This window comes from Bos mutus, chromosome 2 (assembly GCF_027580195.1).
Source record: "Bos mutus isolate GX-2022 chromosome 2, NWIPB_WYAK_1.1, whole genome shotgun sequence".
Lineage (NCBI taxonomy): Eukaryota > Metazoa > Chordata > Mammalia > Artiodactyla > Bovidae > Bos > Bos mutus.
Genome location: NC_091618.1, coordinates 23,908,748 through 24,052,660, shown reverse-complemented (window position 1 = coordinate 24,052,660; position 143,913 = coordinate 23,908,748). Strand labels below are relative to the sequence as shown.

The 143,913-nt window shown below is 40.9% G+C and overlaps 1 protein-coding gene and 1 pseudogene across 1 annotated transcript; both read right to left on the bottom strand.

The window, feature by feature from the left end:
- Nucleotides 1-33,695: 33,695 nt before the first annotated feature.
- Nucleotides 33,696-35,647, bottom strand: LOC138984766 (proteasome subunit alpha type-2 pseudogene; annotated as a pseudogene).
- Nucleotides 35,648-73,906: 38,259 nt separating this feature from the next.
- Nucleotides 73,907-141,622, bottom strand: AP1S3 (adaptor related protein complex 1 subunit sigma 3). Its single transcript, XM_070385922.1, has 5 exons — nt 141,456-141,622; nt 93,440-93,618; nt 91,566-91,674; nt 82,660-82,797; nt 73,907-76,675 (listed from the first exon to the last, which is right to left on the bottom strand). Exons 1-5 carry the CDS (start codon nt 141,564-141,566, stop codon nt 76,640-76,642), a joined length of 573 nt encoding a protein of 190 aa, XP_070242023.1. The 5' UTR covers nt 141,567-141,622; the 3' UTR covers nt 73,907-76,639.
- Between the last annotated feature and the right edge of the window lie 2,291 nt (nt 141,623-143,913).

The following is a 143,913-nucleotide window of genomic DNA, read 5'->3' as shown; positions in this document are numbered from 1 at the left end:
TTAATACACAGAAATCTCTTGCATCTCTATAAACTAAAATGAAAGATCAGCAAGAGAAATTAAGGAGACAATTCCATTTATTATCACATCAAAAAGAATAAAATACTTAACACATAAACCTACCTAAGAAAAGTCTCTAGTGGTAAAGAACCCGCCTGCCAATGCAGGCTACAGGTAACAGACCTGGGTTTGATCTCTGGGTTAGGAAGATCCCCTGGAGGAGGGCATAGCAACTTACTCCAATATTCTTGCCTGGGAAATCCCATGGGTGGAGGAACCTAGTGGGCTATAGTCCACAGGGTTCCACAGTCAGACACAACTGAAGCAACTCAGCATACACATGCAAGGAAACAAAAGACCTGTACTCTGAAACTTTAAGCCTTTCAAAATTTAAATATCTGTTTTTTCATGGAATTAGACTTTGCTTAGAACAAATTGTCATGTCAGTTGTCTTTGACATCTACTTTGTGGGGTCAATGAACACTAAACTATACCCCCAACCTAAACACTTGTTACATGGCTCTGTCTTCAGTTATTAATAGTTTTATTCTTTTGAACCCAATTATTTCTATCTCTGTACATCTTATTGCTTAGTGATCATACCCATGAAAATGATAACTCATTAATTTTTTATCAGGAGTAGCTTAACATGAATATAATCTGGGATCCTTAATTGCTAGATAACTGATTCTTGAAGGATAGGAGACAGATGAGGATATTGGGTAAGCTGCACAGTGGAGAGTTTTGGACAGAAGGGCATGAATCTTCTGGAAATAAAAAGTGAAAGTAATATAAAAAGAAGAGAATGCCTTCACAATGTTTTTACTCAGAAAAGACTCCAAGACACTCCAAAAGAATGTAGTGAGTGCTTTTCTCTATGGGAAATTGAAAGTGTGAAAATGTTAGTCGCTCAGTCATGTCTGACTTTTTGGGACCCCTTGGACTGTAGCCCACCAGCTCCTCTGTCCATGGAATTTTTCAGGCAAGAATACTGGAGTGGGTAGTCATTTCCTTTTTCAGGGGATCTGCCCAAGCCAGGGACTGAACCCGGGTCTCCTGAATTGCTGGCAGATTCTTTACTGCCTCAGCCACCAGGAAAGTCCCTATCCCTACGTGAATTACTTTCTTGTAAATCAGGAAAAGCTGGAGAAAGAAATGGGGTGTGAAATGTACCAATTAGAGGAAGAAAGCTGGACAGCAGTGGGAAAATGGAAATGCTTCTATACATCACAAGGTATAGTTACAGGACCCTCATCAGAAACACAATTCCCTCTGAATTCAGCATTCCTTGTTACACATGCAGTATGAATAAAATACTGAGCACTATTTCCAGAAGAATAGCCTGTTATAAAAATGGCAGCAGTGAAAGAAATGGGGACAGCAGGAGCAGTCATGAAAGTACCCTAGGAGTGCCATAACACATATTTTTCCATTAAAAGTAAATGCTTCACATAAAAATGCACTGCTTCACAGTGACTACTCTGTTTTGTAGCTTCTGTGAATCAAACTTGGGCTATCAAGTGTATAAGAGTGGAAAATAATGTGTCTTGCTAATTACCATCTTATCCAATTGGCATGCAGCCTGGGTGGAAAAAAATTACAGTTTGTATCTCCCTATAAAAAGTTGATCTCCCCACAAATGTTTTCTAAAATATACCATTCCCTTCTTTATTTCCAAAGAATATGAAAGATGACAAGATATTCTTGCATCTCCCACTTCTGCTGACAGGATTCTCTACTAATTCCTTTGTAGGGATGCTCATGGTTACTGAAATGAAGAGCCAAATGGATCTTCAAATATGACAATGTTAGGAAAATCCTAGAATATTTGAATAAGATTAGTTCTTCTTCTCCCTCCAGTTTCTCCATCTTTCTCACTCCACTACTCCTAAAACATGAGTTCTTTGACTTCTTTGCCACATCCAGGCCAAGAGCCCTTACATTTCCTCTGAATCAGCCCTCAGACAGGAGAGGTCCTTCCCTCTCCATCTCAGACAGCAGGGTCCATCACCTGAAGCAGGATCTAGCCAGTATCCCCAAAGCCTTTGTGCCACTATCTTTCCAGTGTACTCATGTATCAATAGTATATCAGATTCAATTAGCAAAACACCTATTCACAATGGCATAAACGATACGGTAATTATCCCACATAACAAGAAGACCTCTGGTTCAATCATGTTAACAAAAGCCAAGTTCTGTCTTTCAACCCTGCATCTTTATATGTCATCTTGCCTTCAGACCATTTCACCAAGCCTCACCTGCAGGACAGCACCCCATGGTGGAAAATTGACCATCTTTTCCTCTTTTTAGAAGCAGAAAAACATTTTCCTGTCTGTGGATTCTACCTTCTTACCTAGAATTCCATCACATGTTCATACCCTTGCCCAAATCAGTCATTGATAAGGGACCAACCACCAAGGTTGGCTTAGATTAATCAGGACCAACTTCCCTTGAAGAACACGTCTAAACTGAGGTGATGCATGCGTGCATGTTCAGTCATATCTGACTCTTTTCCACCCCGTGGACTGGGGCCCACCAGGCTCCTCTGTCCATGGAATGGGTTGTGATTTCCTACTCCAAGGGATCTTTCTGACCCAGGAATTGAACCTGTGTCTCTTGCATCTCCTGCATTGGCAGATGGATTCTTAACCACTGAGCCACTTGAGACTGAGAAAAGTGGTCACCTAAATAAAGCAGGGCTCTGTTAGGAAGGAGGAAGGGAGAATAGTGAGTATGATGTAAGTAATTAATCATGTTTGAATTTTAGTGCAGTCTCACCATCCACCATTACTACAGCCTGACACTAGGTTCTGCTGGCAAAATCATGCATGTATAAGGAATACACATTCATGACATTTTGACAAGTTGGACACTAATACCTCCTGACAGTTCATCTAGTCTTGTCTTCCCAGAGGGGATAGTCTATTCTTAATGTTGCTTCAAACACTAACACTCACATCTCCCTCTCACTCTCTGAAAGTTACAGGGAAATTTGGTGCCATCACAAGAGCTCTATGAATTTTCTAAACCAGTTCTGCAAATGTACTTACATCTGCCCCAAGCTGTTTCTTATTCCTTCCTGTGACAACAGAAAAGTTGTTCCTGATCCTAAATAGAGTAAAACCTTCTACCTCTATTACTGATTCTGTTCCTTCTCCCTTCTCCAGGATTCTTCGGCCAATAGGCCCCCTCTCTACCCTATTTTCAATCTCTCCTTCACTGCAAATTTAATCCTATCAATGTGTAGGGAGAGGCAAGTGAGCTGTTAGATGAGTGATTTATGGTGGTTTTGTTTGGTGTCAAAATATTTCTCTTCCGATCTAAGTTTCCTTTTGTGATCCTGAAGGAAGTCTTTGTAACTCAACATTTGTTTGTCTAGTCTTATAAATAAAGGGGTCTTAAATAAAACCTTCAGTGCTTTCAAACTGTAGTGCTGGAGAAGACTCTTGAGAGTCCCTTGGGCTGAAAGGAGATCAAACCAGTCAATCCTAAAGGAAATCAACCTTAACCATTCATTAGAAGGACTGATGCTGAAGCTGAAACTCCAGGACTTTGGCCACCTGATGCAAAGAGCTGACTCATTGGAAAAGACTGATGCTGGGAAAGATTGAGGGCAGAAGGAGAAGGGGGTGACAGAGGATTAGATGGCTGGATGTTGGATGACATCACCGACCCAATGGACACGAGTTTGAGGGAAACTCGTGGAAATAGAACTCAGGGAAATGGAAGGACAGAGAAGCCTGGCATTCTGCAGTTCAGGGGTCACAAAGTCAGACACAACTTAGGGACTGAACAACGACAACAACAAAATCTCTACCAGCCTATCTCTCAATTTTTAAAAGAAAAAATTCCCATTGTACCCCACATTCCCATCCATGAAATGCATGGGACAAAACATTTTAAAGAGCTGTTATATAAAGTCCTTGCTAACATAAAGAAAGGGAGAAGGAAAATTAATGAAGATGAGGAAATAATCTGATAAAAACAAACACAGCTAATATTGAGAGAAGTACCTCCTGGAATTTTTTGTCTCAAAAAATGTCTTTCAGTAGAAGGAAAGGCACACCCAAAGAAATAATGAATTCTGTAGCACGTGTAGCTCCCTTTGCTCTGTGTGTCCCTGGTCCCTTCTTTTGCTTGGCAAACTCCTTCACTCTCTTCAAGACTCTGCTCAGATCTTAATGTCTCAGCAAACTGTTGGTTTGCACCCTCAAGAACTCCCCAGGAGATAGAGACACTCATCATATCCCTATATTTTAGTTGCTGCCAACATTAAACTAGAAACTCCTTAATGATACATTCCTACTCCTAAAACTATACATAAAACTGTACACATCTAGATTTATGTCTGGTACAGAGATATTTGTTGACTAAATAATATGGCTATTAATAAAAAGAGTTCCCCAGGTGAAATTCAAAACAGGTCCCTGCACATGGAGGACACAAAGATACCAAAGAGAGAGGCAGACCACTTCTGACTGGTAGATGGCAGGTTTGATAAGGGCTTCCCTGGTAGTTCAGCTGGTAAAGAATCCACCTGCAATGCAGGAGACCCCGGTTCAATTCCTAGGTCAGGAAGATCCCCTGGAGAAAGGATAGGCTACCCACTCCAGTGTTCTTTTGGCTTCCCTCAGCCCAAAGAATTGGTAAAGAATTCACCTGCAATGCAGGAGACCTGGGTTCGATCCCTGGGTTGAGAAGATCCCCTGGAGGAGGACATGGCAACCCGCTCCAGTATTCTTGCCTGGAGAATCCCCGTGGACAGAGAAGCCTGGTGGGCTACAGTCCATGGGGTCACAAAATGTCAGACATGACTGAGCAACAAAGCACAGCACAGGTTTGATAAGCAGGGGAACTTATATATGAGTCTTGTCTTGAGCAGTTGTAATACAAGTAGATCTCTGCACCTGTTCTCCAGAATCTTAAGAGTTTATATAGAGGCCTTAATAGGGTTCAGCAGGTATTCAGTGCAGATGGTCTCAACAACACCTAACTCTCTCAAGGCTGCATCCTTGAAATAGCACCTAACATGGGAAATGTGGGCAGAACATACAGTCCAAGGAAAGGTGACAAGCGGAGGAACCTCTGATGGCCCGGGTCCAGTTGCTGGGTCAACTGGCAGTCATGTCCTCTCTAAGATCCCCTGCAACACAAAACTTCCTTGACACTCCCCGCTGAGGACAAAGGCAAACATCTAAGTCTTTGGTTCCTATATTAATCTCGTAGACTTGTGTTGTCAATATTTGCTCTTCTGTGGTTATTTTCCCCAATGGGCTGTGAGCTCCTTAAAAGCTGAGAAATGTTTGCATTCTGATTGCACACATATCTTAATTTTTCTCACACAGTATGAGATCAACAACTGCTTGTGAGTTATGGTGGCAATTCTATTAAGAATACAACATGTTTTACAAGAAATGACAGCTTACATTTTCCCCCACGGCTGACAGAAAGATTACAAAAAAGACCAAGAGAATTTGTTTTTTTTTTAAGAGATGGGGGAACTAAGATCTTTTCTGTCACATGGTATGGCTAAAGAAAAAGGGAGGAGGGGAAATCTAGGATCTCTGCTTCTAACACTTTAGTACAGAAATGTGACAGAATCCAAAGGTAGCCCCTGGCATAATTGCAAAAACCACATTAAGGTGCTAAAACATTCACCTGAAATTGCAGTGAAATTAGAAATTCAGGTTTTTTTTTTTTTTTAATGGCTGGAGTAACGGAAAAACTGTAATAAAAAACCTGATGTGGTCATGAAATGAAAAAGAGCCTTAAAACTGCCTTATTAACAGCATGGAATTTTAAACAGTTTAAACACTAATTCTTTGCTGCAGGGGGTGTCAAAGGCAAGAGATCTTGTAATGCTAATTGCTAAAATACTCTTAATTTCTTTCCAATGATTTGAAATAGCTCTTAATCACTGTTCTGTCTTTGATCGAGGCAAAGAAAAAAATCATGAATGTTAAAAATCATTAAATATGCCCAGGGCCCAACAAAGGGCACATATGTTAGAGTTTTTAAAGCATGACCCAAAATTTACAACTCGACAGTTGGCAGAGACTTTAATTGATAATGAATGTAAAGATGGACTTGTCTCTTCCATCTGTTACTCCTGGTATAAGGATCTCATCATTACTCACTTTAATTTTACAGAAATTTCAGGATCTTATTTTTCTCACTTGAATGTTGAAAATATTTTAAGACCATTCTCTATTTTCACTTCAGTGGCTTGATTGCTCATTTATGTCATTTTAAAAGATACATCTAGAAGAAGATGCTGTGAAAGTGCTGCACTCAATATGCCAGCAAATTTGGAAAACAGCAGTGCCCACAGAACTGGAAAAAGTTTTCATTCCAATCCCAAAGAAAGACAATGCCAAAGGATGTTCAAACTACTGCACAATTGAACTAATTTCACATGCTAGCAAGGTAATGTTCAAAATCCTTCAAGATAGGCTTCACCTGTAAGTGAACTGAGAATTTCCAGATGTACAAGCTGGATTTAGAAAAGGCAGAGGAACCAGAGATCAAACTGCCAACAGCCGCTGGATCATAGAAGAAGCAAGGGAATTCCAGAAAAACATCTACTTCTGCTTTCATTGACTACACTAAAGCCTTTGACTGTGTCAATCACAACTAACTGTGGATTCTTTACCACTGCACCACCTTGCCTAACACAGTCATGTTAAACAAAAACAGAAGAAAATATTTCTTATTTTTATTTTATTCAAAAACCCTAGATATTTTCAGATATTTCTAAATTAGCCTAGTGTTTCTTTAAAAAGCTATCCAAATAATTCTTAATGTTTTTAAAGAGAATTTATTTTATCCATAAAATAGGGGCATTTTGGCTCATTTCCCTTTTCTTGTTAAAAAGCTGAAATATAAAAGTTGAAATGTATAAGTAGTAATAATTTGTGCTGAAGAAAAACTTCCTAAAAACATCTATGACAAAAACAAACCAAACTTAATCAGCCAGGATTACACATTACATTTTAATTATCAGAGGAGGATGTTTAGATGGAGTACTTCTAGCTTTATATGTGAAGTGACATGCTGCTTTAATTTCTAATTAATTCCAAAACCACCATTTCAAAAGACCAATCAGCCATTCAGGCATGGAGTTATCAGATTTGATTGTCAATAAACAACAGTTCAGAGCTTCCTAATAAAAAGCAAAATAGAGGAGCATTTATGGAGATCTGCTAGGATTTAAATAATTACAATTGTTAGCAGATTGCTATTTGATTAGCATCCATAGGTTCCTGACTCTGAATACTAATAAAAGGCAAGGTTCACTGATGATCTCAAAGTGACCCAGTTACAGCATTCATCTGTAGACCAGATATCTAATTAGTTGACTGATCTGACTGCTTTAGACATCATGGTTCATACACTTGGCCCCATGAGGCATTAGGTACTATTCGGAGTGTGTGTGGGCACATACATACATATACATACATAAAATGTCATATTTAATAGTAGTTATAATTGTATCAATAGTAATCACAAATAGGCAGTGAATGTTTTTTTAATGGCCATCACTGTGCTAAGAATTTGACATGCGTTGCCTTATCTAAGAAGAAGGCAATGGCACCCCACTCCAGTACTCTTGCCTGGAAAATCCCATGGATGGAGGAGCCTGGTAGGCTGCATTCCATGGGGTTGCTAAGAGTCGGACACGACTGAGCAGCTTCACTTTGACTTTTCACTTTCATGAATTGGAGAAGGAAATGGCAACCCACTCCAGTATTCTTGCCTGGAGAATTCCAGGGATGGGGGAGCCTGGTGGGCTGCCATCTATGGGGTTGCACAGAGTCGGACATGACTAAAGCGACTTAGCAGCAGCAGCAGCAGCCTTATCTAAAGCTTGCTACAGGACTACCAGGACTTCCCAGATGGTGCGAGTGATAAAGAATCCACCTGCCAATGCAGGAGACATAATGAGATGTGAGTTTGATCCCTTGGTAGGGAAGATTCCTCTGGAGAAGGAAATGGTAACCCACTCCAGTACTCTTGCCTGGGAAATCCCATGGACAGAGGAGCCTGGGGGGATACAGTCCATGGGGTCACAAAGAGTGGGACACGACTGAGAGACTATGCACACACTACTATAGGACCACAGGGATTTCCCTGGTGGTCTAGTGGTTAAGATTCTGTGCTTTCACTGCAGGGGGTATGGGTTCAATCCCTGATTGGGGAACTAAGATCCCACAAGATGTATGGCCAAAATAAAACAAAAATTTTAAAAAGTTTACTGCAATTCTGCAGGGTAGCCACTTTAGTTATTTTCATCCTCCAGGTGAAGCATCAAAGGCATCCAAGGGTTAAAAAATGTCAGAGCTAAAAATTGGCCGAGATGTGGCCCATACCTCAGTCTAGGAACTCACTCACTAAGCTTAATGTAGAAAGGGAAGGATAATATTAACATTCATCACCACAGTAGTGGCAGCTATTGCATATAAATTTACTGTCTGTCTGTCTGTCTCTCTCTGCATGAGCTGGGATTTTCATATTTTCCTGCCCAAAGATTTTGGAACTCCTAGCTCTGTAGTCCTTCTGACTTTGTGACTTAGGCTTTTGCTCCCATACCTTCAAACTCAGATGGAATTACACCAACTTTCCTGGTTTCCCCATTTGCAGTTATTGTGGAACCTCAAATCCTCGATATTATGTGAACCAATTCCTATCATAAATAAAAGTCTCTCTTTCTCTTCCTACTTTGTTAAATATTTTAAACATTTTATTTTATATCAACATTTCATATTTTGTTATTTATCATGTTACTCATATATGTAGAATGTCTACATTATTCATATAAAAAACAAGGATACTAGCAATCATTTAATTATTTTTGGTGTTGTAGACTTAAATAAATCACATAAATCAAGCCATGCCTGAGGAAGTGACTGACAATGCTTCTGAAATATTAAACCAGTGGTTGACGAGTCTCCTCTTCAATTAGGGAGAGAATTAGGAAAGTTGTGGGTGTGACTTACTTTTGATTTCCCAAATGACAGATTATGTTTGTCTCATCTCCCTAATATGAGAAAATATCAAAAAGGCAGAAAGCAGTGATTTTGCTAAGAAGTCTTAGATAAAAGGGCAAAGCTAAATTGCTGGGCAAATTATGTCCACTTGTCTGAAGTCTCTCCGTTCATTATAGTCACCAAGCAAAGGAGTGAATTTTGGATGAAAGTATCATTTCCCAAAGATTTCTTTTATTAATCTGTTTGGTCTTCTGTATACAGAAATATATTTTCTTTTTTTTAAATTCAGAGGAACAGCTGGGGTTGTACAAGTTAGGTCACAATGGGTCAGCACTGCTGGAAAAGCAAAATTAGAGTTTTGGGAATATCAAATAAAAAAGAAAAGAAAAATCTGCAACATTTACTCTGATGAAGGAGAATTAGTGTAAAAATAGATCAGTTCAGTCAATTCAGTAGTTCAGTCGTGTCCAACTCTTTGCAACCCCATGGACTACAGCATGCCAGGTTTCCCTGTCCATCACCAACTCTATCACCTCTAAAAGTAGATAGAAACTGGCTAACCCAACTCGTACAGGTAAACGTTCCAAGACCTTAAAAGGTGATACTGTGACCTCTTTGGGAGTATGGTGAACTACATATGAGCTCACAGGGAGGTGGTTAGCTACATTTGAGGACTAAATTGCTTCCATAAAAATGACCCAAATAACAGATTAAATACAGATTCCTGGAGTTTATCAGGGAATTTACATGTTTTAGGGCTTCCCTGTTGGCTCAGATGGTAAAGAATTTGCCTGCAATGGAGACCTGGGATCGATCCCTGGGTTAGGAAGATCCCCTGGAGAAGGGAATGGCAACCAACTCCAGTATTCTTGCCTGGAGAATTCCATGGACTGAGGAGTGTGCTGGGTTACAGTCCATTGGGTCGCAAAGGGTCAGACATGACTATATGACTAACATACACACACACACAACATATTTTAAAGGTGCCCAGCTTTTAAAAATTAATGGAAAGTCAATTTGAAAACATTGTCTTTGCAAGTAAAAATGTCATAATTAAATCAACTTTTAATAGACTAATCTATAACCATCAAAAGACATTTCAGCCATAAAACCAAAGCATGTAATTGTTACCTTTAAGCAAACTTGCCACAGAGATGTAATAACCACATTTGAAATAGGTAAGATTTAAACAGTCCATGAGATATTTTTGTCTTTAAATCAACCAGTTCAACATATTTTTCAGTCACCTAGCCTACCTAATTGAGCAGCTGTTTTGAGTTATACACACACCACTTCCATTTCAGTTGCAAATGATATAAAATTGAGGAACAAAAGTCAACTGGTATGTGGACTCCATAATGACATATAAAGGTTAACACTATTCATTACTGAACTAATTAGGCTAATTGCCTTCTCAGAAATCTAGATCTGAATATACTGTAAATGGTGACAGTCTATTCCCACATGACTAATGCTACAACTGGAGTTTAATCAGCAGTTCCATGATGCTCTCAAATTCAAACTTCAAGTTTGGACAATCTTTCTGGGCCAAAGCATTAACAAAGTTACAGGTTTTAACCATGTCCTCCCTGAGAGTTTTTCAACTTTCAGTGGCAACATGGCCCCGTGCCAATTGTACTAGAAGAGTTGAAGACCTAGATGAGGGATTTCCATAGTGTCCTTCTTTTCCACCAGAATGGGAACCACCCGCAGGACCACCAGAGGTAACTTTGAAGTCTGCATTCTCACAAACCACACAGGTAATTCTGATGTGAGAGAGAGCACTGCTCAAGATCCTGTTTTAAACTTTGTCACTAAATGTATTGGCCAGCGTAGAAAAAGTACATAATATCTCACATCTTGGTTTGCCAGTCTATATATGGAAATGACATTTGAATCTTCCTTTCTCCTGGAAATACTGGAAAGGTAACATTAGTGAATTACACTTAAAACTTAAAACCGAGGATTATGTTTAAAGAATGGCATAACCAGTTTACAATTAGAACAGTCTGGATCCAAAACCCAGCCTACTGCTTAGTCATTGAATTTATATCTCAATTTCATTCCTGCAAAAAGGAGCTAATAATACCAACCTCATAAAATTATATGGAATTAAAGGAGATATTATAGGCAAATTGTTAGTCTTGTGATTGCTACATTGTGGATACTCAAAAAAAAAAAAAGTAGATATTACTAAGGATGAGGAAAGCTACAAATTTGGTGGGGTTTTGCCAACTACGAGGGAGAAATAAAATTACGTTGTCATAGCCACAAATATTTTTGGAATGTTTGTTAGCAACTGCATATAACTAGCTCCTCCTGACTGATACAGAAGTCACCTGATGGTAGAATGTTTTACTTTTAAATAAAGGAATTGTTTTATTTATGAACTTTGGTCATTATGGATATAAAACTCTTTAAACAATGAAAAATCTACAAGGAAGATACACACCAGTTCTCTACTTATAAATACCATTTGCAGAGGCAAACATGGAGAGCCCTCGGCAGGAATACACCTCTTGCCAGGTGTTCAGTTTCACATTTAACCAGATGCCCTGTTGTTTTCATTTTCCAGTCACAATTTGTTTCCAACGCTTAGGAAGATGAGATCTTCTTGGGACACCATGAGAGCAGGCCTCTTTCAGTGGACAGTTTGCTGCTATCCTGGCATCCCAAACTCTCTAGACAGCATTCTATCTGCCCAGATCCACCCATGTTTCTGCTGAGTGAGACACCAGCAGCTCACTCCCCACTTGTCTACCAGCCCAGCAGCTCTCAGGAGAAGGCAATGGCAACCCACTCCAGTGTTCTTGCCTGGAGAATCCCAGGGACGGGGGAGCCTGGTGGGCTGCCGTCTATGGGGTCACACAGTCAGACATGACTGAAGTGACTTAGCAGCAGCAGCAGCTCTCAACAGTTCCTCTCTGAGCCTGGGAGGACCCCTTGAGTCTTGTCAACATCTGTCGCTGATAAGGAGTTTGCATAGAAAGATGCTGCCTAACACGTGTTAGGACGGAAAAGTAATGATAGGAAACCACCAAGAGTAAATCATAAAGGCTATTACTGTTGCAGATCAACACCACTCAGGAAAACAGTAGAGGGTTGAAAGAACACAGAATTTAGAGTCAAATAACAGGAATTTGAAAGCCTATTCCTCCAGTCTCACCAGTAATATACCTAACATTTATTGAGCACTCTCTACATACATTACTTGCATTATCTCATTTAACCTTCACACACACTTGAGATGAATTCCACAGTGTTGTGCTCAGTCGCTTCAGTCATATCTGACTCTTTGCAACCCCATGGACCATGGCCTACCAGGCTCCTCTGTCCATGGGATTTTCCAGGTAAGAATACTGGAGTGGGTTGCCATGCCCTCCTCCAGGGGATCTTCCTGACCCAGGTATCAAACCCACATCTCCTGTGTCTCCTGCATTTCAGACAGATTTCTTACTGCTGAGGCACTGGGGAATTGAAAGAAAAGCAAAAAGTAAAGATGGTAACGATAACCCTGTGTACGAGACAGCAAAAGAGACACTGATGTATAGAACAGTCTTATGGACTCTGTGGGAGAGGGTGGGAAGATTTGGGAGAATGTCATTGAAACATGTGAAATGTCATGTATGAAACGAGATGCCAGTCCAGGTTCAGTGCACGATGCTGGATGCTTGGGGCTGGTGCGCTGGGAAGGCCCAGGGGGATGGTATGGGGAGGTTGGGAGGGAGGAGGGTTCAGGATGGGGAGCATGTGATTTTTTTTTTTTTAAATAAAATTAAAAAAAAAAAATTTCTTAAAAAAAAAGGAAAAAAAAAAGAAAAGAAAAGCAAAAAGTGAAGTCGCTCAGTTGTGTCCGACTCTTTACCACCCCATGGACCATAGCCTACCAGGCTCTCTCTGTCCGTGGGATTTTTCCAGTCAAGAATACGAGAGTGGGTTGCCATTTCCTTCTCCAGGAGGTCTTCCTGACCCAGGGATTGAACCCAGGTCTCCGCATTGTGGACAGACACTTTATCGTCTGAGCCACCAGGAAAGCCACCGGGGAATTGGGATACACCCAATTCTACTGTATCATTACCCTTTTCTAGATTGGGGAGCTGAGGGAAAATGAGGCATACTACAAACCAAAATGTGGCTTTCAGTCCACCAGGCAGTTCCTCTTTTTTAAACTCCTATGATGGTCAAGCCTTCTGTGTATCTGCAAACTATATTCAGGGAGCCAGGAGTCTGAAATGTCTGTGCAATTAATTTTTGGTACAATCAAGGGACAGTGGGTCAGTTAGGAAATGCCTACTGTCAAGCAGTGACATTTACTAAAGGTGAAACTTATGACATCAGCAAGTATTAGACAGAATTGGGCAGAACTGGACAGAAAATAAGGCTGCTTCATTTTCAGGCTAAAGTGCGTTCATCAGTATCTTCACACTGGATTAAATGAGCATTCCTTCAGAAATTTTCCTCTGAAAGTGTTTCATGAAGATAAAAACAATTTAAATAGCCCTAGATATATCACCTTACCCATCTGAAACCTTCAACAGCGCAATATCTAAAGGAAAAGGTCCATAACCCTTAACCAGGAATCGCAGTCCTTCACAATGTGCCCCAAACACACCCTCTGGCCACTCTTCACCTCCCCCCCAAGCGCATACACTGACCCTGGGTCACACGACCTTTCCCCTCCATTACCAGAGCATGCCTTTGCCTCTTCACTCATGCTGTTCCACCAAGTATACACGTTTCCTAACCATTGTCTGTCAACACAATATCCATGTGTGCTGGTGTGCTATGACTGCTGTAACAAAGTGTCACAAACTGAGTGGCTAAAACGCCCCAGAAATTTATTGCCTCATGATTCTGGAAGCTAGACATCTCAGATCAAAAGGTTAGTAGGGTTGGTTCCTCCTGCAGGTTGTGAGGGAGAATCTGGTCCATGCTCTTCCCCAGCCTCTGGGGGTTTTCTGGCACACCTTTCCTTATAGGTGAACCATCTGGATCCCTACTTTCACATTCCCATGGCATTCTCTCTGTGTGTCTGTGTCCAATTTTCCCCTTTTTTATCAGGACACCAATCAAAGTAGTGTCAGAACCCACCCTACTCTAGTTTGACTTCATCTTAATAATTACATTTGCAATCACCCTGCTGCTGCTGCTGCTAAGTTGCGTCAGTCGTGTCCGACTCTGTGCGACCCCATAGACGGCAGCCCACCAGGCTCCCCCGTCCCTGGGATTCTCCAGGCAACCACCCTATTTCCAAATAAATTCACATTTTGGGGTACCAAACCTGATGATTTTAAAATAGGAATTTGGGGAAACAAAATTCAATTATTCAATCCATAATACAACTGTTCAATTCTTACATCAAAAATGACCACTTCACTTAAAAATGCCCTCTTCTCAAAAAGTCCCCAAATTCTAAGGCAAGATGTAGTTCTCTCTCTTCTGGATTTACAGGGGTGTATCACCATTGATGCAGCTGAAGCTCCAATACTTTGGCCACCTGATGCAAAGAGCTGACACATTAAAAAAGACCCTGATACTGGGAAAGATTGAAGGCAGGAGGAGAAGGGGATGACAGAGTATGAGATGGTCGGATGGCATCACTGACTCGATGGACATGAGTTTGAGCAAGCTACAGGAGTCAATGATGGACAGGGAAGCCTGGCGTGCTGCAGTCCATGGGGTCGCAAAGAGTTGGACATGACTGAGTGACTGAACTGAACTGATCACATTGAATGACTTTCAAGTGTCTTATGGTACATCATACCATATGTCCATATGTATGGTTTTTCCCTGAAGGTAGGATTTCTGTCTTGCTCATCTTCAAATTCTCTGCATGAATAATATCTTGACATAGTCAGTGCCTAATCCATGCTTGCAGAACAGAACTTTAAACTCTTCTTTATTTTCATGTAGTCACTTTCTCATTCCTTACTTTTCTACTGAGAATTCACACCCCGGAGGGTATTCGTTCCCTTGCAATGTACATCCTGTGAAGCTGAGCTGGTGACATACACGAACTAACTGACCACACGATGTTTAGAAATTTCACCATATCAGCACAGACATTTCTCACAAGTAAAACCAGGTCCAGAATACCAGGCTAGTGTCTTACATAGGTAATTACGGTTATTCAGTCACTAAGTTGTGTCCGACCCTTTGTGGCCCCATGAACTGCAGTATGCCAGGTTTCCCTGTCTTTTACTATCTCCCGGAGTTTGCCCAAACTCATGTCTGTGATGCCATCCAACCACCTCATCCTCTGCCCTCAGTCTTCATAATGATGAGTACCAACATGACATAATAGCAATCTATTGAATCTATTGAATGAAATGTATTTTTAAAAGCTTTGATAAGATTCACTGGAATTGAACGATATTGATAAATTCAAAGTCCTAACATTATATTATTTACATCCCAGTGATGTCATTCCTTGATAAAGCTTTTCAATATTTCTTGTTCTTTGGCTCCCAATCCCTAAAATAAAGGTGAGCATCCATCATGGCTGCCCATCTCAACAGCAATTTGAGACGCTGAATACTTTTGAGAGTGTAGCATGCTTTTAAAAATCACTAAATGCAGAATATAATTTCCATAGCTAAAAGATGCTTGTCATTAGTACCAGTTATTAGTTCATCTATTTTAGTGAAAGTCTTTTCCTTGGAAACTGGCTTGGCCTTCATTAAGCACACTGAACCCAAATGAAATTGGGGCCTTGTAATTATCAGAGAAAGGAAAGATCAATTGAATTGATACTGTTCCATAAGGTGATTCTTTTCATTTCTTTCTTGCGAATCATATGAACTTCGGGGACCGCTTACACCCATGCTTTTCATTAAGGAACAGGTAATGCATTTAGCTTTCTCTTTATGACTCAGTCCAGAAAATGCTCTGATCTGGCCCCTGGGGTTTTGAAATAAACAAACTACTTTCTCATCAATATTGAGATAACCTCAGAGTAGCTGGGAGATAGGTTTTATCCAGCAAAGGAAAAAAACAGAGCATTATGCAAAGACAAAAATATATATGTAGCTACAGTACACTGATAGCAGTCATCTGCCAAGGTGTATAACTCCCTCGGGCTTATAGGCAAGAAGGGCAATTCTCTCTGACACAGCAGCTTCTGGGGTCAACTCTGAGAGGGAGGCTAAGGGCTGTTTGACCACCTGTGTTGGGAATACTGATTCCCACTGTTCTCCTGATACAGGCAGTAAATCACCTACATGTAATGTACCCACACTGTCATTTAAGGCATAATTAGATTCTAACTACAAGGAGAGCAATACCTGGGACTGGATGGGAGTGAGGGGCAGAGTGGGACAACATATATATATATATATATATATATAGCTTCCCATCCCCATAACTAACCACACACTTCTTTATGCTTCACAGTCTTGCTTTATCTAAAGTATTCTCAGCATAGCCTTCCTTGTTAACATACTACTCTTTTCTTATAGCTTGATTGAGGTATAATTGGTATAGAAAGAAACTGCATATATTTAATGTATACAATTTGATGAGTTTGGACATATGCATATACCTGTGAGATCATCACTACCATCAAGGTAATAAATATATCCATCACCTTAAAAGGGCTTCTCTAATGGCTCAGACAGTGTGGAATCCACCTGCAATGCAGGAGCCCCAGGTTTGATCCCTAGGTCAGGGAGATCCCGTGGTCAGGGAATGGTGCTCACCCACTTTGGTATTTTTGCCTGGAGAAATCCATGGACAGAGGAGCCTGGCAGGCTATAGTCCATCAGGTCACAAAGAATCGGACATGACTGAGTGACTAACACGACAACATTACCTTTAAAATTTTCCTCCTGCCCCTTTGTGGGTTTCTCCTTTGTTGTTTGTGTGTGTGTGAGCGTGAGGTGAGTACACTTAACACGAGGTCTACCCTCTTAACAGAGTTTTTAAGTGTGGAATATAGTATTGTTACCATTAGGCAACACATTACTATTAAAATGTTGTGAAAAGGAGCTAGGTTTGCAGAATGTGCTCAAGGACAAAGACTGTTTATCCTGATCTTCCCCTAGCCATGCTTCTGATTGTCATTAACAGATTTTAAACTGTCACTAAGTCAAGTCATCACTGTCCTAAAGAAGGAGAAACTATAGAAAGCATTCCTTAAAATAAATTTGTGTGGGACTTCCCTGGTGGTCCAGAGGTTAAGAATCTGCTTTGCAATGCAGGGGACATGGGTTCATTCCCTGGTTGGGGAACTAAGTTTCCACATGCTGCAGAGGAACTAAGTCCATGCACCACAATTAGAGTCACGCGCCACAACAGTGAAAGACCCCTCGTAATGCAGCGAAGACCCAATGCAGCCAAATAATAAATAAATATTGTTTAAAAGTGACCTTGTATGGACTCTTGGAACAAACTGAGATCCAAGCTCTATGGACCCAAAGCCTTATCCTTTCCCAGAGATTACTTATTACCTCCAAATGGCATTTATTCAGATTAAGACAGCAGGGGTTTTGTTCATTACAAATGAGCACAAATACTGTGCTACAATTGATGCTTTTGAACTGTGGTGTTGGAGAAGACTCTTGAGAGTCCCTTGGACAGCAAAGAGATCCAACCAGTCCATCCTAAAAGAAATCAGTCCTGAATATTCGTTGGAAGGACTGATGCTGAAGCTGAAACTCCAATACTTTGGCCACCTGATGGGAAGAACTGACTCATTGGAAAAGACCCTAATGCTGGGAAAGATTGAAGGCAGGAGGAAAAGGGGATGACAGAGGATGAGATAGTTGGATGGCATCACCAACTCGATGGACATGAGTTTGAGCAAGCTCCAGGAGTTGGTGAAGGACAGGGAAGCCTGGCATGCTTCAGTCTATGGAGTCACAAAGAGTTGGACACAACTGAGTGACTGAACTGACCTGAATCCATACAATCTATTCTTTGCACATGTTGAAGTCTCTCAATTCCATAAAGTCTTGCACACATTGTTCCTACTCTTTCCTGGTCATTCAACCAAATTTTCTTCAAGGTTTCCTTTTCTCTAACATAGGAAATGGAGATTGACTCAGTCTGCACACAGACATCAAGCTATTACCTTTATTATTCTGATTACAATACAAGAATGAATTCAAGACGTCTACCTCTCAGACTCCTGACTCTGTGTTTTGATCCAGCCCCCATGTCCCCTTAGGAATGGCTTTGTCATCCCATCTCATTAACTGGCCCTTGGGACTTCCCTGGTGTTCCAGTGGTTAAGACTCTGTGCTCTCAGTGCAGGGGCTACAAGTTCACTCTCTTAACTGGGGAAGATGCCACATGCTGCATGACATAGCTGGAAAAAAAAAAAAAACAGTAGCCATTCTTGCTGGTAGAGGACATTGAGACACGACAGAAAAGGAAATTTTTTAGTGCAGGAACTAAATCCAGGAAAGGGTAGAACAATTGTCTGGTGACTTGAAGAATGTAACAACTGAAATAAATTTTGACGCAGTTTTCAAACTTGATCTTAATTATGGGAAAATTTCAAGTCATCCTACCTACAAAGTTAGTTACCTTGGATTGTGTTAGAGGCAGAAAAAGGAATGTGAAAGAGAAAGTTTAAAGGAGGACAAGTGTACAGGAAAAGAAAATGAGGAGAAAGAGCCTGAACCATCCAGTCATTGTTTAATGATAACTCATGGTGCTGCCCATGAGTCACTTATTATATATTTGAAAGAAAATGGAGATGTACTTTGATACCTTCCTACCTAGTTAAAAAGAACATAAGGTACTTGGAGTTCGTCTTAAAACCTTTTGTGTGGATATGATGAACAAAGAAGAGCTATGACTCAGTGATTAACTAGAGGAAATGAGTCATAAGATGGAATATGTAGCTGTTTGAGCTTCCTCACCAAAATCAGCCAATATGACACTCAGTTTGTAAATTTCCTGAACACTATTACTACTGTTAATATATTGATTTTTCAACACAACATACATTTCTTGATCCTGTAACTTTCGAGCCAACTTTGTAATGAAATAGACTCTCAAAAACCAAGGGAGATCTTCGTTTTATTTTCTTCTGTCTTTCTTTGCAAGTAAACATCTGCATTGATCATGGAATTTATTCAAATTATAGCAAACTCATAAACACAATTAAATAATCTATGCTCTCATCCTGTAGGGCACAAAAATTCAAATGTATTTAAAAGAAGTTAAATTAACTATTTCAAAAAGCCAGTCATGGCAACTTCTCACAGCTGCATCATAAAATGCACAACCTCAGGGTCTACAAAATGTTTCACAGTTTATCCAATGACATACAAAATGCCAAATTTTTCATTTTAAAGGGAAAGATGATCTTAAATTTCCATTCTGTTTGATTCTTTTATATCCATCCAAACACATGGGTTTATATTCATAATGAATAAACATCTCTTTTGAAAGCAAAATAAGATCCTGAAGATAATGAGAACATATTTTCCTTTTTTTCAGTTTTATTGAAGTATAACTGACAAATAGAATTACACATAGAGTGTACAAGTTGAGGAATTGATAAACTGTATTATACGTTGATAACCATAATCAAGTTAATTAACATATCCATCACCACACAAAGCTATAACTCTGTGGATGTGTGTGTGTGGTGAGAATGTTAAAGATCTACAAAAGTTCTTCAAATTTCAAGTATACAGTATATTATTAACTATAGTCACCATGCTTACATTAGATCTCCAAAACTTATTCATAACTGGAAGTCTGTACCCTTTGACCAACATCTGCCCACTTCCTTCCCCTACCTCTGAAAATCATCCTTCTATTCTACTTTATAAGCTTGATCTCTTTTCCCTTAAGATCCCACATGTGAATATGATCATACAGTATTTTTCTTTCTCTTTCTGGTTTGTTTCAGTTATAATATTCTCTAGGTCTATACATGCTATCAGAAATGGCAGATTTGCTTTTTTTTCTGGCTAAATAGTATTTCCCTGTATATATTTAACCACATTTCTTTATCCATTCATCTGTCAAGACATGGAGGTTTTTTCACATCTTGGCTATGTGAATAATGCTGTGACAAACATAGAAGTGCTTGCTTTCTTTAGATATAAACTCATTAGTGGGTTTGCTGGATCTTACAGTTATTATATTTTTTTATCTTTTGAGGCAACTGTACTGTTTTCTGTTATCGTCCCAATTTACATTCTCACCAACAGTGCACAAGTGTTTTCCCTTTTCTTCTCATCAACACTTGTTATTTCTTGTTTTTCAACAGCAGCCATCAAGAGGTAGGCTTCCAAGATGGTACAGTTGTAAAGAATTCACCCGCCAATGCAGGAGGCACAAGAGACACAGGTTTGATCCCTGGTTTGGGAAGATCCACTGGATTAGGAAATGGCAACCTGCTCCAGTATCCTTGCCTGGTAGACTCCATGGACAGAACCTGGCAGGCTACAGTCCATGGAGTCACAAAGGGCTGGAGATGCCTCTGCGACTGAGCACACAGCACACACATCCTAACCTAAGGTGTGAGGTGATATCTCACTGTGGCTTTGATTTGTATTCCCCTAGTGATTATAAGGTTGAACACTTTTAATGTACCTGTTGGCCATTTGTATGTCTTCTTTTGAGAAATGTCTACCCAGGTTATTTGCCAATTTGGATTATTTGGGGTTTTGTTTGTTTTGCTATTGAGTTGTTTGACTGCCTTATACATTTTGTATATTAACCCCTTAAGAGATGTATATTTGCAAATATTTTCTCCTATTTATAGGCTGTCTTTAAACTTTTTTGATTGTTTCTTTTGCTGTGCAGACTCTTTTACATTTGATGATGTCTTGCTTATTTAACTTTTGTTTTTGTTGCCTGTGACAAGAAGATTTATCTCTATGTTTTCTGGAATTTTTATGGTTTCAGTCTTACATTTAAGTCTTTAATTTATTATGAGTTAATTTTTGTGAGTGGTATAGGGTAGGGGTCTAGTTTCATTCTTTAGCATATGGCTGTCCAGTTTACCAACACCATTTATTGTAGAGACTATCCTTTTCCCATCGTGTGTTCTTAGAGCTCTTGTCAAAGATTAGTTGACTACATGTGTGGGTTTATTTCTTGGCTCTCTATTCTGTTCCACTGACTTAGGTGTCTGTTTTTAATCCTAGTACCATACTGTTTAATTACCAGAGCTTTTTAATATATTTTGAAATGAGGAAATGTGATGCCTCCAGCTTTGTTCCTCTTTCTCAAGATTGCTATGGCTAATCCAAGATGTCAAAACAATGATAATGACCCAAAGACTCAATAATTTAAATCAGGAATTGGCAAATTGGCATTTTATATAAGAGATCAGATAGTAAAGACCTTAACTTTAATGGGTTTTACAGCCTCTGTGACAACTACTCTGCTGTTATAACACAAAAGCAGCCATAGGCTGTATCTAAAAGAATGGAGCATGCTGTGTTCCAATCAGTTCAGTTCAGTCGCTCAGTCATGTCCACCTCTTTGCAACCGCATGGACTGAAGCACACCAGGCTTCCCTGTCCATCACCAACTCCCAGAGCTTACTCAAGCTCACTTCCATCAAGTAGGTGATGACATCCAACCATCTCATCCTCTGTCATCCAGTTCTCCTCCTGCTTTCAATCTTTCCCAGCATCAGGGTCTTTTTGTGTGAGTTAGTTCTTCACATCAAGTGGTCAGATTATTGGAGCTTCAGTCTCAGCATCAGTTCCTCCAATAAATATTCAGGACTGATTTCCTTTAGGACGGACTGGTTGGATCTCCTTGCAGTCCAAGGGACTCTCAAGAGTCTTCTCCAACACCACAGTTCAAAAGCATCAATTCTTCAGCACTCAGCTTTCTTTATGGTCTATTCTCACATCCATACATGACTACTGGAAAAACCATAGCTTTGACTAGATGAACCTTTCTCAGCAAAGTAGTGTCTGCTTTTTAATATGCTGCCTAGGTTTATCATAGCTTTTCTTCCAAGCAGCAAGCGTCTTTTAATTTCATGGCTGCAGTCACCATCTGCAGTGATTTTGGAGCCCCCAAAAATAAAGTCTGACACTGTTTCCACTGTTTCCCATCTATTTGCCATGAAGTGATGGGACCAGATGCCATGATCTTAGTTTTCTGAATGTTGAGTTTTAAGCCAACTTTTTCAATCTCCTCTTTCACTTTCATCAGGAGACTCTTTAGTTCTTCACTTTCTGCCATAAGGGTGATGTCATCTGCATATCTGAGGTTATTGATATTTCTCCAGGAAATCTTAATTCCAGCTTGTGCTTCATCCAGCCCAGCATTTCGCATGATGTACTCTGCACATAAGTTAAATAAGCAGGGTGAAAATACACAGCCATGATGTACTCCTTTCCCAATTTGTTCCATGTCCAGTTCTAAGTGTTGCTTTCTGACCTGCATACAAATTTCTCAGGAGGAGGAAAGATGGTCTGGTATTGCAGTCTCTTGAAGAATTTTCCACAGTTTGTTGTGATCCACACAGTCAAAGGCTTTGGTGTAGTCAATAAACCATAAATAGATCTTTTTCTGGAACTCTCTTGCTTTTTTGATGATCCAGAAGATAATGGCAATTTGATCTCTGGTTCCTCTGCCTTTCATAAATCCAGCTTGAACATCTGGAAGTTCTCAATTTCACATACTGTTGAAGCCTAGCTTGGAGAATTTTGAGCATTTCTTTGCTAGTGTGTGAGATGAGTGCAGTTGTGCAGTAGTTTGAGCATTCTTTGGCATTGCCATTCTTAGAGATAGGAATGAAAACTGACCTTTTCCAATCCTGTGGCCATTGCTGAGTTTTCCAAATTTGCTGGCATATTGAGTGCAGCATTTTCACAGCGTCATCTTTCAGGATTTGAAATAGTTCAACTGGAATTCCATCACCTCCACTAGCTTTGTTCATAGTGATTCTTCCTAAGGCCCACTTCACTTCACATTCCAGGATGTCTGGCTCTAGGTGAGTGTGAGTGATCACACCATCTTGATAATCTGGGTCGTGAAGATCTTTTTTGTACAGTTCCTCTGTGTATTCTTGCCACCTCTTCTTAATATCTTCTGCTTCTGTTAGGTCCATACCATTTCTGTCCTTTATTGAGCCCATCTTTGCATGAAATGTTCCCTTGGTATCTCTCATTTTCTTGAGGAAATCTCTAATCTTTCCCATTCTATTGTTTTCCTCTATTTCTTTGCATTGATTGCTGAGGAAGCTTTCTTATCTCTCCTTGCTATTCTTTGGAACTCTGCATTCAAATGGGTATATCTTTCCTTTTCTCCTTTGCCTTTATCTTCTGTTCCAATAAAACTTTACAAAAAACATGTGGTAGGCCAAATATGGTCCATAGACATAATTTCTGATCCCTTTTCTAAATTATCACAGGTGACTTTGATCACTGAAGCCATGAAATTAAAAACACTTGCTCCTTGGAAGAAAAACGCTGACAAAACTGACAGCATATTAAAAGGGGAAGACAATACTTTGCCTAAAAGGCCCATAGAGTCAAAGCTATGGTTTTTCCGGTAGTCATGTATGGATGTGAGAGTTGGACAATAAAAAAAGCAGAGCACCAAAGAATTGATGCCTTCAAACTGCGGTACTGGAGAAGAATCTTAGTCCCTTGGACAGCAAGGAGATCAAACCAGTCAATCCTAAAGGAAATCAGCCCTGAATATTCATTGAAAGTGCTGATGCTGAAGCTAAAGCTTCAGTACCTTGGCCACCTGCTGGGAAGAGTCGACTGATTGGAAAAGACCCTGATCTTGGGAAAGGCTAAAGGCAAGAGGAGAAGGGGATGACAGAGGATGAGATGGTTGGATAGCATCACAAATTCAATGGACATAAATTTGAGCAAACTCTGGGAGATGGTGAAGGACTCGGAAGCCTGGCGTGTTGCAGTCCATGGGGTCACAAAGAGTCAGGCACAACTGAGCGACTGAAAAACAACAATGAGAATGAAAAATATAAAACAGCGAACTTTAGGCATTAGAATAATCCATAAGACTTTAGTTCTCAGAGAATAACATGATAAACATTTTTCCATCATATTTAACTGATAGCAAAATCTTGAACTAGTAGATGGATTCAAGGTATATTTTGGCAAGAGAACCAACAGCAAATAGGACTCACTAATATAACAGATGAGTCAAAGATGACTCCAAACTTCTTAGCATAAGTAAATGGTGATGCCATTTAATGAAATAGTAAGTAGGAATATACTTTTGTATGGGGGTAGAATTAAAATTCTAGATTGGACTACTGATTTTGAAATATCCATAAACATCCAAGTAGAACTTTCAGGTAGAATGTTGAATGTACTCAAGAGGTTTCAACATAAATTGGGGAGTCATCAGCTCATAGACAGCATTTAAGCCATAGAAATGAATGAAATTATCTAGGCAGAGAATGTAGAAAGAGAAAGGAAGATGAGGAAATATCTTGATGTACTTTCTGAACCATCTAAGTAAGAGTTAATCATGTTCATTATAGTTAACCAGTGCCAGGAGAGTTTTATTTCTGCCAATCTTGGTGAACTCAGAATTTGTGAGTGGCAATAAATACACATTTATATTGTACAAATAATTTTTTTCTAATTTATTGAAGCACATACCCCTTTTCCAAGAACTATGTTGGGGTACATGTTCATCTGAACAAGTGCTGATAATTGTGATTAGTATAATACAGTTAATGTAATATTTCTAATAAATTCATTTTATTTTATTCATCACAGTCAAAGAGAAAATATTAGCCTTCCCAGCACAAAGAAAAGCAACTGATTTCAAATAATCTCTGCAATGCAACTTGCACTGCATTTTTATGTATTACATTCTCAATGCACCACCACTTGAGGTGTTACCTGCCCAGAGATATAGGTAAATTCCTCGTAGTTTAATAATGTGAAGGAAACAAAAACTAAAAGTCGTCTTTTAGTTTGTCATCTACTGAAACATCTTATCCTTCATATATGTGAGACAGATCACTCTCTATTTCCAGGAAAGCAATATGAAAAGGAAAAGGAAATAATAGATGAGAGAAGAGCAAGAGTGCTCGAATCAATGAATTTATTGCAGTCATTCCATTTTCTGGGAATGGGTAAAGAGGTGGTGTATTCTATTTTTAGTATGGCTGAGGACCTCCTCTCAGGCCAACCCTCCAGTAAATAATAACCACAAACTCTGGGCAAAGTATAAAACACAATTAACTGAAGATACTGAAGGGTGAACAAAGGCAGGCAGAAATGCTGTGGAGTCAATATCTGTTAAAAAAAAAAGAGAGAGAGAGAGAAAGAGAATGACACTGGGTAAAATTCCAGTTTTTGTAACTTTCTAAAGGATGGAAGTCTCAAGGATTAAAGAACTGAGTTGAAATTTGAGCTGATATCTACTGCAGGAGAGACAAAAATTTCCAATTCAGTTTAGCCAAGTTACCAGCCTGATTTTTTTAAAACATCAATATTCTTCAAAGGAACATAATAGAACCAAGAATTTCTATAACACATTCTTCACAATGTTCAGGATACAATACAAAATTGCTCAACATACAAAGAAATAGAAAAATATGGCTTATTCTCAAGAGAAAAGATAATAGAGACCAGTCTTGAGAAGATCCAGGTGTTGACATTAGCAGATTAGGATTTTTAAAGCAGATATTATGATTATGCCCAAGGATGTAAGGGAAAATATTCTCACAGTGTGTGAATATTAGGGCATCTCAACAGAAAAGTAAAAACTATAAAAAGGAATTAAATATAATCTCCTCACCTGGAACATGCTATATCTGAAATTAAAGTGTTATCAAATGGGTTTAGCATCAGAGTAGAGATGATAGAGGAAAGGTCAGCCAGCTTAAAACCAGATCAATGCAAGTGATACCATCTAAAGCAGAGGTATTTCCATGAAGGTCTAGTGGTTAAGAATCTGCCTTCTAATGCAGGGGGTACAGGTTCAAACCTTGGTTGGGGAGCTAAGATCCCACATAGCTCATGGCCAAGAAAACACATCGTAAAACTGAAGCAATATTGTAAAAAATTCAGCAAAGACTTTTAAAATGGTCCACATCAAAAAAAAAAATCTTTAAAAAAAAATTTAAGAAAAGAGGAATAGAAAAGAGGATGTGAGAGAATAGCATTGAAACATGTATATTGCCATATGCAAAATAGATGACCAGTGCAAGTTGCTGAGGAGAAGGCGATGGCACCCCACTCCAGTACTCTTACCTAGAAAATCCCATGGACAGAGGAGCCTGGTAGGCTGCAGTCCATGGGGTCTCGAAGAGTCGGACACGACTGAGCGACTTCACTTTCACTTTTCACTTTCATGCATTGGAGAAGGAAATGGCAACCCACTACAGTGTTCTTGCCTGGACAATCCCAGGGACAGGGGAGCCTTCTGGGGTCGCACAGAGTCGGACATGACTGAAGCGACTTAGCAGCAGCAGCAGCAGCAGCAAGTTCGCTGATGAAACAGGGAACTCAAAACTGGTGCTCTGGGACAACCCAGAGGGATGGGGTGTGGAGGGAGGCAGGAGGGGGTTCAGGATGGTGGAACACATGTACACCCATGGCTGGCTGATTCATGTCGATGTATGGCAAAAAAAATCACAATATTGTAAAGTAATTAGCCTCCAATTAAAATAAATTAATTAATTTAAAAAGAAAATAACAAAAGAAGCAGAGCATCAGGGACTTGTGGAACAATATCAAAAGGTCTTCTATACATATAATTGGGAGTCTCAGAATGAGTGGAGGGTAAATATGATGTAGAAAAAATTTCTGAAAAAATAATGCTTGTTCTTTTCAAATTTGGTAAAAGTAATAAATTTACAGTAAACACTAAGCAGAATTAATTCAAAAAGAACGATTCCTAGACCCATCATAGTCAAGCTGGTGAAAACCAAAGAGAAAAATCTTAACACTAGACAAAGAAAAATAACACGCGGCACACAAAGGAACAAGAATCACTGACTTCTCACCAGAAACAATGATCTTTACAGTGCTGAGATATTTTTTTAAATAGTGAATGCAAAATTTTATCTCCAGCAAAATCATTCCTCAAAAATCAAGATCAAAGACATTTTCAGACAGGAAAAAACTAAGATTTCTTGACCTGCCAACATGCACTGCCAAAAATGCTAAAGAAAGTTCTTCAGGCTGAAAGGAACAAAAATCTACATCTTCAGGAAGTAATAAAGTGCGTTAACATTGAGAAATATGTGTAAATATATAAATGATTATTATTCTCTTAAATTTAAAGATACATGTGGCTCTTTAATGGAGGAGGGCATGGCAACCCACTCTCCAGGTATTCATGCCTGGAGAATCCCACGGACAGAGGTCACAAAGAGGCAGACACAACTGAAGCAACTTAGCAAGCACACACAGATGGCTCTTTAAAGAATCGCATTCATCCAAATATTTGAAGACAGACTGAATTTTTCACTCTAAATCTAAATGTTATCAAGCTTAGATTTTGAAAGATCATCAAATTTTTCCTGGCATGAAACTGACATTTGGATATAACATCGTTATTATTTTCTGAAATTAAATACATGTTTTCTATCAACATTTACTTGTCACATTCATTTTATTTGCCTTTTTTTCTCCCCTTTGTAGAGAAATGTGTCTAGAGTTAATAAGCTTAGCAAGCTTCTAGCCTAATAGGAATATGCTCAGAACATCTCTTTTGAAAGGGAGACATTTTCCTAATGGACTATCATTTAGAGAGAGTTTTGAGTTGTGAATCAATGAAGCAATAAATAATGAACATACTCCTGTGTAGTTAGAACTCCTAGGTTTCAGGGCATGTTTTTCTTCATCAAGTAAGATCAAAACATGTTCATATATGGGTAAAATTCTTAGAGAAAAACAAAGTTTATGTAGTTGTTGTTTAGTCGCTAAATCCTATCTGACTCTTTTGCGACCCCATGGACTGTAGCCCGCCAGGCTCCTCTGTCCAAGGGATTCCCAGGCAAGAATACTGGAATCGGTTGCCATTTCCTCCTCCAGGGGATCTTTCCCACCCACAGACTGAACCCATGTCTCCTTTGTTGGCAGATAGGTTCTTTACCAATGAGCCACCTGGGAAACCCCAATAAAGTTTCCTGAAAAAAATTATAATGTTAAACACTTCCAAAAAAGAAAAGCATAATTTAAAAGTTAAGCTTAAAGTGTGTGTATCACAATAAACTGGAAAATTCTTAAAGAGATGGGAACACCTGCATCCTGAGAAATCCATATTCAGGTCAAGAAGCAATAGTTAGAACCAGACATGGAACAATGGACTGGTTCCAAATTGGGAAAGGAGTATGTCAAGGCTGTATATTGTCACCCTGTTTATTTAACTTATATGCAGAGTACATCATGAGAAACCCTGGGGTGGATGAAGCAAAAGCTGGAATCAAGATTGCAGAGAGAAATATCAGTAACATTAGATATGCAAATGACATCACCTTTATGGCAGAAAGCAAAGAGGAGCTAAAGAGCCTCTTGATGAAACTGAAAGAGGAGAGTGAAAAAGCTGGCTTGAAACTCAACATTCAAAAAATTAAGATCATGGGCTCTGTTCCCATCACTTCATGGCAAATAGATGGGGAAACAATGGAAACAGTGACAGACTTTATTTTTGGGGGCTCCAAAATCACTGCAGATGGTGACTGCAGCCATGAAATTAAAAAAGGCGTGCTCCTTGGAAGAAAAGCCATGACCAACCTAGACAGCTTATTAAAAAGCAGAGACATTACTTTACCAGCAAAGGTCCATCTAGTCAAAGCTATGGCTTTTCCAGCAGTCATGTATGAAAGGGGAGAATTGAACTATAATGAAAGCTGAGCACTGAAGAACTGATGCTTTGGAACTGTGGTGTTGGAGAAGACTCTTTAGAGTCCCTTGGACTGCAATATCAGACCAGTCGATCCTAAAGGAGATCAGTCCTAGGTGTTCATTGGAAGGATTGATGCTGAAGCCGAAACTCCAATACTTTGGCCACTTGATGCGAAAACCTGACTCATTGAAAAAGACCCTGATGCTGGGAAAGATTGAAGGCAGGAGGAAAAGGAGATGACAGTGGATGAGATGGTTGGATGGCATCACAGACTCGGTGGACATGAGTTTGAGCAAGCTCTGGGAGTTGGTGATGGACAGCGAAGCCTGGAATTCTGCAGTCCATGGGGTCGCAAAAGTTGGACTCGACTGTGTGACTGAACTGAAGCTTAAAGTGCATTCAAATACTGTTGGATAAAAGAATGAGACTATATGTCAATGCTATTTAAAATCTTGAGTAAAAATATCTAAAATAAAGTCATCAAAATCATATTCAGAATCTTTTCATAGTTTCTAGAGGCAAGCAAACAACAACAAAAAAATATTTTCCATGTTTTTGCACTTGCCAGCTAGATATTTGTTCTGGATGCTCTACCAACACCTCAGCATCTGTGTTTCAGCATTAAAGTTATCTTCTGAGGACTTCCCTGATGGTCCAGTAGCTAAGACTCTGTGCTCCCAATACAGGGGGCCTGGCTTCCATCCCTGGTTTGGAAACATGATCCTACATACTACAACTGAGAGTTCACATGCCATGCAAAGATCCCACATGCCTAAGACCTGGCGCAAATAAATAAGACCTGGCTGCTATTGAAAACACCAGTACCACCAGTAGAAACTGCTGCTCTAGGTCTTCGTTGCTGAGTGTGGGCCTTCTCTAGTTTCGGCTCTCGGGCTCTAGAGCGTGTGGGCTTCAGCAGTTGTGGCACACAATCTTAGTTACTCTGCAGCATGTGGGATTTTGCAAGACCAGGGATCAAACCCATGTCCCTTGCATTGGCAGGCAGATTCCTAACCACTGGACTACTGGGGAAGCCCCAGAAAACTATTTCTGTGTGAGCCTGAAGATACAGAAAGAGTTAGAGAGGGAAAGGGGAATTTATGGGGCTGTCAAGACTGCCTCCACAATAGAAAACTTTACATTGCTTTTTGAGATAAACTTTCTTTTATCTGAAATTCCTTTTCAAGTGTGCACGAGGTCTGTAGTGGAGGAACTCTGTTCCCCTCTAAATCTGATTATCTTATTCACATATTGGGAAGAGGGGCCCAGAGACTGGGCTGGAATAGCGGGGAGAACAAGGAAGATTGCTCCCTACGAGAGTCCTGGGATAGAGCGTTTCACCCAACCATCTATTCAGCATCTCAGCCACCAGCATGGCAGGCGGCTTTCAGCCAGAGTCACAGCTTAAGGGGCCACACTCCTGAGTGAAGCTGGCAGGATCTGAGCTTTTAGCCTGTCAAGATCCATATTGGCTGGCACAAGAACAGAGATCCCTTCTAAAATTGAACATGGCAGCCAAATTAATCCTATTAAACTCTAAATGACCCTCCACTGAGGGATGCACATTAAGAAGATTGTTGCTATATTACAATCCCTTCTCTATCATAAAAATCTTCTTAGGAAAGCAGAATTTTCAAAAACGTCATAGAATGTCAGAGGTAGAGGTCGTCTTAAAAGACTATAGACTGCCTTAGTAATCATCCCATCCTATCATTTTATTTCACAAATCCTTGGCACAGGGAGAAAGAAAATTCATCAAAATATGTGAATCACCTTTTTTCCCTTCAGTTCAGTTCAGTCAGTCAGTCGTGTCCAACTCTTTGCAACCCCATGAACCGCAGCACGCCAGGCCTCCCTGTCCATCACCAACTCCCAGACTTCACTCAAACTCACGTCCATCAAGTCGGTGATGCCATCCAGGCATCTCATCCTCTGTTGTCCCCTTCTCCTCCTGCCCCCAATCCCTCCCAGCATCAGAGTCTTTTCCAATGAGTCAACTCTTCGCATGAGGTGGCCAAAATATTGGAGTTTCAGCTTTAGCATCAGTCCCTCCAAAGAACACCCCGGACTGATCTCCTTTAGAATGCACTGGGTGGATCTCCTTGCAGTACAAGGGACTCTCAAGTCTTCTCCAACACCACAGTTTAAAAGCATCAATTCTTCGGCGCTCAGCTTTCTTCACAGTCCAACTCTCACATCCATACATGACCACAGGAAAAACCATAGCCTTGACTAGACGGACCTTTGTTGGCAAAGTAGTGTCTCTGCTTTTGAATATGCTATCTAGGTTGGTCGTAACTTTCCTTCCAAGGAGTAAGCGTCTTTTAATTTCATGGCTGCAGTCACCATCTGCAGTGATTTTGGAGCCCAAAAAAATAAAGTCTGACACTGTTTCCACTGTTTCTCCATCTATTTCCCATGAAGTGATGGGACCAGATGCCATGATCTTCGTTTTCTGAATGTTGAGCTTTAAGCCAACTTTTTCACTCTCCTCTTTCACTTTCATCAAGAGGCTTTTTGGTTCCTCTTCCCTTTCTGCCATAAGGGTGGTGTCATCTGCATATCTGAGGTTATTGATATTTCTCCTGGCAATCTTGATTCCAGCTTGTGCTTCTTCCAGCCCAGCATTTCTCATGATGTACTCTGCATATAAGTTATATAAGCAGGGTGACAATATACAGCCTTGATGAACTCCTTTTCCTGTTTGGAAGCAGTCTGTTGTTCCATGTCCAGTTCTAACTGTTGCTTCCTGACCTGCATACAAACTTCTCAAGAGGCAGATCAGGTGGTCTGGTATTCCCATCTCTTTCAGAATTTTCCACAGTTTATTGTGATCCACACAAAGGCTTTGGCATATTCAATAAAGCAGAAATAGATGTTTTTCTGGAACTCTCTAGCTTTTTCCATGATCCAGCGGATGTTGACAATTGATCTCTGGTTCCTCTGCCTTTTCTAAAACCAGCTTGAACATCTGGAATTTTATGGTTCACGTATTGCTGAAGCCTGGCTTGGAGAATTTTGAGCATTACTTTACTAGCATGTGAGATGAATGCAATTGTGCAATAGTTTGAGCATTCTTTGGCATTGCCTTTCTTTGGAATTGGAATGAAAACTGACCTTTTCCAGTCCTGTGGCCACTGCTGAGTTTTCCAAATTTGCTGGCATATTGAGTGCAGCACTTTCACAGCATCATCTTTCAGGATTTGAAATAACTCAACTGGAATTCCATCACCTCCACTAGCTTTGTTTGTAGTGATGCTTTCTAAGGCCCACTTGACTTCACATTCAAGGATGTCTGTCTTTAGGTGAGTGATCACACCATCGTGATTATGTTGGTCATGAAGATCTTTTTTGTACAGTTCTTCTATGTATTCTTGCCAGAAACATAAAATGCATATAATATATAATATCTATAATTGGGTTTATGAAATAAAATAAATTCTGAGCATTTTTAGTTCCTTAAAATAAATCTCAATATAGTCTAATCTAAAGCCTCTTTAAGGATAAACTTGAAATAGATCTTTAGGCAACGTGCTCATCTATACCACTCCTAGGTTGATGCAAATGTCTTCTCTGACCGGATTGATCTTTTCCCTGCCATTAGAATAAGCCTTATCTCTCTGAGCGCTATCCCATTCTAGGTAATTTTTCACAGCTTGAGTCTATTACCTTCTTTTCTATGCCACTATACATATCTTGACTTCTTTCTTCCTATTGACTTTATTCTAGGTTGAACTTTTAACATGGTAGAAAGCTCTTCTACTGCAGCTTTCAGGCTTCAATCAAACTTTAGGAAAATCAAGCAAAGTCCAGCATGAGATATGTGCATGCACAGTCATTCAGTCATGTCCGACTCTTGCAATCCATGGGTTGTAGCCTGCCGGGATCCTCTGTCCATGGGATGTTTCAGGCAAGAATACCAGAGTGAGCTGCCATTTCCTCCTCCAGGGGATCTTCCCAACCCATGATCGAACTGGAGTCTCTTGCCTATCTTGGATTGGCAGGTGGATTCTTTCCCACTGAGCCACCAGGGAAGCCTCCAGCATGGTAATAACATTACACCTAAGGCATACAGCATGTCTAATTGGTGTGAGACAACTTACTAAGCAAATTACTTCATTATCATGATGCCTGATTTTATCTAGAGTTGAGTGATATTAAAATCTCCATGTTGCTTACAAAGGATGAGACTCAGAGTTAGGAAATTGCCCAAGGTCGCATAATTAGAAATAGTAGAACCAGAATTTTAATGCTAACGTTTTATATCAGAGCCCTCTCTCTTATTCACTGTGCAAACCTACCTATAAATGTATGATGGACCATAGTGAGAGACAAAGCTGGAAAGTAATTTGTGACTTAGATTTATTATGCATGTGCTCTGTTGCTTAGTCATGTTTGGCTCTTCTGTCCCCATGGACTGTAGCCTGCCAGGCTCCTCTATCCATGGGATTCTCCAGGCAACAATACTGGAGTGGGTTGTCATACCCTCCTCCAGGGAATCTTCCCAACCCAGGGATTGAACTCAAGTTTCCTGTGTCTCCTGCATTGGCAGGCAGATTCTTTACCCACTGAGCCACCTGGAAGGCTTCAAATGTGCTATAGGACTGAGTGTAAGAGGGGCATCCAACCCAGTCTGGGGAACTCCAGGAAAAATTCATAAATGAGTTGCCTTCAGAGCTGAATTTTGAGTCAGGTACTATGGCCGACGTATTCTCCAACCAGTAGGAAGATCACAGAGGAAAGAACAGAGGTATGAAAGGGTGTGGGACACTTTTTAAATTTAACAATTATGATTTGTAAGTGTCATCTTAAAAAAATCAGTCCACTAAATTATGTAGAAATAAATATGCAACAAGTTGGCAAAACAAAGTATACTTTAAATATGTTTCAGTAGATAGCTCATCTGAAATTCTGGATTTTTCAGTCACTTTATTCTGATGCTGTGGCAGCCAACTAATTCTTAACTTTAGCTGGTGTAAGACTGGGAAGCCTGGCTTCACTGCAGATTCCTGCTGCTACATAATCTTCTCTCCTCTGCCCTTCCAAGCTTTCCTTTAGGGTTAATTTGGCTGTACTGGTGGCATCTTCAAGTTACAGATCTTGGTTACATATTTTCTTAAGGAGAAGTTTTCCCAGTTACATAGTTCTTTCCCATTGATGTGACTTTCCAGGCAAAGTAAGGCCTAGATGGATGTGACTGAAATAAATATGATCGTCCCTCATCATTCCAACCAAAAAAAAAAGAAAAACCTCCAAGTGAAGGAACACCACCTGGCTGAGTGTATCCTTGAATCACAGAAGTTATGCTCTGTACCAGCAGAGTTGTGACAGTGGGTTCTCGGGAAACAAGATAGTGTGGCTGAGCTGGTTTCCCAACTCTGTGCACCAGCACTCAGCGATGTGAGCTCATGCCACCGCACGTCAAACCTCAGTGCTCGGTCATTGCTTCCACACTGTGTTCTTGACACTCATCCTACAGAATGGATTTCTGTTTCTTCTCGGTTGCTGATACTATACCATTTGCAGCTATAGTTTTCACTGAAGGGATTCCTCCAGCTACAGCAGCCAAACGGTATTCAAAGTGGATGTCAAAGTGAAAGTGAAAGTCATTCAGTCATGCCCAACTTTTTGCAACTCCATGAACTTTAGAGTACAGGGAATTCTCCAGGCTGGAATACTGGAGTGGGTAGCCTCTCCCTTCTCCAGGGGATCCTGTCAACCCAGAGGTCAAACCCAGGTCTCCAGGTCTTCAGTCTGGACAAGTTTAGCAGAAAGGCTGGATGTGGTCAGTGAAAAGTGATAACTGTGCTCTGCCGTCTTTACCTGGACAGCACTTTTTTGTTGTTTATAGTAGCTTTATTCATAACTGCCAAAAAATTGAAATAACTCACATGACCACTAATTGGTGAGGAAGGCAGAGTGAGTTCACTGGTGAAAATGGGCATCAAATCAATGGGTGTCAAAGTGAAAACAAAAGTGTTACTCAGTCATGTCCAACTCTTTGCAACCATGGACTGTAGCCCACAAGCCTCCTCCATCCATGGAATTCTCCATGCAAGGATACTGGAGTAGGTTGCCATTATCTTTCCAGGGGATCTTCCTGACTCAGAGATCAAACCTGAGTCTCCTGCACTGCAGGCAGATTCTTTATCATCTAAACCACCAGGGAAGCTCCTAGATGTCAAAGTGAAAGTGAAAGTCATTCAGTCATGCCCAACTTTTTGCAACCCCATGAACTATAGAGTACAGGGAATTCTCCAGGCTGGAATACTGGAGTGGGTAGCCTCTCCCTTCTCCAGGGGATCTTGTCAACCCAGAGGTCAAACCCAGGTCTCCAGCATTACAGGGAGATTCTTTACCAGCTGAGCCACAAGGGAAGCCTGGATGTCAAAAGATACCATTAAAAACTCCCAAACCAGGGGACTTCCATAATGGTTGAGTAGTTAAGACCTCTCCTTCCAATGCAGGGGTTCAATCCCTGGTTGGAGAACTAAGATCCCACAGGCCTCAAATGCCCCTCCCCCCAAAATAACATAAAACAGAAACAATATTGTAACAAACTCAATAAAGGCTTTTTTAAAAATGGTACATATAAAAATAAAATCTTAAAAAAATAAAACCTCCCAAACCAGAGAGTGAAGATTAAATTAAAAAACATAGAAATCTAGGTCTTTCCAAAAGATAACTATAAAAGTATCAGAAATATCAAATGATAAATTTTAAAAAACACATCACATAAATAAAGACAGAAAACAATACAAAATAATTTGGAAATGTTAAAACAAAACACAAAAACTCTATCAATAAATGTGAATGATCTTAACTCAGCTATTAAAAGAAATAAATCTCTATTATACTCACAGAGCAAGACCTAACTTCATGATGCATTCAAGAGACACACCTAAAATAAAGTGACTCAGAAGTTTAAAATGAAATGGGCAAAAACATCCTAGGAATATGGAAATAGTAAGAAAGCAAGTCTTCAGATTTTGATGTCTCAAACAGAATCAAGCCAAAATTCATTAAAGATAAAAGGTCCGTATGAATACCAAGTTTTAAAATCCACAAAAAATATCAGACAGCTGAGTATCAATATGTTAAGTAAGGTACAAACTACATTTATTAATCCTTATTAAGCAGAACCATAGGGGATGCAAAGAGAAATAGAAACATACTAATAATAGGAGACTTCCACTCTCAGTAGAAGATAAATCATAATGACAATAAATATATAGAAGACCTAAATAACATATTTAATAAGATAGCTCTTATGGACCCATACTGAACATTAACCCTGACAATAGAAAACACATAGTGTATTTACAAAAGTGATCAAATATTAGGTCACAAGGAAAATAATAGTAAATTGCTTAAGACAAAAAAATAACTCAAATGACAGTGCAATAAAATAAAAAAATATTAATAATGTATTTTTTAAAAAGCTAAAAGGCCCTTCCTCCTGGAAATTTGAAAGCTACAATTTAACTGTTGCAGATCTGAGGAGACTAAGGAGATATGACTTCTAAATGCAGTGTGATACCCTGGATTGAATCTTGGAACAGAAAGAAAACATTAATGGGAAAACTGAAAAATCCAGATAAAGTCTGGAGTCTAATTCACAGCATAGTGTACCAATGTTGTTTCTCAGTTTTCAGTCGAGTCCAAATTTTTGTGACCCAAAAGACTGTAGCCCAACAGGCTCCTCTGTCCATGGAATTCTGTAGGCAAGAATACTGGAGTGAGTAGCCATTCACTTCTCCAAGGATCTTCCCAACCCAGGGACTGAACCCAGGTCTCCTGAATTGCAGGCAGATTCTTTACTGTCTGAGTCATAAGGAAGCCCCTCAGAGTTCACAGCATAGTGTACCAATGTTGGTTCTTAGTTTTGACAGATGTACCACAATAATATAAGATATTAACAACAGGCAAACTGGTTGAAGACTATATGGGAACTCTGTATTATATTTGCAATGGTTCCATTAATGTAAAATCATTTCAAAATAAAAAACTAGTTTTAAAAGCTTTCAACTGAAAAACACTTCTATCAAGGAGCTACACAATCAAAATAACAGAACTTCTAAAAGTTATTGCATTATTTTTGACTCAGGTATCTCAGGTATTTATTACTCTCTAAGATATAACCAAATAGACCTACTTATCATTCATAAAATCTCTAAAAATCTATTAAGCTCTTTAGTATCTGTATAATGAAATCAATACTATAATCCATATAATTAAAGAATTACAATAGTAAAATTGAGTGCTTAAGAGATTTTGATATAGAGCCAAAAATATAGGTAAGCAAAGCCAAAAGAAGACTCATTGTCTATATCAATCTTTATAATTGGTTGAAACACTACAGTTCAGAATCTGTGGTATATATTTAAAGCTGTTAATTGAGGAAAATTTGAAGCCGTAAATACTTTGTCAATACAAAAAACATGTTAAGCTAAATTCCCAACTCATAAAAGTAAAAAAAAAAAAAAAAACCACCACCATCACAGCAACAAAGTAAACCAAAATATAGCATAAAGAAAGAAAGAATAAATATAAAAACAGAAATTAATGAAAGAGGTAACAGAAAAACAGCATATGTAATTAGTAAAACAAGATATCAGTTTCTTTAAACATTAACAAATTAAGTAAAGCACTAACTAACTTAACTGGGAAGGAAATACAAATATACAAAACTAATGCATTGGGGGAAATAATCATTGAAATATAAGAATTTTTTAAATAAGATTAACTTGCAGACCTCTATACAAATACATTTGGAAAACTAGGTGAAATGGATAATTATGCAGGAAAATAGCTTTCCAAAACTGACTCATTAATATAGAGTTCAGAAGGATAAATTTCTAAATTGCTTGCATAAATTAAAATAAATAAAAAGAAAAAAAAACTTTTGAATAACTAAAAGGTGAATTCTAATTGTTATTGCTGTCCAGTCGCTAAATTGTGTCTGACTGTTGGCAACCCCATAGACTGCAGCGCTCCAGGCTTCTCTGTCCTCCACTAGCTCCTGGAGTTTGCTCAAATTCATGATGTTCGTTGAGTTGGTGATGCTATCTAACCAACTCATCCTCTGCCACCCTCTTCTCCTTTTGCCTTCAATCTTTCCCAGCATTGGGGTCTTTTCCAACAATTTAGCTCTTTGTATCAGGTAGCCAAAGTATTGGAGCTTCAGCTTCATTATCAGTCCTTCCAGTGAATATTCACGGTTGATTTCCTTTGGTTTGATCTCCTTGCAGTACAAGGGGTTCAAAAGATTCTTCTCCAGCAGCATAATTCAAAAACATCAATTCTTTGGCACTCAACCTTCTTTATGGCCCAACCCTCACATCAATAATGTAATTTCAGTTTATTGTTCTCACATCTAATCCCAATGACAAATATAACTTTCATATGCCCTTCTGAAAATCTTACTGCTGCTTAAAATATTAATTTGTTAAAGGTTAGTAAAAATTCAAATTCCAAATGAGAGATTTGGCTTTATATTTGAAATATATGTTCATAATCAGACTTGATCCATGTCTTACTTCGAACTGTCTTTGAATTCAAACCTGTCATGTTTTCTTTTGAACTTCTGCTAGAGGTTCCACCTAATCTCTTCAATCAGAAGCATTTCTCCTTATAAACCATCACTTGAGTGAGTAAACAAGCTTCTTTTGCTCATTTCCCTATTTTTGCCATATTTGACAATACTAAGGCAATGGCACCCCACTCCAGTACTCTTGCCTGGAAAATCCCATGGATGGAGGAGCCTAGTAGGCTGCAGTCCATGGGGTCGCTAAGAGTCGGACATGACTGAGTGACTTCACTTTCACTTTTCACTTTCATGCATTGGAGAAGGAAATGGCAACCCACTCCAGTGTTCTTGTCTGGAGAATCCCAGGGATGGGGGAGCCTGGTGGGCTGCCATCTATGGGGTCGCACAGAGTCAGACACGACTGAAGTGACTTAGCAGCAGCAGCATCCAGTGATACTCTTTTTTCTTCCTGAATTCCATCAGCCCTAGTGAAAATCACTGGCATGAATGATCAAAATCATTTGTATGATTCTTAATGAATTAGAGTTATCCTTATTTTAATGGAAATAAAAGAGTACTAAGTGACCTTTGTTATAAAGTGATAAGGAAAAAACATTGCTATTTGATGATTCTTTTCTTCTGAATTTCCTGTTGTTGTTGTTGAGCCAAACTCTTCAGAAATACTGTTAATTGGTGATATTTTTTCATTTATACATTTCATGCTCTCAGCACGACCTCTCCATTGTATGTGTGTGCTCAGTCACTCAGCCATGTCTGACTCTTTGACTTCTCTTATGGCCATTTAAAATTTTAAAGAAAAGTCTTTCTTCGAGAGAAAATATAATGAATGTACAGATAACTGTATGAGTCAGATTGTGACTTTTTAGTTGCAAAGAGGAAGATACAATTATTTCTCTTTTTTTCCTTAAATATTCTCAATAGAATAAAAGTTTAAAGATGCTACAAAGTGCCCTGGTTTGATCTTTCACTTCCCACTGCTATCTCTCTTAAATTTCTTTCTTTCCGTGACTTCTCTTTTCTCTTAGAGCTGAAGACAAATTTTGTTTTTCATCATTATCTCGGCTTAAATTCAGTTGGGAAGGAAATGAGAAGCGTGGGAGCTGATAAGCACCAAAATGCAATTCAAATAAAACTGGCTTTTGCATTTTTCAGTCTTCAAAGAAGAATCACAGTCAGTTTTAAGGATGAGGTTCATTCTGCTGTGGTATGGATACCCTCTTACTTATTCAGTATTTCCTGCATGCCAAGCATGGGGAGGAGGGGAGGATACACCTCTGGGTATCAGGCTCTGGAGATAAAATGGTGAGAAAAACAAGACAGAGACCTCACCCCACAAAGTAGAGAATAGAGTCAAGAAGATTAATTAAACAATCATGTAAATTAACGTTAGCTATACGAGATGGTTGGATGGCATCATTCAATGGACATGAGTTTGAGCAAGCTCTGGGAGACAATGAAGGACACGGAGGCCTGGCATGCTGCAGTCCGTGGGGTCACAAACAGTGGGACACAAATGAATGACTGAACAACAACAATGAAGAATATAAGAAAGGAAAGGTAGGTGGCATGATGAGTACATATTACAGGAGGATCTGGAGCATTCCATCTGGGTCAGATGAGGCTCTGGGGTTGAGAATTCAAGATGGGTAAAACCAAGGCATGGGGTAGAGGATGAGAGGGGTATTCTGGCAGAAAAATGGACTGTCCACAGCTTCTGTCATCTGAGGAAGTTTTGTTTGAGCCACAAAAAGTGCCTCACATGACTTCCATGGTGGTCCAATGATTAAGAATCCATGCTTCCAGTGTAGGGCATGTGGGTTCAATTCCTGATTGGGTAGCTAAGGTCTCACATTGTCTGTGGCATAGCCAAAATACAGAAATTAAAAAGAATTGCTTCATAATGTAACTTCATAATAATTCATCAGTCATTTTGAGGGAAAAAAATAGAAATATGAGTGACAGTACTTAATACAGAGTAAGTGCTAAATAAACTTGAGCTTCTATTATTATCATATTCCATTTCCACACACTGCCTCCCACCTCTCTCCACAGCTACAGCTCTCTCAGCCCGCTTCTAAACAAACACCTTCTGAGGATGACATTGAGGATGTACTCTCAATCCCCAGGCAGGAACCCCTTTTGATATGTATTCTAAATTCTGCTCTGGGAACTTCCCTCGTGGTCCAGTGGCTAAGACTCCACACTCCCAGTGCAAGGGGCCTGGGTTCTATCCCTGGTTAGGCAGCTAGATCCCACATGCTGCAACTAAGACATGGCACAGCCAAATAAATAAGTAAATATTTTTTCAAAAAATAAATTATGTTCTGTAACATGGCAGAAGTCTTCCTTGAATGCATAAAATTAATGTATTGGTCATTTAGCAAATGCATGTTACGTAAGTATGTGATGGATAATAATGACGGCTAAAATTTGCTGAGGACATACCCTTGGGAAAGGCTGTCTTAAGAATAGTGAGTTCTTCAGAAAAAATTTGAGGCAAGTATTAGTACTTTTGAAGCCATAATTTTAGTAACAGAGGACAAAGAGGTTAAACATTTTCTCCTAGCAAGTGGTAAAGCTAGACTTAAGAACGCAAGAAATCTACCTCTAGGATGTGAGGGCTCCATTTGTCTCCTTGAAGACAGACAAGGCACTGGCTTACCTAGAGTTTACAACTTACTTAGAAAGAGGCAGGGAGACCACAGAAATTCAATAAACAAGTAAATAAATAAGCTTGATAATTGCCATTTGTGGTTAGTCTTTCAAAGGGATTAAACCAAATGATGTGGTGAATAAGGATTAAGGGTGGGCAGGGGAACCTTGCTTTAGAAGAGATGACTTCCTGAGGGAGGGGCCTTAGAACTGACACTTAAAAGACGGAAAAGAGATAGCTCTGTGGAAAAGTAGAGAAAAGAATTCCAGTGGAGAAAATAGCAAACACATCTGTCTAGAGGCAGGGCAAGACTGGTGTATGGGAGGAGCTAAAGGAAGTCAGAATCTACTTCTGCTTCACTGACTACGCTAAATAAAGCCTTTGACTGTACTGCTGCTGCTACTGCTAAGTCGCTTCAGTCATGTCCAACTCTGTGCAACCCCATAGATGGCAGTCCACTAGGCTTCTCTGTCCCTGGGATTCTCCAGGCAAGAATACTGGAGTGGGTCACCATTTCCTTCTCCAATGCATGAAGGTGAAAAGTGAAAGTGAAGTTGCTCAGTCATGCCTGACTCTTAGCGACCCCATGGATTGCAGCCTACCAGGCTCCTCCATCCATGGGATTTTCCAGGCAAGAGTACTGGAATGGGTTGCCATTGCCTTCTCCTTTGACTATACGGACCACAGCAAACTGTGAAAAATTCTTAAAGAGATGGGAATACCAGACCATGCTACCTGCCTCCTGAGAAATCTGTAGGCAGGTCAAGAAGCAACAGTTAGAACTGGACATGGAACAGTGGACTGATTTCAAATTGGGAAAGGAGTATCCCAAGGCTGTATATTGTCACCCTGCTTATTTAACTTATATGCAGAGAACCTCATGTGAAATGACAGCCTGGATGACTCACAAGCTGGAATCAAGATTGCTGGGAGAATTACCAATAACCTCAGATATGCAGATGACACCACCCTAATGGCAGAAAGTGAAGAGGAACTAAAGAGACTCTTGATGAAAGTGAAAGAGGAGAGTGAAAAAGCTGGTTTAAAGCTCAATATTCAAAAAACTCAGATTATGCATCTGGTCCCATCACTTCATAGCAAACATGGGGAAAAGTGGAAACAGTGACAGATTTTATTTTCTAGGGCTCCAAAATCACTGCAGATGGTGACTGCAGCCATGAAATTAAAAGTCACTTGCTCCTTGGAAGAAAAGCTATGACAATCCTAGACAGCATATTAAAAAGGAGAGACATTACTTTGTTGAGAAAGGTCCATCTAGTCAAAGCTATGGTTTTTCCAGTTGTCATACACATATGTGAGAGTTGGACAATAAAGAAGGCTTAACACATAAGAATTGATGCTTTCAAACTGTGGTGCTAGAGAATCCCCTGGACAACAAGGAGATCAAGCCAATCAATTCTAAAGGAAATCCACCCAAATATTCTTTGAAAGGACTGATACTGAAGCCAAAGCTCCAGTTCTTTGGCCACCTGATGTAAAGAAGTGACTCACTGGAAAAAAAAAAAAAAAAACCCTGATGCTAGGAAAGATTGAAGGCAGGAGGAGAAGGGCGTGATAGAGAATGAGATGGTTGGATGATATCAGGTATCACAGACTCAATGGACATGATTTGAGTAAACTCCGGGAGATAGTGAAGGACAAGGAAGTCTGGCATGCAGCAGTCCATGGGGTTGAAAAGAGTAGGACACAACTGAATGACTGAACAACAAATGGTTTTTCCAGTAGTCATGTACAGATGTGAAAGTCAGATCATAAAGAAGTCTGAGTGCCCAAGAATTGATGCTTTCAAATTGTGGTTCTGGATAAGACTCTTGAGAATTCCTTGGACAGCAAGGAGATTAAACCAGTCAGTCCTGAAGGAAATCAACCCTAAATATTCATTGGAAGGACTGATGCTGAAGCTGAAATTCCAATACTTTGGCCACCAGATGCAAAGAACTGACTCATTGGAAAAGACACTGATGCTAGGAAAGATTGAAAGCAAAAGTAAAAAGGCTGAGGATGAGAATGTTAGATTGCATCACTGACTTAATGGACATAAATTTGAACAAACTCCAGAAGATAGTGGTGGACAAGGGAGCCTGGCATGGTGCAGTCCATTAGTTCAGAGTCGGACATGACCTAGCGACTCAATGCCACAACCAAGGAGGCCAGAGCAAGAGGAGAAAGAGAAGTGATATAAACTAGATTATGTAAGACCCTCCTGCCATAATGGGAGGTTTGAATGTCACCTGAAAATTAATGCAGAACCAGTAGACATTTTAAAACGAGAATCAGAATAAGATCTCATTAATATTTTCAGAGTTTCACAATAGCTTTCATACTGGAGAATAGATTATAGGAATCAAGAGACAAAGAAGAGAAAGCAGTTCAGAGCTAATGCTGTCAACCCAGTAAGGAGAGATCATAGTTTAAACTAGAATGCTGACACTGGACATGGAGAGATAGGGACAGAGGTAGAAATTTAAAGTCTTACTTATGATAAGATGGTTGGATGGCATCACCAACTCGATGGACGTGAGTTTGAATAAACTCCTGGAGTTGGTGATGGACAGGGAGGCCTGGCATGCTGCAGTCCATGGAGTCACAAAGAGTCAGACACGACTGAGAGACTGAACTGAACTGAACCTATGATGAACCTATGAACCTATTTAAGCCAAAAACCTAGACTTTTTTGGCTTAAATAACTACAAATGGTGATTCCTCAAAGGGAGACAAGAAAAGATCAAGTCTCGGGGGGAAAGGTATGAGTTTCATTTTGAATATGAAGTCTGAAATACCTATGAGGTCTTCATGGAAAGATGTAAAGCACAAAGTTGTATATGCAGTTTGACCCTAGGGCTAGACAAAGAAATGTGAGCATTATTGACATGTAAGGTATTTAAAGCCATGGAGGGACTTCCCTGGTGGTCCAGTGGTTAAGAATTCACCTTGCAATGCAGAGAATGTGTGCTCAATCCCTGGTCAGGGAACTAAGATTCCTTTGTGCCACAACTACTGAGCCCAAGCCACAAAAGATCCTGCCATGCTGTAACTAAGACCCATGCATCCAAATAAATAAATAAATAAATATATACATATATATATATATATATATATTTTTTTTTTTAAGGAAAAACATGGAGATCTCCCAAGAGAGTAAAGAAGAGAAGAAGTCTTAGACCACAGTTCCTAGGCATCATTGGCTAATTCACCATCCCTTTCTGGGTCTCAGATTCCCTACCAGTTAAATGGGAGCAAAGTAATAATGATACATCCTATCCCAGGCTGGAGGAATCTAGGAGTAACACTCTTTCCTTTTATTCATTCTTGATCGCCCTCTACAGTGCTGGCAAGTAAGAAGATATTTTTATTCTATGCCCTAACATGTTCTCAAATAGGTTGAAAGACTGATGAGGGCTTTGGAGCAAAACAAAGAATAATCCTTAGAACACAGTTCATTTTCCTCTCATTGAATGTGACCTGAAGATAAAGCTCCAGAAAAGTCCTTGTTCCTTTTCCTTTCAGAATGCTCACGATAGCAGAGCCAGGGATGTTACTAACTTCTTGATGTAAACCCTCTGAATCTGAGTGACATTCCATGGCTCTAAGGAGTAAATATTCACAAACCTCTGTATTCCAACCACATAATCATATCTGAAAATTCAGTTTCAACACTAGGATTTACAAAAACCCAGCAGATGCTTTTGTCAGTCAATCAACAAGTATTTACTGTGCCCTTAGGGCACGTGGTATGGATGAGACTGCTTTTGTGAGCAAGCAAGTGTGCTCTCTGCTTTGAAAATAGAAATTTAATCACTTGTTCGTCCAAGCATTTCCCTTCAGCTTTTCCAGCATGCTTTTTTGTGAATGACTAAGAGAACAGCTCCTGCAAAGGCGGCCTGTGAATCTCAGCCAGAGTCCCCAAGAGGAAGGATGACTCATGTGCCCCTGACGTCAAAGCCTCTGTTCCTTTCAGAGTCGGAAGAGAGTGGTAATAGCCTGGGTCGAATGACCCAGATGCCCCCCTGAGTCTGTGCGGGTCATGACAGCTTACTCCTTCCCTGCCTGACGGTGATGATTTCAACCCAAAGAAAGTGGAAGCTGTGAAAACTCCAGTTTCATTGTCAAGGTGACTGGAAAACCAAAAGCAGGAGTTTTTCCTCCTGTCAACTGATAGCCAAGCTTTGTTGTGAGTTTGGGTTTTGTTTTTTGGTTTTTTTTCCTCTTTGGAAAATGCTAAAAGAATGCAATCCCTTTCGTTCCGTGTTTTGTATTGATTTGGGTCTTATCTCAGGCTACTATATCAAATACTACCAACCTGGTGGCTTAAACAACAGGCATTTATTTCTCACAGTTCTGGAAGTTGGAAAATCCAAGATCAAAGTGCTGGCAGATTTGAAATCTGACCATGACCCTCTTCCTGGTTTGCAGATGGCTGCCTTCTTGCTATATCCTCCCATAATAGAAAAAGAGAAAGAGGGAGCTCTTGTCTCTTCCTCTTTTTATAAGGACACCAGTCCCATCACGGGGGGTTCACCATCATGACCTCATCTAAGCCTAATGACCTTTTAAAGGCCCCTCTCCAAACACCATTACATTAAGGGTTAGGGCATCAACATATAAATGTGGGAGGGACACACATATGCAGTAAATAATCATTTACTTACAGGTTAAAGGGCTTCCCTGATAGCTCAATTGGTAAAGAATCCACCTGCAATACAGGAGACCCTGGTTCGACCCCTGTGTCAGGAAGATCTGCTGGAGAAGGGATAGGCTTCTCACTCCAGTATTCTTGGGCTTCCCTTGTGGCTCAGCTAGTAAAGAATCTGCCTGAAATGTGAGAGACCTGGGTTCATTCCCTGTGTTGGGAAGATCCCCTGGAGAGGGGAAAGGCTTACCCACTCCAGTATTCTAGCCTGGAGGATAGCAAAAGAGTCGGACACGACTGAGCAACTTTCACTTACATGTTAAAAGTGATCAGTTCCAGCGTACCTTTTTCTTTATGATTGCCAAGGACTTTACCAGGTTATGCATAGGGCCATTTCACTACTTACTCATTCAAACAGAGGTTCAGGTGCACTGAGTAACCCCTGGGTCACAGTTCAACAAAGCTCTGACAAGAGTCAGAAAAGTTAAACAAATGTGACCTTGGACATTTTTGGCCATGTCACAGTTCAGCCCCCTTTGGCATCGGTCCTGGGGCCTTCCGCCCAGGCTTGCTTTACTGTTCAATCTCCTGGGTCATTTGATCTATTTCATCTAATCTATTCTAAATCTTTCTCTTCTTTCCAGGGAAACTGGATGTCTAGTTAAACTGGGTATCAGTTAAACCTAAATTGTTGATGACATCTAGTAGGTTCCTTGGTCTTCCTCTGAAGTCTCAATTCAAGTCATATGTCTGTTTGTTCCAGCACCCACTGATCACTTAATTCTCTGAATTTTTATTTCATAAAGGTCCTCATCACACCTTTAAGCATTTTTTATATAATATTAACTGTTCATTATATCTTACAGTTCTCTTTGTGGATCTTGAGAGAGATAAGCTCACTTTACCATCATCTTAGTTTTCCTTTTGTTCTTTTACTCAGAGCATCCATCACCACAATGCTTTGCACTAAAGATTCCCCCAATAAGAACTTATGAGATTGCATGATAATTACAAGATGGTAACCTCTGAAACTAAAGTGAAATGGCATGAACCCAACAGCATTTCAGGTATTATAGTAGGTGGGTAATAAAGATAATTCAGGGTAAGAAGGACTCTGGGGACCTCTTAACATATCCATATATATGCTATTGATTTGAGAGACTAGTCCTAATTAATTTGATGCTAAATCCTGCCCCAACTTAGGCCTCAGTGTGACATCATCATCCAAATGTACACAGGACCGATTAGTAACAGAAAACCAATTGTTGACATCATGAGAGAAGGACCTAGGCTATGAACTATGACACTAGTGGAGGACACTTCCTAGAGTATAAGTCTGCTAAGGAAAGTGAATTAGAACAAAAAGTAGATGCCTGATGTATGTTGGATAAGAGTTAAACAGATATACTCTTAACAGGCTTCAGAAAGCTGATAAATTGCCCTTTCCTTCTGGAAGGATAACATTTTGGTCTCTTGAAATTGGAACCCCGATCTTCAGGAAATGCTTAGAGCCACCACTGCTGTTGTTGTTCAGTCACTAAGTCATGTCCAACTCTTGGTAACCCCATGGACTGCATCATGCCAGGCTCCTTTGTCCTTCACTGTCTCCCGGAGTTTGGTCAGATTCGTGTCCATTGAGTTGGTAATGCTATCTAAAAATCTCTTCGTCTGCCGTCCCCTTCCCCTTTTGCCTTTAATCTTTCCCAGCATCAGAGTCTTTTCCAATGAATCAGCTCTTCCCATCATGTGGCCAAACTATTGAAGCTTCAGCTTCAGCATCAGTCTTTCCAATTAATATATTCCATGACCAAGTCTTATCCTCTGACTCCTTTGTCTAAACTTTACGTAAGTCTGTATCTTCTGAATTCTACATCTTCGTGTTATCTCAAAACTCTCTGCCTTTCCCCCTCTCTTTAGAGGGGTCATTTCTGTGCTGGGTATTGTTATTATCACTCTCATTGAGATTCTGTCTTCTGGACTCCTGGGGAACATCCACATGGTAGCCTCTAACCCTTTGTATTCCATATTCAGTCTGGAATGTCCCAAGTTTGGGTTTGTGTCAAGAAACTGAAGCAGTTCCAGAAGGTCACCCTAAAGAGATCCAAACATTTGGCATCTACTAGAGAAAAAAAGGAGCATCATACATGATTATTAGAGATCAGATAAAGGCAGGTGGTTCATGGTCATTATACTGGAGAGTTTTAGGGGAGAAGTGTTAGTTGCTCAGTCGTTGTCTGACTGTGCAACACCATGGACTGTAGCCCACCAGGCTCCTCTGTCCATGCAATTCTCCAGGCAAGAATACTAGAGTGGGTTGCCATATCCTCTTCTAGGGGATTTTTAGGGAAGAAGCAGGCTCAAAATGAAGTATGGGTAAGTGTAGGCGTCATATCGGAGAAGGCAATGACACCCCACTCCAGTAATTTTGCTTGGAGAATCCCATGGACGGAGGAGCCTGGTGGGCTGCAGTCCATGAGGTCGCTAGGAGTCAGACACGACTGAGAGACTTCCCTTTCACTTTTCACTTTCATGCATTGGAGAAGGAAATGGCAACCCACTCCAGTGTTCTTGACTGGAGAATCCCAGGGACGGGGGAGCCTGGTGGGCTGCCGTCTATGGGGTCGCACAGAGTCGGACACGACTGAAGTGACTTAGCAGCAGCAGCAGGCGTCATATGGCACTTTGGTTTTAACTCTGTAGAACTCAGTATGTAATAGTATAATAAAAATCTCAAGGTTTAGGACTTGCCTTGTAGTCCAGTGGTTAAGAATTCACCTTGCAATGCAGGGGACTTGGTTTTAATCCTTGGTCAGGGAACTAAGATCCTACATGCCTCAGGGCAGCTAAGCCCTCATGTCACATCTACAGAACCCACACTCATACCACAACTAGAGAGAAACCTGAATGCCACAACAAAGATCCCACATCTGCAACTAAGACCTGATACAGACAAATATATATATATATAAAATCTCAAGGTTTACTAGCGTGAGTAATGCTTTACTTCTCTAGAACTGCTGCCTCTCAGCTCCAGGAATCAGTGACTGTATTTCTATTGACTTTCTGCTTGTTTTCTGTAGACATTGCATCTCTGCCGACATTGATTCTAATGTGAAATAAAAGTGAGCTATATCTGCTTGAAATATATCCTACATCTTCTTGAATGTTATCTCATCTCATACATTTACTTCTTCATCCCATTCCTAAAATAGATCAAGCTGAATAAATTTCTCAACACGGTAAGTATAAACTGATGTTCCAACACCCTTGTGTGAAACCTCATTTTATGTCCAACAATGCTTCCTATTGTTATTTCTCTCATTCTTTCAGAGGAAGGTCTGAATGTCAGTAACTCTGCAGGACCACAGCCCCTGTCCAAGTTCTAAAACTTGTCAGAGACCCAGGCCAGGCTCTGGATTATTCATTTCTCCTTCAAGATTCGAGTTTCCAATAACTCCAGCATCTTTCCTCTGTTTGCTAAGAATGCCAACTTCCTCTGTGATACATCAAGATTCAATTTTAGCCTTTTCAACCTCCCTTCCTGTTTGAACAATTCTTTATATTACATTTTCTCTGCTAAAATGACTGATATCTGTTTTAATGGCTGAATCCTAACTAATACTATTACTGATACCAGAAATCAGAGTTCTTTCCCACCCACTGGCTCACATGTGTCTCAGTAAGGTGGCTGATAACAGACCACCTGACCTGCCTCCTGAGAAATCTGTATGCAGGTCAAGAAGCAACAATTAGAGGGTTCAGGATGGGGAACACATGTATACCTGTGGTGGATTCATTTTGATATTTGGTTTTAAATTATTTAAATAAAAAAAAAAAAAAAAAAAAGAAGCAACAATTAGATCTGGACATGGAACAAAGGACTGGTTCCAAAATGGGAAAGGAGTACGTCAAGGCTGTATATCGTCACCCTGCTTATTTAACTTATGTGCAGTACATCATGAGAAACGCTGGGCTGGAAGAAGCACAAGCTGGAATCAAGACTTCTGGGAGAAATATCAATGACCTCAGATATGCAGATGACACCACCCTTATGGCAGAAAGTGAAGAAGAGGTAAAGAGCCTCTTGATGAAAGTGAAAGAGGAGAGTCAAAAACCTGGCTTAAAACTCAACATTCAGAAAACTAAGATTATGGCATCCGGTCCCATCATTTCATGGCGAATAGATGGGGAAACAGTGGAAACAGTGACTGACTTTATTTTCTTGGGTTCCAAAGCCATTGCAAGTGGTGACTGCAGCCATGAAATTAAAAGACACTTGCTCCTTGGAAGAAAAGCTATGACCAACCTAGACAGCATATTAAAAAGCAGAGACATTACTTTGCCAACAAAGGTCCATCTAGTCAAAGCTATGGTTTTTCCAATAGTCACGTATGAATGTGAAAGTTGGAATATAAAGAAAGCTGAGCACCAAAGAATTGATGCTTTTGAACTGTGGTGTTGGAGAAGACTCTTGAGAGTCCCTTGGACTGCAAGGAGATCCAACCAGTCCATCCTAAAGGAAATCAGTCCTGAATATTCGTTGGAAGGACTGATGCTGAAGCTAAAGCTCCAATACTTTGGCCACTTGATGCAAAGAACTGACTCACTGGAAAACACCTGATGCTGGGAAAGATTGAAGGCAGGAGGAGAAGGGGATGACAGAGGACGAGATGGTTGGAAGGCATCACCAACTGGATGGACGTGAGTTTAAGAAAGCTCCAGGAGTTGGTAATGGACAGGGAAGTGTGGCATGCTGCAGTCCATGGGATCACAAAGAGTTAGACACAACTGAGCAACTGAACTGAACTGAAGATGGCTAAGCTAGTTGGTAATTCCAGCTTATCTAACTCCAGTGGGCACAATGTCATCGATGTTGTAGACTAGTGTGCTGTCCTTTGGAATAGCAGGATGATCAACATCTCTGCATTTTATAAGTCTTTGAGGTCTTTTTGTGAAAAGCTTAGAGGACAAATTAGAGTATATCCTTGTGATTCTGTGTGTGTTTAAGTCAGTCAGTAATAATATTTGCTGAGTACCTACTATGTATCAGACACTGAGCAAAGGATGAAAAGATGATGAGACAAGAGGGCTGCCCTCAAGGAATGTTGTTTTGTTTTTTTTCTGGAAGAGGCAGTCTAGTAGAAATAAATGTACACAGATAAATTGTAATGCAATCATTAAGTCATATGATGTTGTAAAATAATAAGTGATGTAGGAGTACTTTATATAAGAAGAAAGCTACCATTTATAGAAAAGATCCTTGAGAATGGTGTAAATATGTTATTTTGGAATTGGCTTGAAGCCAGAAATAGGAGAATAATCCAGGTCTTCTTGTTAGAATAGGTAATAAGCAGGATTCATTTTCTTTTTTAAAATTAATTTTTTCTTTTCCAAGGTCTCAGTAATAAATTTATACTAAATTTATAATAAACTTATACTAAATAAATTTATACTTGCTTTATAGTTTGAATAAATCTTGTGTTAAAATCCTCTCAAATAAAAGCCCTATCCTGTGTAATAGCTATGCAAGAATCCTCCTTCATACATAGTACCCAAAGGCAGGTGTAAGTAACAAAGGTTGTGATGATGTTTGTGATGAGGATAATCTGACTTCACCACTTACCTACCAGTGTGATCTTTTGCTCTCTCTTCATTTCCTCAAATGGAAAATGGAAATGATATGAATATATACTTAGTAAGATTGTTGTAAGTGCATGAATACAAAGCTTCTAGAATAGATATACTAAGAACTCAGTAGCAATAGCAACAACAACAAAATAATTGCAGCTAGCATCCACTGAGCACTCCCTGGGTAGTAGGCACTATGCTAACCATCTCAATGGATTCTGTCGTCTGCTCTCCCAGCCAGATATAACTAAGAAGGATGAGAGTTTCATTTCAACTCCTTTAGTTACCCATATTCTCAGTCTGTCCTAAAAAAATCCCATGGACAGAGGATCCTGGTGGGGGCCACAGTCCAAAGTGTTGCAAACAGTCGGACACAACTGAGCAACTAAGCACACACATTCTCAGTCTTGCGTTAAAAAGTGGTAATTGTGCACAAGTATGAATAATTCATGACTCTATTAGCTACTCATGTCTATAATTCATTGTGGTCTTTCTCCTTAGAAAACAATAGGATAGATCACATCTTCACACCATGACCTTGGACCTTTTCCCCAAACTAAATAAAAGCTTTGGACTCTTCCAAGGCAGCACAGACTTGCTCTTACAAGTTGTCCTTTGGAATAGGGACTGACTTCACCATGGACCTCAATGAGTTAGCACCCTCCCTGTCAAGCGATCTAATTACCGTTGTGGATATATTTCTACTCTTTAGTGAGGCTTCAGGAGGAGGAAGGGAGGTAAGAAAAAGAGAAGGAGGAAAAGGAAGAAAGAGAGAAAAAGAGGGAGGTAGGGAGGGAAGAAAGGAAAGGTGGGAAGAAGAGAGGCAGGGAGGGAGGGATGGCGGGAAAGGACAGAGGGAGGGAGGAAGGAAGGAGAGAGGGGAAGAGGAAGAATGAAAGAAGAGAGAGAAAGAGAGGGAGAGAAGGAACAGGAAAAGGAAGAAAGGGCAGGAAAAGAGCGACAAAAACAAAACCAGCTTTGAATATGTTCTGCACTGTGAGTCACAGGTGGAGGTGCTTTATAACCTTAAATAAGTTTATCTGTAATAAAACGTTTCTTGTTCCTGGTTTATCCAGTTAAACCAGATTAAAAGGGACAGGCTCAAATGGGAGCTAGATGGAAAGAAACCATGAGATAAACTCTTGGCAATGTCTCCTATGAAGTGCCTGGGGCTCCTGAAGCTATATTTAGTCTTCTGAATCCAAGTTCACGTCATAAATACAATAAGGAAGAGGAGCCTGGTGTAACTGATAACGCAGGCTGCTGAGTGTCTTTGAAGGGTATAATTCACACATCAACACCAGTTATTCTTGTTTTTCTGCGTCATTCCCTCTTCAGGGACAATTTTAAATCATCTGTGGGTAGACAGTTCAGTCAACTAAAAGTAAATTTTTCAATTTTCATAAAATAAATCCTATACAAAGAAAACAAGTGAGCATAAGGAAATGTTATTCTCCTCTTTGGGGTATTTTTCCATTTGCTTCTTCCCTTAGCACAATAGATAAATTTATTCATCCCAGAACAAGCTGTGTGCTGAGACCCATAACTTCAGAAAATATTTAGCACCTAGCACAATATTCAAAGACTTTGTGTTAAACCCTAGGGATAAAAGAACAAGCAGCACTGAGCCCCTGTCTCCAGAAACTTATTGTCTAAAGATGAATACAGATAAAGAGACAAGCAGCATGAAAGTGCTAAGCCAGGGAAATTCTGGACACGGAAGAAGTACCAGGTCTGAGTACACATCACCATTGAGTAGGCGGAATCAGAGAAGGCGCCCTGAAGGTAACACATAGGTTGAGAGGGAAAGAATTTAATATCAGTCCTTTATGCAACAAATATTTATCAAGGGCTTCCCTGGTGATCCAGTGGTTAAGAATGCACCTTGCAATGCAGGGGACACCTGTTCGATCCCTAGTCCACAAAGATCTCTTATTCCACAGAGCAACTAAGCCCATGAGCCGTAACTACGGAGCCTGCACTTTAGAGCTGGTGCTCTGCAACGGAAGAAGCCACTGCAATGAGAAGCCCGTGCACCTCAACTAGAAAAATAGCCCCCGCTTGCCACAAGAGAAAGCCTGCACACCACAACAAAGATTGTCAAAAATGAAATAAATAAATCTTTAAAAATTAAAAACTAAGTTCATTGAGCCTCTTATCTACACGAGCACTGTTACAGACCTTGGGGATACAGTAATGAATAAGACAAAATCCCTGCTCTCAGGTAGTTTATTGAAAGAGACTGACAGTAAATAAGCAGATAATGAATATATACAATCACTTTAGATACTGATAACTCCTAGAAGAAACTAAAGCAAAGTAAGGAAATAGAAAGAATTTCTGAAGAAGTAGAAAGTAATAAGACAAATAAAACAAAATATATTTTGCTAAAAATTGCAATAAAAAATAAAGAAATGGAAAGTCAGGAACAGCCACTTTGAGTAGGAGACATTAAATACAAATCAGTAAAGTGAGGAAGCCAGACAATGGACTCATTTTTTTTACATTCTCTTTTTTTAATTGAAGTATAATTGATTACAATTTAACGTAAGTTACAGGTACACAGTATAGTGATTCACGCTATTTAAAGGTTATACTCTATTTATAGTTATTATAAAATATTGGCTCTGTTCCCTGTGTTGTAGTAATACAATAACAGATAATTGGCTCTTTATAGCCAAATGGTGCCTATAAAAAGCAAGTGTGAAACCTCTGTGGAGTACAACACTGAGCTTGTGCTTCCCACATGTCCAGGGTCTTAGCTAGATGAGTCTGCTGATCTTGGCTGGGCTCCATCACAAATCAGGAGTGAAAACCTGCATGGCCCCAGTAAACCAAAGGTGAGAGTGACCTGAAAGCAGAGGTCTGGCAGGAGCCAGGTTCATGCAGATGAAGATGAAGTATCTGAACTTGGTTTAACATGTGATGGGAAGCTTTTGGAGGCTTTTGAGAACAGACATGCCATGATGTGTTTATTATTTCTAAAAGATCACTCTTGTTGTTACAGGATGAACTGTAGTAAAGAAAGAATGGAAGTGACCAGCTAAAGGACCTTTATGATATCCTGGCAGCAAATTTTGGTGGCTGGACAGACTCACAGATACAGAGAATAAACTAGTGGTTATCAGGGGGGCAAGGAAGTAAGGGGTTGGGGAGGGGGAGGTATAGACTGTTGGGTGTAAGATAGGCTCAAGGATATGTTGTACAACATGCGGACTACAGTCAACATTTTGTATTAACTATAAATGGAAAGTAACCTTTACAAAGTATATAATTTGTTTTTTAAATCTCTGGTGGCTTGAACAAGGGTAGTAAAGGCAGAGGTGACAAAAATAGTCTGAATTTTTTAAAATCTTTGGAAGAGACACCTGACAGATCTTAGAGGTGGGCTGGAGGTAAGGGAGAGGGATGAACAAAGTAGAGGGGTAGATTGTGAAGGCTAGACTCCCCAGTCAGCCCCACAGCAACAGAGAGTGGGTTTCCTTCTTAGCCCTTCTGGACAGTTGTCCAGAGAGGTGACATTGCTCCTCTCCTGCCACTCTGACAGGGGACACAAGCAGATTAGACAACAAGAGGTGTGTTCCTCACCCTAGATTGCTAGTGGGAACACGGAGTCCACATCGAGCAGACTCTGGGTCAGGGATTAAACCCTGTCTCTATAGACTCTGTGGAACTACTTCACCTGAGTCTCAACTTCCTCTTTGCAACAGAGGCAATCGCTGGCAGTCCAAAATGCTGGCAAAGGTGTGAAGCAACAGAAACTCTCATTCACTGCTGGTGGGAATGCTAAGTGATACAGTCTGGAAGACAATCTTGCAGTTTCTTTGAAAGCTAAGCATGCTCCTTGATTTCCCTTGTGGCCCAGTGGTTAAGAATCTGCCTGCCTTCCTGTGGGGCTTCCCTAGTGGCTCAGATGGTAAACAATCTGCCTGAAGTGCAGGAGATCTGGGTTCGATCCCTGGGTTGGGAAGATTCCCCTGGAGAAGGTAAAGGCTACCCACTCCAATAAAGCATACTCTTGAACTTCCCTGGTGGTCTAGTGGTTAAGAATCTGCCTGCCTTCCCTGGAAGACTGTAAAAATCACCTAGAAGAGTTCTTTGCCCAAAAAGATAGAAAGTTTTGGGAAGACAGAATTATGATGTTGCCTGAAAAAATGGCAGAAGGTAATGGAATAAAACTTCAATGAAGTTCTCAGTGAAAATGAAAAGAAAAAAAAAAGAATCCCCTGCCTTGTAGGCCAGTGCATCGCTGGTCCAGGAAAATCTCTCATGTGGCAGAGCAACTAAGCCGGGGGAAGTGGCTGTGGCGAGGTCCAATCTCAGCCTTCAGACTGTCGGAAGGAATTATTCAGAGGACTCTGAGGTCAAGTCCAGGAGGTCACCTACCAGGAAGGCTCTGGAGCCACACATGACTGAGAGAAGAATGCAAACACAGCCCAAGATCAGAGGTGGACATTCCACCTCTAAGAGCTAGGAGACAGCAAGGACTTCCCTGGTGGTTCATAGTTTAAGAATCTGCCTGCCAGTGCAGGGGACAGATTTAATCCCTGCTCCAGGAAGATTCCACATGTCATGGGGCAACTAAATCCATGTACCACAAGTCCTGAGCCTGCGTGCTGCAGCTACTGAAGCCCATACATCTAGAGCCTGTGCTCTGCAACGAGACAAGCCACCACAGTGAGAAGCCCCCACACTGCAACTAAATGTAGCCCTGCTCATTGTAACTAGAGAACAACCTGTGTGCAGCAACGAAGACCCAGGGCAGTCAAAAATAAATAAATAAATATATTTTTTTAAAGCTAGGGAACAACAACAGAGAAGAGAGAATACAGAGTAAAGATTGAGCACAGGTCGACAGAGAGGGAGAAAAGCTCAGGCTTGGCTCAGGACAAACTTTGTGACTGTGGGCTTGTGGCTCTGTGTCACTCCCCAGATCTTCAGCTAGGCACATCCTACCTGAGCTGAGGCAGGGCCTCTTAGGGCCAAGAACTGCTTAGATGACTGGGATGTTTGCATGGATTTGCCAACAGAACAGAAATGGGTCACTCGGCACTATGGCAGGGTACCTCTGCTAGAGCAGGAGAGGCCCCTTGGAGAAGGTAGGGAGCAAGGAGGAGCTCCAAGCAGGTCTTTGTAGAGAGGAGTTGGAGATGAGCCCTTCGGTGAATGGTACGTTTTTCGGGGTTGCCCAGGTTTAGCTTGAACCCACCACGATTTCTCTCGCCCTAGGGCCTGTGCAGAGGGCTTGTCCACAGAGGGCCCCGTGCAGGCTTCAAAGCACCTGAAAAACAAAAGCACAGTCTTCCCTTGGCCCTCCTCTTCATGTCAAACTTCCATTTTTCCGTTCTGGGTGCATTCTTGCCCAAACCAGGAATAGACAGGAATCCATTTTTAAAAATACTGTGAGCCAGGAATTTGGCCTTTCACTCAGCTGTTTCTTTGGCAGAGTTCTTCAATGCATTTAGCATCTACCCACTCACAAGCATCCTGGATCAATTTACTTTCTGACTGTGGTGTGGATGTCTCAGAAGAGGGTCTGTCACAATAGCTCAATTCCACTCATTCAAGTACCTGTACCTGAGTTTACGCTCAGTCACTTCCGTTGTGTCCCACTCTTTGTGACCCTACGGACTGTACCCCGCCAAACTCCTCTATCCATGGAATTCTCCAGGCAAGAATACTGAAGTGGGTTGTCATGCCCTCCTCCAGGGGATCTTCTGGACCCAGGAATCAAACCTGCATCTCTTGCATCTCCTGCGTTAGCAGGCGGGTTCTTTACCACTAGTGCCACCGGGGAAGTAACTGGTTTTAATTGAAGTGAAGTGAAAGTCACTCAGTCGTGTCTGACTATTTGCAACCCCATGGACCATAGAGTCCATGGAATTCTCCAGGCCAGAATACTGGAGTGGGTAGCCTTTCCCTTCTCCAGGGGATCTTCCCAACCCAGGGATCAAACCCAGATCTCCTGCACTGCAGGTGGATTCTTTACCAGCTGAGCCGCAAGGAAAGCCCAAGACCAAGAATACTGGAGTGGGTAGCCTATCCCTTCTCCAGTGGATCTTCCTGACCCAGAAATTGAACCAGGGTCTCCTGCATTGCAGGCAGATTCTTTACCAACAGAGCTATCAGGGTTAGCTGACAGTTATTGAGGTCTTTCTAAACCTCAGACATTGAACCAAGCTCCTAGAAGCTTTACTTCATTCAATTCCCACAAAAGTCTTAAATGAAAAGAGGGATTTTTCTCCTCCTCAGTTCCACTGATGAAAAAAATTGAGAACCCAATGTCCCACTGAGAATAAGTGGCAGAGCTAAGATTCAAATTCATATTAAATATTTAATTATGACCTTGAATAAGGAACTCTAGTCTAAACATGACATTGAATAAGGAATTCTGGTCTAACTTCAGCACTGAACTAGGAATCTGTCCCAAGATGTGGGTTCCATCTTCAACTCTGCAATTCACTATCTACTGGGAAAGTCACTTGCTGAAAATAAGTCTACCTTAAACTTATTTAAAAGCTTTTCAATTATAATAAAGACAGGGATATGGGAAAGAAAGCATTAAGGGGGAAAGAGATAGATTGGGGCTTAACTGGAATGGTCAACAAAGGACACTCTGAGGAGATAACACATAGGTATTTATATATACCATACTTGCAAAATTGCAGAAGTAAACCAGAGGCTGTCACACATGTTGGGTTTCCCTGGCGGCTCAGCAGTAAAAAAAAATCCTCCTGCCTGTACCTGCCAATGAAGGAGATGCAGGTTCAGCCCCTGGGTCGGGAAGATCCCCTGGAGAAGGAAATGGCAACCCACTCCAGGATTCTTGCCTAGGAAATCCCATGGACAGAGAAGCATGGCAGGCTACAGTCCAGGGGGTGGCAAAGAGTCAGACATGGCTTAGCAACAACATCACGTGTTGGGTTACATGGGGGTGGTTACTGCAATCACTGAGGTGGAGAGACTGGGACAAGACCTCAGGCATGACAGAGAATTTGGACATTATTTTACAGGCACCAGGGAACATGGCAGGGTTTAGGGTAACAAAGAGGTGGTAACGTATCTGCGCTTTGCTCAATCCCAAAGATATCACTGGCACAGAACCTGGGTTAAAAATTCACTCTCCAATTCTTCATTGGAGAGACTGAAACAGTCAACATTGTCTCCTTCCCTGAAAAAGGGCAAACAATGTAAACTATATCTGATGTTTTTCAACAAAACAAATATGACCATGATTATATTCCCGGGCGAGGCTCTGAAGCCAGACTTTTACAGAAATAACCACAAAAGTCACAAGAAATGAGATATGTGTGACATGCCTTACAGCATCAGTTTTCAAAATGACATAAATCAATTAAGGAGCATAAGAATCCCACCCACCCACAGCATACTCTGCAGAGTGTGGAGAAAGGGGTCCTGCAGGCAGCCAGGAAAAGGAGAAGCTTCCTTAAAAGACAAAGAAGCACAGAGTGTCCTGAACTGCCAGGGTCTCTTCCTTAATTTCATCATCAATTTTTTAAATATGCAGTTTATCCAACATCTGCTTTGAGCACTGAAGAGTGGGAAGAGGTATGTGAGCCATGCAATTTTGTCTGAAAGATGGACAAAATTCACAGTCACGGACCTGTAACCCTCACTAGCTGTCACTTTAGTGGTCATAAAATACACCCACGTGAATTATTGGGTTAGTCAAAAAGTTCGCTTGGATTTTTCCATAAGATGGGATGGAAACCCCAAACGAATTTTTTGGCCAACCCCCATACTTGACAGCCCAATGCTTAATCTTTAATATTAATATTTAATAACTCAATATTTTGCCTACCTGATGCAAAGAGCCAACTCATTGGAAAAGACCCTCATTCTGGGAAAGATTTGAGGGCATGAGGAGAAGGCGGTGACAGAGTGTGAGATGGTTGGATGGCATCACCGACTCAATGGACATGAGTTTGAGCAAGCTCCAGGAGATGGTGATGGACAGGGACACTGGCATGCTGCAGTCCATGGGGTCACAAAAAGTCAACATAACTCATCAACTGAACAACAACAACAATACTTAATCGCTATTAAAACATAACCATTCCCCTATCCTGAGCATTTAGATTGGTCCTAATCTTTTGAACTTCTGCAAAACTATTGCCAAAATTATCTTTGCTCATTTTGATATTTCATATTGTTCAGTTCAGTTCAGTCTCTCAGTCATGTCCGACTCTTTGCGACCCCATGAATCGCAGCACGCCAGGCCTCCCTGTCCATCACCAACTCCCTGAGTTCACTCAGACTCACGTCCATCGAGTCAGTGATGCCATCCAGGCATCTCATCCTCTGTCGTCCCCTTCTCTTCTTGCCCCAACCCCTCCCAGTGTCAGAGTCTTTTCCAATGAGTCAACTCTTCGCATGAGGTGGCCAAAGTACTGGAGTTTCAGCTTTAGCATCAGTCCTTCCAATGAAATCCCAGGGCTGATCTCCTTCAGAATGGACTGGTTGGATCTCCTTGCAGTCCAAGGGACTCTCAAGAGTCTTCTCCAACACCACAGTTCAAAAGCATCAATTCTTCGGCACTCAGCCTTCTTCACAGTCCAACTCTCACATCCATACATGACCACAGGAAAAACCATAGCCTTGACTAGACGAACCTTTGTTGGTAGAAGTAGCCAAATTTGCTGTGGAAGGTTCAGATAGCAAAAATTTTAGGCTTGGTGGGGCATGCAGTCTTCCTCCTCCTTTTTCTTGTCTTTCCTCTTTTAATGTGTAATCTTTCAAATGTGTACATCCATCCTTAACTGGGTGGTTATACAAAACCGGTCCTCAGATTGAATTTAGTTCATGGTCAACCCTGCATTACATTCTCAGAATTCCTCGGCCAAAGGATAGGGTCATTATAATGCTATTTACACGCACCAACAAATGCTTCTTCAGCATGTGTGCTGTTTACGCATGCTATCCAACACTGGGCATTATTCTCAGTTTTGGGTTTTTTGCTAAATATCACATATTTTCATTAAAGAAATGCCAGAAATTCTTATCATTTCCATTTTACTACAACTTTTAAGAGTTTGGAAGTGGAGCCCATGGCCCCAGAGAAATAAAACGCCTCCTTCTGCCATCCTTTGAACTGTATTGTGGACAGGCAACCTAGCCAAATCACAGAAGGTGCCATGTCATATCAGACCCTCAGTGCACTGAGGATGTTACACTCCATGACTAGCCCGTGGTCTTTTGAAGCTGTGTAAAAATTAGATTTTCATTTGGGAATTATCCAGAATATGTCAAAGGAAGAGACTGTTTTAAACCTAGAGTTTGCCTATGATTAAAGTTCATCTTGAGTCAAATTTATCCTCTTGGCCTCAGGGGTGATATTAATCTCACACTTGCTTTGTCCAGTGAAGCAAGAAATTCGTCCTGGCCAGCGGCAGGCCTGCAGCTTCCATCACGACAGCAGGCAGGAGTTCAGAAAGGAGCCTGTGGGGAAAAGGGGAGGAGAAAGACCACCACGTCTGCCTTAAAGGAATCCTCTTCCTTGAATTCAATATGTAGGAACTGTGTGTGCTCAGTCACTCAACTGTATCTGACTCTTTGCAACCCCAAGGACTGTAGCCCATCAGGCTCCTCTGGGCATGGGATTCTCCAGGCAAGATTACTGGAGTGGGTTGCCATGCCCTCCTCCAAGGGATCGTCCTGCCTCACCTGTGCATCTTGCATCTCCTGCACTGGCAGCCGGGTTCATTGCCACTGAGCCAGGAAGCCCTGTGTTCAAGTGCAGTTTCTGCAATCAACTTACAGGATGCTCTAGTTTTCTTCTTGAAGCTATTTAGGCAAAATAAACCTTCTCCCCCAACATGACAGTTGGGACAGCCTGTCTGCTGTTTATCAGATTAATCTCAGTTCAGTTCTGTCTCTCAGTCGTGTCTGACTCTTTGCGACCCCATGGACTGCAGCACACCAGGCTTCCCTGTCCATCTCCAACTCCCGGAGCTTACTCAAACTCATGTCCATTGAGTCAGTAATGCCATCCAACCACCTCATCCTCTGTTATCCCCCTCTCTTCCTGCCTTCAGTCTTTCCCAACATCAGGGTCTTTTCCAATGAGTCAGTTTGCATCAGGTGGCCAAAGCACTGGAGCTTCAGCTTCAGCATCAGTCCTTCCAGTGAATATTCAGGACTAATTTCCTTTAAAATTGACTGGTTGGATCTCCTTGCAGTCTATGGAACTCTCAAGAGTCTTCTCTAACACCACAGTTTAAAAGCACCCATTATTCGGCATTCAGCTTTCTTTATAGTCCAACTCTCACATACATGACTACTGGAAAAACCATAGCTTTGATGGACCTTCGTTAGCAAAGTAATGTCTCTGCTTTTTAATATGCTGTCTGGGTTGGTCATAGCTTTTCTTCCAAGGAGCAAGCATCTTTTAATTTCATGGCTGCAGTCACCATCTGCAGTGATTTTGAAGCCCTCCAAAATAAAGTCTCCCACTATTTCCATTGTTTCCACTGATCTTGGGGCCCCCAACTGTCAGAAGCTTGAAGCAGGATCTCAGTTCCCTGACCAGAGATTGAAGCCAGTCTGTGGCACTGGACTTAACCACTAGACCACAAGCTCAAGCCAATGGCTGGTGACAAGGCCCTAGCTTGTCTGCTATGTATAAATGAATTTCAACAGAGACAGAAAGTAGTGAAACAAGTAAGGTGTTTATTAGGAGGAAAAACAGTACAGGTGGATAGATACATATGGGTGGGTTCAGACAGAGCCCTGCCCTTGTGGTAGTTTAAATCACTTATATAGGGGATGTCTTCTAGTTTCCCTCTGGCCAACCATCTTGCTTTGCCTGATTCTGAGTTCATACTTGGTATAATTCAGGGTCCTTCCCTGTGTATGTGTGCAAGATGGATTGGATTCCAGCATAGAGGACTATGGATAGGTTGACACCACATATTATGGGGTGGCACTCCTTCCCTTCTTGGCCTGCAGCGACATTTTCTGTGCACATGTACATATGAAGTTCTCCTTGACCTTGAAAATAAAGTTTCCCACGATGAGAAATATGTGATCTCTTTATCTCTTACCTGGGCAGGACTCAGTTCCTCTTTGTTCTTGCCATTATCTTCATCTTAGAGTCTCTGTCCACAGGACATATTTCAGCTGCTCAGCCTGGGGCCCGTCTATTTCCTCCCTAAAGATAATCCAGAAGAAAAACCAAGACCAGCATTGATGGAGCACTTTTAGGGTTCCACGCCCTGTCCTGAGCATAGATGGGATGCTGAGGCTGGTGTAACATACCTGTCAAAGTCACACAACTGGCAGGTAACAGCATCAGGATCTGAATCCCAAAGTTCCACATCCAAATAAGACCTTGGGTACCTTATTGATCAACTCAGAGATTCTAGGTGCTAATGTCAAGAGTTTAGAAAGTGGACTATGCAAAGAGATTAACTTGGCCTTAAAGCTGAGAAGGGCTTCCCTGGTGGCTCAGAGGTTAAAGCGTCTGCCTGGAATGCGGGAGACCTGGGTTCGATCCCTGGGTCAGGAAGATCCCCTGGAGAAGGAAATGGCAACCCACTCCAGTACTCTTGCCTGAAGAATCCCATGGAGGGAGAAGCCTGGTAGGCTACAGTCCATGGGGTCTCAAAGAGCTGAGAAAGGGACCCTCCCCTTGCTCCCATGCAGGTCTGCCTTTCCTGATTTCCCTAAGGGACCAGTCCCAGCAAGGCTGATAGATAAGCTTCCACAGGCAGAGTTAGAACTTCAAGTCACCCAAACTGTCCGTTTTATATATACTTACCTTTTGCTTATCTCATCCCTTGAGAACATGGAGATATTTTTAATGTCAGAAGAAACAGAACTGGACTTCCCTGGTGGTACAGTGGTTAAGAATCTGCCTGCCAAAGCAGGGGTCACAGGTTCAATCCCTGCTCCTGGAAGATTCCACATGCCTCAGGGCAGCTAAGCCTGCGAGCCCCAACTATTGAAGCCCATGCTTTCTAGAGCCTGTGCTCCACTACAAGAGGAGCCACCACCACAAGAAGCCCATGCACCACAGCTGGAGAGCAGCCCCGGCTTGCTGCAAATGGAGAAAGTCCTCGCACAGCAAAGACCCAGTGTAGCCAAATATAACAAATAAAGAAATAAAAATTTTAAGAAGGAAAAACAGAGCTGAGAGTTTTTCCCCAGCCATGTCATCTCTAGCTTTGATCATGTAATCCCAGCAAAGAGGAATGACCCCACCTCCTCTCCATCCCCAAAACACCTTCCTAGACTCTCCCCTTCCTGATTTCCATAATGATTTGTTTTCAATCAGTTCAGTTCAGTCACTCAATCACGTACAACTCTTTGTGACCCCATGGACTGCAGCACGCCAGGCTTCCCTGTCCTTCGCTACCTCCTGGAGTTTGCTCAGACTCATATCCATTGAGTCAGTGATGTCATCCAACCACCTCATCCTCTGTTGCCCCTTCTCCTCAGGGTCTTTCCCAGTGAGTCAGCTCTTTGCATCAGGTGGCCAAAGTATTAGAGCTTCAGCTTCAGCATCAGTCCTTCCAGTGAATATTCAGGGCTGATCTCCTTTAGGATGGACTGGTTGGATCTCCTTGCAGTTTAAGGGACTCTTGAACTCAAGAGAAAAGCATCAATTCTTCAGCACTCAGCTTTCTTTATGGTTCAACTCTCACATCCATACATGATTACTGGAAAAACTATAGCTTTGACTATACTCCTAAGTCATAGCATCTGAATAAGCTTGTTATCTGAGGTCCCCAAGACCATGCTCAGGCTGGATGCTTCACTAGGACTCCCAAGGATCAGAAGCTGTGAAAGTGACAGTTACAGTTTATGGCTGTAAAAGGACAGAAAACAAAATCAGCAAAGGGAAGAGGCATGTGGGGCAAAGCCCAGGAGAAACCAGGTGCAGCCTGTGTGTCCCACTTGATGATGTCACACGGGAATACCTTTAATTCTCCCAGCAAAGATGGGCACAACACCTGCTAAGTGTTGTCAGTCAGGGATGTTCCCCAACCCGAAGTAAAAAGGCAGGCTTTTAGGGCTTCCCTGGTGGCACACTGGATAAGAATCCACCTGCCAATGCAGGGGACACGGGTTCGATGCCTGGTCCAGGAAGATCCCACGTGCCACGGAACAACTAAGCCCATGCACCACAACTACTGAGCCTGTGTGCTGAGGCTACTGAAACCTGTACACCTGGGGCCTGTGCTCTGCAGCCAGCAAAGCCACTGAAACGAAGAGTAGCCCCCGCTCCCTGCAGCTAGAGAAAGCCCACTCACAGCAACGAAGACTCAGCCAAAACTAAATAAATACAAATTTAAAAATAAATAGAAAGGGTACATGAGCCCCAGTGTTCAAAAAAAGACAGGTGTTTCCCATCACTCCCATTGTCAGGATAAACTGTCATGCTGTAGTTGCATGGCCCAGCCCTCAGGCATGAAAAACACTCTTATCAGGCAGAACATTCCCAAGGCCAGAGGTTTTCTCCCTAGAGCCAGCCAGCTCTGGAGGCGGGCTTTTATTTAGAATGTGCAGGGTTTGAGCAATGCAGACCTGCTGAGTTAACCCTTTCTGTACAAGTCATGAGAAAAAGAGAGAAAGATCTTCTCAAATGAATTTATCTACAACATTAAGGAATAAAATATGACAATAGGGGGACTTTGCTGGTGGTCCAGCAGTTAAGACTGCTCGCAGTGCAGGGGGCCTGGGTTCCCTGGTCAGGGAGCTAGATTCCACTCACCACAATGAAGATTCTACATGCCACAGTTAAGACTGTTGCAGTCAAATAATACATTTTTAGAAATCTTTTTAAAAAAATTATTTTTAAAAAGGGAAACAGTAGGAGCCTAAATTCTCATGGATTCGGTGGGAATCCCCTGAACAGAGTTTTAACCTTAACTTCCACCTGAAGTTCAAATGTATTTACTTATGGAACAAAGAGTAAGTAGCTATATCTGCCCTGAAGACACTCGCAATCTTGAGTTAGATGTACCCTTTTGTCCACATGTGGTCACGTATCTCTGAGCCACAGTGTTCTCTGTTCCTGTAGCCTCTGATGTCACCCGTTAATGCTGGGGAGGGACGATGCAGGCAGTTTCACAGGAGCTGACACCTGAACTGGGGCCCAGATGGTGCCCGAGAATTGCCAGGTCAACGGTGAGCAGGATGCTCTCAAGGCAGGAAAGAGCTTTCTAGGGTATTCAGGTTAAGGGTCAGGCGCATGTATTAGAGACTGAAGAGCTTCAAGCTTTGGGGGTTTCCAGACTGTCATATTAATAAGGTTTCTTTTCTAAGTCTTCTCTGTAAGGTCAAGTTTGTAAGGCTAGTTTTTACTAGGTAGTTTATGGCAGTTTCCCAACCTTTTTATGTCATGGCACTCATAAAAGATAATCCTGTTTGGCTCTCAGACTTCCTTTAGAATTTATGCTCATTCTAATTCTTATTTTACTACTTTTCAATTTATTAACAGGAGCATGAGATGAAAAAATCAATAAATGGACAACATTTACAGTTACCAGCACGAAATAACCTATTCTCTTGCTGTCTTTACTTCCTTCCCTACTCATCTGTCCTAAATTTTTAAAAGAAATTGCCTTTCTGGTCTCTTATGAGTTATGTCTTAGCTAAGTCTACTGTGAAATGTAATTTATTGGTAGCTATCATTACCAAGGTAAATACCACCTTCTGCTACAGCAAGCTTCTTTGGAAGGTGTTTTTCTGTTTCCGTTATGTGTCCTCATAGCTTTGTTTTCACATCAGTTGCATTAGCACAGATCTCACATGGTATCTAAAAATCTAGTCAACTCATTTTTTGTAGCAGAAGACAAAGGAAAGCTGAAGAGATGGAGGGGATCTAGCATATCACTGTTTTCTATTCCAGGAGTTAGAAAAAAAAAATCAGAAAGGGAAGTTCTATTCTAACAAAAAAGCCAACCTCTGTAATAATCACATAGCAGAGTCATACATAGTCTATGTGACACAATTAAAAACACAACAAGTGCATATCTTTGGATAGAAGTTAAATATATATATTTGAGGAGGCTGTTCTTTGTACAATCACATCTATAAACCATTAGATTCTCTCATGTTGCTGGTAAGAGCTGACAATGGGTTTACAACTCAGATGAATGACATCAATATAAAAAAGTTCAGTCACTCACACAAAATGTATTGAATTAAGACTGACCTGGAAGTGTAATAGGTTAACTTCTGGTCCCAAATCACTTGTGTTCTTTCCTTGTTTCCTCTTTCCCAAGAAACTAAACATACCATTATGGTACCACCACCAAGTACTCAGCTTTAACCTTGGTCACTTTACTATTATCACAGGGACAAGTGCAGCCAATTAGCTGCCATATTGAATTTAGCTTTTTGTCATCCAATTTCATTTAGCAAACATTTATTGATATTTTACTGTGTGTCAGGACCATAAAGAAGGCTGAGCACCAAGGAATTGATACTCTCAAACTCTTGAGAAGACTCTTGAGATTCCCTTGGACAGCAAGGAGGTCAAATCAGTCAATCCTAAAGGAAATCAACCCTGAATATTCATTGGAAGGATTGATGCTGAAGCTGAAGTTTCAAGACTTTGGTCACCTGATGAAAAGAGGTGACTCATTGGAAAAGATCCTGATGCTGGGAAAGACTGAAGGCAAAAGGAGAAGAGGGGTAGCAGAGGATGAGATGGTTAGACAGCATCACCAACTCGATGGACATGAATTTGACCAAGATGCTAGAGACAGTGAAGGATAAGGAAGTCTGGCATGCTGCAGTCCATGGGATCGCAAAGAGTCGGACATGACTTAGCAACTGAACAACAGTAACAGGCACTGATAAGCATCTGGGCACCTTCTGCAGACAAAGCGGAAACAGAGTGTCACCCGAAGTTTTGGGACTCTACTGTCCTTCAGAAATACAGTAATTTAATGCTATTTCTGAATAGTATCAAGAATTGTAGTGAACTGTACCAAGACAAACAAGAGATAGTATAAACTCTCTTGATGAAAAATGAACTATTCTGGTGACATACTCTAGAAATGAGCAGACTGCTTGCTGGCCTAATGATTCTCTTAAGATTCTTCAAAAACATTCCCATCTGGAAGTGTTAAGAAAACTCTTTTTATTTTATTTTTTGGCCATACTGTGTAGCTTGTGGAACCTTATTTCCCCAACCAGGATCAAACTGGGAATCATGATAGTGAAAGCGCTGAGTCCTAACCACTGGGCCACCAGGGAACTGCTGAAAAATATACTTTCTTAAAGGGGAGGTCTCAGGTTCTGGTTTGATAACTATAGGTTTCTTCCATTATGCAAAAGCAGGGTGTCTTATGAAAGTTTTTGTAAGCCATAATGGCATAAATGCAGAGAAGCAATTACCTCAGGACACATGTTGCTCACAGATGCATAAATAAACGGAGATAAAGCACAGGTACTTATACACACAGTTCAAAGCTACGGCAGCTTGATGCTGAGATGCTGCTTGTAGCTCCACAGAAGGAGCTTTGTGGCACCACTCTGGGTGCCTGCTGCCTCCGTAGCAGCTTCCCGGGAAACACACATGCATGCCTGTGTGCTGAGTCGCTTCAGTCATGTCTGACTCTGCAAGCCTATGGACTGTAGCTTGCCAGGCTCTTCCGTCCAAGGGATTCTCCAGACAAGAATACTGGAGTGGGTTGCTGTGCCCTCCTCCGGGGATCTTCCCAAACCAGGGATCGAATCAGACTCTTTTTTTAAGTCTCCTGCATTGACAGGCAGGTTTTTTACCACTAGTGCCACCTGGGAAGCAGCTCCCCACGAAACACACACAGTAGCCTATTTTTGTTTTTTGGCCTTTTTTGTAAAATTGAAAATCCTCTTCAGATTCATTTTGGATATCAACAACAGGAACTAATAAAGGTCTTTTGTAAAAGCTAAGTGGTGTAAAGCAAACTTTTGAAAAGTGAGGGATATCTGTATGAGAAACTGTGTCAGTGACTGTAAGTCTTTAATAGGCCCTTTAGGAGATTCAGAAAAGCAATCTTCTCTGTCTCTCTTTCACACAAACATAAACACACACACACCCAGCTCGCAAGGACTGTTCATAGCTGCAAGTGATAGGTCCAGTCCATAAATATTTATACTATTATACTAAAAATGATAAGCATCCTGGGAGGCACAATTATAAAACAAAGGGGTTTTAGAGGAGGAAGTTCAGTTGCTCAGTCGTGTCCAGGTCTTTGCGACCCCATGGACTGCAGCACGCCAGGCCTTCCTGTCCATCACCAACTCCCGGAGTTTACTTAAACTCATGTCCATCAAGTTGGTGATGCCATCCAACTATCTCATCCTCTGTCATCCCCTTCTCCTCCTGCATTCAATCTTTCCAGCATCAGGGTCTTTTCCAATGAGTCAGTTCTTCGCATCAGGTAGCCTAAGTATTGGAGCTTCAGCTTTAGCATCGGTCCTTCCAATGAATATTCAGGACTGATTTCCTTTAGGATTGAATGGTTGGATCTCCTTGCAGTCGAAGGGACTCTCAAAAGTCTTCTCCAACACCATAGTTCAAAAGTGTCAATTCTTCGCCACTCTGGTTTCTTTATCATTCAACTCTTACATCCATACATGACTACTGGAAAGACCATAGCTCTGACTACATGTACCTTTGTCAATAAACTGATATCTCTGCTTTTTAATATGCTGGCTAGGTTTGTCATGGCTTTTCTTCCAAGGAGCAAGCATCTTTTAATTTCATCTTCTAATTTTCAGAGGAAGGAAGGCTGGAATAAGACAGGAGTCATGAAAGTGACACTTGGGTACTAAAGAACCTGGACGTAGGGAGATGGAGTAAATAACATTTCCAGTAAAAGGAAAAAGCAGAACAAGCAACAGCCAAGAAGAATAACACATCAACCTGTGGAAGGGTGGGATGCATGACTTGGAAGTTAGATCATGGAAGGTCTTAAAAGTCAGAGTAAGAAGTTGCATCAGCAACCACTGAAGCAGAGTAAACATTTAGTACAGGGTGGCAAGCCCATGTACCATCAGTGAGGTTAGGCAGGTATAACAGTGGGGACTGTGGAAGTCTGCAGTGCACTTCCCCCACCTTCTGCTGATTCCTGAATGTAGACATGCAGGCCCTCCCTATGTGGCCAGTTCTTACAATTTTCCAAGCAAAGCAAAGCAAAAAAAAAGGGAAATCTAATTTTTATATGAAATCACACAATTGATTCCATTATACAGTGAGGGCCAAACAAAATTTGTATGCAGGCTCAGGGTAGCCTGTGGCACCCAATTTGCAAAGCTGACATGTTGAGTGGATGGTAATACTGTTTCTACTTCTTGGCAGACTACTCTCTCAATCAGATTTATTACCTGATTACTTCTTCTACATATTGTGTGTACATTCATTGTGTGTGTAACTCTAAAAGGTGCTATACTTTTCCACTCTCTGAAGATAACCTTGATTATACAAATCCTGACCCTGCTGATGGTAGCCCACAATTGTTTCATGTATTAGGGTAGGCTCACTGCTGTAATAAACAAGCATAAGAGTTCAGAAAACGAAGATCATGGCATCCGGTCCCATCACTTCATGGGAAATAGATGGGGAAACAGTGGAAACAGTGTCAGACTTTATTTTGGGGGGCTCCAAAATCACTGCAGATGGTGACTGCAGCCATGAAATTAAAAGACGCTTACTCCTTGGAAGGAAATTTATGTCCAACCTAGATAGCATATTCAAAAGCAGAGACATTACTTTGCCAACAAAGGTCAGTCTAGTCAAGGCTATGGTTTTTCCTGCGGTCACGTATGGATGTGAGAGTTGAACTGTGAAGAAGGTTGAGCACCGAAGAATTGATGCTTTTGAACTGTGGTGTTGGAGAAGACTCTTGAGAGTCCCTTGGACTGCAAGGAGATCCAACCAGTCCATTCTGAAGGAGATCAGCCCTGGAATTTCTTTGGAGGGAATGATGCTGAAGCTGAAACTCCAGTACTTTGGTCACCTCATTCGAAGAGTTGACTCATTGGAAAAGGCTCTGATGCTGGGAGGGATTGGGGGCAGGAGGAGAAGGGGACGACAGAGGATGAGATGGCATCACTGACTCGGTGGATGTGAGTCTAAGTGAACTCTGGGAGTTGGTGATGGACAGGGAGGCCTGGCGTGCTGCGATTCATGGGGTTGCAAAGAGTCGGACACGACTGAGCGACTCAACTGAACTGAAGAGTTCAGGGACTTAACATCAGAGAAGTTTATTTCCATCACACATAACAGTACAGTGCGACTGTTCCTGCTTGGTTGGCTTTCCAAACAAAACTTTTTTAGGTTCCTTCCACCTCAGGGCTTTGCCTTCTCTGTATTCTGGCGTATTTTCCTTCAGCTATAAACCGGGAAAGATGAGAGAATGGAGGGTTACACTTGGGAGTGTTTCAATAGCCAGACCTGCACTTGGGCATATGTTACTTGGACCCACATGCCACTGGTTATGATTCCATTATGGAGAAATCAAACTTCAAGAAGGGTGGGAAGTGAAGTCTAGCAGTAAGCCCAGGAGGAAACACGAAATGATTTGGTAAATGAACATCTTGTCTTGACCATATTTTCCAAGCAGTGTTTTGATTTCATCCAGCACTGGTCCTTGACTCAGATCCAAATGGAAGGTTTTATTTCATGCTGCTGCTGCTGCTGCTGCTGCTGCTGCTGCTGCTAAGTGGCTTCAGTCCTGTCTGACTCTGTGAGACCCCATAGACGGCAGCCCACCAGGCTCCACCGTCCCTGGGATTCTCCAGTCAAGAACACTGGAGTGGGTTGCCATTTCCTTCTCCAGTGCATGGGTGAAGGTGAAGTCACTCAGTCATGTCCGACTCTGTGCGACCCCATGGACTGCAGCCTACCAGGCTCCTCTCCGCCATGGAATTTTCCAGGCAAGAGTACTGGAGTGGGGTGCCATTGCCTTCTCCTTTTATTTCATAGTTAGCTATAAAAAAGGTTGAAATGACAAACTTTAACTGAAAGCAGGAAATGTCACATAATTCAGTGATTTTTCTAGATTATTAATCTCTTTTATTCACATTAGCCACAAAATGTATTGCACTTCTGTTCTCTTCTCTCCCCTAAAACACATAAGATATTCCACCTCCAAAATTCAACAACACAACCTTGGTGATTCACTCTTTATCTGTATTCCAAGAGTTGCCCTTCTTTCTGCTCCTATAATGGCATGCTTTATCTAAAGTGCACTCAATATACTTCACTTGTATCATTTAAAAGGGTGAAAAACATGCTTGAATGTCATTAGACTTTTATTTCATACCAGGAAACAAACTCATCAAATACTTTCATGAAGTTTAAGATCTTTGATCAAGACAAGGTTTAATTAAGCAAATGACTAGCACTGGGACCTAATCAAAGCATAGATGTCAATGTAATGATTATTCTTTCCTCTTCTGTATAGTGAATGGTTTAGACTAGCTCAGTTCCACAATCCCATCTAATTCTGACATTCCATCCATTTCAAAGAGCAAGTTCATGAACTTTGTCAGTGGTACATCCAGAATGGGTATGAAAGCTCCCAATTCCTAGTCCATTTTGATGCTCTAAACATAATCAAGACACTTAGTCTTATGGCTCAGAACATCCTTAGCAGTGAGCGATGGCCCACTTGTTTACTCGGAGAGACTGATAGATGAAAATCATATACAGAAATTTTAGAAAGAATAAGCAATTATTTCTATCAATTCAAAAGTTCACAAAAGTTTAACTTATATTTGAATAGCATTTGGATGGCTGCCTCAGAAAAATTCAGTAATTATGCTTGTAAGATTTTGAATACAGAAAGCACAGAGAGCAGAGAGGGTGTAAATAAAATATAAGCACAGGTAACACTCCCTGAATGAGTCTGATTTTTAGTTTATGATTTGTCATTTTTGAGCTTCTTTGCATGTAGGTAAAAATTTAAATTTTCTTGCAACTTAATTTGCTGTCTGCTCTTACATTTTTAATGAAGTATTCAACTAATAGAGGAAGTATGTACACATTTTCTTCACCATTATCATCATATAAGATTAGATATTTTAAGTAGAACATAATTGATTTTATTTTTCTTATTATGTGCCTTTGTTTATTCACTTGTACATCCATTGTTCCACTTTTAGCTTTAATATTATAATTAGCTGAACTGACTCAGTAAAAGATCATTAAAAATACACTTCAAGAAATAAAACTGCTTATTTTTAAAAACATGAAAACATAATCATCATGTACAGATTCTCCAAAATTATTTTATCCTACATAAGGCTTCCCTGGTGGCTCAGATGGTAAAGAATTTGCCCACAATGTGGGAGACCCGGGTTCAATCCCTGGGTCAGGAAGACCCCCTGGAGAAGGGACTGGCAACCCACTCCAGTATTTTTGCCTGGAGAATTCCATGGACAGAGAAGCCTGAAGAGCTACAGTCCATGGGGTCGCAAAGAGTTGGACACAACTGAGCAACTAACACACATACACACATAAGTGAAAGTAATATTTATACTTTTAAAACATTTTTAGTTTTTTTATTAAATGGAAATTAATATTTTACTGCTTCCAATATTGACTGCACTCATTTTCAAAATTACATTTTTATAATTTTAAAATTTATTTTTGTGTCATTCTTAAAAGTATAAAAGCCTAAATTATTTTTAAAACTTAATTTTTGACCATAAACCTCTTATAAGTCCATTATTTTTCTTCACATTTATATAGTCTCAAATTTCACAGATATTTTTCCACAACAGAGTAAAAATGTTTTTTTAAAACTGGAGGCTCCATAAATTCAACAGATTTCTCTCCCTCAAGAAAACTGCATAAAATAGTTTAAATCACTAATAAAGCAGTATGAGAATTATCTTACACTTGCAACTGAGAGTTCCCATAATTCTTCCTCTTCTTCAGCTTAAATGTTTTCTTTACTTCAAATTATTATCAAGTAAACATGCTGGCATCTTTCTACTAAACATCCACTATATGCAAGATTCACATTTTAAATAAGAATAAAATAAGAAGCACAGTTCTTTTCAAAATTAGCGATATCAGGTGTAGCTCATAAAGTTAGTTTTAAGATCATGCTACCAACTACAAAAGCCCACATTAACTCATAGAATTGCAGACAACCTCCATGGAAACACTTAATATTTTCCAAAGGACTGAGGAAAAATTACCACTTTTGAATAATACTATTAGTTAAACAGAGGACATGCCACAGACATGAAAACAATTTGGTCTAATCTAGAAGATAGTTAAATCATAAACATATCATCTCATATTAATCTATTGTTATTAGGAACTGTGCTAGTAAGCTCTGAAGAGATATGCTTACATTACTTATTCTGTAAAGTAGCAAATCAAATGGAGAAGGCAACGGCACCCCAGTCCCGTACTCTTACCTGGAAAATCCCATGGACGGAGGAGCCTGGTAGGCTGCAGTCCATGGGGTCGCACACGTGCAAGAGTCGGACACAACTGAAGCGACTTAGCAGCAGCAGCAGCAAATCAAAGTGGAAGTGAAAAAGTAATAGTAAATTAACACTTTGAAACAAGTAAGTTGTGATGGAAACACAGTGTAAGTTATGCACTGGACAACAGAGACGCAAGGAGATTTAGTCAGTTGGATTCAGTCAATATGTGAGTTTATTCACAAAGAACTGATCAAAAGTAAAAGTACATCTGAATTCCGTATTAAATAGCTGGCTTGAATTCCATTATCAAGTAGTACTATCAAAAAGTCAATCTAATTCGGCCCTGGTTATTACAGTTCTTTCTAGTTTTAGCTTTATGTGACAAAATAGATTATCACCATTGAATACCACAGAACATGGTTGAAGGTCAGGATTTTTTCAAGAGTTAAAATAAGGATTGAAAAAAATTTATTGACCCTCCCTTTGCAAATAATTGGCTTGCTTACTTACATTCCAGAGGATCTAATGAACTTAATGTAAAATTGCAGGGACCATGTGGAAAAGAAATTAAAACGTTTACCAATAAAGTTTACTGATTAATTACAACAGAAAAGTAAAGCTAAACAGAGTTCATGAGTGATGTTTCATGGATACTGTAATACAAATCCTAAAGATGAATTATTAGATGTAGAAGAACAACATGTGTGTATGTTTGAGGGAAAAGCTTTTTATTATTTTAGGAGACTTGATGTGGGAAAAAGTGTGAATTAAAAATTCACTTGACTGGTCATAAGAAATGTCAACTTTACATTTGCTAATAAAAGAAAAGGAGTTAGTAGTTTAAAGAATGATTTACCACACATAAAAAGATCAAATTATCAAAATGTAGGTGAATGGTGAGAAGAAAGCCAGTGGGTGCAGAACAATGAATTCTCTTCTCTCGTTCGCTGTCACGTGCTTATGAAGTTTCTCCTTGGTGGTGATTACATAGAAAATGAAGAGGTTATAAGGACTTCACTAGAAAGTATGAATAGCAATTTCAGACATAAAATCTGATTTTAAAAAATATATATTCATAAAAACACACTCCAATTCCTCATTAAAAAACTCAAAAAAATTTTATTTGGAAGTTTTATACAAGTTTAATATTTATTATCTTTCCTTTCCCTTAGTAGTTTTATTACATTAAATGATATAAAGAAAACATGATTATTTTCACCAAGGTCCATGTAAGACGTACCCAGGATCCCTCAGATTTACCCCAGAGTGCCATATCGTTATGTTCACGTTCCGTGTGTGCTGCAGACATGAAGTTTGAGGAGGCCCATCTACAGTCAGACAGTGTCTGATACAGACTTCTCCAGTGTATGTGTTACATTTGAGAGTGAGGTTCAATCAATACCTTCATCCAAAAGTGGTGAAAAATGACAAACTTCAATCTGACGCCCTACGTGTAAATACATGATTAAGCTGAGGAAGTGTCAGATATTAAGTCTTACAATTTCTTCATAGACTAATCTGAGTTATTTCTGTTTTATGATGGTTCTGTTTGGGAGTCGCTGCATTTTTACTCATGTTCTTCCACTCTTCTCCAGCCATTTCACCCTAAGTATGTCTAGAAAGATCGATTAAAGAGGACATTTTTCTCTCGTGTTGGATTCTCCAACAGCAAGCACACTATTCTCTTAGGAAGAACTCTAGAGGGTCCCTAACCACTGCCACATGATGATATCTGACCTCAAACGGACACTGAAAATGCACGGGTAAGACATCAAAACAGGGCACCAAGACAGAACAGTAGAAGTTAGTTCTCCCTGGAGGGTCTGATCACTTTTATTACCTGGTTATATAGAACTTTCATTTCAGGAAGCATGAGTGTGACATAGTCACAATAATAATAGGCAGCAGCAAATACTTCCTTTGGGAGATGAGGAAAGAAAAAGGAGAAAGGCACATACTACTCAGGCAACAATAATATTCAATGTTCCAAGCAAGCCTAATAAACAGTAAGTCTTCAAATATATTAGATATACATGAAAACATACTGGAAACAAAAATATCTCAAGCAACTAAGGGTACTTGTAACATAAAAGATAATTAAAATAGCAGTATTAATAATTATTATTGCTACCATTATTAATCTTTATTACACTATTTATGATAAGGGAAGTTATAGACACTTTATTTTCAGATGTATCAAAATCTTAATAAATACATAGAGCTTGTAGAAAACACAACCTTATTGGAATGCCCCTCATATTCAATTAAAAGGTAAAATTAAAACCTCGCCTAGATAGCAGCTTCTAAGGCATCAAAAACATTTAAGTTCAGTCATTATCTTCCAATTAAAAATAAAATAAAATTTAAAACAACAATAACAAAAGCACTCAAGTCCTATACTATCTTTGGTTGTTTTCCTTAATTCCAGCCCTGAAAAATTAATGACTTCAGGACATCAAAATCAGATACTCTGTATCTGGATTGAAGTGACAGCACTAAGTGTATTAAAAATGTCTAACATCATGTATGAACTCTGAACTATTAACATGTGAATCACTACACAATTTAAAAAGCTAAACATTTATAAAAAGTATTACAAGATACACTTTACACTTAAAATCATGGATTATAATACAGTTTTCATCCTGTCAGAAGAGGATCAAATGCAACAAAACACTCTGCAACAAATTTATTTAAATTTGCTCAAAAATATGACATGGAGTTAAAGCACTGCAAACATTCAGTCTATTGAACTATGAAGCAGTTTTTTAACATCCAAGCAGTCATATACAGTATAATACAGATATGAATAATGATAAATATATTATGCCAAACAACTTATAATTTTTGCTAGTGAACAAAAAATCCCTTTTAAGCTATTTTTGGCATGGTGCCAGAGGCTCTGTTGTCTAATTAAATTCAAGGCACTGCTTATCTACAGGTTCATAACACGTAGCACTTGGGGTTTTCAAGTAGATGTATGGTTAAAAGGTGGGCTTGTTCATGTATTCTTCCATTGTCTGAAAGAGAACAATAGATTAAAATGATTCCCCCTTAAACCACATCCTTCAGGAGACTGAAAATTTTGAAAATCACTTCATTCTTCTACTCATTTATTATGCCACTGGTGAAAAGAAGCTTTTGTTTGATCGTTTGTGTGTGTTTGGGGGTTTTTTTGACCATACCTCACAGTTTGTAGGATCTTACTTCCATCACCAGGAGCTGAACCCAAGCCCACAGCAGTGAAAGGGCAGAGTCCTACCACTGGATGGCCAGGTAATTTTCAAAAAGAAGTTTTGGGAAGTGTATATGGTCATAAATATTTGCATTCTAATCAAGAAAAGTGGTTCAAAGTTTGAGTGTAATTTATATACACATCTCTATGGCTGGAATTAAATAACTTTCAACAGAGGAAAAGCTAAGTTTGACTGTAAAATCAATGCCTAATAAGAGAAATGCTTAAGCAGCAGCTGCCAAGCTATCACTGTTGACTTCAGAAAAATGCACCTGCTAAAATGACCATGACGACCACTTCCAGGAACAGGTATGAGAGAAATCTGAATGGTATTTGTATGACATACATATCATTGTTGTTTAGTTGCTAAGTCATATCTGAGTCTTTGCAAACCCATGGACTGTAGCCAGCCAGGCTTCTCTGTACATGAGATTTCCCAGGCAAGAATACTGGACTGGGTTGCCATTTCTTTCTCCAGAGGATCTTTCTGGCCAAGGGATTGAACCCACGGCTCCTGCTGCATCTCCTGCACTGCAGGAAGATTCTTTACTGCTGAGCCACTGGGTAAGCCATATGTATCATTACAGATACAGAGTATTTTATTTCCAAGACATAAAGGATAAACAGACCATAATACTTTAAATTTCTTCCATGTATTTTGAAAAGGCTATCCTCCAAAGTATACAAATTATGTTTCTTCATCCTCCTCATCACTTACCAAGTTTGCTAACATGCCACAAGACCATAATTCTTTCCCAGTACTTAAAAAAAAAAGTTTAAATGGATTCACAGTTACAGGCAGAGTTAAAAATTACATTGATGTTGCAAACCCTTTATTATGCATGATGGATGGGCTTCCTCTTCCACTCTGTCCCTGTTATAAACATATACTTATACAACACAGTGACCTCTGGGTTGAATCAGTCAGAGAACTCAAGGGGCCAGCCTTAGGTAATACCCCTACTGCTTCTGTGTAAATCACATACAATCAGTAATGTTCAACCTGGTCTTAAGCTTGAACTCCAGGGGACGCGATTCACACGCACCTGCCGGTGAAGACATCCACCAGCAAGGGCCAAACAGACCAAACCGTGGCTAAGCAAGATTGCTCAGAGGATAGTAGGCTTAGAAATCAGGTTTCTTGTTTCCACCAGCTCTATTTAGAATTCCAGTCCCCCTCTGCTGAAAATACTCACATGTCATCATCCACTTTCTTACAAAGTTATTACACCTCCTGGATGAGCAAGCCCACACCTTAAGACCTCTGCCCTGTATCTCCTCTTATAGCTATTGCCCATATCTTTTTTCAGGAGGGGTGGGGGGCTATGCCTTGTGTGACTTGGGGGACCTCAGATCCCCAACCAGGGATCAAACTCGGGCCCCATGCATTGGGAGCATGTAGTCTTAACCACTGGACCAAAAGGGGAGTCCCAGATATTGTCCATGTCTTTAAACCTGGGCTATCACATTGGCCAGGAGCCCTGACTGTCTCTTGGTACCTAGAGTTTATAGCATTTAACTAGGTATACAGGCCCTTCCCTGGTGGTCCAGTGGCTAAGAGTCTGTGCTCCCAATGTAGGGGGCCCAGATTCAATCCCTGGTCAAGTAACTAAATCCCACATGCCGCAACTAACACCCCCGCACAGGAAGATAAACAAACAAATAAAAATAAATATTAGAAGAGACACAGATGTAAAGAACAGACTTTTGGGCTCTGAGGGAGAAGGTGAGGGTGAGATGATTTGAGAGGTTAGCATTGAAACATGTATATTACCATATGTAAAATAGATGACCAGTGCATGCATGAAGCAGGGCACTCAAAGCCAGTGCCCTGGGACAACCCAGAGGGATGGGGTGGGAGGGACACAGGAGGGGGGTTCAGGATGGGGGACACATGTGCACCTGTGGCTGATTTATGTCGGTGTATGGCAAAAACCACCTCAATATGCAAAGTAATTGTCCTCCAATTAAAATAAATTAATTAGTTAAATAAATAAATATTAAAAGAAATAAAAATTTTAAAATAAAAAAGTACACAAAATTACAAATACAGAGTTGGGTATAAAGTTTAATTAGAATGAGAAAAAATGGGAGTGGATCATAAATTTTCTAAAAAATGTTTAAAAGTCACAAAAGCATATGGGTTTCATCAATTAAATGCCTGACACACTTCTATAATAGCTTACATATTCATTAAATGGCCACAAAGTCATTGCAGCTAAGATACCTTACCTTTGCAAATGTGACCATAGGAGCTTGCAGCCTTGGAAGGGGCCTGGCCCAGGAAACGCCCTGGAGTTGTCACTTCACTGGCCTCACAATTCACTGGTCTCTAGTTACTGGCACTGATTCACACCACTGAGGGAATCAATCTGCTAAAGACTGGCTGCCCTTTAGAACTCTAGCTTTGCTGCTACTCAAGTTACTTAAGCCAATGACATATGTGGTTGGTATTTTCTGGAGCTTGTCCCTTTAAAAGTTGGAATAGACTTTTAGGCCACATAAGCTTAAAGAGCTCTGCCCTGGCCTTTCACAAGGACTAGGGTATCATGGGACTCCAGCTCTCTATCCCGCACAGCAGTGCCTCTTGTGCATTCAGCACTAGGAATCTACATTTTATTGTATTATGGTTTGGTTTAGCTGCCTAATATGTTTGTGCTTTTCAGGGAGACAGTATTGGATTATACCTAGTCAGTTCTCATGAATCCCAACCTACACATACATGGTATCTCATTGCTTGACCTAAGGAGGTACCCTTTGACCCTCCCTTCTTAACTTGCTTTCTAATTCTGTGCTCAGAACATGTTTGTCACCCCCACTGGTGATCCCAAGAGCACCAACCTCTGTGTTTGAGGATCAGTGTATTAAAAAGCAGAGGCATCACTTTGCTGACAAAGGTCTGTATAGTCAAATCTGTGGTTTTTCCATTAGTCATATATGGAGCTGAGAGATGAACCATAAAGAAGGCTGAGCACCAAAGAATTGATGCTTTTGAATTGTGGTGCTGGAGAAGACTTTTGAGAGTACCTTGAATAGCAAGGAGATCACACCAGTCAATCCTAAAGGAAATGAACCCTGAATACTCACTGAAGGACTGATGCTAAAACTGAAGCTCCAACACTTTGGCCACCCAATGCAAAGAACCAACTCATTGGAAAAGACCCTGATGCTGGGAAAGACTGCAGGCAAAAGAAGAAGCGAGTGGCAGAGGATGAAATGGTCAGATAGCATCACTGACTCAATCGACATGATTTTGAACAAACTCTGGCAGAGAGTGGAAGACAGAGGTGCCTGGCATGCTACAGTCTATGAGGTTGCAGAGTCAGATACAACTTAGTGACTGAACAACAATATCATCTTCTTCCTTTCAGAGTGTCCTTTTTCTTCTAATCATTTTGTACCAGTGTCTACAGGTACCTTCAAAATAAGGTACCTCTTAAAGTCATCCCAACCAGTTAATCTCTTCCATCATTCCATATTTTCAATGTCTAGCCCCAGTACACTCAGAATAAGCTTTGAGAATTTAGAGGTTTAAGACTATGCATTTTCTCACTAAAAACAAAAAGACAGTCTTTTTATTCTAAAAAACTTTTATTGGGTAGGGGTCAGGGAAAAGTCCAGGGCTACTTTGAGATGTTCAGTTGTACTAAAAGTAAAGGAATATTACAAAGGCCTCCCTTAGACATCAGCAAGTACAAATACATGCTTAGGTCCAAAAGACAGGGAAAAAAGAAAGCAATAATTTTTTCTCTTTATCCAATTATATTACATGTGTCTATTCATGCTCAGTGGCTCTGACCAGATACACAAAGCAAACCATACATACACAGTCAATTTTTCAACCAGCTCCTCAAATGTTCACGGACTTAGCTGAAGTACCAGATCCCAAGAGAACACTGGTGACTCTGTTTCTATTTGGCAGGTGTTGCTAATTCATTGAGAGTTTTAGAGGACAGTCATGATACTCCCTGCTCACAAGCCGGCTAAATGGGGGGCCCCCTGAGACCTACCTATCAAGACCTTCCACTCAATAACCAGGGATATGAACAACCAATCAATGTTTCATTGTGAAGGGTCTCTCTCTTGAAATAGCAGACATTCCCTGCTTCCCAGATTTAACTGGAACAAGAAGCACCATACAACCTGCAAGCCCTTTAAAACTATTTCCTATGGAGGGGAAACTCAAAATAACCTAGGGGTATCTTGGCCCTAATTCAAGAGGCTTTAATTACTGAAGTTCCAAAGACCTTGTTAAATGCCTGTTTCTCCTATAAGGTGATTCCACAGTAAGGGCCCTGAGGACAGAATTATAAATAACTCCCTGGCATATTTAAGAAAGGTTGTTCTGTGGAATTTCCAAACCAGTGATTTCTCAAGTACCTTGTAAAATACCCTTCCTGTGGCATTTGGGGAAAGCCAAATGAACATCAGAAAGTTTAAATGCATTTTTTGAGGTGATAACACATCTAGAAATAAATGCAGCAGGTTCCTAATAGGCAAGCAGAGAGGCTCAGGGGTACCCTGTATCTTTCTCAGTATCCATTCACCTGAGGACTGGTTCCCTGGATGGGCAGGAGCAAGTCATCAGCTCAAAGATGTGCCAAAACCGTTATTTGGAAGTCATTCCTAATGTTGTTTTACTAACTCAAGCAGGCTCTTATTTTCAAACAGCAGCAAGAATGGCTTTACCACCAATTTCTAAAAGATACTTTGTAGTGCTCTAAGATGTTGTGACCTGCTGTCATGAAAACAGAAAGACAGATAGACTCAACGATGCTGTGAGAAGAAGAACCTAGACGTGGCAGAGCAGGCATGGAAGCCAGGCCCTCAAAGGTATGCTGGATCAGGGGTTAGGCAGATCATCTCATTTGGGAGGGCAAAGGTCAGTGCAGTGAAGCACTCTTTTCTCATAGTGACTGTGGGCTAATGTAGATAAGTTCCCTTATTAGGGATGATGGAAATCCAGACTGGATCTATAAGAAAAGCCCCATAGTATTTTATATAAGTATCACAGAGTCAGGAGCATAACCAAATGGATGCTTCAGGGCCCATTTATTCCTTGACAGCAAGCTACAGAATTCCCAATTTATTTATGCAAATAGGAACACACACACACAGCCTCTCCAGGAAGGTAGGAAATTTTAATTAAAATGATAAATGCCACTTTCAGTAATAAAGCTCTAGTAACCTTGGCAAATAGAATAACGATGTTATTCTTCTTTCCCAGGGCAACACGGGTATTTTAATGCAAGTCTTTTTATACCTCCCATAAAATTATTCTTGAAAAGAATAGCACCAAGTATTTAATATCTTTTTGAGAGGGAGGGATCCTCACTGATAAGGTCGAACATGAAAAGCAAAGACTCTGGAGCCCAAGTGCCTGGGTTCAAATCTCTATTCCACGATTACTAGCTCTGTGACATTGAGCAATCATTAAACTTCTCTGTATCTCAGCTTATTCATCTTTAAAATGAGGCTAGAGAATTTCCTAGTGGTCCAATGGTTAGAACTCTGTGGTCTCACTGCTGAGTGCCTACATTGTGATGCCTGGTCAGGGAACTAAGATCCCACAAGCTGTGGCAGAGCCAAAAAAATAAATAAATAAAAGCGGGTAACAATATACCTCTTAGAATTGCAGTGATAATTAAATAAGTTAATACATGTGACTTACCTAGAAACTATACCCAGCACAAAGTAGACAGTAAGTGTCAGCTAATACATCGCCGCCACCACCGTCTTTTCCCAGGGCACGAGAAAAGGTGTACTGACCTCCTGTAACATATCAGAATCCTCAATGGCTTTGACAGCAGATTTCTTGGATGTTTCCTGAATTTCTCCACCGATGATAAACTCATCCAGGATAAAATAAGCCTTTTCAAAATTAAAGATAATATCTAGCTCACAGACCTGGTAAGACAAAAGGAAATGTGTTGATAAACTTGCAGCAGTATCAGGGGAAACACGTGCCAGGGATTCAAGCTTTGCAACGGTGACACCCATGTGGCACACCAAAGATAAAAACATCAGATGGTATTTTTAAGGCCAGAAAAGCAGAACTAGGGGAATCCGAGCCCTGAAAAAAAAATAAAACCACATTCTATTAAAGCAGAGCATGTCCACAGATAATACTGTTTAATGTCACAACAAGAAATTCGAGGCTCAGTCGAGGTGGGGAGCTGCTCAGTTCCTCCTTCCATCAGCACAGATAAAAGCTGAGTCCTCGCTGACTTCAGTCATGAGGGCAGTTTCGTTGCTCCTGATCACTGGTCTGTAAGTTTGGCTCCTAGCTTTAGAACTCTCAGAAGCTCATTCTTCAGAGGCAAATTAGCTCAATTGTGCTAATTTTTCTCAAAACTATGTCTCAAAAAAGTGGTTCTCAAACTTCAGAGTGTGACCCAATCACCCAGAATGCTCACTGCAACACACACTACTAGGCCCCACCTCTGGAGTTTCCGATTCAGTAGGTTAAAGCCTGAGAGACTAAATGTCTAACGGGAGCCCAAGTGAGGCTAATGACGCTGGTGTGGGGACCACACGTGGAGAACCACTGCCACTGTCACAGACCAATGCAGAGGCTGATAGATTTGGTTACACGTAGCAAGTAGCAAGAGCATAATCCAAATAAGGCTCACTTCCAATGCTTCCACCAGCCAGCCAGTGAGGCCCCATCCCTCCCATTTCCCTTCCCACATAGTCCTCAACTCTCCCTTTCCATACCCTCCAGAATGTCTGCTCACCGAAAGCTTTCAGGCCTCTCTCACCTTCACTGCTCAACAGCACTGATACACTTCGCCAATCCCCTGCTTGAAAATCTCCTCTTGATGGCTGCCTGATGCTGCCAATACGACTCAATGCCTGCTTTCCTCCTCCATCTCTGAGGATTCTTTCCAGGCTCCTTGGATGATTTATCTCTCCCTGAACCTTGCATTCATTTAAAAAGTATTTAAAAATGCTTGAGACACATCAACAGACAAAGCAAAAAAATCTCTATCCTGCTGCTGCTGCTGCTAAGTCACTTCAGTCGTGTCCGACTCTGTGCGACCCCACAGACGGCAGCCCACCAGACTCCCCCGTCCCTGGGATTCTCCAGGCAAGAACACTGGAGTGGATTGCCATTTCCTTCTCCAATGCATGAAAGTGAAAAGTGAAAGGGAAGTCGCGCAGTCGTGTACGACTCTTCGCGACCCCATGGACTGCAGCCTGCCAGGCTCCTCTGTCCGTGGGATTTTCCAGGCAAGAGTACTGGAGTGGGGTCCAATTGCCTTCTCTGATGCTCACATCCTAGGGACCTGCTTTCCTCTTAAAGACTAATGTTTCTCAAGAGAGCCTCTTTGGGACACATACATTCACCTGGATGATCTCATTGACCCTCTGCAGCTGTGTCTTGCATGCAGGTAACAGCAAACTGAGATGCCTGGGCCTGATCTCTCTCAGCAGTGCTCCTCCAGTATCTTTACCCACTAACCAGACATCTCTTCCTCCATATTCCTCCATCCAAGTCTCTGAATCCCAAACTGAAGTCAAGCATATTCCTTTCCCTTTAGTCCCTACTTTGCTTAGTAGCTGCAACCTCTATCTAACAGCTCAATCTCATTTATTCTACATTTATTCCATTCCCCCTCCCTCTCCCTTTTCTCCCTCCCTTGGTCTCATCCCTCTCAATTTGATCACCAACTCCTATGGATTCCATCTTGTACATAAGCTCATAACCCTTCCATTCTTGCATATTTTCACTGCTGTTGCTCAGACCTGCACTATCTCATGCTTAGGACACAAGAGAGTGCATCCTAGAAGGAGTGACCTTCTCGGTGGTGTCTGTGCCCACAAGAGGCCAACGACCACTAATGTTTTGCTAAAGTGCTCATCTAGCTCCTTTCCTGTGTGAGGTCTTCTGTCCAGGACAGTCTGAATTGCTCAGCATGGCATATAGGAATCTCTCCAGCCTGGCCTGGGGCTTGCTCGCTGGCTTCCCGTGCTGGCACCCACCCCATGCTACAGCTACGCATTCTACAAACTCACCCTGTTCTTTCCTGCCTTTGCTCTTTGCACATTCCAGAAATTCCTGGAACATTCTCTAAATGTCCTTTTCTTTATTCTGCTGACAAAATCAAGCTCATTTTCCAAAGGCAAATTCAAAAGTTATGAGTAAAATGATTCCCCCAAATCCTCATTTCTCCCTTTGAGGTTTTTGCATCACTTCCTGTATGTTCTCTCTTACATCTTGTGTGACTGAGTATACACTTACTTATCAATCACTTCCCCTTGTCCTGTGAGCTCAGGCATAGATCTTGCCTTAGTCATCCTTGTGTCTCTGGAACCTGGCACATAGTAGGATGCAATAAATGTCTGCAGCATGAATGAATGAATCAGCCATGATACAGGCCTTGCTTTTATGCTGCTGGGGACTAATGGCTTCCCAGATCTACAGTCCTCCGATTTTTATGACTTTACATAAAACGGATATCAATATTTTAACAAATTGCTCTATATATTTATGCTTTAGGTCAATAAACTTGCAGACTCTCCATCTGAACCTAGAAGCATAAGAACAAATAAGTACAAAATCACTATAATATATGGCCAGCTCAGATAAATTAACCTAACTAATCTGCAAACATTATGGTCTCTTCATTCGTTAGAAAATATCATCAATTCAACAAGTGTGGGACTTCCCTGGTCCAGTGGTTAAGACTCCACACTCCCAGTGCAGGGGGCCAGGTTCCATCTTTGGTTGGGGACAGTCTCACATGCCACATGGTGTGGCCCAACAAAAGAAAAAGAAAAAAGAAATCAACAACTGTGTGTGTGTAACACACACATCTAAGTTCCCTCTCCCTACAGGGTCTGGCTCTTTGTCTCTTTCCCTCTCTCTGTCTTTCGACACATATACACAAACATATATATATATATATATGCATATATGTATAGTTTAAAATGAGAATCTGTTCCCTGGGACATAATACTATAATCTAGGATTTCCCCAGACCGTTAGGGTTTCCTCTTAAGAACAACCATCAGAAAAAAGATGGCATTACAAAAGTACATGTTTTCAGCTTATAAACCTATTCTTTTATTTCTAGAACACTTTTACTCCAGGAATTTGAATGACAATGGAACCAAGTTTCTCAGGCAAAAATGTGGAAAGATCAGAGTATAGGTTAAAAGTAGAGCCCTGGACTGGGGATAATATTTACAGCATACATAATAGAAAGGGAAGTACACTATCCAAGATATAGAAAGTGAAGTAAAAGTTGCTCAGTCGTGTCTGACTCTTTGAGACCCCATGGACTATACAGTCCATGGAACTCTCCAGGCCAGAATACTCAAGTGGGTAGCCTTTCCCTTCTCCAGGGGATCTTCCCAACCCAGGGATCAAACCCAGGTTTCCTGCCTTGTAGGCAGATTCTTTACCAGCTGAGCCACAAGGAAAGCCCAAGATATAGAAAGAATTCTTGCAGATCCCTAAGATAAATACCACAGCATAAAAAATCAAATAAAGGCTGTCAAGAAGCAATTAATAGACAAGGCAAGAAATGGAAAAGGCCAATACACATCCAATGACACACACAGCCTCACTAGTTATCAGAAAAATGCAAACTGAATTAATGACCATCTGACTATTATGAAGAGAGAATACCCATTGCTGTTAGGTGTATGGATAAACAAACTCACACTCACTGTTGGTGGGATTTATAAACTTTACAAGCCATTTTGAAGGCTCAAATTGTAGTGTCCATCAATTTCAAAAGTACAAATCCTTTGACCCAATAATTCTTTGACCCAATAAAAGAATTTATTCCTATGCTATACCCAAACTAATGCACAATAATATGTATTAACAATAAGGATGACAGTAGCATCATTTGTAATAACAACTGGAAGCAACTCAAAGTACAGCCATAATAGAATTGCTTAAATAAAGTATGGTCTACCCCTACTTGGTATTGTATTATATACCATGGAAATTCTATGTTTAAGTTGGAAAGAGTAAAGTAGATTTCCATGGATAGGCATGGAAACAGTTTCTAAGACAGGCTAGTAAGAGGAATGACAGAAAGTTGCAGAATAATATGCATAATGCAATCCCATTTTTTTTTTTAAAAACTGTATACATCTAGGATACATAAAAAATTACAATTTTAAACAATATAGATAAACAGGAAGAAAGCACCATAGATTAGACATTCATGCACATCAAAGAAGGTACAAGAAGTAAGCAGTTACCAGAGGTCAGAAGAGGCGGGAGGTCAGGAGTTACAGTAGCAAGAGCTGGGGAACCCCAGAGTTCAAGGCAGGTGTAGACCAGGAGTCGAGGACAGACAGGAACCTCATTAGGAGAAACCAGCAACCAGAATCCTGTGAAGTGAACTTGACAGATACTAATGCAAGTCCTCTGGGAACGTCTCATACCCCACTCTCCAGTCTCCGAGCAGCAACTATCCCCAAGGCTATTGACTTCACCAGCAGCCACAAGGCAATTAATTTAGTGCGCCAAGTTGCAAGGGATGGGATAAGGTCAGGTGACAGGCAAAGCCAGATACTCACAACACCCACGTACACACATACATGCACACTTTGATTATACAGTTACTAGTTCATAAGGAACTTGTGATGTGCTGCACAAGTTCTATCCGCCTTAGAAAGAATGTTACAAATGAGCAAGACTCATATACAGCAATTCCAAAATACTATTCGCAATTCTTTGAATCTAACCCCAAAGGGTTATTGTACCTGAGAGTAAGACGAGAACTTAAGATCTAATGCAGATTTTTTCAGCTACTATCTAATTACTCAGACATTACTTCTAATTCTACCTTCAGGGTGCTGCCCCACTATATCAGAAATACACCCTTGATGCTCAAATGAGTGCCCTCCATTTTATGCAAAAGCACATGGCTTCTGTGTTAATAAACACATGAGCCCCTTTCCTTATCTTTTCTCATTTTTTTCATGTCTCTGTATTCTGGAAGAAAGCTTATAAAAGGAAGAAGCAGTGGTCATTTAATGTTCTCTTTGATCCCCTAGCCTTGTGCTTGACTATGATTTTCCTGTAATTTGGCTTGAGGGACTTCCATTATAGCAGAACACATGATGTAGGGAGAGTATCAATAATTAAATCCTTTTGGATAGACTCTAAGAAGGACCTTCCTTTACTGAATTCTGTTCTAAAGAAAATACAAAAAGTTCAAGCTACATACAGCCAGTACATAAGTGTATATATAAAACAATAATGCCAAGCATAGAGGACACAGCAACTGACAGTTTACAAAGTACTGTCAATTACACTATAGCTCTGATCCTCACAATAGCCCCCATGAGCTTTAGCAAAGTAAATATTTCTATTAAACTTTGTGCATATCATTTTTCTTATCTGTGAATCAATGATGAGCCAAATTATGGGTCTGGTTGAGAGAGCCGGCTGACACGAGGGTCCAGGAGGACATATAGCATCCCTCTGCTGACAACAGGAAAACTCCCTAAATCAAGATCAAACCTCTCTGGGACAGCAACATCCACACCATCAGTAAAATCTCATGTGGCAGCCCATAATGGGAAATTGGCAGGTGTCTAAATCCTCAATCTGACCCTTATCTCTTGACCCTAAGAGGCATTGCCGCTTAGCTTCTATAAATTGGGCTTCATGCTACTTAAGGAAGACCAAAAGATTAACTAGTTAATCCCTATAAATCTCCTGGGAATTGAAAAGTGCTAAAAGAAAAAAAAAATACATAACTTAAATAAGTAGCCTGAGATTTTGATTCATCTGTCACAGGAAGGTAATATTTTCTAGGGTTATGAGAAGCTCAGTACAGGTATTTTTCTGGGAGAGTGTAAGGGTAAAATTCAAAGAAACCTTCAGTATTAACACAGAGGAAAAGACGACCAAAGAGAAATATATTACACCTGAGATGATGTCATGAGACTCAGTATTGCTGGGTTTATTCATCACAGTTAATTAATAAAAACCAAACACCTACTGGGCACAGAGCCTTAAGCTGCTCTTAGCTTAATGAAAGATTCATTGAATTTTTTTAGTGCATTAAATTTTGGTCCATGACAAAGACAGGGCTTCTAAAGGTATGCCAAAATAGAATGAAAAATTAATGTCGGAGAAATTGGAATGCATTCTGATTCTGCTTATCCTTTAACTGGGTTTAGAATAAGTGAAGGTGATTCAAATTCCCTTGAGAAAGCAACGTGTTCTGAAATATCTGATATTTGGTCAAATAAGATTGAGATTCAATCCCAATTCACATTATCACTGTTGGATACATCTAAGAAAACACAACAGGTCCCACCACAGTGCAGAAATGAGGGGGAGAAGGCAGGTTATGGGAAACTCTGAGCCTCAGGAGAACTCTCTTGCAAAAGGCCAAGTCGGCAGTTTATTTCAAAAGAAAGTACTGCGATGTCAGAATTCATTTGAATAACTGAAAGCACAAAATTAAATAAACTCAAGTTTGAAAACATGTCATTAAATACTTGGAAATATCTCTTTAAAAAATGAAAATAAACTTGGTTAACCAGGAGAGAGCAAAAGAAAAATGGTCTGTCTTATCACTTCTAAACACTGACCAACAAACTGAAATTTCTGAAGCAATATTTAGGTCTTATAACACCATTTACAAAGGAAAAAAAAAAAAAGGAAGAATCATAGACAGAAAGGAAGGGAGGGAGGGCAAATTAATCTGGAAAACTTCCAAGTACTCATCTTTGTGAAAACTGTTGCAACAAATCTTATAAAACCTTAACCAGTACCTCTAATGCTATTCATTCCGTTATATAGAATACACTACAGAAAACTCTTATGGAAGCAAATTCTCCTAACAGTACTTAAAAATCTTCAGTGAACAAGGGAGTGGGGAAGAGAGTATTACTGAGAAGGACACATTTTCCTAGTCCACTAATTCATTTCTTGAGACTGCGAACTAAATAAAAAGTTTCCAGAACATTTGCTATAACTTGGCCCAGAGCTGGTTCCAAGTGTTGGAAAAAACAAACACGTAAGTCCCTGGTCATGATCTCTGGAGACTCGCAATCTGGTGTCAGGCAAATGCTGTACAAGTTGAGGATAATACAAGGCTGTTCCATGTTGCTGGAGCACTGGATATGCCACGGATAAAAAGACAGAAAAGTGAGAAGGTTGGAGAAGTGGGTCTGGGATCGATGTGCAGAACAAGGAAATGCAGGGCTAAGAAATTTGAATTTTATCCATTAAAGCTGGAGGAAAGTGACTGAGCAGGCATGTCATCTGAGATCTGTGCCTTGGAAGGATGGTGATAATGAACAAGCCAGAAAAGGGAAGCAGAGATGAGCCCAGAAACAGAAAGGGGCAGAGAGGAGGGTTAAAAAAAAAAGCAAAACTGTAATACCAGTGAGAGTGAAACAAGGAGATAAGTTTCAGTTCAATTTGAATAGACGGAGGGAGACTTAACTAAAGAGTGGAGAAAGATGTAAGAAACACTGTCCTTTTGCACTGAAAGATCCTGGGACATAATAATGCTAATCACAAGACTGAAGAGGTTTTCAGAAGATGATTTTAGTCCTTGTCACATTAAGGCTGAGATGACCACGAAGAAGCCCAGTGAAGACCGTCACCAGCAAAGGGAGGAAGAGTCACCTGGTGATGGGTTTCCAGGACAGAAAGTCTGGTAAACACACAGGAGAGGAAAAACAGCCAAGAGGGCATTTCAAAGGCAGGAGGAGGGAGGGAGCTGGGGAAGAAATCAAGTTGGGGTCTTGAGAAACACATGTTGAGAGTCAGCAGAACTCAGGGTCAGGGTGAGATAGAGAGGAGCTGATTTAAAGACAGGGTTGTGATGAGCAAGGGTGCAGGGCTGCAGAGACGTGAAGGCAGGTGAAGAGTAAAGAATCATCACTGGCGTTGACCACTAAGATTTCCTTGGAGGAGTAAAAGTGAAGTCAAGCCATTAGCTGCCACAAAGCAAACAAGTTCTGGCATAAGGGCAGCTCTGAGAGTATGTTACTAGGAGGTAAATGCATGGAGGCTGGATAGCAATGTGAAGGGAAAGGATTCTGGTCTTCTTTCTTTACTTGTCTTACATACAAACAATATTAAAAAACACTTGGGTGTTTAGTGAAAGAAAGCAGCGAGTGTATCGTGTCCAAGTCTTTGTGACCCCACAAACTGTAGCACACCAGGCCCCAGGCTCCTCTGTCAGTGGAATTCTCTAAGCAAGAATACTAGAGTGGGTTGCCATTTCCTTCCAGAGGATCTTCCCGACTCAGGGATTGAATCCAGGTCTCCTACATTGTAGGCAGATTCTTTACCATCTGAGCTACCAGGGAAGCCCCCCAAAAAAAGAAACCAGAGAGGGGATTAAAAAGTCATAACAGAAAAGAGAAGACAGTCCATGGAGATGAAGGGACAAAATATTAAGGAATCCTTCACAACTAAATTCTAGTTCATGAAAGCAAGGTGTCTAGTTGTGGCTCGGGCCTGGAGATACACACGCCACCTGCTTCTGATAAGCTTTGGACCTTCCATTTACTAAGAATTATGGGAAGTAGGGAAAGCCTTCTGGTCCTTGGTACAAGCACAGTTCATACCTTAGACTTGACAGAGAGAGAGAAGAAATGTGATGACAGACTTAGAACTGAAGTCAAAGTTGGGGTGGAGACCAACTCATTCTAAATACCAGGACACCACTTACATTTCCAAAGTATTTGTCCAGCAACTCCACATAACGATGCACAATCTCTAGGGTCAAGAGCTCATTGTCCTGATTTTCTACTGCACAGCAAAAATATAAACTAGCATACCTTGAAAAGGAAAAAAAAAAAAGATAACGTAAAATAGGATGACACATTATACAACCTGACGATGGTTTTTCCTATGAATATGCAGTTACCTCCTCCTCTCCAGGCAGTCTCCCTGTTCACATTCAAAAGGGAAACATCATTCACCACATTCGATACCCTCCCAAAATGTAAAGCAGCATATAGAAAAAACACGGTGGTGACTGGATCATTTCTGTTCATTATGTGAAAGATCCTCAACGAAACTGTACCTTGAGGTGCTGTGATCAGGGGACAGAGTCCTTTAACCGGGTCTGTTCATGCTTCTTTGGATGGTGAGTTGTCCTGTCTAAAGTCCAAACCCCTGACCAAGGGGCCCAGGGGCCCACATTGCCCACCCTCTCACCTCACACTGTACTACAGTATATCCCATCCTCAGCTTGTCAGGTCCTCCCTCCCATGTGTGTTTCTTCTGCCTAGAATACTCCTCCCCTCCCCATTCATGGGGCTCACTCCTACTTCTCCTGTAGCTCTGAGCGTGGATGTCCTTGCCTTGGATGCCCCTGTCATGCATTGCTGTGCCTCCCCTTCCCCCAAAGAGTGTCTAGCACCATTCACTCTGTGTTTCATGGCCTGTCTCTCTCCGACCAAATCAGTGGCTTCCCAAAGGCAAGTACTGAGTCTGCCTTGTTCACTGTTGTTCATCCAGTAGCTGTACACAGTAGCTGTTGAGGAAACTGCTGAAGTCTATTCTTCATGTAACAGTTTAAATCACAACGGAACCCAAAGTTGTAAAAACCAGCAGGCAGAGAGAAGCAAGTATTCCCTTTTGCCTTTCCATCCCTGGGATGCTTATTACTGTAAGGTGCCTTCACTTACATCTCTCATGATGCTCATATGAGAAGCTTTGACACAGGGCCCAGCAGAAAAAGCTTTGCCCAGGCACTTACTGGTAATTTACTCCATTAAATATAGCCTTCAATGTTACCCTTGTCTTTCCCCTTCTGATTTTGTAAACATCCCTTATGAGAGCCCTTCTAATGTGCATTTTGCTTCTGCAGGGTCAGATCAATTATGTTCTGATCCTGGCTTAGGCATCAGTTATCTGGGTCTTTATGGGCAAATAACTTAACCTCTCAAGGCCTCAGTTTCCTGATCTAGAAATTGAGGTCCCTTTCTAGTATGGTCATGCCATGGCAACCAGGTGCAGCAATGAGAAGATATAAAGGCTTTAAAGTCAGAAAAAAAAATCTGGATTTTTCTGCCAGTTACCATTGAATTATTGCAACTGGGGATTAATTAGATTACTTACTTAAATTTTCTGTAACTTCAGTTTCCTCATCTGCAAATGTGAATAACAAAGAGCTTCTCATCTTTCTTCTGCATTAACCTTTTTTTCTATAGCATGTTACTAACTGAAACTGTTTTGTTTACTTAATAGGTGAATATGTTCCAAGAGACCAGGAATGCTCTGTCATTCTCTACTGCATCTACAGTCATTGGAATAGTGTTGGAAATATAACAGATGCCCAGAAGATATTTCTTGAATGTATGCATACCTTATCAACACATAAATTATCTTAAATAAGTATCTAGAATCCATCCTAGTACATGGAAAACCATTCAATAAGTGAGAGTTCTCTTCTGTTTAGTCTACTGGTACAAACATTTGGGCTTCAGCCTTCAACGGTTACAGTAAATGATGGAATTGGTGTTGCAATCTAAAATGCTTAGGATTAAACAAACCAAACAGTAATGAGAAATTCAGTTCTCAAAAAGTTACTCACACCTTTTATAAACAAGTTTTAGCTCCTTCCAGTCAACAAAACTGCTTGTTCTCTGACCACGGGAAAGAATAATCTGAACAATTTCGCGCGTGATCTTTTTCCTTTCCTTGTCAGGGAGAGTAGTGTACCATTTCTGCAGCCGTAACTTCCCTTGTCGACTGAAGAGCAATATGAAATGTATCTAGAACAAATAAAGGACAGAAAATAAATGGAATTTGGACAGATAAATCATTCTACCATAGATATTAAAATTAAGCAGCAGGGTTTTCAAAGGATTATAAGTTGGAAAAGAGGAAAAATATTTACAGTATGAAAACTATCCCATCTGGAAATGACATTTAACCCAAAAAGAACAAAGAAATGTATACAGTGCAAACATAGCTTATTTATACTACAGGAGAGAGATAGTTTCTCTTAATTCATTTTATGAGTCACAAACTCATTATAGAGATATATCATCTCTCCATTTCTCCCACCTCCCCAATCCTTGCAACTACTGTTCTACTCTCTGCTTCTATGAGTTTGATGTTTCTAGATTCCACATATAAGTAACCCCATGCAGTATCTGTCTTTCTGTGCCTGGCTTATTTCACTTAACATGATGTCTTCTAGGTTCACCCATGTTGTTACAAATTACAGGATTTTCTTCTTTTGCAAGGCAGAATAATATTCCATTGTATGTATATGTATGTATGTATGCATATACACACACCATACTTTCTTTACCCATTCATTTGACAATGGACACAGGTTGATTCCATATTTGGGCTACTGTCAATAATGCTGCAAGGAACATGGGGGTGCAGTTACCTCTTTGAGAAACTGATCGCCTTTCCATTACAAACATAGCCAGATGTGGCATTTCCCTCAGAACTATACCTAGAAGTAACTATCATACTCTAGGACCTCCACACTATTTTTCATGATGGCTGTACCTATGGACATTCCCACCAGCTGTGTGCAAGGGCTCCCCTTTCTTCACACCCTCACCAACACTTCTCATCTCTTGTCATTTTGATAACAGACATTCTAACAGGTATAAGGTGATATCTCATTGTTCTTTTGATTGACATTTCCCTAATGATTAGTGATATTGAGCATCTTTTCATATACCTAGTGGACATCTACATATCTCCTTTGGAAGTATGTCTCTTCAAGTCCTCTGCCCATTTTTTAATCAGGTTATTTTTTCCTTGCTATTGACTGGTTTGAATTCCTTGCAGATTGGAGGTATTAACCTCTTAACAGATGTACGATTTGTAAAGATTTTCTTCCATCCCATAAGTTGTCTCTTTACTTTGTTGTCTCATTTGCTGTGCAGAGGCTTTGTACAGAGTTTGATGCAATCCCATTTGTCTATTTTTGCCTCTGTTGCCTATGCTTTTAGAGTCATATCCAAAATATCATTGGCCAAACCAATGTCACTGTCAAGAAATATTTTCTGTATGTTTTCTTCTAGTAGTTTTACAGTTTAACAGTTTCAGGCCTTACATTTAAGACTTTTAAGACCATTCTAAGTTGGTTGTTGTATGTGAAGTGAGAAGAGGGTCCAATTTCATTCTTCTGTATGTGGATGTTAGTTTTCCTAACCATTTACTAAAGAAACTGTCCTTTCTCCATTGGGTGTTCTTGGCACCTTTCTCAAACTAAGTTTCAAATGTAAGTTCTTTGAGGATTATTTGGCTGAGACATTTAGAATCAAATTATCTTTGGCATCACAATAAATATTTAACAATTTAGATAGTGTTGACCACATTAGGGAGAAGCCTGATTTTATTTTCAATTAAGTTTCAAAATGTGTATTTGAAATGCATGTTCCCATTTCAGTGAATTTTAAAAGTTTTAAATGAATAGAAGACACTGTGATATGTAGAAACGTACTGTGGAACCTGGCGGGTATCAAAGATTTGTTTTTCAGAAATTTTCAGATGATATAATCTTCATTTTATAAGAGATTAAGTTTTCTCAGTCTACAGTATGAAAAGATCAATTCCAGAATCATAATTTATTTTGCAGTTTTTGTTTTTTACAAAATAAAATTCATTATTGAGGCTAATTGTGTCATGGAGGGAATGATATATACTAGGAACGAAAATAATTAAAATTCTCAAACTTTACAAATATTCAACTCTTTTTATTAAAGAGATTTGGCTCTGAATGTCACAGCATATGTCATATGTCATACAAACTCAGCAGGTGGAGATACCTGAAGATCAAAAGAAACCAGGCTCTTTCTTCAGGGCATCCCCTACCCCCAACTTATAGAATTTGAGGTCTTCTTAATAAGTTATATTCTTTCTTGGAAAAAAAACAAGACCTTATAACAAGGTCTTGAAAAACAAAGACCTAGAAAATGAATAGAAAGCAAGTTATAAAGTCCTGCTCATCTAGACATTTTAAGAAAAATCACCCTCAGTCTGGAATTTTAAGCATCTAGTTAGAACACAGCATTTTCTTAAACACCCATTTCACTATCAGTGCAGGTATAGATAATTCCATAATGAAACTACTACTACTTTCTAAGAATCATATTGAGAGAAAGATATTTTTAACTTCTAAGAAGAGATCATCATAAAAGTGACATTCTAAAAGTACAAAATTGAATGGGAATAGAATAATAAAACCTCAGGATCTTGAGAACAAGGTTCAGCTTTGGATTATCACCAGTAGATAAGACTATTCAATCCTATTTCAAGTGAATGGTCAGATCTTTGCTAGAGAAATGAAATTCACATATTTTCTGGGTGTTGACTTTGCATTTTCTGTCAGAACATTTTCTTCTTCCCATGTAACCTAAATCTCTTCTGTTACAATTTAAACCGATTTTCCCTGATTTTATCCACAGAGCATATTAAAAGACAATATATCACTATCCTTGAAATAATAAGTAATTCTCCATATATTTGAAGACAGGCTTTAAAGTGTATCTGGAGTCTTTTCCTTCCAGAAGAAATTACCTGGTTTCATGTCTTCTTATTGGTTCTATTACCAGATTTCAAAACTATCAGTTACAATTCCTCCAGGACTGCTTCACAGATAAATGTCACTTTTAATTTAAAGAGCTCAGATCAATGCCCAAAGTTCCAGTGAGAAGCTGGAATTATTGCTGAGTTTAATTGTGGATTACTTTCTAGTTCTCTTACAACCTTCTCTCAAGATCAAGTGCCTGCCTTCTTAAAGGGATCAACAAGGTAGAAAATAAACAAAGAACTCTTTTTCATTCTAACAATGAATTCAAAGAGAAACGATGATCAAGAACATAATACCCACATTCATGAAGTCATTTTAAATATAAAAATGCGTTTCAGATTCAAAAGAAGCAACAAATAGATTCAAGTTTATCCAATCATTGCATTGATTAAAACAGTGTTGAAAGATTTCATTCTCTCAGGTTCTGCTCTGAGGAAAAATTAGCTTGTGTTGTGGTGTCTGGTATCTGTTAACATCTCAAACTGACCAAAGTAGCATGAGAAAACTGGTGGAACGAATTGTAGTGACTCACGGAAGTTCATTGCCTCTAGCAATTAATGTCGGAGAAAGCGATGGCACCCCACTCCAGTACTCTTGCCTAGAAAATCCCATGGACAGAGGAGCCTGGTGGGCTGCAGTCCATGGGGTCGCTAAGAGTCGGACACGACTGAGCGACTTCACTTTCACTTTTCACTTTCATGCATTGGAGGAGGAAATGGCAACCCACTCCAGTGTTCTTGTCTGGAGAATCCCAGGGACGGGGGAGCCTGGTGGGCTGCCGTCTATGGGGTCGCACAGAGTCGGATACGACTGAGGCGACTTAGCGGCAGCAGCAGCAGCAGCAATTAATGTTATCCAATTTATCTACTTAGTCATTCAAAGCATATTTGGATAATACGTTTCAAGAGATTAATCAAATACCATTTTTGATTAGCATTAGCTTAAAGAGTATGAAAAAAAAAGGCAATTGGAAAGTTTTTTTTTTCTAATATACTCAGAGTCGACTTAAATTCAAGTTGACGTCATGAACAAACTTCATCTGACTTCAGAAAACAACACCCAGGCATTTTGTTTCAATAACATTGCTGAGAAGGGAGTAATGAGAGGCTGACTGGTAATCCTCTTTTGGGAAATGCCAACTCCAGAAATAACCCTAAAATCCAATGCAGTGTGATGAGCAAGGCTGACTTCTTATATCTGGGCCAACTGCTCTGGCCTCTGGTAGGCATCTGGCTTCATCAAGATCTCCCTCCCTCATTCAAGGTTAACCTGAGATGATTTGAGAGGAAATCACATTGGCAGCTAAATTAATTGTATTTCAGAGACCTTAAAGTACAGATTATTTATTTACTCAATACATATTTACTGAGTACCTGCTATGTGCACCATGAACCTACAACATAAAACATCTTTATCTTCTTTACCTTGAACAGCTTTTAATCATGACAAAGAGTCTAAAAAAAAAAAAGTAAACATATTGAATTAAACCACAGGCCTTAATATCCTCTGGTGGTGGTTGGTGGTTTAGTCACTAAGTCGTGTCTAACTCTTGTGACCCCATGGACGGTATCCCACCAGCCTCCTCTGTCCATGGGATTCTCTAGGTAAGAATACTGGAGTGGGTAGGCATTTCTCCAGGGGATCTTCCAGACAAAGGGATCAAACCTGGGTCTCTTGCACTGCAGGTGGATTTTTTACAGACTAAGCTACCAGGGAAGCCCTTACCTCTTCTATCTCCCAAAATGCCACTAAAATGACAATAGCAAAATTTCTTTAATACATTAACCCTCAAAGGCCAGGAGAATGGCAGGAGATGTGATAGCAGCCAAGAGATTTCAACAATTCTTTGGAAGATGGAAGGAGATAGAAGACTAATAACTAACTTGGCAAATTAAGGAAAATTGTAGCTTAAGAGGTAGATTCCAAAGAGGAAAGCAGAGAAAGCCTGAGAGCAGCACTTGGGGGTACCATGGCCCCGCAAAGTTCTAAAAACAGGGACACTGGCTAAAGGTCTACCTACAGAGTGGTTGGCATGGATGACCTGTGGCGTTCCTGGGGGATTACAGTTAAGTGAGAACACTCATGCATGTGTACGCACACAGCACACATGCATATACACACACCCCACAGTAAGTTCCCAGCTGCTTTACTCAAGGGTACAGAAATTAAGTGGAGTCCAGGCAGCGGGGGCAACTCTTGGCTCAGCTTCCTCTGGCCCCCAGTCAGTAACGGGTAGCAAGCAGCTGGCAATGCCAACAAGGCTTGACTTACCCAACCTGAGAAGCTCAAATTTGTGCAAAGCCATATTTCTTCCCAGGTGGCCGAGTGGTCAAGAATCTGCCTGCCAATGGAGAAAATGCAGGTTCAATTCCTGGGTCAGGAAGATCCTCTGGAGGATGGCAACCCACTCCAGAATTTTTGCCTGGAAAACTTAATGGACAGAAGAGTCTGGCAGGCTCCATGGGGTCACGAAGAGTTGGATACAACTGAGCACATGCGCATGCACACACACACTTCTTCTTTACTTAAGGCTTACGTTACCTCTCAGGGGACTTACACAAGTAAGTCCACAAAAAGAAATATTTACAGACATCTGCAACCCTCCTGGATCTTAAACATAATTCAGAGCTGCAAAGCTATATATACATCTTCATCAAGTGAGAACCATGTTCCTTGCCTCTACCACCAAACCCTGTAGTATAAAAAAGCTCATTATTAATTAGGAAACTGAATGATTCCTCCCTGAAGACACTTAATGGCAGAGAAAAGATCTCTAGGTACTAACAACAGAGCCTCCCGGGCCACCTGACTATGCCCCCAGAACTGTCTATTAGCATCTCGTGGTGGTGGTTTAGTCGCTCAGTCGTGTCCGACTCTTGTGACCCCATGGACTGGAGCTCGCCAGGCTCCTCTGTCCATGGGGTTTTCCAGGCAAGAATACTGGGGTGGCTTGCCATTTCCTTCTCCAGGAGATCTCCCAACCCAGGAATTGAAGCCGGGTCTCCCACATTGCAGGCAGATTCTTTACTGACTGAGCTATGAGGGAAGCCCATTAGCATCTTAGCACCCACTTTTAAATATGAGTAGAGACCAAGGATTTCCTGACATCTGAGAATAGTCTCTAATGTCAAAGAAAGAGACTGAAAAGAAAAAATAGAAAAAAAAAGTAAGTAGTGGATACAGTAAGAAAGCACGGAACAGGACAAACTGTTACACACACACACACAGACATGAGTATGCTCAGAGAGTTCAAAGAAGATGGAGTTCCTAGATCAGTAAAACAAAAGCAGGGTTCTATGGAGGAAAAGAGACAAGAAAAAAAAACTCTTGTGAATTAAAAAGTACGATAACCAAAATAAAGCCAAAGGACTCTCCGAGAAATAAGAACAAACAGAAAAACAGAAGGAAAATTCGAGGAAAAGACAAAACTATTGAGGAGTCAACCCAGAAGGTGCAAAATTCAGAGAGCTAAAACAGAGATAATAGGAGAAAATATCAAAGAAAGAATTCAAAAACTGTCCTAGGTCTAACAAGATGAGATGTCAGATTAGATAGGCTCATCATGTGCCCAGCACAAAGAATTTTAAAAGGACATTGCATGAAAGAACTCTTATGATAAGGAGAATAGCTTAAGAGATTCCAGGAGGACAAAAAGTTCACACTCAACAGATAAGCAATCAAAGAGCATAGGACTCCTCACCTGCAGCTGTTGGAAGACTAGATGTCTACATCCAACCAAATTATCAACTCAGTGAAAGAGAGGAAGAGACCTTTGACTTTTCACCCTTGCATAGACTAAAAATGAAGAGAAAAATAAAGAAGAAATTTGCATCCAGCTTCCCTGGCAGCTCAGTGGTAAAGAAATCTGCCTGCCAATGCAGGAGACACAGGTTCCATCCTTGGGTAGGGAAGATCCCCTGGATAAGAAAATGGCGATTCACTAACAGTATCTTTTCCTGGGAAACCCCATGGACAGAAGAACCTGGCAGGCTACAGTCCATGGAGTTGCAAAAGAGTCAAACACAACTGAGAACTCAACAACAAATATCTTCCTTAAGAAGCCACTGGAAGATGTCTCTCAGCAAAGTGTAGGAGAGAGTTAGATATGGTTACCTAGAGTACGGGCTTCCCAGGTGGCACAGTGGTAAAGAGCCTGCCTGCCAATGCAGGACCCATAAGAGACATAGGTTTGATCCCTGAGTCAGGAAGATCCCCTGGAAGAGGGTATAGCAACCCACTCCAGTATTCTTGAGGCATCAGAGGATGCGATGGCTGAATGGCATCACCGATGCAATGGACATGAACTTGGGCAAACTCCGGGAGACGGTGAGGGACTGGGAAGCCTGGAGTGCTGCCGTCCATGAGGTTGAAAAGAGTGGGACATGACTGGGCGACTGAACAACAAGAACCTAGAGTACAGGGACCCCAAGGCAAAATGGTGGTGAAAGGAAAGACCAGAACGACAGCCACATACCAGATCAAGAAAGCAACCATTTCGGATGGAAGTGGGGGAGGCTGGAGGAAGAGGTGGGGAAGGGAGTGATAGAATTTATAGATCATTTCATTCCTTTTTATAGTTGGAAAAAAATATCTAAGATCTGTCAGATGACTGGGGGGAAAAATAATGATAGCTATATAGAAAACCAGACAGTGGAAAACATACTTAACAACTTCAGAAAAAGAAATGATACAAGCAAGAAATCATAATCTTAGTTTTTAAAACTACTTTGGGAGAAAGAGAAATGAGAACGTATGTGTGTGAGCAGAAGAGAAGTACATGCTCAGCTACCATTAGTCAGGAGATAATGTAAAGAATTATGAGTGGGAAAATGCCAGCATAAGCATATTATTTAGAAATATAGATGGAAATACCCAAACTGCTTGGTTGCTCAGTCGTGTCTCTTTGCAACCCCATGGACTATACCAGGCTCCTCTGTCCATGGAGTTTTTCAGGCAAGAATACTGGAGTGGGTTGTCACCAAAGGAAAGGCTGCAATTATTGAAACTAATTCCTCTAGGAGAAGAACATAGCAAAGAAGAAGAGTTGCTGTGTTTCATTATAAAGTAGATCTACCCAAGTAGATTTTAAAATATGCACATATATTATCTATATTTAAAATGTTTAATGGAATTAAAAATCAATAAATAAGGGATGGTAGATTACATATATTTAACAGTGACATTAAAAACATATTCTGGGATATCTTCCCCTCTCCCAATATTAAACTCTAAACTTGAGGGGAAACATCCATAAATATATTAACTGTTGTAACTATCATTTATGAGCTTTCATTTGATTTTATCTGATGCAGTTTTATTTTTCAACCTCATGAGTAAGAGTGCCATTAGTTTACTAGCTTCCAGGTGGAATAATATATTCTACGTCCTGATTTTACTTCAAGCACATAACATTTGACCAGAATGCTACTCTTCCTAATACAACTTTTTAATATATTTTTTATATTTATTTATTTGGGGCTTGCCTTGGGTCTTAGCTGCAGTGGCTCACAGGCTCTCGAGTTGTGGCACAGGGGCTTAGTTGCCCCACAGCATGCACAATCTTCCAGGACCAGGGATCAAACCCACATCCCCCACATTTGAAGGTGGATTCTTAACCACTGAACCACCAGGAAAGTCCTTCTAACATAATTTTTAAAAAGAGAGGACAGACGAAATTTTTTGGAGATTCTGTGCTATTCTTCATGTACTAACAATTCCCTATACACACACACACCCCCACCCCAAGCTTTTCTCTGTGGAGCAAAGACATTCTCTTCTGAAGCTTCTTTTCATACTATCGGTTTCTCAGTTCTCTTACCATTTTGCATTTTTTTTTCCTGAATGATGTTTAACTCCACATTTTGCTCATAACAAGGACTCAGTAAATATAGGTGGAACTGTTGAATTTTGCCAAATGGCAACTAGCTCTGTCTTAATATTCTGAGTAGGGAACTGAGTTTTCTACAAGGGCTGGAGAACACTGTGGTTTGGGGTTTTGTTGAGCATCATGAGCTTGAAACTGGGATGATATTTCTCCAGATTCAGTAAACTGAACTATCGCTTGCTTTTTGCCCAATCTTCTGGCCGCTTATCCTGACCGATTTAATAGTTCTCTGGCCAGAAGAGTTTAATAGCATTTATACACCAAGAGCTCCAGCTGCTCTGTTCTCTCTGCTAGATCAGTTACACAAATGTTACACACGACTGGTCTGGGCACTCATTTCTTCAGGGCCCAACTTTATATCTGCAAGTAAGAATGATCCTTTTAACAATGTGCCTGGGGACTTTCCTGGTGGCCAGTGGTTGAGAATCTGCCTTCTGTTGCAATGGACATGGGTTCAATCTCTAGTCAGGGAACTAAGATCCCACCTGCCATGGAGCAACTAAGCCCGAGTGCAACTACTGAGCCATGCTCTGGAGCCTGCACACCACAACTAGAGAGTCCGTGAGCCACAGCGTAAGATCCCACGTGAGGCAAAGAAGATTCTGCATGCTGCAACTAAGACCTGACGAGGCCAAATAAATTAAAACAAAACAACTAGCCCCGATTTCCTTCCTCTAAGCCTTCTCTAAATATGACAAGACCAACCCCCTAGGACTGCTGCCTCTCAGGCATCTCCCTTTGATCTATTGGAGGGGTTTCCAGAAAATAGAAAGACAGACTATCCACTGCTTCTTCATCAGCCTCATTTACTCACTTTCTCATTGAGCTCCAGTTCTCTCTTCCACAAACCAAGCTGCCTTCTTGGTAAAAAGGTAAAGCAAATTACCAGTGATCTACCTTGGCTGGATGAAGCACAAGCTGTAATCAAGATTGCCGGGAGAAATATCAGTAACCTCAGATATGCAGAATGCACACTCTTAGGCAGAGAGTGAAGAACTAGAGAGTCTCTTGAAAGTGAAAGAGGAGAGTGAAAAAGTTGGCTTAAAATTCAACATTCAGAAAACTAAGATCATGGCATCTAGTCCCATCACTTCATGGTAAATAGATGGGGAAATAAAGGAAACCGTGGCAGACTTTATTTTTGAGGGGCTCCAAAATCACTGCAGATGGTGACTGCGGCCATGAAATTAAAAGACACTTACTCCCTGGAAGGAAAATTATGACCAACCTAGACAGCATATTAAAAAGTAGAGACATTACTTTGCCAACAAAGATCCGTCTAGTCAAGGCTATGGTTTTTCCAGTAGTCATGTATGGATGTGAGAGCTGGACTATAAAGAAAGCTGAGCATTGAAGAACTGATGCCTTTGAACTGTGGTGTTGGAGAAGACTCTTGAGAGTTCTTTGACTGCAAGGAGATCCCACCAGTCCATCCTAAAGGAAATCAGTCCTGAATATTCATTGGAAGGATTGATGTTGAAGCTGAAATTCCAATACTTTGGCCATCTGATGGGAAGAGCTGACTTATTTGAAAAGACCCTGATGCTGGGAAAGATTGAAGGTGAGAGGAGGGAATGACAGAGGATGAGATGGTTGGATGGCATCACCGACTCAATGGACATGAGTTTGAGTAAACTCCGGGAGTTGGTGATGGACAGGGAAGCCTGGCGTGCTGCAGTCCACGGGGTCGCAAAGAGTAGGACACGACTGAGCGACTGAACTGAACTGATCTACCTTTATTTTACCAGCACACTCCAGGTAGAAAAAGAAGATGTGTCAGACCAAAGTTTCCCAGAAGTCAGATACCCATGTTTTTAGGACAAAGGTTCATTGACAACTGGCCAGTTTTCTACCTTAGTGACCCTTTGAAACTAACTAGTTGCATGCTGGAAGTGGTTTGTTTGTTTGCTTGGGCCATGTCACAGAACTTGCAAGATCTTAGTTACCTGACCAGGGATCAAAGCCCCCTATCCATGAAAGTACCAAATCATAACCACTGGACCACCAGGGAATTCCCTGGAAATTTAAATTTTATAGTTTTATCAAACTCATTATATGCCATCTAGTCAAAACTGTGTTACCTCCACCATTGTTTCAGACTTGATCCAGGACATGCTGTGCATTTACCACTGTGTGTACATGTTTGTGCTCAGTCACTCATTCATGTCTGACTCTTTGCGACCCCGTGGTCAAAATGTCCTCTGGGATTTTTCAGGCAAGAATACTGGAGTGGGTTTTTCATTTTCTTTTAGGGGATCTTCCTGACCCAGGGGTCAAACTCATGTCTTCTGCATTGGCAGGTGGATTCTTTAGCACTGAACCACCAGAGAAGCCCACATTTACCACTAGGTCAACTCTCACATCCAGCAGTAATGTACAGATGTGAAGGTTGGGCCATAAAGAAGGTTGAGTGCCAAAAAATTGGTGCTTTTGAACGGTGGTGCCAGAGGAGACTATTGAGAGTCCCTTGAGCAGCAAGAGATCAAACCAGTCAATCCTAAAGGAAATTAACACTGAATATTCATTGGAAGGACTGATGCTGAAGCTGAAGCTCCAATACTTTGGCCACCTGATGTGGAAGCTGACTCACTGGAAAAGACCCTGATGCTGGGAAAGACTGAGGGCAAGGAGAGTAGGGGGTGACAGAGGATGGGATGGTGGGATGGCATCACTGAGTCAGTGAACATGAGTTTGAGCAAACTCTGGGAGAGAGGGACAGGGAAGCTTGGTGTGCCTCAGTCCACGGGATCACAAAGAGTCAGACACAACTTAGCGACTCAACAACACAACTCAAATTAGACTCAGGACATGAGGGGTATTTATCACTAGGCCAGGTCACAACCTTGGCCAGGGCCAGGGGCAGTAAAGCAGGTTGGTTGTTAAGTGGGAAGATTCTGGTGATAGGCAGCTTGAGAGTTTGTATTTGCATCCCAGTTCCATCATTTGTAAAAGTTACCTGATCTCTCTGTTTCTCAGTCTCTTCATCTACGAACCAGGGATGACAACAGTAAATGACATCAGTAATGTTAGAGGATACTATCTTTTAGTGAGGAGCTTAGCACAGAGTAAGCTCTCAGTAAATACTTGCTATGGCTAAGGAATCATGGGGAGTCAGCCCCACCCACTTACAGTCCCATTTATCTTCACTGAGGCAAGCAAAAAACTCCCTACTTCTGCCTTTGGAATCATTCCACATCTCCTCCATCACTTTTCCCATGTTCTGATGGAAAGTGTCTGTGACAGTCATTTCGTAGGTACCCAGAAAGGCAGTCTGCTGTTTCTTTGGATAATATTAATTAATGGATAACTCTCTATCTTGCCTTCTCAATCACCCAGGCTCATCAATCGCCTTCCTAATGCTTAAACAATGAATTTCTTCCATAGACAGCCCAAATGTGTAAGTTCTTTAGAGTTCCTTTCTTCCTTTTGATACCTGACCAGTGGTGTTCTGATCATGTATTTATGAATTCTCTCCAAGTTCCCTGTAAGGTGTTTACTTGGGGTTCCTCATTTTTTCACTTGTGTGTGCATGTGGCTCCAGTTTCTTTTTCTATAGTTGAGTAAGAGCAAGTCACGCTTTCACCTTCCCTCCTGACTCTTTGCTTGAACCACATCACTTGTCTCTGGTGGGTCACACTCACTCTTTAACCACCAGTTTCTCTTTCATGGGGGAAATCGAGGACAGGTATGGCACTGAATCAGCTGCCAGCTCCCCTCTCTGAGCCTCATCTCTTCATCTAAGAAACAGGAGAGCTGGGTCAGGTATCCAAATACCTTTCATGGGCTGGGCAGAGGCAGGCAATATTTTCAACAAGGGTGAAAGTTCAGTGTAATTCAACAGGAGAATGAAGACACAAAATCAAACTGGAAATCACAAGTTCCAACTGAAGGGACAGCTTCAACTCAGCCATAGTAAGGTTTTGCCAAGAAAAACATTCAGCCAGTATTGCCAGGTCTTCAAATTTTTTTTTCCCCAAAAGAAGCCTGAAACCTAGACGATTATGTGAAATACTGGGATTATTTTAATATTGGCAATTAATAGGGATAATGGCAACAAAACCTGTGCAAGTCAAACCAAGCACATTGTGAGTGGCTGTGGTCATGAGCTGCATTTGGGCTGCAGGCCTCATTTGAAACTGCTGAATTAGGTGACAGTTGAAGCCCCTCACTTCATGAATGCCATTTATAGCTTTATTGCACTCAATGTGCATGCTCAGTCACTCAGTCATATCCTAGTCTTTGTAACCCCATGGACTGTGGCCCACCAAGCTCCTCTGTCCATAGGATTTCCCAGGCAAGAACACTGGAATGGGTTGCCATTTCCTTCTCCAGGGGATTTTCCCAATCCAGGGATCAAACCTGAGTCTCCTGCAGCTCCTGCATTGGCAGGCAGATTCGTTACCACTGAGCTACCTGGGAAGCCTATGGCACTCGTGGGCTGATTTCCCTTTTTTGTGGTTTTAGAATCTATTTGAGGAAGTAGACCTCAGACCTCAGAGCCGGCTTCCACCTTTCAGTCTAATATTATTGTTGAAACTCTTCTCAGATCAGTGACCTATGAACTCTTACTCACCAAGATTTTTTTTTTTTTTTGCCCTCAAGATTTCCAGCTCAGGTTCTGTTTCCACAAATACAGGAAGAGAAAAAGTGTATATAGAGAAGCAAAATCTACACAACCTCATTTTTGGCTTATTATGTCAACCTTCTTCCTGAGATAAAATGTTGAAAAGCTGTTACACTGGCCAGTGTGTTTCAAATCCTTTCTCAATTCTTGCACACCATCTGGTGGTGGAACTATCTATTTATAGTGAAATGTTCAGTGAAAAAGGAAAATTAGGTGAATTGGGTGAGGAGGAAAGAGGAAGAGGAGAGTAAGAGGAACGGTAAGAGAAAAAATAAAAAGAAGGAAATAAGATGGAAATAAAAGTCATGAGTAATCCACATATTAAAAGTTCAACTGCTGAGAATTAGCTAGCAGTCATTTATGTAAAGCTTTAAAGATGCTCCTAAAATTGTCTGTTATGACTTAGAAAAGGAACTTATGGTTGCTGGGGGGAAAGGATATTAAGGACTGTGGGAAGGTCATGTACACACTGCTATATTTAAAATAGATAACCAACAAGGACCTACTGTATAGTACATGGACCTCTGCTCAATGTTATGTGCCAGCCTGGATGGGAGGGGAGTTTGGGGGAGAATGGATACATGTATACGTGTGGCTGAGTCCCTTTGCTGTTCACCTGAAACTACCACAACATTGTTAATCGGCTACACCCCAAAACAAAATGGTTTTGGTGTTAGAAATAAATAAATAAAATTGTTATCCATCCACCTGCATCTCACAATACAGTTTATGAGGAAAGGAGGATGGAGAGATGGTTAGTTATATGAAAAGGACAGGACAAGCAGCCTGTGAGGGGCTGGATTTGCCTCACCCTAAGATTCATATGCTAAAGTCCTAACTCCAGTACCCCAGAATGGGACCTTGGTCACTGAAGACGTAATAGTAAGTTAAGATCATACGAGAGCAGGGTGGGCCCCTAACCTATCAATATGATAGGTTTCATTACAAAAAAGGGAAATTTGGAGACTTCCACGACAGTAAAGTGGTTAAGGCTCTGCGCTTCCACTGCAATGGGCATGGGTTCGATCCCTGGTCAGGAAACCAAGATCCCACATGCCACACCACATGGCCAAAAAATAATAAAAAAGGGAAATTTGGACAAGATATGCATACGGAAAGAACACTGTGTAAAGATAAAGGCGGAGAGTGAGGCGATGCAGCAGAGGCCAAGGAACACAGAAGCTTGGCAGCAAAGCGCCGGGAGCTGCGAGAGAAGCCCCAATGTCTCAGAATCCCCAGGAGCAACCAGCCCTATTGAAACCTTGATTTTGTACTTTCAGCCTCCAAAACTGAAACTATCCATTTCTATCATTTAAGCCACTCAGTGTGTGATACTTTCTACCAATAGCCCTAGTACAAAACTTGTCTCTGGCTTTTAATTTTACGTCTTAAAAAAAAAAAAACAACCCTCAAATCACCACCATTGTTTCCCATGTCAGTTACAATTCAAAATCATAAAACCAAATTGTCTATATTCCAGAGATAAAGTCAGCAGATTCCAATCAGCTTAGCAAATATTTATTCAGTGTCTATCCCAGTGAGGTATTTAAAATGAAACCACCACTCATTCCTAGACTCACAAAATGACATCAGGAAGTAATGTAGTAACATTAGGAAGGATAACAGAGGTGATTTGGTACAAATCTCATTTTAACACAGATTGCCGGTGACTGGACCCTCAGTTGCATAGTTAAGAAGAAGCAGTGTTAAAAACCACCTCCTCAGCCCAAGGCTCTTTGCACTTGGCACCTTAAAACCACTTTTATCCAGCAAAGCTAAAACCACTACTTTTTTTTTTTATGTAAATAATGATGTTCAAATCTTATACTAATGCCAGAGACCCACTTATAATGACTAACATGTTGAAAAATGTGCCAGCACCACACTAAGCACATCACATCACCTCATTTACCCTTCATTAAAACTGTAAGATGTAGATACTATTATTACCCTCACTTGATTGATAAGGAAACCGAGGTCCAACAGAGTCATGTACCTTGCTTTGGGTTAAGCAGCAAGAAGGTTCCAAAGTTGGGTTTTCATTCTAGAGCCCACTTTTTTTTTTTAAGTAAAAAAAATGTATTGGTATAAAGATTTTTACAGTAGTTATATTATTTTTTAAGACAGTATCTATATAATATAGACATATTCCTTTCCTGATTCTATCTCTCTGTATTCATCTTTGCCTATATTATGTGGAGATATATATATATATCTTTGATACCCACTTTTTAAATTGCTCTGCAACATCACCCCGTGAGAAGACAGCAAAGATACAGACACTGGCACCAGTGAGGCTGGATCTGCCCGCTTTTGAAGTCAATATGGTATCGACCATCTTCGTGACCAGAAGGTAGACCCTGAAGCTCTCCCTGCCCTATCTGATACCAACGCTTCTGTAACAAATTTTTTTCTTTGTGTCTCTGTGTTTGTGCTTAGTTCTGTCTGACTCTCTGCAGTCCTATGGACTGCAGCTCACCAGGCTCCTCTGTCTGTGGAATTTTCCTGGCAAGAATACTGGAGTGGCTGTACTTCCTACTCCAGGGGATCTTCCCAACCCAGGGATTGATCTCCTGCCTCTTTCATCTCTTGCACTGGCAGGTAAATTCTTTACCACTAGAGCCACCTGGGAAGCTACTTTTTTTTCTGGAACAACTTTTAAAATGAGCAGGTAAGGTCAAAAGGCCTGTGCTTATAGAAATTAAAATAAGAGAAATAAACATTCAACCGAAGATAATAATGCCTTTACCACTGAATCACTCTGAGTCACTCTACTACTAAACATATCACAGCAGTGACATCAAAGTAAGTGAAGAAAGTATTAAGAGAAGTTTATTATACTGGAAGCTTCTCGCTAGCAGAAAAAGATCATCTGAACCTATCTATGCAGTTAAGTTAGATCAAACATGGGCCCTTATCGCTTCTCATATAAATGGGGAGCAGTGAGGACCTTGAACTTGGAAAAAACTCCCTTAGAGCTCTGTCAAGGGTCTACAACATTACTGAGAGAAAAGGCCGTTATTTCTTTTGAGGTGATAACTAAAACAGTGCCTGTATTGGCAAGGAAGTCCCTGTTTCTAGAGGTAGAGAGAAGAATGTCATGAAAGGAGAGAAAGAAGGTACAGCTGTGCCTGCTGGGCTTGCTTTCTTACTGAAAATGCATAGAATTTTACCTTTCTTCCTTTCTCTCCTTTTTTCATGTATTAATTCAGCAAGTATTTCCTGAATATCTAGAAAAGCTGTGACAAACCTAGACAGCATATTAAAAAGCAGAGACATCATTTTGATGACAAAGGTCTGTATAGTCAAAGCCATGGTTTTTCCAGTAGTGAAAACTGGAGCATAAAGGCTGAGCACTAAAGAACTGATGCTTTTCAACAGTGATGTTGGAGAAGACTCTTGAGGGCCCCCTGGACTATGAGGAGATCAAACCAGTCAATCGTAAAGGAAATCAACCCTGAATATTCACTGGAAGGACTGATGCTGAAGCTAAGGCTCCAATACTTTTGGCCACCTGATATGAAGAGCAGACTCATTGGAAAAGACCCTGAGGCTGGGAAAGATTCAGGGCAGGAGGATAAAAGGGTGACAGAGAATGAAATGGTTGGATGGCATCAACAACTCAGTGGGCATGAGTTGAGGAAACTCCAGGAGTAGGTGAAGGGCAGGGAGGCCTAGCATGCTGTCTGAGTTGGACAGCAAGATAGCGTTAGTTACAGCCCTTGTGCTGTGTATCTATTTCTTTTAAAATTCTGGATTCACGTTAGAAGAGCATTTCAAAATAACTCAGGAAAAAAAATAATAACACTATGTCGACTGGGAGTATCTCAGAATTTTACAATAATGAACCACATCCCAATAATAAACCATGTAATCTGTGATGCTTATATGTGAGTGGGTGAAAGTCACTCAGTTGTGTCTGACTCTTTGTGACCCCATGGACTGTATAGTCCATGGAATTCCCCAGGCCAGAATACTGGCCTTTCCCTTCTCCAGGGGATCTTCTCAGCCCAGGGATCAAACCCAGGTCTCCCACATTGCAGGCAGATTCTTTACCAGCTAAGTCACAAGGGAAGCCCAAGATTACTGGAGTGGGTAGCCTATCCCTCTCCAGAGGATCTTCCTGACCCAGGAATCGAACTGGGGTCTCCTTCACTGCAAGAGGATTCTTTACCAACTGAGCTATCAGGGAAGCCCAGATGTTTATACAGACGGTCCCAATTAATATTATTTTTTTTGAAATTTTTATTTTGTATTGGGTATAGCTGATTAAGAATGCTGTGATAATTTCAGGTGAATAGTGAAGGGACTCAGCCATATATACACGTTTCCACTCTCCCCTCCCATCCAGGCTGTAACCTAATTAACATTAACATGTAAAAAAAAAAAAAAATAGTGATTTATTTTCTAGATTGTTTTAACCATTTCAAAGTTTTTAACATAAACAAATAAAAGTATTTTCTCATAAAACACAATGTAAAAATTACTAATGGTAATTTTCCCTTTCTGATTCCCATTAATGAATCCTATTTTTTAAAAGCAATTTCTAAAACTACAAATTACATTCTTAGGCAATATGCAAACTAGTTAAAAAACAGTACCACTTACACAATTTTAGCCCCAAACCACACTAATCTCAAATGCAACAAAGGCAAACTATTTTATTCTTTGAAACCCAGTGTCAGGTAAACTGTTGAGTACCATCACTAGTTTAGGTAAGAAGCATTTTTTCTGAAGTTTTGAGTCCTCTCCGCCATCACAGTTCTAAAAAACAACAAAACAAAAAATCTTTCTGCACACTACATAATCCAGAAATATATTTGAACAACTAAGCATTTTTACAGATGAAACTGCAATAAATAAGCATCTACATCCTTGGCTATATAAACCAGTATAAGATGGAATCAAAGTAAGATAGTTTTCCAATTACTGCAATCTACTTAAATTTTGTTAAAGTCTAAACATTTCCATCAGTTAAAATTTCTATATCAGTTGATAGTTCAGACAAACCATTTTCTATGACTGCTTGAACCCCATTTAGAGTAACTTTAAACTGCAATGATACTGTCAAATGCAAACAAACACATCTATCAGCAGTCAAGGTTTTTCTCTTTGTAAACCACTAGTTCTCAGTGAAGACAATCCAACCAAACTCCAAGATCTTCTATCTTTGAACAGGTCATAAATTCATTCATCAGTCTTCCTCTTTCAGAAAGTTAAACCTTTATTCAAAGCTAAATGCAACCAGTTATGCTTTTTAATTTACATCCAAGAAGATCAAGAGGAGGCAAAAATTACAGACTGTGGTGCAAGTTTATAGTGTCACTAAATGTTACTGCACAGAATTCCATATGTAAATGTTTTTACTTCATACAATAATTAATGAGTTCTATCCTAAAAGCATGGCACCTAAGCATGAGGGTAAAGGTAATAGAATAGACTCAAGGAAAATTGTTCTTAAAAGTCCCAGGATGGCAGGTCACTGATTATCTTTGGTGTGAAAATTAAGTATCCAAAAAATACTTTAGAATGAGCAAAATTTTCCTGACTTTTGAAAGGTGGAATGGACCGCACAAATGTGTAGTGTAAGGATATCTATTCAAACTCAAGTAGAATGTTGAATTTTTTTCCCAACCCACCCTGCATCTTCCCTTTTCCATAGGCTGGATAATGGCCCTTTAACAAAAAAACAATGTGTGACACAAGCCAGGTAAAGCTAGACACAGAGAATCTCCCAATTGATGCCTAGATTCATGCTCCTAATTTAGGTTCCACCCATGACTCTGGCATGACAGAGTAGCCAGTGGCTAGGCACACATCCCAAATCCAAATTAGTGGGTGCACACATCCAAATTAGCGGCTGCAGATCTCTGCTGTCAACACAGAGATGGAACCACTAATTATCTCCACAATGCACTTTCAAGTGAGCATGCCTGCTTGCCAGTACCATAATCCCTTTTCCTCCAGTTTTCCAGGTCACTAATTCCAAACTAGGAGAAGCTGGAAAAGACTAGAATCTTCTGAAGGAAATGAAAAGAAGGTGAGTTTCGAAAGGAAGGATATTAATGGTAAAATCTGAAAATTGTGCTTGTATGTCCATCTTGAATACTGAATAAGGAGAAGACTTAATTTTGCAGCAGTGCTGTAGAGAATGAACACTCCATTTCTAGTTAGTTGAAAACCACCTTAAACTAACAGCTGAAATTATTCAGGATTTAAGCTCATACATGTACAACAATAAGCCAAGGAAAACAAACCTGTGAGAAAACATTCCTGGAGAAACAAGTACAGAAAGACCTCTGATGGCCAGCAAAGAAAAGGCCAATGTTGAACAGAAGCCTTTAAACCCATCAGTGGGGCATAGGAAGTAGGAAACAGTTACCATTACAGTTTTACCATTATGTTGATGGACAGTCTTCCAAAACAATTCTGAATATTGTACCTTTATATTTACAATATCCAGTGCTAGATTTCTGGTGTCAAGACAAAATTAGTCTCAGAATTCATTCTGCTTGGTAAGTGATTCACTAGATACTTTTAGATGTGTATCCAATACCATTCCAAATTACTTTAACAAGTATAGGCTAATACCTCATTGTCATTCAGAACCACATCTGACCACTTATATTTCTAAGAAAATGTATTTTGGTTTCTCACAGGCTATACCTCAACCTATTTAGTTTCGACACCTTAGAGAATTTTTGTGTCTTTTGCTTTATTTTCCCCAAGTAGTACACACAACAATTTATTATTTTTTTCCAAACTTTTACAAGTGATGATGAATCTGAGATTAAATTTGAATACCTTCTGTGCCTTCACTACTCCGAGTAGACCAGAAATCTCCATTCCTAACACTGACTGATCGAGTATAGAATCCAGGTTCCAGGCGAGTTGGTTCTGTACTAAGTAGAGATTTTACCAAATGAGAGACAGAGAAAGAATGTCAAACTTTTAAGTTCTAAAGAAATAAAAATAAAGACAGACTTGAGTATAAACACTAGAAAAACTGCACAGCTCTCTAGCAGGTATGCCTGCCAAGTTAAAAAGAAACCAGACAGGTTCCAACTGAGCGAATGCTTTCACTGCTGACAGTGCCAAACCCAAATAACCCAGATAATCCCCTGGTAACCACACCAGTAAAGGCAAAATGCATAGCTTGTGAAATTCATAGTCATATTTCAGTTTTTCACATAAATGAAGAATTCTTTTTCCATATGTTTATTTTCATATTATTTAACTGAGTATGCTTATACCATTTATATCACTCAGCTGTTTTTATATCATTTTACTGCATATCATTTTATATCATTTAGATTCTCCCTTTTACTTTTCTTACTTTTGAAAGTTAACTTTATACTTTCAGTACTCAAAATAAATGCAAATATTTATATATATATGCTGAAATATTGCTCATGTTTACTTTTTATAATATTTGAAGAAAAAAGTAATAGTATAAACAACATTGCAACGATTTTCCAAAGGCATCATTTCAGGTAGTTTTTATTTTCTTCTTTATGTTTCTACATTTTTTCCCAATTTTTCTATAATAATTATGTATTAGTCAAAATTTTTTAAAATTTAAGTTATTCCTAGGAAAATATAGAATATAGTAGCTCTCTCAACACCAGAAGGTTCTGGAATAGTACATAGTAGGTTCTGGAATAGCACATAGTAGGTCCTCAAGATTGCTGGGAGAAATATCAATAACTTCAGATATGCAGATATCTGAGATATGCCATACCACCCTTATGGCAGAAAGTGAAGAACAACTAAAGAGCCTCCTGATGAAAGTAAAATAGGAGAGTGAAAAAGCTGCCTTAAAACTCAACATTCAGAAAACTATGAGATCACGGCATCTGGTCCCATCACTTCATGGCAAATAGATGGGGAAACAATGGAAACAGTGAGAGACTTTATTTTCTTGGGCTCCAAAATCACTGCAGATGGTGACTGCAGTCATGAAATTAGAAGACACTTGCTCCTTGGAAGAAAAACTATGACCAACCTAGACATCATATTAAAAAGCAGAGATATTACTTTGCTAACAAAGGTCCATCTAGTCAAGGCTATGGTTTTTCCAGTAGCCATGTATGTACGTGAGAGTTGGGCTATAAAGGAAGCTGAGCTCCAAAGAACTGATGCTTTTGAACTGTGGTGCTGGAGAAGACTCATGAGAGTCCCTTGGACTGCAAGGAGATCCAACCAGTCCATCCTAAAGGAGATCAGTCCTGAATATTCATTGGAAGGACTTATGCTAAAGCTGAAACTCCAATACTCTGCCCACCTGATGGGAAGAACTGACTCATTGGAAAAGACCCTGATGCTGGGAAAGATTGAAGGCAGGAGGAGAAGGGGATGACAGAGGATATGATGGTCGGATGGCATCACCAACTCAATGGACGTGAGTCTGAGTAAACTCCGGGAGTTGGTGATGGACAGGGAAGCCTGACATGCTGCAGTCCATGGGGTGGCAAAGAATTGGACATGACTGAGTGACTGAACTGAACTGAGGTCCTCAAGAAATACCATCTGAATGAATGGATGCAGTTCCTTGGCAAATCAATTCTTGTGTGAAGCCAAAGCACAGATTTACTTAATAGTAGTTCCATAATACCAAAAAAGAAAACATAACACGTAAAATGTAATTACCTAATTAACTTACAATGAAACTGTAAGAATTTAGAAGATTAACATTTAGAATACTGATGGGTTTTGAACTATGTCTAAATCCATCTCTGTGTCACATTTAATAGATTTTGCCGGTGGGATTAACTTTTTCTGGAAATAAAGCATACAAGTACATTTGGTGTCAATCTATGATAGATAATTCTAGGACAATACACTAAAAGCAACATGAAAACACTATGAATTTTCCTTCCTGTAAATGTAATTATAAAAAGAAAAAAAAGATGTAATGATCCATCACAGCAAAGTCAAAAAAAAAATCTCCCTTGGCCCATTTATTGGTAAGGCTAACAGTCATAAAGTAACTGCCATGGGGACTTAACATTTAGTTGAATTTCAAATAAAGAAATGAACATTTAACTTTCTGACTGGCTACCTAATATCTGTTCTTCCAAAATATTCAACATTACCCTCCTCCCAGAAAATAAGGCAGAGATAATAAACAATCAGAAAACAAAATAATGGCCAAAAGAAATGTCCTGACAACACAAAAGTAGACTGGGCTGAGCACTTAAGATTGTAAGAATTACCAAGGTACAAAAGCAGAAAACAAGCCTCTACCTAAGGACCCCTGAAGCTGTAGGTGAGGATGAAATTTAAGGGTTTTCTTAAAGCCATTACTAGAGGTAGCCATCTTACTTTTTTGTTTTCCTGGAAGAACTTAAGTTTTAATTTACAAGCCACTAAATTCAGTATGAGGATCCAAGCCTTTGTCATCATCCGTCCCTTTCTGTTCTTCTTAGAATTTTTCCTATGTTTCCTTCAAGTCACAGAACAGCAGCCATGTCCACTAGGTGCAGAATGAGTGAATAACTGACTTCATCAGCTCTAGCATCAAGGGCTGCATAACAGCTTTCCCAATAATGCTTCTATCAGTAATACTGAGAATGATGTAACAGAACACCTTCTAAAATCAGGAGACCTTTACATCTTCAACCATGGCCTTTCTCAAGTCAGGGCTAATAACTGAGTCCACAGGGTTTCCTATAGTTCATTCAAAATGAAACTTGGAGGAATTTTTTTTATGTAAATTAGAAAAGATCTATATGGATCATGAGCAGAGAGCAATATTTTTAAAATCTGTGTATTTATTTAAAATCCCAAAGTAATAGACAGGAGAGTTCACAGAAGGCTAAAACAGGATAGAATTTTGGACAGAATCTAATAGGTAGTCAGTTTTATAGAAAATGCCTCAGCCCAAAGTCACAAAGCTGTTAAGCTGTTGACAAACACAGTTGTCTTTTGACCAAAGCAAAATGCAGCTGGAGCAGTGAAAATTTAGGTTAAATAGCTTAATTTATGACAGAGGGAAAAATAAATGATACCTGACCCCACCCCAATCCCATGCACTACTCTTAAGTTTGCACCTGACCCAAAGAAGCAGTATTTTTTTCCTTTCTTGAAACAGCACATCATGTAATGTAATGCCTACTTGCCTAAATGCAAAGATGTGGTCCTGAATTAAAAATTTATATATATACTTTACAGAAACATTCAACAAATCCTTAGTGATGGGTACAAACTCGTGATAATTAAATCCTAAAACCCTTTAAGATCCCTCCCTTACAGACCCATTGACTGCAATATTCTTTCCAGAAGTACATTATCTTTTTACTGTGGTTTAAATTTTGGCTCCATTGTTAAGGTTTTTTTAAACTTTTATGTAAAAAAAACACATGGAAAATTGTCATTGTAACCATTTTTCAGTGAACAGTTCAGTATTATTAAAGGCACCCATAATGTTGTGGAACCATCACCACCATCCAGCTCTAGAACTTTTTTCATCTTCCGCAAAGGAAATTCTGCACTCATTAAACAATACCTCCTCACTCTTTCTTTCCCTAACCCCTAGCAAACACCATTCTACTTTATGTCTCTATGGATTTGACCACTCTAGGTATTTCTTAAAAATGAAATTACACAGTACTATAATTTTTGTGACTGGCTTCTTTTACTTCACGTAATGTCTTCAAGGTTCACCCATGTTGAAACATGTCAGAATTTCCTTCCTTTTTAAGTCTGAATAACATTCCACTACATATAAATAGTCCATCTTATCCATTCATCCACGGATGGACACCTGGGTTGCTTTCCCCTTTAGGCCATTTGTGAATAATGTTGTTATGAAGACAGTATACAAATATCTCTTCAAGTCTCTGCTTTCAATTCTTTGGGGTACACACTCAGAAACAGAATTGGTTAATAATATGGTAATTCTATGTTTAATATTTTGAGGAACCATCATACTATTTTCATAGCAGCCACATCATTTTACATTCCTCTAAGCAGTACACAAGAGTTCCAATTTATCCACATCTTCACCAATACTTATTTTCTGATTGTAAAAAAAATAGTAGTCATTCTAACTTTTATCCTTTTCGGGACTCCACCTCTTCTGCTAACTCTCCCTTCAGCAAGCTTTAGAAACTTCTGTGTAGTCTTGTTGGCCTTTGAATTTCCTTTAAAACAGGGCAGCAAGTTCAGAAATTTTCATTGCCCATCTGATGTGGATGAATCTCTCTTGTAGCCTCCTGATGGGTAAATCCTTGGGGATTACATTGTACACAATTTCACTTGTTCATTGATTCTACTTAAAAAAAAATCTGTCATTGGATTAAACAAAAATAGCCATTCTAATGGGTATTGAATACTTATAAAACTAAGATCATGGCTGATGCTAAAGCTGAAACTCCAGTACTTTGGCCACCTCATGTGAAGAGTTGACTCATTGGAAAAGACTCTGATGCTGGGAGGGATTGGGGGCAGGAGGAAAAGGGGACAACAGAGGATGAGATGGCTGGATGGCATCACCGACTCCATGGACGTGAGTTTGAGTGAACTCCGAGAGATGGTGATGGACAGGGAGGCCTGGCGTGCTGTGATTCATGGGGTCACAAAGAGTCGGACACGACTGAGCAACTGAACTGAAGACCATGGCATCTGGTCCCATCACTTCATGGGAAATAGATGGGGAAACAGAGGAAACAGTGTCAGACTTTATTTTTGGGGGTCCCAAAATCACTGAAGATGGTGATTGCAGCCATAATATTAAAAGACGCTTACACCTTGGAAGGAAAGTTATGACCAACCTAGATAGCATATTGAAAAGCAGAGACATTACTTTGCCAACAAAGGTCCGTCTAGTCAAGGCTATGGTTTTTCCAGTGGTCATGTATGGATGTGAAAGTTGGACTGTGAAGAAGGCTGAGCGCCAAAGAATTGATGCTTTTGAACTGTGGTGTTGGAGAAGACTCTTTAGAGTCCCTTGGACTGCAAGGAGACCCAACCAGTCCATTCTAAAGGAGATCAGTCCTGGGTGTTCTTTGGAAGGACTGATGCTAAAGCTGAAACTCCAATACTTTGGCCATCTCATGCGAAGAGTTGACTCATTGGGAAAGACTCTGATGCTGGGAGGGATTGGGGGCAGGAGGAGAAGGGGACGACAGAGAATAAGATGGCTGGATGGCATCACTGACTCAATGGACATGAGTTTAGGTGAATTCTCGGAGTTGGTGATGGACAGGGAGGCCTGGTGTGCTGCGATTCATGGGGTCGCAAAGAGTCGGACACGACTGAGCAACTGAACTGAACTGAATGAACTGTGATTGTGAGCACTGTGATAGTGTGCTTATTGGTCATTTGGATATCTTCTTTGGAGAAATGTCTATTCAAGCTCTTTGTCCACCTTCCTCTAGAGTTGTTTTTGGCCTCATCCAAAAACACTTCCATCTATATACAATTGTAAATGCTGGGGCTTTTCAGTTTAGTGATTATTTGGAATGTGAGAATCATGTTTATGTCTTAGGGTCCCTTGAATATAAGCTGTAGAAATTAAGAATATATGATCTAGTAGTTTTCAGGTGTCATAAAGCTGTATATGTGTGTGCTCAGTCACTAAATCATGTCCAACTCTTAGCACCCCATGAACTGTAGCCCACCAGGCTCCTCTGTCCATGGAATTTTTCAGACAAGAATACTAGAGTGGGTTGCCATTTTCTCCTCCAAGAGATCTTCCCAACCCAGGCATCAAACCCATGTCTCCTGTGTATAAGTAGCTTCAGTTCAGTCAGTCAATTCAGTCGCTCAGTCATGTCCGACTCTTTGCGACCCCATGAATTGCAGCACACCAGGCCTCCCTGTCCATCACCAACTCCCGGAGTTCACTCAGACTCACGTCCATCGAGTCAGTGATGCCATCCAGCCATCTCATCCTCTGTCGTCCCCTCTCCTCCTGCCCCCAATCCCTCCTAGCATCAGAGTCTTTTCCAATGAGTCAACTCTTCACATGAGGTGGCCAAAGTACTGGAGTTTCAGCTTCAGCATCATCCCCTCCAAAGAAATCCCAGGGTTGATCTCCTTCAGAATGGACTGGTTGGATCTCCTTGCAGTCCAAGGGACTCTCAAGAGTCTTCTCCAACACCACAGTTAAAAAGCATCAATTCTTCAGCGCTCAGCTTTCTTCACAGTCCAACTCTCACATCCATACATGACCCCTGGAAAAACCATAGCCTTGACTAGACGGACCTTTGTTGGCAAAGTAATGTCTCTGCTTTTCAATATGCTATCTAGGTTGTTCATAACTTTTCTTCCAAGGAGTAAACGTCTTTTAATTTCATGGCTGCAGTCACCATCTGCAGTGATTTTGGAGCCCAAAAAAATAAAGTCTCACACTGTTTATATTCTCTATTTACTACTGACCCAGTAAAATAAGCAAGTTAGCAGCAGCAGCAGCAGTAAAATAACAACCTGAGGAAAAGCAATATCGTGTTGTGGCCTACCATGTGGTTTTGAGTCCAGATTTTCTCCAAAAACCAGTTCTATATGACTGGCAAGTTGGCCAGCATCTCTGGGGTATTGGACCTGCAATAACTTCTAAGGTATTTTTCACCTCTAAACATCTGACACTAGCCATTTATCACACAAGACAAAGATAACCACACATTCTTTAAAATAATGGGATACAGAGGATGATTCTCAAATCAGCAGTCATAAAGCATTTTTTACATATTTCTCAGAAACCAAATATTAGAGTAACACAGATACCATATTCATTGGTCAAAGTCCTCCCCATTTATGCATGTCGATGTGTGAGCCATTGTTTATCTGCTGTGAGGGAGGTGTAGTAAATTTTGGTTCCCTTGCCCTGAGAGATTTTTCTTAAACATGGAAAACTTGAATCTAAATAAAAGTTAATTACAGAGTAAAAAGCAAAATCTGAACAACTCTGGTTAAAGAGAGTCTGGAGGCTTCAGAGAACTCCATGAAGCTTTACTTGAGTGACTTTTCTATGACTTCCAAAGCCTGTTTTTTTAAACTGATGCCTAGAGATGGAGCACAGCATCTCTACATGGTATATTCACAGGCCTTCATCACCTGCCTGAGCCCAAGAGCAAGAGAACAAATAAACTAAAGTCTTGGGAAGAAAAATGGGTAATATAACAAATAGGAATTTATTACCATTTTGCATAATTTGGAATATCATTTCTGCCAGTCACGCCTGTGCTAAGTATTTTACATCATTTAATTTCCACAATGAACACAGAGAAAGGTATTTTCTACTTCCTAAGTTGGGGTAACTGAGAGACAAGAGAGGTTAAGAAACTTGTCTAAGGTCACACAGCTACAGGTGATATTGGGCTTGGAAGCCAGCAGACTGGCAGCAAATCCCTGACTCTGAATATTTTTACCTTCTATAGCCTTGTTTGGAGTACATAGCCTGGCTAAGCCCACTCTGACACAGTCCCTGCATCATTCCTACAAGCCATTTTCCAAAATATGGATACTTCGCGTGCCGATGTGTTGGATGCAAAGATAGACAAATCAACCTCAGACTCAGAGGAAGCTCCACTGATGAAAGGGTGAGAAGGAAGGGGCGGGCCTCACACCACAAAGCATCTCAGGTTTAGAATCATGCATCACTCAGGCTGCCACAGAAAAACCCCAGTGAGGCTGAAAGATAGAGACATTCTTTGTATGGCTATAAGCCTGTGTCCCACGACCAGTTCAAGATCCTGGCATACACAGTGAATCAATACATTTTTACAAATTCTTAAAATACTTTGCAAATGGCACAGTGAAAGTGCACAACATTTTATGAACACTGCATGTATTATCTTGTTAAGCATAAGGCTTGAAAGAGTGCCACAATATTTATAGCCTTGTTTGGACACTTTCATTTTGTCACATGCCAGTGGCTTTAGAATATGGAAGTGGCCTGGGCTTCATGCCCTCTCCGTCCCCCAGGCTCTGACCCTTTGTGACTCTCATTGTGAGCAAGACTGTGCTGAGCAAGTCAAAGAAAAATCAGAGACAAGACCACGGTGTACATGGTTGGCATCACTCAGTGTCTCACAATCTGTTCCTTCTTTCGTCCATTAACAATGGGAAGCAGCTGCTCCCTGTGACTCGTTTTCTGTTCTGCACTGTTTAGTCCACACCCTAGGAGCAGAGACCACACCCATCAGAACGGAGTTTGCTAACAAAGAGGCAAAAATAACAAAAGGCTGGGCTTTCTGATTCTCAGACATCACCTAATTCTGAAACTGAATCTATTTGTAAGGTAACATTTAAACCATCCCTGGCCTCTCTCTAGCCACAATAATCAGGGGCATGTGGCCAGGGATGATTTTCCAATGACACTACGAAATACTGGGGGAAGCCCAGGTGGCTTAGTGGTAAAGAATCCACTTGCAATGCAGGAGATGCAGGTTTAATCCCTGGGTCAGGGAAATCCCCTGGAGGAGGGCATGCATGGCAACCCTCTGGTTTTCCAATGACCCTACCAAATATTACAAACAAAATTCTCACTGATCATGGAAACAACCACCATTTGCAAAATATATAGTTTCATGTTTCAAATGTAGTTATATTTCAATCAAAACGAGGCTCATACACTAAACAAAAAAATTATAAGGGTCCTAAGGCTGTAGAGGAGATACCAGGCTGACAATAATAACAGACCTGATCTTTATTTTAAAAGAATGAGATTTGGCTTTTGACTCAGAGTTTTGTACTTTTAATTCATTCTACCAATAGGATAGACAGAGTTAGAACAATACCATTGATTCTGAAAGTCAGTATCAATGTTCTATAAACCAGAACCTATGGTTTTCTAGAACCATGAGTTCTGCAAAACTTATGAGACTCTTTTGCACTGTAACAGTCATTGGTTCTCCTTGGTTGGTAAATTCCAGCCATGGCCTCCAGGATAGGACACATTGTTTTTGACAGGAAGAGTCTGAAGGAACTAATTCTTGGAGAAACCATCCCAGGTTGATTTTGGGTATAACCCAAAAGGAAACAAAGAGACTGGGTTAAATTTTAGACAGATTCAAGTAATGATTCTTTAGGGTCTGACTCACAGATAACAATCACTTTCCCTCCTAGTTTATGAACTAACTTCAAATTCCTAAGGACTGAGGTAGAAATGAACCTAAGATGAATGTTGCATATATTGTAAAACCAACCTAGCATTTGAACCTTGTAAGAAAAACTAAGGCAATGGGTCCTTGTCAACTAAAATCTAAAATGCTCAAAATTCCACAGCAAATAACCCAAGTACATAAACCATTTTTATCTATACATTACTCCACATTCCATAGAACATAATATCACCACAATGAACTTTGTCATGAGCTAGGTTAATCGCTTAAATTAGGATGTAAGTAATATGTGTACATGCATTCTAAGTGGCTTCAGTAGTGTCAGACTCTTTGTGACCCTATGGACTGCAGCTCGCCAGACTCCTCTGTCCACGGGATTCTGCAGGTGAGAATACCGGAGAGGGTTGCTGTGCCCTCCTCCGGGGGATCTTCCCAACCCAGGGATCAAACCTGCATCTTTTGTGTCCCTGCATTGGCAGGCAGTTCTTTAACACTAGTGCTACCTGGGAAGCCCTGTAAGTAATATATTCTATGATAAATCTCCATGACAGAGAGTGGATGATTTTTTTTCCATTCTCACACATTTGAAAAAACTACTTCCGCTGGTCATTTGTCAGAAGCAAATCAACAGATCCAATGGCCCTTTTTTGGGCAACGCCAGGCATGAACATGCAGCGTTGCTAAGAGAAGCAGGAAATGTGAGCAGCCACAAGCCATCACAATCGAGATAATCACCAGCAGTGAACAGACAGTGAGAGTTCATCTAAGGCCATGGATAGACGTGCCATAATACCTACGTTAACGACTGAGCGCTAAGGATAGTAAACAACAGGGATTCCAACCCAGACCTGACTGTAGAGCCTAAGGTCTTCCCATCATCCACACAATTGAAGGCAATCTACATATATGTACAGTGGAGACAGGACTGCTGTTACATTGCACAAGTCTTTGGAGTCTCTGTTAAATAGATGCATGACACTAGAATCCACAGTACTGCAGACTGCTCACAAATGACTACATGCAATCCCCCAACTTGGCAATTAAAATAGCCCATAGGCAGCGTGATTACTCCTCTGCAGAAGACACGTTCCAGTCAACATAACTGTGGTATGGTCAGAGGACGACATGGTTGGAATGACAACTAGAACGTGGCTCCAGGATCTTCTCTACAGTAGCCTGCCTAAAGAAGGCTCTCTTCACAGCAGCGCCTGTTTACAGGCCTCAAAAAAAGAAGACAACTTGGAAGAATTTGTGAACACATCTCCAGGAGCAAAGGTGTCTCATCTGGCCTCTTTGAGTGTCTGCTGCTGACTTCTTTACCTCAAGGGGAGACAGATGCAAGAGCTATGAGTCAGATGACACTGGAGACACTGGCACTGGTGCTCCAGCTCTTGCTACTCCAGTCCTAAGATCCCCACAAAATCTTCTGATTATCTTCTAACTTACCTGGGAGTCTTTCCTCCAAGGAGACGCGAACCTGCTGACCAACTAATATGAGTGCAGTATTCTACATGACAATTTTATTTATCGGTAAAAATGGCCCACTGCATGGCAGGCAAAATGCTGGGCACGTTTATATGCATTAATTCACATACCAAGGTGATGTACCAACATTGAAGACAATAATAATAATCATAATAATAAATTACATTGCTGACACTTAGAAGACTTTCCTGGAGTGATCAAGCTATAGATGGCAGAGCTAGGTATTGAATTCACATAGAACTCCATAGCTTGACAAGAAATGCCCGACATCTAGGGATAATCTGGAAGAGAAAGGGGTACTGATAGACTTCCTAAAAATATATTTTGGATTTATGAGCATCACTCTAAGGAAAAAGTCCAGAAATTTTAGCAGATTTTTGAAAGGATTCTTATCCCAGAAAACTCTAAAAACCATCAGCTGCTTTGAAGACATTATTTAATGGTCACAGATTCAGTCACAGGGAAATAGTTTACATCTATTTTAATTGCCAACAGAGTAATTTCAGGGCTAATTACAATGATAGTGAATCTGGCCTTCTGCTCAAATCTCATTATATTTAGGGCCTTTTTCTATTCTTATAATGTGATGTGAGTAAGGGTGGGCAGTATTAATAAATAAATATGCATTGCTAGAGTACACCTGTTCTTTACCTGGTGGTTTCCATCTCCCTACACAGCTCAGGGAACACCACACCACACCCAGGGCTGGCCTGGCCCATCTTAGGGTCATGGCAATTAGTCATGTGCAGAGAGGGCTGAAGACGGACTTAACATCTTCAATTTTGAACACTTGTTTCTTTTTTCATTAGATCTACCAAACAGCATGAAATTTTTTTAGGGGAGGATGCAAAAGATATTTGGGGGTCACTTTTGCAAGAAATAACCATTCTTTACATCACCTGGTAGAGAAATAGGCAATGAAAGAAAAGCACACTCTATTTTCTCATTTCTTTCCCTTGCCCAACATTTTAAGTAGTTACTTCAAATTCAGAAATCTAACCTAATTTTAGCAATGTATCACTACAAAATAAACTATAAAATCTCTGGCACCCATAAATAAATATGGCAGTTGGTGATAAAATTGATGTTTAATTATAGATCTTTCAAGCATGTTACAAAAAAAATACCACCCCAAGGTGCTTTGGTCTATTATACCTCAAAAAAATTAGAAAGAAAAAAGATGCTTTGTAAAGAAAAGTTCTTTTCCATTTCCATTTTCTTATCTTGCTACTGCTGCTGCTAAGTCGCTTCAGTCGTGTCCGACTCTGTGTGACCCCATAAGAATTTGTGTCTTTTTTTTTTTTGGTCACTCTTTCAAGGCCCAATTTTTAGCTTCCATACCCAAGACTCTAGCACAGAATATAATTCTAAGTTGGAAGTATATTATGGAAGCATTCATGCTATAAATATTTGCTAAAAATATAATGATTATTATAGTTTTTCCTTAAAAAATGACCACAGATGTTAACTAGACTTATTGCAGTGATCATTTCACAGTTTATACATATACTGAATCATTATGCTATAGACTTAAAACTAATATATTATTATATGTCAGTTATATTTCAAAAAAAAAATTACAGCAATTTGACATTGTTCCAACAACGAAGCTCATGATCAGGAGGTTCATCTCAATACAGAGGAAGTGAAAAAAATTACAAAAGATAGATTCAAGTTTTTCTGAGATATGGGCGTCGGTGTTCAATTTACCTCATATGAAAGAAAATGAACATAAAACTTTATATTTCACTTTAAAATCTTTCTGAACAACAACAACAACAACAACAAAGCCAGACCTTTCTGGATTGTCCTCCTGACAAATGACAGGAAGCAAATCTTCTCTGTCATTCAACATCCTCCACCAAATGCGTCCACTTTTTCTAAGGGAGTAGGTTTCTAGGAGATTTCAGTATGTGTGTGCCCCACACCCAATCCCACAGGCAGCCACACCAATCTGCTTTCAGGAACTGAAACACATCTTATTAGGATCCTTCTCACACCCCAGCTCCTCCTTCTTTCCCAATGCCTGAAATACACTCTTAACCAAACCAAGCCTATAACACCTTTTCAGAATCACCAATAAAATTTACACTTCCCCATGTACTTTGTCCTTTCCCGACTACATCTCTATTTTCAACATTCTTAAAAGAAATCCATACTTCAGGGTAGCATGCAACTTGCTTTATTTATACATTTTCCCTCCCTGTGGAATCAGAAGCATAATCATTTCTGTCTCTTCTCTCTTAATCATCTCCAATTCCGAGTACAGGACACAGTTGGTATTCAGTAAATATGTACCTAGAGCAAAATAATAATGCTGTGTTTCTTTCACACTTGACTTGATTGAAGCCCAAACTGCACTTACTCCTGTTCCTAAAACACACACATAAACTGATGGGCCAGCAGTGCAATGACTCCATATGCAGTGACGTGAACTCTGTTGGTACAGCTGCTGCGCCTTCATGGTACATGACAACCCCACCTGCGGGCTGCACTTAAGACAAGCCCAGATCCTGATCATCAGCAACATAAGAACATATGGATCAACGATTTAGAATAAGGCCAGCCTTGCTTCTGAATCTGACACATGCAGAAAATAATGTATACTGGGTTTGGGGAGACAAACAATTTTCCTGTAGCTCGATACAAACTGTGAGAGCCAGAAAGGATTTTTAAGATTCTTTCTCAGGCCCATGCTCACCTCATGTAACAGCTGAGAACTGTCTCCAAAGAGTTAGGTAATCTGGTAAATAAAGGTCATGGTTATTCAACGCTGGGTACAGGAACCAAAGTCCCTTATCTTCCAGTCCCAACAGTCCTTCGAAGCACCATGCTCTTCTGTCTTTCTAGTGATGTTTGCCTAATGCTTCTATGAAAAAAAGATGTGGTACGTATATACAATGGAATATTACTCAGCCATTAAAAATCATGAAATAATACCATTTGCAGCAACATGGATGGCCCTAGAGATTGCCATACTGAGTGAAGTTAAGTCAGAGAAGGAGAAATATTGTATGATATCCCTTATATGTGGAATCTAACAATAAATGATACAAATGAACTTACAAAACAGAAAGAGACTCACAGACTTAGAGAACTAACTTATGGTTTTGGGTGAAGGGGAGGGATAGTTAGGGAGTTTCAGATCAGATCAGATCAGTTGCTCAGTCGTGTCCGACTCTTTGCGACCCCATGAATTGCAGCACGCCAGGCCTGCCTGTCCATCACCAACTCCCGGAGTTCACTCAGACTCACGTCCATCGAGTCAGTGATGCCATCCAGCCATCTCATCCTCTGTCGTCCCCTCTCCTCGCCCCCAATCCCTCCCAGTATGAGAGTCTTTTCCAATGAGTCAACTCTTCACATGAGGTGGCCAAAGTACTGGAGTTTCAGCTTTAGCATCATTCCTTCCAAAGAAATCCCAGGGCTGATCTTTAGAATGGACTGGTTGGATCTCCTTGCAGTCCAAGGGACTCTCAAGAGTCTTCTCCAACACCACAGTTCAAAAGCATCAATTCTTCGGTGCTCAGCCTTCTTCACAGTCCAACTCTCACATCCATACATGACCCCTGGAAAAACCATAGCCTTGACTAGACGAACCTTTGTTGGCAAAGTAATGTCTCTGCTTTTGAATATGCTGTCTAGGTTGGTCATAACTTTCCTTCCAAGGAGTAAGCATCTTTTAATTTCATGGCTGCAGTCACCATCTGCAGTGATTTTGGAGCCAAAAAAAATAAAGTCTGACACTGTTTCCACTGTTTCCCCATCTATTTCCCATGAAGTGGTGGGACCAGATGCCATGATCTTCATTTTCTGAATGTTGAGTTTTAAGCCAACTTTTTCACTCTCCACTTTCACTTTCATCAAGAGGCTTTTGAGTTCCTCTTCACTTTCTGCCATAAGGGTGGTGTCATCTGCATATCTGAGGTTACTGATATCTCTCCCAGCAATCTTGATTCCAGCTTGTGTTTCTTCCAGTCCAGCATTTCTCATGATGTACTCTGCATATAAGTTAAATAAACAGGGTGACAATATACAGCCTTGACGTACTCCTTTTCCTGTTTGGAACCAGTCTATTGTTCCATGTCCAGTTCTAACTGTTGCTTCCTGACCTGCATACAAATTTCTCAAGAGGCAGATCAGGTGGTCTGGTATTCCCATCTCTTTCAGAATTTTCCACAGTTTATTGTGATCCACACAGTCAAAGGCTTTGGCATAGTCAATAAAGCAGAAATAGATGTTTTTCTGGAACTCTCTTGCTTTTTCTACAATCCAGTGGATGTTGGCAATTTGATCTCTGGTTCCTCTGCCTTTTCTAAAACCAGCTTGAACATCAGGAAGTTCATGGTTCACATATTGCTGATTGACAAATTTATGCTGCTATATTTAAAATGAATAACTAACAAGGACCTACGGTATAGCACATGGAACTCTAATCAAAGTTATGCAGCAGCTTGGATGGAAGGGGAGTTTGGGGGAGAGTGGATACATGTATATGTATGGCTGAGTCCCTTCTCTGTTCATTTGAAACTATCACAACATTGTTCATAGGCTATACTCCAATACAAAATAAAAAGTTAAAGAAAATAAGCTTTCATTTTCAAAACATTCATTAAAGTAATGAAGAAAGGTAACAGCAGATGGTTTCTTAGAGATACACAAGGACACTAGCCCATTCAGAGACAAAATATTAATACATACACACACATCCCTTGCAACACACTTGCAACTTCAGTAACATTGTTTCTTGTCTGCTAAGAAGGCAAGTCACCTCCAAAACCATGCAGTTAAGTGAAGTGAGGTTCCTCCTGACTCTGGACAAGCCTCAAGCTACTTTTGACCCATTTCCTTAAACACTTAAGGAAGATATTTTTTTCAACTCTAAAATAAAAAGTTCATCCATTTTCATTTTCTGGAAAGTCCCTACATGAGAAACGTCATTCTGATAATACTGGATACATTCTGATAATACTGGATAAAGAATTTCTTAGCAGGGGTGACTAGAGGGCAGAGTTAGAGATGGGACAATCAATAAGAAACCAGTTTGTTGTGGCAGACCTTCAGCAAGCCCTCCTCCAGGACTTCAATTTCCTAATACTACCTTTCTGTGTTGTCTCCTTATTAACCCTTTCCCACTCACATATATACCAGATATGCAGTCTTCCTGAAAAGCTAATGGCAGGGTCACCTGCTTTTCCAGCCTCAGCCCCACACCTGTCTCTCCCATGAGCCCCTCCCCTGTCCTCCTCCACAGAATTCCTGCAGCAATTATGTAATCTGAATGACATACTTCAGAGCTTAATTATATATTCCCATACTCATTTCGGAGAAGGCAATGGCAACCCACTCCAGTACTTTTGCCTGGCAAATCCCATGGACAGAGGGGCCTGGTAGGCTGCAGTCCATGGGGTCGCTGGGAGTCGGACACGGCTGAGCGACTTCACTTTCACTTTTCACTTTCATGGATCGGAGAAGGACATGGCAACCCACTCCAGTGTTCTTGCCTGGAGAATCCCAGGGACAGGGGAGCCTGGTGGGCTGCCGTCTCTGGGGTCGCACAGAGTCAGACATGACTGAAGCGACTTAGCAGCAGCAGCAGCAGCAGCATACTCATCTAGGTTTGCTATGCACGCAAGAAATTTCTTCCCAACACCACAAGTTTCTTGGAATCAAGAAACAGATACTGGCGGGGTTTTCTTTTCTAATAACCTCCCCAGTTAAGAACACAAGGATTAACAGACGAAGAAGGAAAAAAAAAACTCTGAAAAGTGATTCATGTATTCTTTTCTCATTTATCATTTCCTCTTGACAGAGTAATCAACTTAGCGTCTATCAACAATACCTATCAGTAGTTAAATTTTGTCTTACAGTCAATATGTTCCTAATTAGATTCTCTCCTGAAGTCTCTCGGATAGGCAGACAGGCCTTTGGTTCTGTTTCAAATCATTCAAGGAGAAAAAAGATCCTAGGAACAGGGAGGAGAACGTCCAAGCAATTTTCAATATGACTTTGAAGTTGAATGAAACATTAACAACTTGGGACCCTATTCATATTTCATAGTGATGCTTATTTGATCTTGCTTAATGTGAATTTTTTTGTGGTCAGGAACAACTTTGTTCAGAAGGCTATCATTATGCTAAACTCAGCGCCCTGCCTGGTAATGACCACTTAAACGTTTATTAAGGACCATCTTTTTTCTTCCTGCTGCAGCCTACTCAGCACTCATTAAAAGTCTGTCCCCAGGGCCTTTCTACCTTGACAATCATGTGGACAGTTGTGAACAAAATTTAAGAGATGGTACAACCATCAAATTTTGTGAAAGTTTGGGTTCAATCTGAGAGACAGACCTGCTTTGTTATACAGTCAAGCCTCCCTCTTTCCCTTTAGTTTTGGCAAAGATTGTCAACACAGGCTAGATTTTCTGAATTCTTAAGGTATCCAAACCTTGAGGCCAAACACACTTATAAAGGTAGGACTCATACTCAGGGCACTTAGAATCGAGAACTTGTCTTCTTACAAAGAAACTGAGGGCAAGTACTTATTTGAGACACATACACTGAGTTTTTGTTTGTTTGTTTTTTATTTACTTATTTTTGGTGGTGTCGAGTCTTAGTTGTGGTACATGGGCTTCTCTCTGGTTGTGGAGTGCCATCTCAGTAGCTGTGGCATGCAGGCTTAGTTCCCTGACCAGGAATCGAACCTTCGTCCCTTGCATTGAAAGGCAGAGTCTTAACCACTGGACCACCAGGGAAGTCCTACACTGAGTTTAGAACCACATTTTTAATATGATATCATTGTACAGTGACTCTTACCTTCAAGGGTTCCCAGATGGTGCTAGTGGTAAAGAACCTGCCTGCCAATGCAGGAGACATAACAGACGCAAGTCCAATCCCTGGATCAGGAAGATCCCCTGGAGAAGGGTATGGCAACCCACTCCAGTAGCCAGTATTCTTGCCTGGAGAATCCCACAGACAGAGGGCCAGGGCAGGCTACTGTCCATAGGGGTGCAAAGAGTCGGACATGACTGAAGTGACTGAGCACGCGCACACGCACAGCCCTTACCTTCTCCCACCTCCCCAGTCTCTGCAATCTATTTTTAAGTGTTTCCTTAGCTTTTTCCTATTTCTTTTAAAAATATCCTGGTTACCACTGATGGAATGTGTGCCAGGATTGGACTGGCTCACTCAATCTTCAGGGAAATTTAGGAAGTGGGCCCAGTTACAACAGCAAAGAGCACAGCAACCCAGATTACGAAGCCTGCACACACGGGCCCAAGGCTGGGTGCCTCAGCACATTCTCCTCCAACCACATCACACCCATGTCCCATACCTGCCTTCAGAACTGAATGCAGACAGCCTTCCTGAAACGCTGTATGCATGTCACCCCCACAGGAACGTGTAGCTCAACATGTATATAAGCCCAAGGAAGTTCTGACACTTGAACGTTTATCTATTTCAGGCCTAAAGCAGCTTCACCTGCATAAGGAAAAGTTGCTGCCCTGATATTTAAGGAAGCCAAGGGAAGCTGTGAATGGGCAGCAGACACTAAAACTGGGGGCTGAACTATCCCCTGATCATCTGAATCTGGTTCCAGCCTTGACTAATCCTTCCTGACTCTTTCAGAGACAAGACTTCTCAATCTTGCTAGAACGTTCCACCAAGGCCAACCCGAGACCATCAGACAAACATATCTGTGCTTTAATGCTTCCGTCTGCTGAAGTGACTGGAAATATTTTATCTTATTACCAGAAGCTTTCAGAGTCATTTCAGTGAGAAAGCTGGATCACTTTTTTTCCCCTCAGCTATTCTCAATGCTCCTTCAAATGCAAGGTAAAAAGAGGGCTCCTGGAAGCCTGGCCAAGAGCCCAACTTAAAGAGAAAAGAACAAAGTGTCTGGGTGTGTGCACGCATGTGTGTGTACATGTATGTGTGTGTATATGCATCTGTGTCCATGTGTGTGTATTTTAAGGAAACTTATTCTGCTTCCATCCCAATTCCAGACACACCCAAGCTTAAGAAGTTATAAAACACAGGGAAAAATAGAGTTTTGCTGAAGAAGTAATATAAATGGAAATATTTTTGAAGTCACATTTCATATAATTTAAAAGGTATTACATTCAAATATAAAAAAACTAAAGGATCTAACAGAACACAATAAAAAGGGAATCTTTTTCAACACCAGATGCTAAAAGTTCTTCCCCAAAACAATCAGTGTCTCTAGCATACTCTTCTGGAAGTTTGCTATTTGTATGTAGGCATATGTGTGTCCTGATTTCACACAAATGGGGAAATAATGTACAGGATCTAAGCTGACAAGTGACACTACACCTAACAATCAGGCAGAACTGGGAGGGGCTAGAGAAGACATGGCATCCTGCGCCCAGGGCTCCACGGGCATGCAAACGTGACATCAGTAGTAGAAGCACTAACCTGAGGATTTAATCTACAGCAGATGCGGGGGCACAGATATGGCTCTGAACTCTCCATCCAGCCGGAACGTGTACAGGAAGTGACCAAGCGCAGTGTGAGGCAGCTGGACGAACGGCCCCACCACCTCAGGACAAGAAGGGACAGGGTGGCAGGATGTGACGGAGCCACCAAAACCAACACTGCTAGGGTCCCTGCGCCACCTGCCTGGGAAACACCTACAACTTTCACGAAGTAAAAATGAGATGATGACGAACAAATGCTTTGGGAGTATAACTCTCTTCTGTGTGCTTGATATAAAATATATATTAAAAAAGCTTACAGAACTCCCCTCACCCACCACCCTACCCAGAAAGTGGCCTCCAGGAGAGTTTCCGGGTTATTCAATAGAACTTCTGTGGCCCAGATCCAGGGCTGGTTTCTGTGGACACTGGGGCCATAGGTTCACAAAGGCACCATCCTTGATTTAATGCTCTGCAGACATCATCTTGAAATTTCCAATAAATTCTGAACAAGGGCTCCCACATTTTCATTTTTCACTGAGTGCCACAAATTACGGGCTTCCCAAGTGGCGCCAGTGGTAAAGAACCTGCCTGCCAAAGCAGGAGACATGAGATGCAGGGTTGATCCCTGGGTCAGGAAGATCCCTTGGCGAAGAGCATGGCAACCCACTCCAGTATTCTGGCATGGAGAATCCCCAAGGACAGAGGAATCTGGTGGGCTACAGACCAAAGGGCCACAAAGAGTCAGACAAGAATGAGTGAATTGGCACGCACACACACACCAAAAATTACATAGCTAGTCCTGCCTGAAACATTGCTTGTCGTAGGGCAGGTGTTCAATATATTTGTCAAATATACACATGAATGAACTTTCTTGGTGGTCCAGTAATTAAGACTCTGTGCTTCCAAGGCAGAGTACACGAGTTCAATCCCTGGTTGGGGAAGTTCTGCACGTCTTGCAGTGCAGTCCCAAAAAGGGAAACTACACACATGAGTGAATTAATGGAACCTGAGGTAGGACATGAGTCTACAGATCAAACCACAGCCTCCAGGCCAATTCTGGCTCTCCCACCTGCTTTGGTAAATAAAGCTTTATTAAAACACAATCAAAGCCATTTGCCTCTTGTCCATGGCTGCTTTCACTCTGCAACAGAAGGGCTGGGTAATAGGGACAGAGACTATATAGGGCCCAGAAAGCCTGAAATACTTACAGTCTGGCCCTTTACAGAAAAGATGTTTCAGACATCTGCCTTAGAACACTGTCTCAAATTTCTCTTCCCAAATAACTGTAATAGCAGAAAAGGCAGGTAGGTGTGTGAGACCTGGAGGGTTAGCCTTAAGCAACTGAAGCTTCAATACTCTGGCCACCTGATGCAAAGAGCTGACTCATCATTGGAAAAGATCCTGATTCAGGGAAAGACTAAGGAGAGGAGGAGAAGGGGGAAGCAGAGAATGAAATCCTTAGATAACACCATCAACTCAGCAGACATGAGTTTGAGCAAACTCCAGGAGATAGTGAACGACAGGGTAGCCTAGCAAGCTGCAGTTCATGAGGTTGTAAGGAGTCAGACATGACTTAGTGACTGAACAACAACAAACTAGTCAGAAACAAGCTATTTCTTAGGGTTTTATTTTTAAAGTTTATGTGAATTTTGTATCTTGGACCCAAATACATTGATGTTTTAATGCAAAAAAAAAAAATCTTTTAATCTACAATGAGCTGGATGGATTGTTTTTATCTCTAGAAGTCCCCCCCTTGACAAGGGTGGTTATACAAAGGGCAGACGCACCACAGTTTGCAGACCACATGTGACTTTAGTTCCTCAATAGGCCCTGCATGGAAGGAAGACTCCTGGAGCATCTCACTGCCCGCTGAACCTTGCCACACACCCACCATTCTTAACAGCCCAGAAGCCCTGCTAGAGAAGATACAAGGACATAAAACACAGAATCCCACACGCCTGTGTTCTCGACTGAATATAATACAGGTCTATACTCTATCACACTGAGGGACTCATGAGTGGTCATATTCTTTTTCCCCAGGCAGTTTTCAAAAACCATTTAGAGAGAGCTAGAACCCAGTTCTTCCTGTTGGGAAGTTTTCAGACTTTGGACTTTGTGGGAGATTTTTTGAAGGCCAGCTTCCTCATAATGGTCAGCCGCATTTCATTTCTAATCGAAACAATTTTCAGTACCCCCTTTCCACTGTTAAAATTCTTAAGTTATTCCATGTTAGCAAGAAGTTCATTTTCTCTAGCTACTCAGAATGCTGGCAAGACAGCTCAGTACACTTCAGAGAGGATTTTAGGGGCGTCTGCCTCTGATCTCTGTGTGCATTCTTTAACATCACAGGATTTGGGGGACTTCACACCATGGAAAGGGAATTTCTCCTGGGGAAAGAATTCCATCAGAGTAAAACTAGATACACCAGAAAGGGAGACTGTCAGAGACGCAAAGATAGACTCCAGGAAAGAAGGAACCTCAGGGAAGCCTCAGCTCACTGGGAGAATCTCTGCGTAGTAACAAGAAAATAAAATTGAAGGAACGATTTATAGAGATGTCAAGGAATGCTAATCTTTGAGGACTCAGGAGGCTTCTTTTTTTTTTTTATTTTTTTTATTTCCATGTAGGATCTTAGTTACCCAACCAGATATTGAACCTATTTCCCCAGCACAGGGAGCACAGGGTTATAACCACTGGACCGCCAGGGAAGTTTCCACAGGAGGTTTCTTTACTTGTGTTAGGGGTTATTTTATCCTTATGTCTTAATCTGTAATAAAATAATTCATGGAACCTGAAAGGACAGATGTTAAAAGCAGCTGTGTATTTGCGGCAAATACACAATCAGCTGACCATTTCCTTCCCTCTGTTTTTAATAAAATACCACACAAAAATTGTAAGCTGTTGACAGTATTTGTCACAAAACCAGTCATGGGAATTCAGAAGTAACAATCCCAGTGAGGGGTAAATACAAGTCTCATTGGTGTTGCTGGGAGACACATGAGAAGGGCCTATTGTAGATGAACCCTCTTGGGAGAACAGAACATCACAGAGTGTCTATTCCCAAGCCCTCTACCCACAGTAGGTACTTGCCAGCAGTCAGATCACACTCAGAGGAGTGTAGTCATTACTGTTAAGAGGCTTCCTCACCTTCAAATTGGAATTTTCTTTAGATGTAAAAAGCTTTTTTTTTTTGCCTTTTTTTTGTATGGACCTAGCAGAAGCAGAAGATATTAAGAAAAGGTGGCAAGAATCCACAGAAGAACTACACAAAAAAGATCTTCATACCCAGATAACCACAATGGTGTGATCACTCACCTAGAGCCAGACATTCTAGAATGCGAAGTCAAGTGGGCCTTAGGAAGCATCACTACAAACAAAGCTACTGGAGGTGATGGAATTCCAGTTAAGCTATTACAAATCCTAAAAGATGATGCTGTGAAAGTGCTGCACTCAATATGCTAGCAAATTTGGAAAACTCAGCAGTGGCCACAGGACTGGAAAAGGTCAATTTTCACTCCAATCCTAAAGAAAGGCAACACCAAAGAATGCGCAAATACCGCACAATTGCACTCATCTCACATGCTGGCAAAGTAATGCTCAAAATTCTCCAAGCCAGGCTTCAAAAGTATATGAACCCTGAACTTCCAGATATTCAAGCTGGATTTAGAAAAGGCAGCGGAACCAGAGATCAAATTGCCAACATCTGCTGGATCATAGAAAAAGCAAGAGAATATCAGAAAAACATCTACCTCTGCTTTATTGACTACGCCAAAACCTTTGACTGTGTGGATCACAACAAACTGTGGAAAATTCTTCAAGAGATGGGAATACAAGACCACCTGACCTGCCTCCTGAGAAATCTGTATGCAGGTCAAGAAGCAACAGTTAGAACCCGACATGGAACAATAGACTGGTTCCAAATCCGGAAAGGAGTACATCAAGGCTGTATATTGTCACCCTGTTTATTTAACTTATATTCAGAGTACATCTTGAGAAATGCCGGGCTGGAGGAAGCACAGGCTAGAATCAAGATTGCTGGGAGAAATATCAATAACCTCAGATATGCAGATGACACCACTCTTACGGCAGAAAGTGAAGAAAAACTAAAGAGCCTCTTGATGCAAGTGAAAGAGGAAAGTGAAAAAGTTGGTTTATAACTCAAACATTATAACATTCAAAAAACAAAGATCATGGCATCTGGTCCCATCACTTCAGGGCAAACAGATGGGGAAACAATGGAAACAGTGAGAGACTTTATTTTCTTGGGCTCCAAAATCACTGCAGATGGTGACTGCAGCCATGAAATTAGAAGGTGCTTGCTCCTTGGAAGAAAAGGTATGACAAACCTAGCGAGTATATTAAAATGCAGAGACATTACTTTGCTGACAAAGGTCCGTCTAGTCAAAGCTATGGTTTTTCCAGTAGTCATGTATGGATGTGAGAGTTGGACTATAAAGAAAGCTGAGCACTGAAGAATGCTTTTGAACTGTGGTGTTGGAGAAGACTCTTGAGAGTCCCTTGGACTGCAAGGAGATCCAACCAGTCAATCCTAAAGGAAATCAGTCCTGAATATTCACTGGAAGGACTGATGCTGAAGCTGAAACTCCAATACTTTGGCCACCTGATGCAAAGACCTGACTCCTTGGAAAAGACCCTGATGCTGGGAAAGACTGAAGGCAGGAGGAGAAGGGGATGACAGAGGATGAGATGGTTGTATGGCATCACCAACTCGATAGACATGAGTTTGAGCAAGCTCTGGGAGTTGGTGATGGACAGGGAAGCCTGGCGTGCTGCAGTCTACAAGGTCACAAAGAGTAGGATACGACTGAGCAACTGAACTAAACTGATAGTTGCTTTACAGTGTTGTAAAGCTATGGCTTCCGTCATCGGTCAGTTGGTAAAGAATCCACCTGCAATGCAGGAGACCTCAGTTCAATTCCTGGGTTGGGAAGATCCCCTGGAGAAGGGACAGGCTACCCATCCAGTATTCTTGGGCTTCCCTTGTGGCTCAGCTGGTAAAGAATCTGCCTGCAATGCAGGAGACCTGGGTTCAATCCCTAGGTTGGGAAGATCTCCTGGAGAAGGGAAAGGCTACCCAGTCCAGTATTCTGGCCTGGAGAATTCCATGGAATGTATATGCCGTTGGTCCATGCCAAAGGAATGAAATGATGTAATTTCATTCCTTTTAGTGGCTGAGAAATATTCCATTGTAGATATGTACCACCAACCAAAACAACAATACATGCTAGTTACAATTTATTTAAACCTGAGACAATAAAAATGATACATCGGGTAGGGAGGGGGACTCACAGCAGGGTCTCCAGGTTCAGAGTTAGATATCTCCACCCTTACTCTTGGCAACTCCTTTTCACTGTTCCCATTTCTCTGTAATACAACGAGATTATGATGCACATGGAAGCTTGGAATTACCCTATTTAGGAAAAGGAAGGACTTATGCTGATTCAAACATGAATTCTGATAAAGGAATAACTTTACAGTTCAGTTTGGGAAGGTATCTCTCTCAAGTCAAAGAACAAAATCACATAAAAAAATCCTTGACTTTTTTTTAACATAAGTCTATTTTACTTTAGATAATAACATATATTATGAGAATTGGAATTGCAACACAAGAAGGTGCTTACTGATGTTTCAAAAAGGGTCACCACGAGATTCTTTCAATGGGTAATTTCCCAATTTTGTTCACAATGTGATGTTAAAAGTCACCTCAACTTTTCAGAAGCATGATGACTACATAAAACAAAGTCCACATGCATTTTTATTAAGGGTGTTCCCAAAGCCTTTCAAACTTCACCCTGTAAATCCTCACTGATATCTGCTTGGTGATGGTGGTGGTCTAAGTCATGTCCAACTCTTTGTGACCCCATGGACGATAGCCCATCAGGCTCCTCTGTCCAAGGGAAAACAAATACATAAAGGAGCAAAGTTTTAAAATCCTCCTTCTTCCGTCAACACTGGCAACCATGCAATAGTAAATTCTCCCCAGTTAAGTGTTTAAGTGCACTGGGCTCACAGCCAGTGGGGATCTCTGAAAACACAATAACCCTAGCTGTATTTCCCAAGATAGAGATTTCTAAAACAAAGGCAGGGTGCAAAAGTACAAAGTTGATGCAAACAGAACTACCCACCTATAAGCACTGCCCCTAGATGCAAAGTGTATGAAACTTCTGCCCTTGAAATCTAGATCACTGGCCCAGTGGAACCAAGGACCATTTTCTGTGTGTAGGTACCAGCGGGATGATGTTGGCATCTTCCAGTTTCCTAGCAGCAAGAGTCAGGAACGAAGCAGAAGAAAAACAAAGCAATCCTCACTAAAAAGCCTAGAGATGCTGGGCAAAGGGGAGGGCCACTTATGCTTCTCTGCCACATGACAGTAATAAAAGATAGAAGTGACAGTCACTGAGCACTTACAATGGGCAAAGCTGGTCTACCAGCTTTCACTTGCATTCATGCACAGAACCTGCCTGGGACTCTTTTCACTCTTAAAAACTCAGCCCCAAATAATAAAAATAAGGTATTAATTAAATGAAACAACAAAGCAAAACATGTATATATATATATTTTTTAAAATTCAGCCCCAAAGACTTTTTGTTTAAGTTGTATTGATGTTTACTGTATTGTGAATTTAAGTACAGAAAAAATTTAGATACTTATTAATTCACTTAAAAACTATAATCAACCTGTTACACATTAACAGAAACTCTTATATGAACAGTAACAATATTTTCCAAAGGAAAAAAAAAGGGGAGATTGGCATTGTTTTACATTTTGGCAAATTTCCTTAAAGTCTGGCTCAATAGAAGACAGCTGGACTGGTCTACTGCTTTTGCATTCACTCTGCTGCACTCTCCCAGGTCAGGTTAACCTTGAGAAAACATCATGTATACTAATGTAGGAATGAACGTGTAAAAGGTAAATAATACCTTTGTGTTATTATGAAAAGAGTTTTGGCCTTCTGGACTCTAAAAAACCTTGGGGACTCCTAAGTGTACCCAGACCAAACTTTGAGAACCACTGCCTTATGAGTTAGAATCAGTTATTATCTCTACTTTATAAATGAGCAAACTGGCATAGAGAGGTCAAGGCATGATCCAAGGCCATGTTGCTGGGACAGGCCAGAGCAGGTAAAATGCAAAGAGCATAATACTTTCATTTGGTTGCTTGTTGCAAGAACTGAGATCATGAAGGTAGAAGGTAGAGTTGGTTATCACAAGTACTCAAAAACATCAATATCTCCCATTGGGCAAGGTCTGATGAAAAACTAGGGAAACTGCACATTTTTGATCAACTCATCATTGACACCAGCAAGAAAAAATAAAACTCCACTGTAAGTGTTGTCCAGAACTTGTACCAGCTTTCTGGATGGAAGATTTTTGCAGATCACAAACTCCAGGGCCTCATTCCATTCTTCATGAGGCAAACGATGCAGTGTGCTGCACATACGTCACTGTGTTCCTTGGGAAACCTGAGCAAGCCAGGAGAGTTGCTCCATTATTTACAGGTTCCTTTTTGCACCATGCTGTATTTACAAGGAACCCTCAACAAACAACAATAGCACCTCCAGTCTATGCAGCCAAACCTAGAAACCACCATCTGTGATCTTCTGGACCAGGAGCTCAGCACTCCGCTGCCCTCCTTGTCCATCAACTTTTGTAACCCTCGGGGCCTTCCTGCTCCACCTGCAGCGGGTACTCAAGTGCAGAGTGTGGTCACTTTTGTTCCTCCTTTGATTTGGGAAGTGAGCTCACCTGGGGAAGTGGAACTCAGTGCTGTTCAGGCCACTGCATACTCAAAAAAAAAAAAAAAAAACTACCCTGACAGAAGGCAAGATCAAGAGGTGCTTGAAGCTATTGCTTCCATCAACTGCAACCAGGTCTCTCACCTGGATCACTGGTCCCCTTCCACTCGGTTGGAATAAAATCCAAACTCCTTAACTGGGCTTATGAGGATGTCTTATCTGGTACCTGACTACCTGTCCCACTAGAAGCAAGGGTTCCTCCTCTCTGGCCTTTGCTCTCTCTGCTCCCACTACCTGCAATGCCCCCCTAGGACTTCCAACAGCTCAGATGTCACCTCCTCAAGGAGGCCTTCGCTTCCTGCCCCTCTTTTATAGCTGCCTCTCCATCCCTGCATCCGGTTGTACTTGAGACTTCACAGCACTTACTCTCGGAAGTTATCTCGATTTTACTGGTCTATTACTCATCTCCCTCCTTCCACATCCTCCTCCTAGAAGATAAGCCGCCAACAGCCAGGGCTCCACCGGGTCCCCACGACGTCTCCGCCGCCTGGCACCGCGCCTGGCACAGACTAAGCGCTCAGCAAAAACGGTCGAATGAATGAAGCAGCGGCGCCCCGTGGCCGCGAGGGACCCGAGCTGGAGTCCCTGGTGTCCCGGGCCAGGGTCGGGATGGCGGGGTGGGGGACCGCGCGGCGCGACCGGGCTGCTCCCTTAGCCCGGCCCGGCGCGGCAGGTGCTTGGGGAGGGCGCCCGCACACACCCGCTGGGGTCCGCGCCGCCGCCCAGCTCTCCCGCACTCACCATGGTGGCCGGGCCGCCGCCGTCCCCGGCCGGCGAGGGACGAGCGCGGGGGACGCGAGGGCGAGACGCGAGCGCTGGAGCCGGCACGGCTGACAGGTGAGGCGCCCACATCAGACCATGGCTGCTTCCCACAATGCCCTCGAAGCGAAAGTTTGCAGACTCCGCCCCCCGCCGCAGCTCTCCCTCCCCTCCCGCTCCTCCTGCTCCCTCCCTACCGCACTTCCTCCCCCAACCCGCCGCACCTCCCTCCTTCCCCTCCTCCTCTCCCTCCTCCGGCTCTTCCCCTTTCCTCATCACTTCTCACCCTCCTTTCTCCTCCCCTCTCCTCCCAGTTTCCCGACTCCCTTCTTTCTCCTCTCTCCTCCCGCCCCACCTCGCCTCCGATGGCCCCGCCCCGCCTCCGATGGCCCCGCCCCGCCTCAGCTGGCTCCGCCCCGCTCCGCGCCGCGCGGGCGGCCCTAGGTGCGAATACACCTGCGCGCAGACCTCGGCATCCGGCCCGACCTGCGGTGCGCGGAGCACCAAGGGCTCTGCGGGTTCCGCACTGAGGAACCCTGCGCGGGGAGCGCGAAAGAAACTACTCTTCTGATTCACCCGCGCCGTGAATGTGATTTCATTCATTCCGCAAACGTTGATCAGACCTGGCTAAGAGATTTCCCCAGACACTTGCGGCGGGAAGTGTCACTGGTTGTCTTCTCCTGAACCACGTAAGGGAGGAAGCATTTGGTAGAGCCGGAACCAGAAGCGATCTCTTGCCACCGAGTTGTTTTTTTTCTTCGTATGTGTGTGTATGTGTGTGTACAATCCAAGAACATAGGTCATTTTAAGCAGACCCGATTTTAAGAACTTTCTCCTAAGACTCCGGCGTGGACTTCCTAATCTTTCTTCTTCTCCCCTTGGTTTTTCTTAAGCCTGGAGTTGCCACCTGGGGCGTTAGAAGTCTCCAAACCCTAAGTTGTACGTCGTGTTTTTGAGTGCATTTTTATGTTCTTTTGGTTGAGTCGGTTGGTTTTACCAAATACCTAAAGAGATCTGTGACCCTGAAAAAGGTTAAGAACCTTTGCCTGAGTGGTTTCTGGAAATCAAAACTGGTAAAAATCCTCAGATCTGCCTTGTACGGTGTGATCCAGCCCAGGTGACCTGGAGATATAAGCTCCATATCCCTCATGCGCTTGCTCCTTGGAAGAAAAGCTATGACAAACCTTGACATCGTATTAAAAAGCAGAGACATTGCTTTGCCAACAAAGGTCCCACAGTCAAACCTATGATTTTTCCAGCAGTCATATAGGGATATGAAAGTTGGACCTTAAAGAAGGCTGAGCACTAAAGAATTGATGCTTTCAAACTGTGGTGCTGGAGAAGACTCTTGGGAATCTCTTGGACAGCAAGGAGATCAAACAGTTTACCCTAAAGGAAATCAACTCTGTATATTCATGAAGAACTCATGCTGAAGCTCCAATGCTTTAGCTATCTGGTGTGAAGAGCCAAGTCATTGGAAAAGACTCTGATGCTGGGAAAGATTCGGGGCAGGAAGAGAAGGGGCAACAGAGGATGAGATGGTTGGATGGCATCACTGTCTTAGTGGATATGAGTTTGAGCAAACTCCAGGAGGTAGTGAAGGACAGGAAAGCTGGGTGTGCTTCAGTTCATGGGTTTGCAAAGAGTCAGACGTGGCTTAGCAACTGAAAAACAGCAAGCCACGTCCATGCATTGTTGAAGCCACATTAATCAGAGCCCTACACAAGGAGACTAGGGGATCCAGCTGGGAACCAGCAAGATACTTTCTTCGGAAGCTTATAATCTCTTTTGGCTCAACAAATAATAAACAAGTAAATAAATCATTACAAAGTAATGAATACTAAGTAGGTGAGAACATTACCAAGAAGATGAGTACAGGTTGCTGGACAGGAACAGGGGAAGCTACAGTTATTTAGCTGGGGCACCTGGGAAGGCTTCCCCCAGGGAGGTGACATGAGATGTGGAGGTGAGATGTCAGTGCACTGAAGAAAAGAAGGGGAAAAAAAAGGATTGTCCTTCTCAAAGATCTCAAAGAAAACCTCTGTGGCTGGAGTTAAGTGAGAGGAGGTCAAAAGGTGGGCAAGAGGCAATGGGTCTTTCCTACCTTAAGGCAACTCGTTTACTAAAACCCCCAAGATTACAGTTTCAAACCTGGAAATTCTCAACAAGCTCACTGCCTCCTTGTCCTGATGGCTTCCACCCCGGGTGTGGTGGCATCTGCCCAGAGTACTCTGCTGCTAAGTCGCTTCAGTCGTGTTCGACTCTGTGTGACCCCATAGACAGTAGCCCACCAGGTTCTCCCGTCCCTGGGATTTTCCAGGCAAGAACACTGGAGTGGGTTGCCATTTCCTTCTCCAATTCATGAAAGTGAAAAGTGAAAGTGAAGTCGCTCAGTCATGTCCAGCGCTTAGTGACCCCATGGACTGCAGCCTACGAGGCT

Excerpts from the sequence above, each read along its gene's own strand:
- AP1S3 (XM_070385922.1), bottom strand. The coding sequence starts at position 141,566 with ATGTGGGCGCCTCACCTGTCAGCCGTGCCGGCTCCAGCGCTCGCGTCT. Across the intron at positions 93,619-141,455 it reads GCGGCGGCCCGGCCACCATG|ATACATTTCATATTGCTCTT; the intron begins GTGAGTGCGGGA and ends TATTTGTTCTAG. Across the intron at positions 76,676-82,659 it reads ATTCTGATATGTTACAGGAG|ACAATGGAAGAATACATGAA; the intron begins GTCAGTACACCT and ends GTTCTCTTTCAG.